Source organism: Sorex fumeus, unplaced genomic scaffold (assembly GCF_029834395.1).
Source record: "Sorex fumeus unplaced genomic scaffold, SorFum_2.1 ptg000010l, whole genome shotgun sequence".
Lineage (NCBI taxonomy): Eukaryota > Metazoa > Chordata > Mammalia > Eulipotyphla > Soricidae > Sorex > Sorex fumeus.
Window position 1 is genome coordinate 25,542,564 of NW_026606067.1, and position 143,492 is coordinate 25,686,055.

General features: G+C 51.7%; 1 protein-coding gene and 3 pseudogenes across 1 annotated transcript; 1 reads left to right on the forward strand and 3 right to left on the reverse strand.

Moving 5' to 3' along the window:
• Positions 1 to 14,022: 14,022 nt before the first annotated feature.
• On the reverse strand, positions 14,023 to 62,767 carry LOC130019950 (uncharacterized; annotated as a pseudogene).
• A 17,023-nt stretch (positions 62,768 to 79,790) lies between these two features.
• LOC130019951 (histone H3.3C-like) lies at positions 79,791 to 80,397 on the reverse strand (annotated as a pseudogene).
• A 5,120-nt stretch (positions 80,398 to 85,517) lies between these two features.
• Positions 85,518 to 112,150, reverse strand: QPCT (glutaminyl-peptide cyclotransferase). The gene is made up of 7 exons (XM_056110719.1): positions 111,966 to 112,150; positions 104,170 to 104,316; positions 93,798 to 94,073; positions 90,154 to 90,315; positions 89,151 to 89,250; positions 86,400 to 86,516; positions 85,518 to 85,759 (listed from the first exon to the last, which is right to left on the reverse strand). Exons 1-7 carry the CDS (start codon positions 112,071 to 112,073, stop codon positions 85,608 to 85,610), a joined length of 1,062 nt encoding a protein of 353 aa, XP_055966694.1. The 5' UTR covers positions 112,074 to 112,150; the 3' UTR covers positions 85,518 to 85,607.
• Positions 112,151 to 116,105: 3,955 nt separating this feature from the next.
• On the forward strand, positions 116,106 to 116,244 carry LOC130020194 (uncharacterized; annotated as a pseudogene).
• The last annotated feature ends 27,248 nt before the right edge of the window (positions 116,245 to 143,492 follow it).

A 143,492-nucleotide genomic window follows, 5' to 3' on the forward strand; every position in this document is an offset into this window, starting at 1 on the left:
ATGGCAGAGCGAGGCCCATGCGACGGCACCCCCAGGACCAGCGGGGAGGAGCTGCCCTCGGAAGGTCGGAGGAAGCGACACTCTGGAGGCAGAAGCACATCAGAGCCAGGGATGGCGGGAGGCACAGAACCCCCCAGGTCTCCCCAGGGATGAGGAGAGTGTTCCTGGGGGCAGGAGGTCAATGGTGGACCCCAAACGGCAGCAGTCAGGGGCAAACACTCTGTATTCAACCACAAAGAAGATCTCTCCACAGGGCACGCCACACCATCCCGTGCTTTGCTCGGATCATCTAAGGTGAAGATAAGGCAAATATTACAGCAGCTTAGGGCCAGTTGTGTTCAACCTCCCTTGACAGCCCTGGAGACGGGCAAGGGTTGGGGTTAGTCCCCAGACGCTATTGAACAAGGCCCTCAACATGGCCAGTCAGAAATGGAAGCTGTGGCCTTCCTGGGGCTTGGGGGGGTGGGGGTGGGGGATTTGCTTTGCTTTCCTGGGTGAGGAGAAAGCCCCTGTCCTCACAGCCCCTCGGCTCTGGCCTCGGTGGAACTAATCCAAGCACCTATGGCCACTCCCCGGGCTGGGCTCCTCCATCCAGCTGGCAACTGGACAAGCCTTCACCCCACTGACCCCGAACCCTCCGCCCTTCACCTCAGAGGGGCCTCCTGTCTCCTTGGTGCTCTCGGCTGCCCGCTCACCGCCCTTCAGTTCAGTTCACTCACCAGGATGCACCTCCCAGGAGATAAAGTTGCTGAGAGACAGAGATGGAAACTCCCAGAACTGACATTCCTGTGATTCTTGCAGTTACAGCTTCCCGATAACGGGGACCTCAGAGGCATGATTCCCAGCCAGGGTGTCTATGCGGACCCCACATTTCACAAAGGCCCCCTTTCCTTCACAAAGGCCCAAACCTGCAGTGACGCACACGGCCCCTTGCTGGGTCGCCAGCCACTAACAAGACCTGGGACCCCTGTCAGAGCGAGCCTGGAACCCAGCCAGGCAGGTGCCACCCCAGGACCACCAGCAATACCACACGAGCCCAGCCCCCAGAAATAATATGAGCTAACAGTCCCTGTAAAATTCTTACCCTAAAGCCAAGCAGGCACCCCCTCCCTTCCCCCCTGCCTCCCAAAGTGTCTCTACCCATCTCAGGCAAGCGTCGGGGATGGGATCAACCCTGTGGCGCGCCTCTAAGCTTGCCCTTGCTACTGCATCCTTCCTCCTGCACACAGAGCCTGAGTGTCCAGGCACAGACCCTTCCTCCAAGGCCAAACAGGAAAGTCTCAGTCGGACTCAAGTCCTGTGGCTCCCCATGAGTCCCAGCTCCTGGGAGCAGGGGTGGGGACAATCCCCCATATGTGCCTGAGCAGAAACTCACCAGGCCCCATGAGGCTGCCACCCCTGAGCGCAGCCCTGGAGCCCCTGGGGGCCGCCCTTCACTGCATGACCACCACAGATAAGGACATAAAGATGGGCCATCACCCAAATCTACACATTCTGTGCCCGAGCAATAGGACAGCAGGGAGGGCACTTGCCTTGCATGCAACCAATCTAGGTTCGATCTCCAGCATCCTATGTGGTCCCCAAGCACCACCAGGAGTGATTCCTGATGCAGAGCCAGGAGTAACCCCTGAGCACTGCCAGGTGTGGCCCCCCAAAATAACTAAGTAAATAAATAAAACAAAAATGAAGAAAGGAAAGGAGGGAGGAAGGGAGGGAGGGAGAGTGGGAGGGAAGAAGGGAAGCAGCAAAGGAGGGAGGGACAAAGGAAGGAAGAAATCTACATGCTCTAATGCCTAATTTTAAATGCGCTCAGGCTAAATGCCCATAAGTGCCCGAGAGATGCAGTGACAAGCTCCAAGACAGGTTCCAAGTCAGCCTTTCAAACTGGTAGAGCTATAGCCAACATGAGTTCACAATTAGAAAAAAAACAACCAAAATTACAAGGCATTACAAAGGGAGTTTGATTCCAGGACTGAGTGGGAAGAAAACTGTCGCACAAGACAGGACATACAAATGAATGAGAGAGGGGAATTATGATACAGAAGATTGCCGAAATATGTCCATCATTTTTAGTGAAAAAAAATGATGAATAAATAAAGAGAATTTGAGTATGGTAAAGGAACAAACTTCAAATGCAACCAGATAAAGAGGAAAGGATATGCCTTTCATTGTGTCGTGTCCTTAAAAATGTAACAGATTTAAGCTTTCTATTTCTTTATGGCAAATTAATATAAAACATCAAAAGTAATCATGGTAATCCACAGCAGTTTAGCCTTGATATGCTTTTGCCATCTGTAACATGGTCTGCGATTTGTTTTGTGGGTTTTCTATAAAAATACATGAGTTATAGTCAGTTTACCTACTTTAATAAATGAGTACTTAGACTTTTTCTAACATATGGCGCATCCAATTTGGCTAATTTCTTTGACAACTTGACACATTTGGATTTGATAATTAGGTCACATTTGGCGAGTGTTTATCCTAAACTGAATGAGCTAAAAAACATTTTATTGGGTATTTCTAAAGCTGTGAAAGTTAAAAAGCATTTGAAAGAAAATACCATATTAGGAAAAGTTGGTTGAACAAATTTTTCTTTCCTAATCTTTTTAAACAGGTTGGATTAAAAGAGCGCCACCAAACATGTGAGTGCCCAATAAAATTCATAGTAATGTCTTTAGGACTTGATGAAGACTTCGAATCCTACTCAGTATTTTTCCTGAAACTGAGAAATGAACAGCTCTAAGAACCATGTGTTGGTTCTGAGAGGTTAGGGCTGCTCAAACAGCAGAAATGAATTATCAGCTGCTCCTTCTTAAAACCTTTTATTTATTTATATTTTTTGTTATGTGCCCATGTAAACTTTGGCCTAGGAAGCAGAAACTAAAAGAACCAAACAGCATTTCTATCATAAAGCTTCATCAACTCACCTGTCCGTGGGAACAAGGTCTCTTGTGTTTTTTGGTCACGTCTCTGTGCTCAGGGCTTCCTCCTGACTCTATGCTGAGATAACTCCTGGAAAGCTCAGGGGCCCTTATGGGATGCCAGAGATTGAAGCCAGGTGGGCTGTGTGAAAGGCAAGTGTGCTACCCACTGCACTATCTCTGTGGCCCTGAGATGGCCCAGAGTCTCTTTCAACCTCATTAGCCTCTGTGTCCCAAAGGCCTTTGTTTCTAGGCCCTCTGCTCACTTCCCTGTAGTGCCCAGTTTATTGCAGTGCTTGTCTGTTCTTAGCACAAATGCAGCCACATCCTCCTTTTGACTTAAAAGGAGATTCATTTTTAAAGCTCTGAGAAAATCCCTTTGTCATTCGATTTTTTCATCCCTCCATTAAGCAAAACTAGCAAAGACGCCTTAGTTACTGGGGCTGTGATAATTAGTGGCAATTAGATAAAAGTGCCGTGCACACCGGGAGGCAATGCTGGAAGGTGCTAGGTGAGAGGGGGCCAAGTCACCCCCTGATCAGCCAGGTGAGGCCCCCACCTGGCCCACCTCGGTGGTTCCATTGGCATGGAAGGTGCTCGCTGAGCCCAGCTCTGAGGAGAAAGCGAGTTACCTCGTGCCTGGGCTCCCCTGCAGTGTGGCTGGAACAGCTGAGTAAAGAGAATCAGGAGAGTGACAGACACAGCAGGCAGGGAAGAGAAGATGGCCAGTGGCAAACAGAACCCGAGAACTAGCCCCCAGAACTGGGCTTCCTGGGGCCCAGGTGACTGGGAGAGGCCTGTGGGACGGAGGTATTGGGTGGGAACATTAGATGCATGAAGCCAGCCCTCAGAGCAGCAGAAATCACAAAGGATGGAAGGGAAGAGGAGACCTGAGCCTGGGGCGGGGTACTCGCACAGAAATGCTCAGCACCAAAGAGCTTCACCATCATAGAAGCAAGAGACTGAATCTCCATTCCTCTCTGTCACTGTGTGAGGGCAGAGTCCCCCACTTTCACTTCTGCACCCCCATCCTGTGCCAATGGAGCCCTCTCTTCCCATCTCTACCTCTCTCCTCCGGCCCTTGTGAAAAATGCTCCTTACTCGTCCCCCCTCCTCACAGAATCAACTGTGTCTCCGAGGCCTGGGAACCTGCATTTCAGGTGAAGTCTTACAGGTTCACCCCCAGCAGTGTTCAGAGGGAACCGGAAGTCCCTGGTCTTCACTGGAGACTGGCTGCACTGGAGCCAACGCTTCCCTGATAGGGCTGAGACATGAGCCTTATGTTCTGAAGGAGAAAACAAGCTCAGAAAGGTGCCGGAAGATGGAGCCAAGATGGTCGGAAGATGGTTGACCGCATCCGCCAAGCACCTTCTCTGAGAATGTCTGTGCCAGCCTGTTTGTCGCTGCAGCACTAGGGGCCAGAGACTGACGGGGCTGGGCATCACCTCGTCCCATGAGGCATCGTCACCTGCCACAGAATGGCAAATGCCGGGCACTGTCCACGCAGGTGATGTGTTGCAGCAGTTGGGGGACACAGTGCCGGGCTGCTGGTTTGAGGGCCGCTGACCGACGTGAGGGTGAATGTCAGAACTCCTGGTCACCGAGACCCACACAGAAAACCCGCAGGGTCTGGCTTGAGGCAGTTTTGAGAAAGTGCTATTGGATTGCTCGGCCACATCTGTAAGAGATTGAATACAAATTGCAGCGGAATTTATATTTCAAGGTAGCGGTTTCCCAATGCACATCATTTGTTTTGTCATGTTTAAAATAGCTCTAAATCACACGCCAGCTACCGCTGCCTCCAGGTTTCAGTCAGCAGTGGGGAATGCTCCCGCCCGTGTCCTGGAGGCTGGCGCCACCGTTCTGAGTCTCCAAACCAGCCCGGTCGCCCCCACCCCGTCCTGGGACAATGCAGGTTTGTGGCTGGTTCCGAGGGGTGGGCAGAGTGGGTCTGGAAAGAAAGGCCCCAAGTGACCAGGGAAGCTGGTGAGAAGTCCCCTTTCATGCCTGCCCTCAATCCCAGGAAGGGGTTCCAGAGTCTGGGTATTAGGGATCATCTCCGTGTAGCGAGGCTCAGCATTGTGGTCATCGAGGCTCAGCATTGTGGTCATTGGGATTCCAACCAGAACAAATCCTTCTTGGGCGCTCTCCTGCTCAGTTTGTCCTCGTGTGTCTGCAATAACGGGACATTGCCCCACTGTGGTCCCCAGGCTCACCTTGTCACCCACCCACGCTCACTGAGCACCTTTCCTAGTAAGAGCGGAGCTGTACGATGCCCCAGGAATAAGCAGAGCGTGGTGCCTTCCCGGCCCACATGCATTTGGAAAGTGAGTTGGGTGTGGCCTCAAGCCAAACAAGAATCTTATTTTAATTTGACTTTTTTTTCTTTTTAACTTTTCTTTCTTAATTTTTTTTTTTTTAAGAAAAGTGACAGGCAGGCACATCCGCCGCCAGGCACCCCTCATTGTTGGTGACTGTCCCCGTGCTCATCCTCATCATCCTCCTGCACTTCCCTGACTGGGTGGTAGTGTGCCCAGGCTTGGGGAGGAGAAATAGGTAGCAGTGCTCCCCCGGAGAGGAAGGAGCAGGAGTGCTCTCCAGGACAGGGGGAATGTGCAGGAGTGCTCCCCAATGCAGGGGGTGTGCAGGAGTGCTCCCCAGCACAGGGTGGAGGGTGCAGGAGTGCTCCCCAGCACAGGGAGTTGCAGGAGTGCTCCTGGAGCAGGGTGGTGCCATGTCTGGGCACGTGACTCCGCCTCTGCAGCAATGACTCCAGCTGGGCTTGTTTTCTTCATCAAACACGTTCACACAGTTACACAGACAGCAAACCCAGAGACAAAAAGTGAAAGGCATTCTCCACCCGCACAGAAACACTTCCAAAGGCCGACGTCACTACATCATCACCCAGACTTCAGGAGAGTTCACTGTCCCCAACTTGAAGTGTCCCCGAGAAGAGTGCAAGGGGCAGCTGACCACCTGCCTCTGCCTCGGCGTCTTGAAGGGATCCGGGCTTGGAACTCGCCTCCCCAACAGGAAAAAGACTGTTTAGACACTTGCCTGAAGCCAGCTAGTCCCGTGAGGAAGTGCTCTCAGGCACCGTCCACTCACTTAGCTGAGAGACGGTTGCCATCGAGCTGTTCCCCATTCCTGTCCGGCAGGGAGAGACAAGCAGGGTAGGGCACATTGGCAGCCTTCCCTGAGCTCAGTCAGAAACAGAGAGAAAATGCTCCCTGATTAACGACCCACATGGGAGGCAGGGGCAGGTCTGTCTATGGCTGGACTTTAACAAACAAACACTGTCCTCCCGTTGTTCATCGATTTGCTCGAGCGGGCCCAGTAACGTCTCCATTGTGAGACTTGTTACTGTGTTTGGCATATTGAATACGTCATGGGTAGCTTGCCAGGATTTGCCGTGCGGGCGAGATACTCTCGGTAGCTTGCCGGGCACTCTGAGAAGGGCGGAGGAATCGAACCCGGCTCGGCCAGGCTGGTTGCGTGCAAGGCAAACGCCCTACTGCTTTGCTATCGCTCCAGCCCCTTTAAAGTCCTATGGCTGGACTTTAAAATTAAAAATTGTTCTCCAAAGATGGTGAAGAAAAATATTTCAAATTTGACCTATCCAAGAGAAAGAAAATACCATTTTCTTACTGTGACACTTCCTGTTAATGAATTTTTTAGAAGACAAACAAAGGAAACGGAGATTCCAAACACGCGGAAGTTTCCAGAATCACAACAAAAACACAGCCACTAAGCCACAAGATCCATAACGGCATCCATCTGCTTGAACACCCTTCACTCTCTGGGCTGACCCGGGGATCAGAGTCGGGGCACTTGTGGTGCCCAGCAGCCCGTGTGCCCCTTGAGCCCTGTCTGGAGTGATCCCTGAGCACAGAGCAAGAAGGAAGCCCTGAGCACAGGCGGATATCGCCCCCAAACGCAAACCCACAACCCCACAATTCCTGCTTTCTCCCATGGCTGCCGGCTCTCCTGCCCGCCCTATTTGTCCTGCAACCCTTCTGCTTTCTCACCCACCCCCAGGCACAGGCGTGCGGGACATCATTGATGGCTGTGCCTCCATCCCTGATTAGAGCTGTCAGCTTCCCAAAGGGCAAATCTCTGAAGAAAACCCCAGCCCCCATCTCCAGGGGCAGCAGGACCCCACGGTTCCAACATCACACATCCTGGGAGCCACGACCTGCCACTGGTTTCTGAGTTCTCACTGTGCTAGTCAGGACCCGGCACTGGGGCTGAGTCACTGACATCCCGGAGCCCCATCAGGAGTGATCCCCGAGTGCAGAGTCAGGAGGAAGCCCTGAGCACCCCCAGATATGGTCCCCCATACGGAACTAAAATAACTTTTGTAAACATTGAAGAGTGCAGAGATTTCTCCAGCGATTTCCGGCCAGCCAGGCCAATGAGTCACTGTGCCTGATGGAGGCTTCCAGAACTGCCCATGCCCACGGGCTCATGGGCGCCTGGTACCAACCCGGGGCCAGGGGCAGGCCGAGCACTACCCAGCACCCGCCACTGCTGCACTAACCACTCTGCTCTCTTAGCCCAGAGCGCCAAAGTGACCGTATCCAGGGCCGGCATGCGCGAGCAGCTCTGGAGACGTTAAGCGTGTACGTGACTCTAAGGAGTGAGCCGGGGGAGCTCCGGTGACATCCATCACCTCGGGCTCTCCTGAGGAGGCCAGAACAGCTTCCAACGACCATAAGGTACAACCAACCCCCAAACCAAAACTTTAAAAAGCAACCCTTTTGGGACACAGGAATAAAAGGATGAAAAGAACTAAAACTTGGCAGGGTTTATCTTGTTCTGTTTGGGGGGCAACCACGTTCAGCTATGCACAGGTTCACTCCTGCCCCTGTATTTAGGGATTACCCCTCCCTGGGGGCTCTTGGGGACCATCCAAGCTGGGGGTGGTCGAATCCAGGGCAGCCACAAGCACGGCAAGAGCCCGCCCACTGTCCACTGTCCTATCTCTGCAGCCCCAGTCCAGCAGTTTCTCAACATGTCCAGTGGCCATCCCACCCCCTCTCACTGCCGCCTCCCGCATTTCCACCCAAGAGAAAGGAGAGTCAGCCAGGCTAACCGGTCTCCAAGCATTCCTAGGAACTGCTCTACATCCTAGGAACTGCTCTACATCTGCTTTGTAAGAGCGCAGATCTGGTGGCAGCTCAAACATCCTTCCCCAGGGGGAGGAACACCATGGACCAGATCCATTCAGTACCCAAGCCCTCAGCCACAAGTAGGGACAGAGCCTCCCACCCAAAGAATCGAATCTGCTTGACCGATGAGTCTCCAGACCACTTCTGCACGGAAGGAGCGTGAGCAGAGGGAGCGCGTGCTGTAGGGGTTGATTAAAATGCAGTTTTACAAGCGTCAACTGATCACCAGTGACAGCAGGCACCTCGGCAGGTGCCTGGGGAGCCTGGCAGAGGGAAGGCCGTGCCACGGAGCAGGAGGAAATCAGAGCGAGGGAAACATCACTGTTAACTTGATGACAGCGACAGTTTCGTGAGCGCGCACGTTTGTCAAAACAGACCAAAATGCTCTGCTTGACACCCGCATGGTTCCTTGTACTTCTGCTACATCTTGGAAAGGATGGAAGTGAAGTGAACCCCTTGGTGTGACTGTCGCCATGCCGCACCAGTGTGATGGCTTGTCACCTTAGCGTCGCGTTCAGATGCATCTCACGGGGTCCTGGAACCCTGCCCCAGTTCGGTTTGCCCCATTCCCCTGTCGAATGCCCAGCGTCTGGGAAACGGGGGCAGAAGAGTCACTCACCAGCACACGCGTGAGTGATGCAGAACTAGAATCCCAGCACCAGGCATGCCACGTGACAGCCTCTGCGCCATGGCCCACATGGGGTGTGGCCTTGCTTGAAACCACCTTTCGGGTGCCTCGCCTCCGTTTCCTCTTGTACCAGGGAGATAGTGCTCACTCCCGGAAAACACCCCAGCCCCCCCAGGAAGGCTGCGTGTGCACCCCACGGCCCAGCTCCCAGAGATGCCCTGTGATGAAAGGCACCTGCGGGATTTTAAATCTGTCTGACTTTTGGACTTTGACTGCCCAGGTGAGCCTGCAAAGCTGTCGGTGTGTTCCAGGGACCAGTCACCAAGCACATCTCCTCCAACCTTCCCAGGTGCCAGGCATGCTTCCATGGAGGGTTCAGTGGCACCAGGCGTGGGAGCAGGGCTCCGGGTTTTCTCCGGGCCCTGCCACCTGCCCTCCTCATTGCTGTGGCCACATCAACGTTCCTGAACGTGCCGTATAAGCCTTCAGCGACTGCCAGTGCAGCTTGCTGAGACCATCTGTGGAGCCCTCAGTTAACTCAACTTTCTTTCTTTTAATTTTTTTTATTTTATTAACCGATCACGAACGATTGGTTTGAGACTCTTCATGTTCCCGGAGTGAACAGATGCATTAACATATGCCTCAGAGACCTGGGCCCTACGCAAACAAGATGAGAACGCTATTCAGGTCTCCCAAAGAAGAATAGAAAGAGCTATGCTTGGAATATCACGTTTCACTCAAATGAGAGAAAGAATCCGGAGTTCTGACATCCGTCGATGATCAAGAATCAGGGACGCTGTCTCATTTGCCAAGTTGTTGAAAATCAGATGGGCTGGTCACATAATGAGATTTAAAAATGACCGCTGGACTAGAGCCGTTACCGACTGGATTCCACGGGATGTCAAAAGACTGCGTGGCCACCCACCTATCAGATGGTTAGACTTCTTCGTCAAGATCACGAACGATTGGTTTGAGGCTCTTCATGTTCCCGGAGTGAACAGATGCCATTGGGCTACACTAGCACGCGACAAGGACAAATGGAGACGTTACTGGCGCCCGCTCGAGCAAATCGATGACTAACGGGAAGTTAAGTGATTAAGTGAAGTGAATTTTTTTTATTTTATAAAGTAGTTCACAATATTTGATTACATTTAGTATTCAAACACCAATTCCACCACCATGACACCTTCCTACTGCCATAATTTGGGTGTTTCCATCCAGAACCCCGATCCCTGCCCCAAAGCAGAACTGAAGTAATATACTTCCCTCTAAGGTTGGTTGCCTCCTGCTTTGAATCAGATCTGGTGCGGTGCTCTTGGAGTATGGGTGGGATGTGTCCTATGAAGGTTTGGCCACGGATTCTAGAAAAAGGTTCACTCGTGGGTGAGGCTCGGCCCGAGTAGGAGGGCAGCTGTGAGCAGGGCAGTGATTGAGTTCTGGAGGTTTTCGGCTGCTGGGGCTGGATCCCTTGTGGCGGGGGAAGGCTCTCACCGCGCCCCCCTCTGGGACACCCTGAGTGAAATAGCCTGGTGTGGGGTCCTGTGGCATGGTTGTGGGTTCCTGTGGCATGGTTATGGCGAGCATCATGTTATGGTCCTTTCCAGGAGAGAAGAACACGTGATCTGGATGGTGTCCAATGACATAATTCAACTTTTTGCAAGTTGCCCCCTCAGCGGTGCCGGCGATCTGCTGGGGCAAGGCTTGCTCCGTCTGGCACAGCCAAGACCCAATACTCGCGAGACCACCGTCTCCTGCACTCAGAACCAGGGGCCATGTGCTCAGAGCAGAAGGGGAGGCCGTGGGATCCACGTGGGGCCATTGGCCTGAGTTGTGGGATTCTGTGGGATGCAGGAAAACACCAGTGTGGCGAACGCATTGTCTGGAGACCACAGTTCCTTGCCAGAAGCGCCTGCATCCATTCCTGTGAGTGTGGGAACGGGGCCCCGGCCAGGTGCTGGACACTTCCTCGGTCTGTCTGACCCTCTTCGTCACACCCTCTGGGTGCCTCGAGGCACCTGTGGCTCGACTTGCTGTGCACTATCCACATGGTGCCCAGGCACGGTCAGGCGCTTAACCCCCGCAGGGTCTCAGCAAAGCAACCCCACCCCTCGCTGCACCCCACATCACAGCCTATCTCGGGGTTCTCGGGCTCGGAAAGGAACTTTGCTTCCAAGTGAGACATCCCCAAGAGAAACAGCCGAGAAATGCTCCCTGGTTAGCTCGGGCTGACGGGTGGAAGCTGAGAGACTGGGTTTCCATCAGAAGGAAAACCAGGGTGAATGAGCACCCAAAAGTGAGTTTCCAACCATCATGGCGAAGCCAGGAGGTGACAAGGTGAAGTGTCCCGCCCTGGCCCAGGCAGGCAGCTGCTGGACAGAAGCCGTGAGGCTGGACTTGGGGAACAGCCCTCACGGTTTGCCTGAGCTCCCCCTGCTCGAGGGTCAGTGCCTCAGCTGCACCAGGAACGCAGGTGCCAAGGCAGTGAGCGCCCCTCGGTCCTCTTGCCACAGACTGTGGGAACTAGGGTGCCAGGCCCGTGGGCACCCCTCAGCCCTCCCACCACAGACTTGGGTGTCGCAGACACATGAAGCTTCAGAAATGCCGCTCAAGATTCTACTGACAAGCTGGGCTTTCCCCGACCTGAGCAGCTTAGAAAGAGTCTGGGGGTCGGGGAGAGGGGCAGGGGGGCTGGGGTCAGGGGACAGGCCTGGTTGGATGTCGGCACCCTATTCCTGCACCCCCACCCCGGACCTTGCCTGGTCCCTGACTATGGCGGGGGCGACCGGGTGGCCTAGCTCAGCCCCACGGGCCCAGGATGAAGCATCAAACAGTCGGGATCAGCTCCCAGTGTCCCTGGGAGATACCTGGAAGCTCCCCCCACCACCCCCACCAGTCCTAGAAGGATTCCAGGACCCATTTCCCGGAAGTCCACACTGAAATCAGGAATCGACACTTACTGCTTTGCCTTTGGGGCCACAGCTGGCAGTGCTCAGGGTCCCCTGGCTCTACACTCAGGGGTCACTCCTGGTGGGCTCGGGAGACCATATGTAGTGCCAGTGATGGAACCAGGGCTGGCCACGTGCAAGGGCCCCACCCTTGTACTATCACTCTGGCACCAAGGAATCAACATTTTCCCCCACTTTATTTAAACATCCTCATGGTCTATAAAGTCATCCACCATGATTTGTTACAGGCATCCAATATTCCAGCCCCAATCCCACCCCACTGGCCCCTTCTCTCCTCCACTGACTCTATTTCCCCAACCATCCTCCATGCCCACTCCAGTTGCAGGCCAGTGATAATTTATTTTATATTGTTTATTACCACTAACTGGCTATTGGGATGATCAAAAAGTATATTTCTGTAGAAGAAAATCTGTGAAAATTGTCATGTCTCCCCATGGGGACATTAAGCCCTTGTTTGAGGATTTACTAAGCTATTGTTGCAAGTTGTAGCTTCCCTGCTCATGTTGGCTAGTTGGGAGTGTTTGGCTTCTGTTCCATCCCACCCAATCTGGGGTGCTCCTACGGGGATGTTAGTGTTGGCGAGTTTGGAGACACCACTCCTGAAAATCAAGAATAGTTAATTGGACAGCTAACTGGCCAGTTAAATATTTAACTAGGCATGGATGCCGGGTCTTCTAGATCTACAGGGAGGCAGTGAGGGGCCGCCCACCGAACTCCAAGAATGCCTGGAGCTTTCAGACACAAACACCCGTGTACCTGGAGTTCTCAGCAGATTAGGTTCCCTGTGCTCAGTCCTGAGGTTGTGGGGTTCAGTCAGAGGCATAGAAGCAGCTTTGGGGTGTGGGAGCAGCTGCCGGGGCTTTATTTAGGTGAAAGCTGGTCTGCCCCACTCCGAGATCACCCCAGAGGTCTCAGCCAGGAACGGGTATCTGAAACATTTTTGTGGCTAGTTAAACTCTTCCGAGATTTATTTATGAGTCTCTGGAACAAGGCCAGTAAAAATCAATTTTTATTTTTGATGAAAGCACGGTGATTTGCAAAATTCTTCATGGCTGAGTTTTAGACATACAATACTGCAGCATTGACCCCAGCACCAGGGCCAACCTCCCTCCACTGGTGTTCCCAGACTCCCACCCAGATCCCCACGTCCCCACCCCCCAGCCTGCCCTCTTGACTGTTGTCTAAGTTTGGATGTTAGAGTTTGGGTCTCTTGGTGTCAGTGTGCTGACCCTGTGGTCCGGATAGTGGCTCCGTCGTTCCTTAACACGGCATTTGTAGCTTGCCCAGGGGAAAAGAGAGCATGTGGGGAGTGGAACTGGGGGGCAGGGGAGGGAGTTCAGGGGCGCCTGACACACAGACGCGGTGACTCAAATGTTTCAGGTTAGAGAATGGAGAGAGAGCTGCATAGCGGGCAGGGCCCTTGCCTTGCACACTGCCCACCAGAGTTAAATTCCTGGAACCCTGTGTATCCCCTGAGTCCCGCCAGGAGAGATCCCTGAGCACAAGCCAAAGGAAGCTCTGAGCACCACTGACTGTGGCCCCAAAACCAAAGCTAAATAAGAATAAAGTAAATGTTTCAAGGGTCCCAGAATGAATTGAATACAAGTTGGCAGGAGAGGCAAGGGTGGCTGTGTTTAAAGCGCCCTCCCGCCAATACAGGCCTCTCCTCAGGCCTCTCCCCAGGCCTCCACAGGCCTCTTCCTGGGCCTCTCCCCAGGCCTTTCCCTGGGCCTCTCCCCAGGCCTCTCCTCGGGTCTCTCCCTGGGCCTCCCTGGGCCTCTCCCCAGGCCTCTCCCGGGCCTCTCCTCAGGCCTCTCCCCAGACCTCTTCCACCTCTGACCCCACCAGTGTTCCCCCTTCAGAGCCTGCACAAAGAGGGGGCCTTTTCTTAGAATGTTCTGCACCCCGTAGGTGCTACGAGGAACAGATACAACGGTACTCAGACTCTGTAACTCCAACTGCTGCCCTCTTCTTCTCCACCACCATATCCAATTCAGCCAAGAACAAGAGAGAGAGAGTGGAGAGGTCAGCCTAAGGGAATGGTGCCCGTGGCTGTGGGGGTCGAGCAGGCTACCAGGTTGGTCACTCCAAGCTACGCTGCCCTCTGGAGCCCTGGGCCAGAGACTGGGCCATGTTTCTCTGGTACAAAATGGTCTGGAGGCAGCATTTGAACCTTTCCTCATCCAGGAGACTGTGCTGGGCCTGAGGCCTTCATTGGAAGGGCCCAGTCCCCTCTCAGGTCACTGTCACCGTCACCCCGTTAATCATTGATTATTCGAGCAGGCACCAGTAGCGTCTCCATTTGTCCCTGCCCTGAGATTTTAGCATCGTAAACTTTATGCTCTCTCTCCATGGATACAGCATGCCAGCTGGATGTCCTTGGGCATATTGGTGATGCGCTTGGCATGGATGGCACAGAGGTTGGTGTCCTCGAAGAGCCCCACCAGGTAGGCCTCACATGCCTCCTGCAGCACCATGATGGCCGAGCTCTGGGAGCACAGGCCGGTCTTGAAGTTCTACATGATCCCACACACGAGCCGCTGGAACGGCAACTTGTGGATAAACAGCTCGGTGGACTTCTGGTAGCGGCGAATCTCACGGTGTGGTTTCTTTACGCCACCCATGGCTGGTGTACTCTTGCAGGCTGCCTTGGTGGCCAGCTGCTTGCGGGGCACCTTCTCGCCTGGTGACTTGTGCAGCATCTGCTTAGTACGAGCCCTTTTGTTCTTCCCAACTCAGCTGAAGACTCCTTCAGGGTTAGGGAAATGAGACCCATTTTAGCTCCTGTTGTTGGCATATTTGGTACCCCCTCAGCTGACAGAGGGTTATCCATTGGAATCAGAGGTTGCCACTTTTCAAGAGAATAGCTTTCACCACAGTTTTTGAGAAAAAACAAACCATTCAAAAATAAGTTCAGTAAAAGGCGAAAGATTTATGCGATCATTGTATAACTGAAACCCAAGCACAAAAATTTGTAAGTCTACAACTGTACCTCATGGTGTTTCACTAATAAAAATTTAAGAAAAAAATAAGTTCAGCACTTCTTGTTTCAAGATCTTCATGGTACCATGTAGACTGGTGCTTGACCAAACTGTGGGAGGCATAGCATCACCACACTGACCCTGTGGGACCAGGCGCTTTCTTTCCCTGCCCCTCACACCCTCATGTCCACTGCACTCCACTCCTGGAAACTCCTTCACGTCTCAGTCAGGCCTCAGCCCCACAGAAGACCCTCACACCAACTCAGACACGCTGAGAGACATGGTCATTGTCCTCTGACTCTCCCACAACCAGTGATGAGGAGAGAGAGGGAGAGAGGGAGGGGGAGAGAGAGAGAAAGAGAGAGAGGGAAAGAGAGCAGGAGAGAGAGGGAGAGAGAGAGGTTGAGAGAGAGATAGGGAGAGAGAGAGAGAGAGAGAGAGAGAGAGAGAGAGAGGAACTGTTTTGCTACCTCTGAAATTAAATCCAGGCCCAGTGGCGAGACAGTCTCCCTCACTCCTTTGCCGTACACCCACGTGTGGCACCCTCCATCTCGGGCATGTGCTACCATTTCATCTAATGATTTCAAGAAACAAACCGGAGAAGGGCTCTGAGGTGGGGACTACAGCTCATTTATAGGTGTTTCCATATTAAAATAGCCACAGATGTTGGCCAGAGAGTAGGTTCTTCCTCCTTACATTGACCCAGCTGCCTTCATAGAAGCACAATGCAAGATGCTTTTCCAGAAGCTTCACCGGAAAAGGCTCATGAGATTGCTCCCTTGTTTACACAGGTAAATAGTGTCCACTGATGTCCACTTCTCCCAAGGTCAAACAAATGAAGAGGGGTATAGATGGGCACAGAAGAGCACAGAAGAACATAGAGGGATCACTTTGGACTCCAAGAACCTTCTTCCATGATGAGAAACCGTTGCTGCTGCCTGTGCTTTGGGGACGACAGGAACCTTTCAGTTAGCATATGTGGAGCCAAGAACCCGTCCCCTGGGAGCCGTCTCGAGCACATAGTCTTTCACGGGAATGGAGTTGGCGAGCATGCTAGGAATATTCTCTGCCCTTAAAGAGCCACGGACTCCGATAAAAACACCAAATGCCCTGAACAAACACCATGACTTCTTGGCACCTGTACTGCAAACCATAATGCACAAAAGGGAAAGGAGAGAGAGAGCAAGAAGGAAAGTGTCTCCCATAGAGGGAGGCTGGGGGTTGAGGGATGGTGGTGGGGAAACGGGGGACACTGGTGTTGGAAAATGTACAATGGTGGAGGGATGGGTGCTGGATCGTTGTATGACTGAAACCCAATTATGAACAGCTTTGTAATGGTCTAGCTCACGAATATCCAATTTCAAAAATTAAAAAAAAATCAATGTGGAGTTCATGCTCAATTCAATCAGCTTAGTCAATGGCTGAATAAATAGCAGTACTCCTACATTAAAAAAAAAGAGCTACGGACAGTTGCAACACTCACACATGGCTGTACATTCACACATCAGGCAGGCATGCTGTGGTCAGATTAATTCCTGAACAAACACAGATCTTAGAGAGTGAGGCCGGGGAAAGTAGAATGGATACAGCCACATGTACATTTTTAAAATGTAATATCTTCTAAACCCAAGTAAATGCACTTTTGGGGGTTTTGTTTTGTCTTATTTTTTGTTTTGTTGTGTTTGGGGCCCAACCCCAGCTGTGCTTAGGGCTAACCTGAGGCTCTGCCCCCAGGGGTCACTCCTGGTCGGACGTCTGTGGGAGACCACGAGTCCAGAGCAAGACAACACCTCACATGCTCCACTGTCTCTCTGGGCTCACCCGCTTTCCTTTTCTTTCTCTCCTGGTGGTGCAGCTCATTGAGGCAAAGGGTGCCCTGGAGTGGGGAGAACAAGCAGGTCTGGTCTTCCAGGAAGCCGAGTCCCCTGGGGGCCCCAGTCTGCTGCCCTTCTTGGCTTTCTCCAGACACCCTCCCCATCCTCCGTGTTCTGCCTTTGCCCAAACATTTCCTCAAGCTTCTTAGATAAACAGGAGGCGAGATAATAAGTCTAGACGCTACACATGGCTTTGGGGCCCTAATTGAAAGAGTGCATCTAGCAGCTTATTGGGGGCACCGCCTTCAGGAAAAAAACCCTCACGGGCTCTTGCAGGGGCAGAACCCAGAGTGCCCGAGTCCACGGCATGTAGACAAGGGTGGGTAGGCCGTGGTTCCCACCACGACATGCCACCGAAATATGGGGCTCTCTGTTCTTACAGTCTAAGCAGAGCGGAACAGGGTTGGAGGGGACCCTGGCAATCCCCCCCGCCCCCGCGCCCAGCCCCCAGAAGGCTGGAGGCACACAGGAAGTGAGAGGGCAGGGAAAGCCCAGGGAAAGCACAGAACTTCTTGACTCAGCCTCCCAGCTCCCCTGGCTGGGCCTGGGGAACCTTCTAGAACAGAAGGTAGAGGAGAGCTAGAAGGAGAGGGGGAGGGGCAGCTCCCAGCACAGGCCCGTGAACGTGCAGCCTTGACCGCAGGCTGGGGGGCCAGAGTCACGCAGAAGCTTCTGGCACAAGAGTCCCCTCCTGGGGCTCTAATGCCATCACCCATCAGTCCGGGGCAATGCTTTGAGCGGAAGTCTTTACTCCGCCAACTATTCCCTTTATGACTCAAAAATAATTGGCAGTTGGAGAAATAGGACTGGGGTCAAGCGCTCGCCTGGCACGTGGCGGGTCCCCAGAGCCCCCAGGAGTGATGCCCACACACAGAGCCAGGAGTTATCCTGAGCACAACTTTGTGTGACACCCCCTTCAAACAAGCAGCAATGAAATTTAGAAGTAGCCACTGATTTATGATTCCAATGAACCAACAACCCCAAAACTGTGGGGTTTATCGGCATCTGTGGAGCCCAGACTCCCGCCGAGATGTGGGATGTGGTCTCTGGTAAAACAAATATTTACCAGCAAATGATTTGGGTTTCTTTTCCAGGGCAATTACATATCTTATGCATGCTTTCCAGGGACTCACGATATCTCCACTCACCCATGCGGGTGAGGAACTGGAGTTTAAGATTTACCCCCAGGGGGTTCTGAGCCCAGAACCGTCAAGCTTGGAGTGTTTGCCCAGCATCAGGGGTTTGCACTGCCCTTCCAGAACCTTCCAGAACACAATGAGCCATGATGGTCTAATGCAAACCAGAAATGCCCAGGCGTAGCCTGTCTGCTGCCCCCGCCCCCCGCCCCGGCCCCCACCCTGCTCGTCCAGTCAGGACTGAGAAACTGAGAGCGGAGGGGAGGCAGGGCTGTGAGCGACCAGTGCAAAGGCCTTTGAAGGAATTGGATAAGGCAGCTGGACTCAAAAAACTCAAACTAAAAATCAGTATTTCAGTTCCACTTGGCACAGCTGCAAGGTTCCAACTTCTTTCAACGGGCCCAAGATCGTGTGTCAGAAAGGTGAGCCGGAGCAAGGCACAGTCCGCCGAATGTGGTTTTCCAGAACTGCATTCCCAGCTGTGACCCTATGTCCCAGGGTCCCCAGGCCATTCCGAGGGGGCCATCAGTGAAAACTACATTGTTGGGGAGAGGAGACCAGTTGGATGGCTGGGAGTGGGGGACAGGATGGGGCAGGGGGCGGTGTAACAGGAAGGAAACGAGGGCCAAAGGGAGCCAGGTTCAGAAAAATACTGAGAAACTCTGACTAGAGCTGACTGCTTATATGCTGTGGCTCATCTACCATGCAAGGAGGCCCAAATATGGCAGTGGTCAAAGCTTTCAGAAAGTGTAATGGACAAAGACAAATTCAATAGTCGTGACACCATGAGCCTGAGGTGTTTGGGGTGAGTGCTTGGAAAAGCCAGGGAGCTGGGTTGGGGGGCATTAGTGGGAAAAGTTTAAGATGGTCTGGCTTAGAGCTCACTCCTAAAGAAGCTAAGGTATTCAGACACACACACACACACACACACACACACACGCACGCACGCACACAGCCCCCGCTGAATCACCAGACTAAATACAGGACGACTGGCTTTCTCAGAAGGAAAACCAACTGGTCTGACCTCCCAAACAGTGCTCTGTCATCAGTAGGCTACTGGTGAGAGCCACTTCCGGTCCCTCTTGCATTTCACTACAAGTCTTATATATCCCCCTTCCTTTGTGCCTTTCCATGCAGGTCTTCTGCGGGTTACCCTCAGGTCTGAGTTTCCACAGATTTTTGTGTTTCCCCCTCAGGTGTGAGTTTCCACAGAGATCTTGGTCCCCTCCATTGTGAGTTTCCACACAGACACTGAAACTTGAAAGTTTCAATACAGATCTTATATATTTCCCCTTCTTTGTGCTTTTCCAGACCAATCCTGAGTGTTTCCCCCTCAGGTTCGAGTTTCCAGACAGATCCTGTGTGTTTCCCCAAAGGTGCTTTACACAGCACCTATTCTCTGTTATAGTCTCTCATCCACCAACAAGCCAAAAGGCAGGGCCCATTGTTTGCATTCTCCCAGAGGAGACATGAGGGAACAGCTTGAGTGATGGGTGGGAGCTTCTGTGGAAAGGCCGGTGCTCCTGGGAGCAACATGCTTGGGAGAACATTCTAAACCAGCTGTAGAAGTGTCCCTGGCCAAGATCAAGAGCAGAAACCACCTCCAGAGGCTGGAGCGATAACACAGTGGGGAGGGCGTTTGCCTTGCACATGACCGACCCGGGTTTGATATCTGGCATCCCATAGGGTTCCCCCGAGCACTGACAGGAGTAATTCCTGAGTGCAGAGACAGGAGTAACCCCTGAGCATCGCCAGGTGTGACCCTCCCGCCCTCCAAACAGGGGAAAAATCAGCTCCAACATGCAGCAGGCACTGTCAGAACTACTCACCGGCCCACTGGTATTGGCCAGTGTTGGATCACAGCCTCCTCTCTCAGGTGGAAGTAGATGCTGAGCTCCAGGGTGAGCTTAGGCCCATAGTCCGGGGGGTATCAGAGCTGCCCAGGACATGCTGGACCCGCCTAGTGTAGACCACCCAGGGTGGGGGCACAGCACTTGTTCTTGGGAGCCAGGGGGTATGGTCAGCCTTCCCACCCACTCTACCTTGTCTAAAGTCACTGGATCCAGACGACAAAATGGGTGGAACTGAACTGGAAGCAAGCATCACTCCTTTTTGTGATTAATGTTAGCCAACAATTTTTTAAAGCCAATAGTGATTGATTATTGTTGCATTAGGGTTCTAGTTATATTTCTATCAATGATTCGAGAAATCGTATTTGAATATGCCAGTAAGTAGGAATTTGTTCCTCTATTCAGTGGCTCCGAAACTCAACTAACACCTCCAGCAAAACTCGTGATTCCCTTCAGCACCCCGTGACTTCCCATTGCAAAGCAGCAGACAGCACTGGGGTGGCCATCTCAGCTCCCACACTGTGCCCCTTCTTTTTTGTTTGTTTTTTGTTTTGCGGGGCATCCCTGGAGTGACTCCCTGGGGCTGGAGCAATAGCACAGAGGGTAGGGCGTTTGCCTTGCATATGGCCAACCCGGGTTCGATCCCCAGCATCTCATAGGGTCCCCCGAGCACCGCCAGGAGTAATTCCTGAGTACATGAGCCAGGAGTAACCCCTGTGCAATGTTGGGTGTGACCCAAAAAGAAAAAAAAAAAGACAAGCGCCCTGCCTGTTGTACTGCAGACCTGGCGCCTGCTTTTAAGTGAGTTCCTGGAATGGAGCAAACCACACCAAATCCCAAACCGAGTCACACAGTTTGTAGCAGGAGACGCCTCTGGGACGGGGAGGTTATCAGTTCAGTTTTAAGGATTTAACTGAATGGCGCTCTGGCCAGCCCATAGGAATCTCACTGCGGACAACAAGGCCATTCTGGCCGAGAGCGGGGGCTGGGCTGGAGGGAAATGTTGGCTGGGAAATAGACCCTCATTCTGCACATGAAACAGGCTGCTTGCTCGTTTCGACACTCGCTGAACGCACAGAGGGTGTCCAGACTGCCCAGGGCCATTGCTGCTGACCCATGACGAGCCACGTCCCTGGGGGCTTCTGGACCCACCCTGCTCCTTGGCTAGGATCCCAGGAAGGAGCAACTGACATCACGTGAATCATCTCGTGAAACAGCTGCTCGTGGGGGTGGGGGGGGTTCCACTAGCAGCAGCCCAAATGTCCTTTTTTTGGAGGGAGGGTCATACCCGGCGATGCACAGGGGTTACTCCTGACTCTGCACTCAGGAATCACTCCTGGCAGTGCTCGGGAACAATATGGGATGCCAGGGATCGAACCCGGGTTGGTCCGGTGCAAGGCAAATGCCCTTCTCACTGCACTATCACTTCAGCCCCCCAAATGCCCTTTTTGCCAGGACCCCATGGTAAGCTCAGAACGGAAGCACCTGCCCGCTGAGATTCTCCCACGTGGAGGCCTGTGCCCTGGTTTAACAGAGCTGAAACACACTGGCAACCACTTACAGAAACAGCTCACACGGGGAATGCTAGCTACAGAGCGAGCTGGCTTCCACCCGTCAAGCTGCCCCGTTCCAATAAGCCTCCCCTAGCAGACAATGTAGCCCCTTGCCTGCCGACAACATTGCAAGTTCTAAAATATGACCAAAACGAGTTCTCAAATGTGAAAGTCCTCAAAAAGGAACTTGAGGAATGAAGTGATTTAACACAAGAAAGGTAACTATGGAAACGGGGGGCCACAGTTACCGGGGGACAGGGAAACCCTCGCTGGGCTGGAGTGTGTTCTTGCCCTGGAACATGAATGTCTGTGATACTACAGTCTGACAGCCAGACCAAGACTCCTGCAGCAGACTCTGAAGGGGCACTGTGCCCAGTGCACAGCCAGGCATGCCTCACCTCCAACTGGGGTTCTTAAACCAGGAGGAAGCTTGTGGGAGGGAACCAGAGCAGGTAGGATGACCCAGGTTCCATCGCCAGCACCCCACATGGTCCCTCAGCCCTGCCAGGAGAGACCCCTGTGTGCAGAGCCAGGAGTGAGTTCTTGAGCACTGCTGGGTGTGGCCCTCCCCGGCCAAAAAAGAAAGAAAGGAAAATAATAAGAACATTTGCATAAAAAGAAGAAAGTCTTAAGTGAGGAACACCCGTGGATATGAAGCTCCAATTTGCACTCTGTGTGTGATGGAGAAATGGCTGAGAAACAGACAGAAAACTAGACCCTGGACACCTAACCCAGGTTCCCCAACAAACACCAGCACTGGGGGTCACGGCTGCTGGACACGGCCACATGTCTCGCCCACACACTCAATAAGGGCACACGGGGCCCAGCACAGCCGACACTGGGAATTCTGTGCCAGGGGGCCGCCAAAGACACGACAGCAACACCAGAAGGACCCTCGAGCAGGTCCTAAAGGGAGAAGCAGGAGCTTCTCACCAAGAGACGTGATGGGACACGAGAAAACAACCACTGAGAGGAGGAAATGAGATTAAGGCTCATTTAACTTAACCTCTAGTTATATTTCTATCAATGATTCGAGAAATCATCTTTGAATATGCCAATAAGTCGGCTGTGCTGGGCCCCGTGTGCCCTCGTTCCCCAACAGAACCCGGGAGGTGAAGGCTCCTGGGTTATTCCAAGTCAATCAAAATGACAGGCTGGAAATTGCATGTACCTGGAGCAGGATCAGAGTGAAGAGCAAACACGAGATATGTAGGAAGTTTCCGAAATAGTATTCAAAAAAGACGTGTAGGGTTCTGAGTCTAGCAACTAAGGAAGTGAGAACAACGAAGTAAGGGAAGTATTGAGCATGAAAATAGAACTTATGAGAAGACAAAGAAATAACGGAATCGATCAGTTCAAACAACAGTAACTGGTTCTCAGGAGGAAAAGAGATACAGAATATTCACGACTCTCCAGAAAATCGATGAAGAGAACCAACGGGGGCAAGGAGAAGCCTCAGGAAGGAGGCTGTGGCCATCCCGGGTGAGGCGGTTCCTCACTCAGGAAGCTGGTCCCGCTCCGGAAGCGAGAACCCAGTGGCCCCAGTTCTCATTCCCCTGACCAGGCTGTGTCTCTGCATTCCCTTCCGAGTCCAGCCGCAGAGCCAGAGCAGACGCCCAGGGCAGCACTCGCGGACAAGCGACGTTTCCCCACGAGGCCGAGGTCGTGAGCTGCAGCTTCACCCCATAGATGGCGGGAAGCGAGTTCCCCCGTGCTGGTGTCTATGCTGCTGTCCAGTGGCTCTTGGCCAAGCCACGGAGCTTGGGAGGGAGGTCGGGTGTGATTAGCTTCAGGACACGTTCCTTTGCAACCCCAGGGACCGGGGAATTGGCCCCAGGGGGAGACTTCCTTTCCATCTCCGACAGACGCCCCAGTGCTGGCCGCCAGGTTCCCTTGCCTGCTGGGGAAGCCATGAATGAAAAGCCACGAATTCAAGGCAAGGAAAATCTACAGGAGCCTGAGCTGTGGAATGATTCTGCCCCTTCTTCAGGGTCTGCTTTTCCTCTAGAATCACAAAGAGCGGTGAGTGGAAGCATATTTATAAGGGACAGATAGAGCACGATCTCCCCGATGTGGGATATCAAGGCAACAGGACACGAGAGCTGGTCTACAGAGCTGAACTTATCCCAGCAGGGAGCAGGGTGAGGAGGGAGGGGAGCGCTGGGGAAGGAGGGAGGGAGCAAGGTGGGGAGCAGGGGTGAAGAGGGAGGGGAAGAGTGGGGAGGCGGGTGGGGAGAGGCAGGAGCAGGGCTGAGGCTGTGGTGGGGGGTAGCCGGTCGTTCTGGGCCTGGAACTTTATGCCTGAAATGCTGGCAGGAACGGTATTGTAAATCCCAGTGACTCACATTTTTTAGTTTTTCATGAAATCGGAGGGAAATTTTATTCTTCCTTCAAAGCTTGAGGGGGTTCCGAGGCAGTGTCCGATTTCTCTGGGAGGACTGTGAGCGTTTCTCCGCAGCTCCATGCCTCTCGGGATGCCCCACATGGCCACCGGCATCATTCCCGGGAGCAGCGGCATGGCCAGGCGGACAATGAGTCAGCAGGTCTGGGCTAGAACCTCTGAAATCAGTAAATATTTCTACCGCCAGTTCCGAGAGTAAATATTTGCCTCTTGGAGAGTCTCTATCTTGCCGAAAGACGAGTCTTTGTCTAAGAAACTTGGTTAAATAAAGCCAAGGCCTGTTGGGTCAAAAATCACTTGGCCCAGCCCTTCCAGAAAGAGGCGGCTCCCTCCCCACAAGGCCCGCCAGCAGTTTCCAGAGCCAGACTGTGAGGATGGACTGGGGGCAGGAGGTGGGGGGTCAGGATGGCACCAGTCGCACCGGGGAAATGTCCTCTAGGGCCACTCTGGAGACGCAAGCTGAGGTTCTCTGAGGAGAGATACAGAGATTCATCCATCTCAAAGTCAGATTCCAGAGCGGCCCTTGCCAGGCAAAAGGAATTCACGAGGAGACTCGGGCCTGGGCCAGGCCTTGTCTTTGGATCAGGAGAAAACAGTTTAGAGGGTTTAGAGAGAAAGCAGTTTAGAGATACAGCTCACAGGCTGGGGCGCGTGGCTTACACACCTGCGGACCTGAGTTTGTTCCTGGGGACCTCATGGCTCAGCATAACCAGGACCATGCCTGGAACCCGGAGGCCATGTGGGGCCCCCAGGACCTAAGCATCCCTGGAGAGGGCCCCAGAACCCTTTCAGGCATTTGGTAGGGTCAGGAGTTTCAGAAAGAGCAGCTTTGGGTGTGTGTCATTGGGTCGGCTGGCGGGAGGGGACCCCAAACCTCCGCCCACACCCACGGAGCCCAGGTTCAGGCCAGCTCATGAACTTCCTGGATTGCTACATTTTTTCTTATTTTGGGGGATGGGCAAGGGGGTTGGGCCACACCCAGCAGTGCTCAGGGGCTACTCCCAAGAGGTGCTGAGGGTTACCCTCCGCAGTGCAGGTGGGACCTTGTGATGACAGAGCTCTAATGGGGAGGGGGAGCTCCTCCGAGCAAGCCCGCACACACCCTGAGCTAGCCGCCAGCCCTCAGCCACGATTAAACAGTTGCCTTGGCTGCAGGACTTCTCAGAGCCTTTAACATGTTTGCGTGTGTCGGAAGTTCTCAGTTTCTGGTTTCTTTGGCCACCAGGGAGTCTGGCTTCTGAACATCTCGCTGAGGAGCTGTTGTAAGTGAATTCGTTTCTGATTTTAGCATCTGTCGAGCCAACTGGTGACTGGGCTGATCCATGTGAGACTGAGTCCAGAGCAAAAATCAATATAGCACTTGTCCTCTGTATCTCCTCGGGGTCTGAAACGGGGGCTGGCTGTGACTCCCCCCCCTGCCCCATCCAGGCCCACCACATCAGAGGCTGAGTGTGCCCACGCCTTCTTCCGGGCTTTGCTTAGCCCCTTGCACAAAACTCGGGGTTCCAGCCTGCAGGCAGGTGCTCGCCGGCCTGAAACACGGACGCTCAAAGATGCAGAGTCAGGCAGAGACCACCTGGGCGGATACCAGGACGGAGATGGGCAGCCCCCTGCACCCCCGCCCCCCATACACACACACACCCATGGCTGCAGGGGGTATGCATGCGGACACCACAGTGCGAACAGCCTTCCCATGGGCAATGCGCCCCTGAATGTTCACGCGTCAGAGCCGTGCTGGTGGGTGGGTGGGTGGGGGGCCCCTGCTCCCCTGAACGTTCATGCATCAGGACTGTGCTGGTGGGTGCAGGGGCCCCTGCCCTGGCACCCTGCGGTTCAGTCTCAGGAGCAGAAGACAGGGACTGACCCGGGCGATTGGAGTGTGCAGCGTGGGGGGTGGGCGCCCACAGCTGCAGGGAGTGACGTTGTGCTGGACTGTGGGGCAGGTTGAGACTGAGCCCCCAGTCCCCACCCCATCCCGGGAGCCAGCGATGACATCATGGGAACCAGACCCGGAGCAGCCAGGAGGTGGTGTGGCTGAGAACCCCAAACCCACGGAAAACCCTTAATGAGCGCGGGGCCCAGGCACGCTGAGACCAGAGCCGCTGGGAACAAGCCAGACTCGTGAGCAAGGACGGAAGCGGGGGGGGGGGGGGGGGGGGAGAGGGGGGAGGAGACAAGGGGGGGGAGGCGGGACCCCCTCAACGGCCTGACCCCTGGATGGGGGGCACTTGAACCTCATTTCAGGAGGGGTGTGGGGGTGGAGGCAGGTACATATTCACTCCGGATAGCATTGCTTCCTGGAAAGAAAATTCTAGGCTCCATCCAGTGAGCAAAGAGCAAAGAGCCGCCTGGGGTCAAAGAGATGGAACAGCGAGTTACAGCGTCTGCCTTGCACGTGGCCCACGAGAGTTCCATCCCCGGCACCTCCCGAGTACTGCCTGGAGTTAACCCTGAGCTCGGCCAGATGTGACCCCCCAAATAAAATAAAAGCCACCATGTCTCAGCGAGACCAAAGTACCAGTCAGAGCCACTGACCGGACCCCCCGCCCCAAAAGTTAACCAGGCTCAGGTGCAGATCCCCAGAGAGGCGCACGGGGATTTCCAGACAGCTGGGGGGCTTCACCCCATTCCTGGCTCCCAACCCATGTTTCCTCAAGGGGGAAAGAGGGGGCAACGTTTGGCAGAGGCCATTGGGAAGGACGCCATCATGAGGGGGAAGGGATTGGGGCATAGAACAGGGCCCCCTCACCAGTCCTCCCACCACTAACTGGCCCAGAGAACTTGTGGGATTTCCTCTCAGCCCTTCCAGGACCATCTGAGGTAAAGGAGACAGTGGAGGCACCCACGAGCACAGAGAGGCCCTCGACTCCAAGACCTGACCTCACCTGGGGTCTTCCGTGCCACACTCCAGTCCTGCCTCCCTCTGCACCCCTGGGGGTTAAGCAGGAGATCCCCGCTGACCCCATGCACTTGGCTCGCAGGACTGGCCCCGGGGCCCCCAGCCAGCGCTGGACCCCACTGGCCCTGGCTCGCATCTGATTCTCAATGACCAGCCTGAGTTCAGGTTTGAGTGTCCTCAGTATCGGGTGTTGTTAGTTCAGCTGCCGTGTGGGCAGGCACTCACTCTCCTCCTCATTAAGGCGCCGTCCACGGTGAAGGATCCTGTTTAATCTTTCTCTTTTTTAATGAGATTTAAATTATTCTTTGTTTGCACAGGCCCGAAAGAGGCATTTCTGGGAGGTTGGGAGAGGAGAATAAAGGGTTCAAGTCTGTTTCCCATAGCAGGAAGCGCGGCCTGCGGCGTGTCCGCACGGGGCACAGGGCTCCCGGGACCTGCATGTGGGATTCAGTCCCACTGTGGTTGGTTTCCACCAGCGGCTCAGCCTGGACGCCGTTTTAAAATCACACTTCTCTTGCTATTTTTTAAGTTTGTTTTAAAAGGTAAAAGGTAAAGGCCCTCCCGTTGATCGTCGATTTGCTCGAGCGGGCCCAGTAACGTCTCCATTGGAGACTTTGTTGTTACTGTGTCTGGCATATCGAATACTCTCGGTAGCTTGCCAGGCTCTCCGAGAGGGGCAGAGGAATCGAACTCGGGTCGGCCATGTTGGCCGCTTGTAAGGCGAACGCCCTACCCGCTGTGCTATCGAAAAAGTCCAGAGAGGGCTCATCTTTCCCCAGGTGCCTCTGGGCCAGGTCAGCCCTGTCAGAGCTCTCGAGGGAACAAAGGCAGGTGCCCACCCCTGCCTGCCCCTTCCCCAAAGGGGCTCCAGATGGCCACAGCCCAGAAAGAGGCTCCCCAGCCAGCGGGCTGACCAGGACAGGTCTGCAGACCGTGGACACACAGCCCAGCCCCGGGCATACCCCTGGGCCCATCTACGGGACTGCACGGGTGCGCCCGGGGGCACGTGCCCACACCCATAAACCCCCAGGCCTCCCCCCACACTGCCAAGGGTCGCTGCTGGGCAGAGCCGGGAGCCGCCTCTGGGCACTGTAGACGAGATGCGTTAGTGTGCCCACTTCAGGATAGGTACATCTTCCAGGACACAGGCCTGGGCAGGGGTGTGCAGACCCTCAGGGCAGCGCTGAGGGGCCCCACCAGGACCCGGTTGCACAGAGACAGGTTTGGACAAAGTTCCCGCGCGCCGAAGGGCTGAGCAAGCGGAGGGTGGGGTTGGCCCCCCGCAGCCGGGCTGGGTTTCCCAAACACATGACTTCATCCCACAGGGCTTCAGCGCGTTCTGAAGCGCTCTGTAAGGTGGGTCTCCTCACATGGGATGGACGCCAGGCCCCGCACAGCTCCTGTGGGCCAAGCGTGAGTGTGAGCACGACACTTTACACCCTGAGACCCTGGGAGCGGCCAGGCAGCCAGGACATGGGGGAAGGGGGTGGCGAGCAGCACCTGGGCAGGACACCCATGCCCACACACACAGCCCCCACACACAGGCACACGCGCACAAGCACACACTCACACAAGCATACAAGCACACACATGCATTCATACACAAATGCATACACCAACACACACAAACACGCACACAAGTACAAGCACAAACACAAGCATATACATGCACAAAACGCACACAAGCACACACAAGTACACACAAGCACACACATACACACAAACATGCACAGAAGCACACACAAGCACACACACAAACATGCACACAGGCAGACACACGCATGCAAGCACACACATGCACACAAACACACACACAAGCACACACAGGTACAAGCACACACATGCACACAACACACACAAGCATACAAACAAGCATACACATGCACACAAACACACACATGCACACACATGCACACAAACACAAGCACACACATGCACACAAACATTCACACACATGTACACAAATACACAAGCACACACATGCACACACACATGCACACACGCAAGCACACATATGCACACAGCACATGCATGCTATGAGTCACTCTGAGAGCCTCATCCCCTGCCGGAAGGGGCTGCAGCGGCCTCCAGGAGCACCTGTCTCTCCCCTCTGCCCTCCGGGACCCGCACCTGCCCATGCTGACCTGTCCTCCCGCCCACCTGCTCTGAGCATCCACGTCCTGAGTGGCCCCCACGCTCATCCAGTGCAAACAGTGACCAGCCAGGCAGCCCAGCTCACAGGAAGGCAGCACCCAGGCCACTGAGGCCACTCCAGGGCTCTGCCTGCCCATCCCTGAGGGTGAGGCTGTGACAATCTCGCTCCAGACACCGACTGGAAGCCGGAAGGTGCCCAACTGTTCTTGAAGCCCAGAGAGCATTTAATTTAGGCTTTGCAGGGGGCCCATCCTCCTGCTCAACTGGGCCCAGGGAAGACTGAGCAGTTTCCCAGCATGAGAGCGAAGCAGGAGCGGCCACACAGGAGGGCTGGGAGACCCTCCTGTCCCCGCTGCCCGTGTCAGGTGGCATCACCAGGTGCCGAGCTTAGGCCCGTTGGGTTTGCTCTGCTTTTGGTTTCCATGGCGATTCTGCAGCAGGCACAGAATCATGGAGTGTTCCACAGCTGTAGGAAACTGAACAGGGACCTCCTGGGGGCTCTCGGCCAGCCCAAGCCTGGGCTGATCCTGAAACAGGGGAGGAGCCGCCCAGCCTGGGGTACTCAGCCCTATCCCCACCCCTCCTCCAGAAGGCCTCCAGGGCCCAGCCCAGCCCCTTCTCTAGAGGGCCTCCAGGGGCGCCTAAGGGAAACCCACCACCCTTGGGAGCTGGATGAACAGAAGGGAGAGGCAGGTACTGGCAGATCCTGAGTAGAGAGAGATACACCCAGTAAGCTGGACCAACCCTGGGACAGAGACGTCCAACTGCAGCTGAGACTCAGGCCCTAGGAGCAGGCCACGGGCTCAGCAGAGGGGTCAGGATTCTCTGAGTGGGGAAAACAGTTCTGAGAAATCAAAGTCAAAACACAACAACAGCAAGACAAGAGCCAACTTTCAAGGGCCAGGCAGCAGCCGGGAGCAGAGAGGAAGGGGAGGGGCCTTTTTGTGCTCACCTAAGGGAGGCAGGGCCTGGGGCCTCCTGCCAGGTGGTGTCTGAGAATGTGCAGTGAGTGGGGGTGTCCTAGTCTGTCCTGAGAGTCCCCCAACCCCCATGGGCCAAGGCCATCCTTGCTTTGAGACTCAGCGTCTCAAGACTGACCAGAGACACTAGCTTCTCCCCACTTCCTGCCAGGAGTCTGCAAGGAAATCAGAGTTCTCTTGCCTCAGTTCGCTGCCTGGCATGTGAGCTAACCAGGAGGGTCTATCTGCTACCTGAACCATCACAAGGAATCGCCAAGAGTAGATGTGAACAGCATTCTGCAGATAAACACCAGCCGCCAGAGGGGCCGGGCTCACAGCCCACCCTAGAGCACACAGCCCCAAACTAGATGGGTCTAATTTTCAGGAGGAAAAATTCTCCTTTTCAAAAAGAAAAAAAAAACCATTCAGTGCCCCCCAAATCTACCTTCTTTGAGTGAACAACGAGAAGGCTTCCCCCAATATCCCCAGAGATACTGCTCCCCACTCCCCTCACCCCACCCCCATCCCCATAAATTATTCTAGCATCACACCCAGGGAGACATTCCCCGCTTTGGGCCTGGAGAATGGGTCCTGGGCCACCCCAGGCGCTGCCTCTGACCGACAGCCACAGAACGGGTGGTCAGCATGCCCCAACAGCAGGCGGGCATGGGGCTCAGCATCCTTCCTCTCCCTGTATTCACTTCCTTCTTCCCTGTGTGGCAGGAGAGTCACGTTCCCATCCCAGTGAGCGGGCCAGAGCCGTCTCCTCCCTCACTTCCGCAACCCGTGTGAGATTACAGCAAGTGTAAAGACGATTCCTCCACTCGGGTGTCAGCACGCCCAGAGATGCCACGGGACCCCGTGTGCATGTGGGGTTAATGGCAGGCCTGCGTGGCCAGAGGCCTGACGGTCAGAGTCAAGGCTGCGTGCTGGCTTGGTTGTGAGACTCAGGAGCATCTGGCACTTTCTTGAGTCCGTTGCCAACGAAAACAGACAGAGATGAACCTGCTCCAGGTCCTGCCTCCAGAGCGCTCGGAGGCCGGAGATAATGGGACCTGGCAGGAGCCTCTGCCTTATCGTTTCTCACCGCCTGGGTGCAGACCAGGCCGGCTGCCAGCCTGCGGCCGGCAGGGCTCTGCCAACGAGCGTGCTTGCCAGGTGCCCTGCCTGCCCCAAGTCATGCGTCCAAGCCTTGGCAGGACCCCCGGGCAGCGGAGAGAGAAGCCGAGACTCCGGAATGTGTGGCCCAGTTTCCTGGGCCAGCTCAGCCCCTCTGCCCCGTGTCTCCCTGAGCTGCTCCGAATCTTTTCTGCAGACTGAATAGCATATGACAGCGATAACGGGGGGCATGTTGAAATTGGCTCCAAGAGACAGAGGCCAAAACAATAAGGACATTTCTCAAAAAACTAGAAACTGAGTTCCCATTTGACCCAGCAATACCACTTCTAGAATATGTCCCGGAGATAAAAAAAAAAATAGAAATGACATTTGCACTTGTATGTTCATGGAAGCACTATTTACAATAGGCAGAATCTGGAAAACACCCGATTGCCCAAGAACAGACGACTGGTTAAAGAAACTTTGGTATATCTACACAATGGAGTACTATGTAGCTGTTAGAAAAGATGAAGTCATGAAATTTGGATATACGTGGATCAACATGGAGAGTATCATGCTAAGTGAAATGAGTCAGAGAGAGAGGGACAGACATAGAATTACTGAACTCATTTGTGGAATATAAAGTAACAGTATGGGAGACTAACATCCAAGGATAATAGAGAAAAGGGCTGGGAGGATCGCTCCACGGCTTGGAAGCCGGCCTCACATGCTGGGGGAAAAGGCAGCTGGGATGGAGAAGGGACCACTAAGTGACTAAGTGAATGATGCTTGGAGGGCTCGCTCGGGATGGGAGATGCATGCTGAAAGTAGACTATGAACCAAACATGATGACATGACGGCCACTTACTACCTGTATTGCAAACCAAACACCCAAAAGGAGAGAGGGAGTAAAAGGGAATGTGCCTGCCACAGAGGTGGGGGGTGGGGAGATGGGGTGGGGGTGGCAGGAGGGACACTGGGAACATTGGTGGTGGAGAATGGGCACAGGTGGAGGGATGGGTACTCGATCATTGTATGACTGAGGCGTAATCACAAAAGTTTGTAAGTCTGTAACTATCTGACAGTGATTCGCTTAAAAAAATTAAAAATAAAAAAGAGAGATGGAGGTCACATTTTCTCCCCTGTCTCACTGAAGTCCTGTGCAGTGGGTGGGGAACACATCCACTTCCCACTACTGTGAGACTCTGGAAAAGGGGCTGCAGCTCAAAATGAAGTGAAAAGGATCTTTCCAGATTAAAATCGATGCGCACTCACAAACGGCAGCAGGAAAAGACTCTTCAAGCTTGCCTTGAAATTTAACTTCTTTGCAAAAGAGGCATTGAGTGGCAATCATGTTCAGTCTATAGTCTACTTTCAGCATGCTTCTCCCATCCTGGGAGGATCCTCCCAACACCCTTTTTTTGGTGCTCCCTTCTCTATCTGAGCTACCTTTTCCCCCTAGCATGTGTGGCTGGTCTCCAAGCCATGGAGTAAAATTCCTGGTACTAATTGGGAATGCCCTGCCACAGAGGCAGGGTGGGATGGGGGGATGGGGGGTGGGAGGGATACTGCGATCCGTGGTGGTGGGAAATGGTCACTGGTGGAGGGATGGGTATTTGATCATTGTATAATTGAAACCCAAGCACAAAAATTTTTAAGTCTACAAGTTTACCTCATGATGTCTCACTAATAAAACTTAAAAAAAATTTAATTACGCATATACCTTATACACTTTACTATTTTAAGTTATATACTATCTAAATACAAAATGAAAAATAAAAGATATCTTAAAAAATAAAAAAAAATTAACTTCTTCCAAAAGATAGACAATCCTTAGAGCGACACTCACCATCCCTTGATAAGGACCAGACTCAGGTCCAAGAGATGCACGGTGGATAGGGTGCTTCCTCACACACAACTGACCAGGGTTTATTCCCCAACACCACACTGATAACCAAGGGAAAGAGGAAGGAGCCGTGAGCTGAACAATTCTCTGGACTTCGACCACGTGTCTTTCCGGCTCTGCCCAGCTGTGCTGCTGCCATCCCAGCAACCCAAAGGGCTTTGAGAAGATGCCCCGGAAGTAGAAGCCCAAGGGCTGATTACCCCCCATCCCGGGTATCCCCAGTAATAGTCTCCAAAGGACCTCCCCCAACATACACACACACACACACACACACACACACACACACACACACACACACACTTTGCAGAACTGTCTGCCCTGAAAAAGGAGGCCAGGGGCTTTAATGTCCACCAAACCATGCGCAGTCTGGCTGGCCAATGAAAAATAGTCCCGTGAGACAGAAAATAAAACCAGGCCGGGAGAAGTAGCTGAAACAGAAGACAAGCATCAGCCAACAGGAAAGGCACAAAATCACATCGGGTTGTGCTGGCAACATCTTCGGACTGCGGAAGAGTCGTTGACACATGTTCAGATTTTACAGGGCAAATTTATAAGCTAAAGAATCAGACATTTAGGATTTGTAAGAAAACTATGCTATCACATTAAACTTGCTGGAAAAAAATAAAACAGGGAGAAAAATGTTCAAAGTAGTTGGGGGGAGGCATATTTGATACAGAGAATGAAGATAAAATTGCTAACACAAAGAAGGACAGTTGAAGGACATTCTTCAGAGAACCAAAAGGAAAGGAAAGGAAAGGCAACCTAGAACTGTAGCTCCATTAAAAATAGAGTTCAATTGCACGCGGCCGACCTGGGTTCTATTCCCAGCATCCCATATGGTCCCCTGAGCACCGCCAGGAGTAACTCCTGAGTGCAGAGCCAGGAGTAAGCCCTGTACATCGCCGGGTGTGACCCAAAAAGAAAAAAAAAAAACGGAATGATGTGATTCACCATCTTTGGGGCTGAAGCAATAGCACAGCGGGTAGGGCGTTTGCCTTGCACACAGCCGACCAAGGTTCGATTCCCAGCATCCCATATGGTCCCCTGAGCACCGCCAGGAGTAACTCCTGAGTGCAGAGCCAGGAGTAAGCCCTGTACATCGCCAGGTGTGACCCAAAAAACAAAAAAAAAATAGAGTTCAAGGCCAGAGAGATAGCACAACAGGTTCGGCATTTGCCTTGCACGCAGCCAATCTGGGTTCAATCCCCGGCACCCCATATGGTCCCCCAAGCACTGCCAGTAGTGATTCCTGAGTGCAGAGCTAGGAGTAACCCCTGAGCAACACCGGGTGTGCCCCAAAAGGCAAAAATAAAAAAATAAGCTCATATTTATAAAAATAAATAAATAAAATGAAAATAGAGTTCAGGGCCGGAGTCCTAGCACAGTGGGGAGCATGTTGCCCTATATGCATCTGGCCAGGGTTTGATTCCCATAACACTATTCCTGAGTGCAAAGGGAGGAGGAGCCCTTGGGCACCGCCAGGTGAAGCCTAACCCTAACCCCTGCCCCACTTAAAAATAAATAAATAAAAATAGAGTTGAAACACAAGGGCAGACTGAAGGCCTTTCCAGATGTGCACGGCCTACAAGGGAGCATCAGAGATATGGGGCAGGCCCGGCCAGCGGAAGGTCTTCAGATCAGAGGAAATGATACGGCAAAGAAACTCAAATCTGTGCAAGAACGCGGAGCTCCGGGAGTGGTTAAGGTCACAAACCGAAGTCGAAGAGGTGGGGCTTTTCTCTTTTCAGTTTGAGATTCCTTTAGAAGACAATATAGATCTAAGATGAGAATGCTAATGCTGTATTGAGAGTTTTCTAATATACCTAGAAGAAAAAGGCTAGACAGTGGAAATGCATTAATTTAGTGCTCACATCCTCGAATGTCAAGTGGAGGCATTTATTTGAAGGCACAATCACTTCTTATTATATTTCCTAAATGTAGACACTAGGAAGAGCAAGAAGAGAAAAGAATTTAGAAATGTATCAATATTAGGCATGAAATGAAATACTTAATTACCTGATTCAGGAGAGTCTGGAAGAAAGAAGAAAATGGAGAAAAGAAAGTATGGGACAAATAGAAAAGTACAATATGGCAAGAAATATCTATTAAAGCACTGGTAGACATTAACTATAAGTGGTCTGGAGCACTGAATTGGGAAAAAAATTTCAGATAAGACTTTTTTCAAAGATCCACTATGTCTATGATAAATAGATTTGAAGATATTAAAACAGAGACCTTAACAAAAACAACAACAACAACAATAAAAAAAAACCCAACGGAAGCAAACCCTACTTAGAAAGAGGATGGAAAGAATGCATCAATTTCTGATAGCATAGACAGCAAAGATTAACAAAAGAGATATTCCCATTAATTAAGGAACCCCTAGTTTACAATCTTTATGAGCACACGGCAATCCCAAACGCACAAGCCTCTTCTCAGAGAATTTCAAATACATGGGGCAACCTGATCAAACGAAAGGGGAAAAAAAGCAAATTTTTATGAGTCAACACACGACTCCAGTAACTGACAAAACAAGTACATTTTAAAAAACTCAGTAAAGATATAGAAGAAGTGAAAAGTTAACAAACTACTTGTCTTAATTGATACTTTCAAACACCAGAAATAATGTAGATGGAAAAAAACCCCATGTTTTTCAAGTGCAAATGAACCACCCACTAAGGTAGTTAGCTGCACTGGCCAAAAATAGAAGTCCAGTGAGAGAATAGAAGTCCAGCAGAGAAGTACAGTGGGCGGTTCACTGGCCTTGAAATGGCCAATCTGGGTTCCATGCCCAGCACCCCTTATGGTCCCTGAGAACTGCTAGGAGTGATCCCTGAAAGCAGAGGTGGGTGTAAGGCCTGGGCAAAGGTGAGTGTGGTCCAAACCCTCTCCCCCCACCCCCCCCCCCCACAATTTTAATACATAGTTTAAAAGTGTGAAATGATAATACCAAGTATACTCTAATAATAACAGAAATACATTAGAAATTAAAACCAGTTCTAAAAAACCAATTACCATACTTAAGAAAATTAAATTAACTCTTGATACATTGTTACCATGTAAACAAAAATACAGCTGACCACTGAAATGGAAGCTAAAACTATAACTAAAAACTATAAAATTTTTTAAAAATACAGTGAAAGGGGTTAGAGTGATAGTACAGCGGGTAACTGCACAAGGCCAGCCTTGGTTCAATTCCTGGCATCTCATAGAGTCCCTGGGCACTGCCAGGGGTGATTCCTGAGCACAGACCCAGGAGAAACCCCTGATTATCACTGGGCATGGCCCCAAAAAACAAAACAAAAAAATAGGAGATTAAAATAAACTTTAAAAGATACCAGACGGGTTTAATACATCTCTCAGACATTTGCCTATCTCTTTAGAAACATCTTTGAGACTCTGTTAGAAACATTTTTTTTTCTTCTTCCCATCTAATTGTAGGAGTTATTACAACATTGAAACAAAACCTTCACTTGGCACGTGTTGCTTATTTGCTCTAAAGAGATCTTTATCTTGTAGTCGTAAAAATTTTTCCTGTATTTTTGAATACATATTCCTGTTGGCTGACACCCTACTTCACCCATTTTGTTGTATGTTCTAATAACTACTATAAACAAGAAAAATAAAGGTAGAGTCATTCCCAGTTTGGGTGAGAGCCAGGCGGATAGGGAGGCGGGTCAGGGGAGGGGGGAAGCTCGGGAAATGCTGCTGTTCCGGCACATCTGGCCTCTCGGGCATGGCCCTGTACGTCTGGGAAGCACGTGAAACCTCGGCGAGGCCAGGCAGAGCCAACCAGCACTGCAGGGCGGGCGCAGGCCTGCTGCCGCGTTCCAAGGGGTCTGTGTGAGGACGGCCTGGGTCTTGCTCGGCCAGGCTACTGCTGTCATCCGCCCTCACCAAACCTTACAGAACCTTCACTTGACATGTGCGTTTTCTTGGATGGAAACTCCAACTCAAAAGGAATTTCAAGGTAAAATTCAAGTCAGATGTCAGGGAATGATGAATGTCCAGTTTATTGTCCACACTGGCCAACAGGACTCGGCTCTCCGAGCAAGCAGGTTTTGGGGCCGGGCTGTCCCACCACCAGCTTCCTGTCTTGAGCAGCACCACAAATCGACACCACAAGTCGTGTTTTCTCCTCTTTTCTTTTTTTTTTTTTTTCTTTTTAGGTCATGCCCGGCAATGCCAGGTTACTCCTGGCTCTGCACTCAGAAATTACTTCTGGTGGTACTCAGGGGACCATATGGGAAGCTGGGACGTGGACCTGGGTGGGCTGCATGCAAGGCAAATGCCCGACCTGCTGTACTATCACTCCAGACCCAAGTCGTGTTCTCTAAACCCACAATGTCCCACATTCTGAGGCACTGTCTGACCTCAAAACCCTGCCAACATAAAGAGGGGTGTCCCTGAACCCCACCTTCTGCTGAGAACACTCCTGATTGAATTGGCACGGACAGAAAATGCAGCAGAGGTGACATGACCCCTGGCTGGCAGAGAGAGTGAGGTCCTTCCCTGGCTCCCTGACCAGAGGACATTTCACAGACCTCTGAGCCCTGAGCTAGGTGCCACTCCCTGAGGCCACCACCCTGTGAGGGAACCCCAGAGTTCTCGGGGGAAAGACGCCCATAGAAAGCTGGAGCCTGCCTGTGAGAGGCCCAGCGGGACCCCAGGCCTGCGACCTCCTGCTGTCCAGCTCACTCTCCTGGCAGAGCTGACCTCAAAAGGTGACCGGAGACATGACCCTGTGCCTGGGAGGACGGAGTCTCCGTGGCTCCTTGTGGCAGATCTCGCGATGTGGCCCCATGCCTGTTGCCAGAATAATCCATGGCGGCAGCCCAGAGGGTTCTTGAGAAAACCCATCCCACTTCCTGGAAACTCACAAATACCCCCAGCCTTCTGACATCAAGTGAAAGGCCTCAGAAAAGGACCACACCTGCCTCCTTCTACCTCAGCAAAAGCCCCTTCCAGGTGTCTGTGCCCCATGATCTCTGGGTGGTATCCTGGGGTTACAACCCCCCCCCCCCCACCCCGCTCCCCTGAACAGGGTGAGCCGGCATAACAGTCCACTGGCAAGACCACGCCTGAGACTGCCTCCCTGAGAAGAAGGGGCAATAGTGACCCCATCGTTCAAGAACCTTCCCCTTCAGGCCCAAGGCGCCTGGACAGCAGAATGAGTCAGACAGAGGCGCCCACTGCCTGGGGAGGGACACTGACTTCCCCAGGAGGGGACACCTGCTCTCCTGACCAGTGGGAAGAGCCCCCGGCACTCCCCAGCTCGAGTGGCTGCTCTTTTCTGCACCCCAGCCTCACGCGGAGGTCCTGCTAGACCCTCCGTGGATGCAAAGGACTGTCTGGGCCCCAGAGGCTCTCCAGACTCTGTCCCGGAGGCGGGAGAGGCGGCTCCCGGGGGACATTATTACATAGCCTCCCCACTTGACCCGCAGCTGCCCCAACCAGTTCTGAAAAACAGCTTCCCCTCCAAGCCCATCCATCTCGCTCCCTCGGCGTGCTGCCAGGCATGCGAAATGCAGGGATGCCTGCCCGCCCGCCCGCCCGCTGAGAGGCACCGGGCCCAGAGCCGACCCACCGTGCCGTGCCCACCGTGCCAGCACCCAGCAGGGGAGGCCAGCCTAAGGCAGAACCACAGAGCGTCACTCGCGCAGATACACAACTCCACATAGATGCCACTCGTAAAGAAATGCACACAAATACACACACGCACACACATACACACACACCCTTGCATGCACACACATGCATGCATGCATATACACATGTGCACACATGCATGCATGTACATATACACACAGGCATGCATGCACGTGCAGACACACATGCACACATATCTTCCTCACTCCCAGCCAAGAAAGGACACAAAGAGAAATCAAGCGCACACATGTGTTTATTCTAAAGCAGGCACTTATTTTCCTGTTTCCATAGCAAGTAAGAAGCTAATACTATTTTTGCAGAGGAAGTACTTTTCGGCAACGCTCTCAGAGACTGATTCCAGGCTGAGGTCCAGCTGCCATGGTCCCTCCACCTCCCAAACCTCGCCATGTGCTGGGAAGTGCCAAGACTCTTCCAAGTCTGGGTGAAGATTTCCATATGACCCTGCAATACCACTCCTGGGAATATATCCCAGGGGTGCAAAAAGGCACAATAGAAATGACATTCCACCTGTATATTCATTTCAGCACTGTTCACAATAGCCATAATCTGGAAACACCCCGAGTGTCCGAGAACAGATGACTGGTCAAAGAGACTTTGGTACATCTACACAATGGAATACTATGCAGCTGTGAGGAAAGATGAAGTCATGAAATTTGCTTATAAGTGGATAGACATGGATCATGCTAAATGAAATGAGTCAGAAAGAGAGGGACAGACATAGAATGAGTGCATTTCTTTGTGGAACAAAAAGTAACATAATATAAGACTGACACCCAAGGACAGTAGAAACAAGGGCCAGGAAGATTCTCATGGTTGGAAGCCTACCCCATGAGCTGAGGCAGAAGGCAGATGGGATAGAGAAGGGATCACTAAGTCAATGGTGGTTGTAGGCGTCATTCAGGGTGGGAGATGTGTGCTGAAAGTAGATAAAGAACCAAACATGATGGCCTCTCGGTATCTGTATTGCAAACTATAATGTCCATAAGTAGAGAGAAGGAGGGAAACTGTCTGCCATGGAGGCAGGGGGTGGGGTCAGGTGGGAGTGGCGGGAGGGATACTGGGGACATTGGTGGTGGAAAGTGTACACTGGTGGAGGGATGGGTGTTCAATCATTTTATGACTGAAACTCAATTATGAAAACTGTATGTCACTATGGTTCAATTAAAAAAAAAAGAAGAAAGAAAATACATGTTCTGCTTCTCCAGTGTGGAATCTCCTCCCTGTGCTTTCTTGCTTCTCAACGTAGAGGCGCAGGCCGTGAAGGGATGAGAAACGACCATTCACTCCTGGTGTGTCACGCCCAGCTTCAGCCCACGACTCCCTGCTCTCAAGGTGAAGAAACTGGCTGGTGAGGGCCAGAGAGGCCAGGAACCGGAGGGCAGAACCGGGACTCACTCGGCAGAGACCAGGCTCTCCCCGCCTTGGCCAGTGGCTCTCCCTGTGGTGTCCAGCACTGCTGGTCGAGGAAGGGGGGCCACTGCTTACTCGCTGGCAAGGCAAGTTCGGAATCAAGCCAAGGGCTAAAGAACACATGACCTTGACCTCCAAAACGAAAACTCACAGGAATGAAAACAAGAAAATCGGCTGTCTCTGCATCAGCGTTTGAAAGGTCTTCAGGATGGAGCTGCGTCCGGCCTGGGCTGGCAGGAGGTGCCGGGACAGAGGTGGATGGATAGAGCCTGTGGGTCAAGTGGGCAGCTGTGCCGGTGGAGACCAGGTGCGGCTGTGAGGTCTCTCACCTGACTCCAGTCCAGCACTCACAGGCCCGGGTCGGACCTCTCCCTCCCCAAATGAGCAGGGCTGGGTAGGGCTGAGCCTTGGCACCCCCTGGAAGGAGCCAGCTCCTGAGTCCGGCAGATGAGCTGGGGGACGGGGACACAGCCGGAGAACCCTGGCGTCAGGAGCTCTGGGTTAGGTGAGAGTCACCTGACTGGGCTACACGCTTCAGACCTCGTGTGGCCGGGGAAGCACACACGCACAGACACACATGTCGGGAGGTGTGCAGACATACACACACAGTTTGGACCCCGTCACTGTCACTGATAGACTCAATGCACCCCTGAGGTACAGACCGACCAGGTCTACCCCCAAAGTGGCACCGCTGAAGAAGTGACTCGCAGGAAAAAGGAGTGAGAGCAGGCCTGTGCCCTTTATGGAGACCCCGGGAGTGAGCACAGGAGCCTGAGGGGTCTGCCCAAGAGGCACCCACCAGACAGAAACGGGGGCGCTGCCCCAGAACCTAGAGGACCAACGTCTGTTACTCCAGCCAAGCACTTGGCTCCTCACATTCACCTCAGACAAGCCCCGAGGCCTGCAAGCTTCAGTTTCCACCAAAGAGCAGTAACTGCCCCATCCCCAACGCCCAGTGGGGTCACGTGTGTCTCCAAGGCGCTGCAGACAGGCCGACACTCATGAATCCCCTAATCCTCGGGCTCAGCGAGCTTTCACCGAGCCATCTAAGATGGGTGGGAGCTCCCTGTCAGACGCTCCGGAGCCAAGGCCCATCATCTCTGTCCCCCTACGGCAAGCTCCCTCAGAAGCCGCACTGCCCCCGGCTGGCTGGCGCCCTAAAACCTGCCTTGCGGTTTAGCACTGGGCGGGAGTGTGACTGAGGGGGTATGTGAGCGTGTATGTACACATATGTGTATCGTTTGTGTGTGCATGAATGTGTGAGTACTGTGTGGGTGGATGTGAGCGTGAAGAAAGAGAGTGTGTAGTGAGTTGTGAGTGTAAGTGAATGCGTCTGAAGGTGTGAGTGATGTGTGTGAGTGTGGGTGTGTATGTGAGTGTATGTGTGTGATGTGTCAGTGTGTGACTGTGTGAGAGAGCATGTGAGTATGTGTGTGTGTATGAATGTGGGGGAAGTATAGGTGAGTGTGTGTGAGTGTGATTGTGTGAGTGTGTGAATGGGTGCCGGGTGTGGTCCCAAAACAAAACAAAACAAAAAAATAAAGCAAGATGAAAATTAAGAAGCCCTATCAAGCTGCCTGGCTAAAAACCACTACTAGTATTTACTCTATAACTACCCAGATGTTTATGTATATGTGCATATAGTACTCCTATGTGTGTGTGTATATATATATATATATATATATATATATATATATATATATATATCAGCATCTGGAATAAATAGAGTTAGAACATTTTCTACTTACTAAAATGGGAATGAATCATATGCCTGGGTGAAGAGCCCCTTTCTCTCACTGAGGACCTCTGCTCCGTTCACACGAGGGCTTCCCCAGTCTGGGGCCCCCACCCATGGAGGCTCAGCTTCCCATGCTCTGAACTGCCTCCCTGGTACAAGCCGCTTTCCTTAAAACTTCACCAACCCTTGGATATCTTTCTGAGTCAACAGAGTTATTCTTTAAGAATTACAACATTATTTTTAAGGCTGCTTAATATGCCATGGCTGACTTCCACCCCTGTATGTTTCAGTCTTACCCTGTTACATGTATGTTTTCATCATAAACAACAAGAAAACATCCTCATGCATACACCTTTGGAAACTCATCTTGGTGTCACCTTTAAGATTCATTCAGGGGGCTGGAGTGTTAGTACAGTGGGTAGGGATTTGCCTTGCATGCAGCCGACCCAGCTGCAATTTCCAGCATCCCATATGGTCCCCCAAGCACCTCCAGAAGTAATTCCTGAGTGCAGAACCAGGAGTAACCCCTGTGCATCGTCGGGTGTGACCCAAAGAGAAAAAAAAAGATTCACTTAGGTGCAAATCAGAGCTTGTGCTTTCAAAATATTAACAAGCAAACAGCCTCCCAAGCTGAGAGTTTGGGTCAACACAAATTAGTCAAATCTTGGAATGCTTCTAAAAATACTTTTTAAAGAATAATGTCAGGTTTAAAAAGACAACGACTTCAGTCATGAAATTTACATACAAATGGTTCTACATGGAAAGTATCATGCTAAGTGAAATGAGCCAGAAAGAGACAGACATAGAAAGATTGCATTCATCTGGGGGACATAAAGTAACAAAATAGGAGACTAACTCCCAAGAATAGCCGAGATAAGTACCAGGAGGTTTACTCCATGGCTTGGAGGCCAGCCACATATGCTAAGGGAAAAGGCAGCTCAGATAAAGAAGGGAGCACCAAATAAAGGGTGTTGGGAGGATCCTCCCAGGATGGGAGAAGCATGCTGAAAGTAGACTATAGACTGAACATGATTGCCACTCAATGCCTCTTTTGCAAACCACAGCACCCAAAAGGAGAGAACAAGAGGGAATGCCCTGCCACAGAGGCAGGGTGGGATGGGAGGATGGGGGGATGGGAGGGATACTGGGATCAGTGGTGGTCGAGAATGGGCACTGGCGGAGGGATGGGTACTCGGTCATTGTATAACTGAAACCCAAGCACAAAAATTTGTAAGTCTACAACTGTACCTTATATTGTTTTACTAATAAAAATTTAAAAAAAAGAAAAAGAAAAAAAAAACAAGTGCACTATTATAACAGTGCAAACCAGAAAGCAGCTAGCTGCTGGGCTCTTGGGGGTGCTAAGAACAGTAGACCAACCCCAGGTGAAGAAAGGTGTCATCCCTCCGCCTATTCCACCTGGTGGCCGCCATCTTTCAGAGGCCACTGGGCAGTCAGGTATGGCCAGCAGTGACGAGACATGTGGGACCTCACAGGATGGGGGTGGAGCAGGCCCTTGTCCCCAGTGAGACCCCAAGTCACCCCCCACGAATGACCCCTCTGGCTACTGATTAAGCTGCATAACGGCCGTGATCCCAGAGACACTCGAACGAATCTTGGAATCCAGCAGCTTTTGGCAGAACCCCCTCCAGATTTAATAATTAAAACTTCAGAATTCCAAAGTCATCATTTCTACTGCTGATTCATAATCAGCAATAGAAACAAATAGTCTACTGGTGCCTTTTTGGCAGGTCTGAGAGTTGGGGTCACTTGTCACTTGTCATCCGTTGATCATCAATTTACTCAAGTGGGCACCAATAATGTGTCTATTCATCTCTGTCATGTGCTAATGTAGCTCAATGGCATCTGCTCACTCCAGGAACACAAAGAGCCTCAAACCATTTGTTCAGGGTTTTGACGAAGAAGTCTGACCATCTCGTAGGTGTGTGGCCACACATCCTTTGCAGTCCTGTGGAATCCAGTTGGTAACAGCTCTAGTCCAGCGGTTTTCTCTAAATTGCATGTTGGGGTAAAATCCCAAATAATAATGGTGGGTCTGGTGTAGAAATATTGAATGTGATCAAAGTAGAGATAAAGTAGTGTGGAAGCCATCTGCCCCACAGGTGGGGGGAGGGTGTGGGATGGGGGCAAATTGGGATTTTTGGTGGTGGAAAATGAGCACTGGTAAGGATGGGTGTTTCATCATTGTATGACCGAGACTTAAACCTGAAAGCTTTGTAACCGTTCTCATGGTGATTCAATAAATAAATTTATTAAAAAAGAAGTGGTCTAGCCATCAGCGGAGAGGCCCAGACTCATACCTTTGAACTATGGAATAAACTAACTTCTTAACTGTCAAAAAAAAAAAAAAGCAGGCCAATCACAGGCTGTCTTCAGTGATATGCTTATGCTCTTTACTTAAGGTCCTCGAGAGGCAACAGAGGATCAAACAGCGGGTTGGGCATTTTCCAGGTAGGTATCCAACCTAGTTTGATCCAACACACGCCTAGGGTCCCCTGAGCCCACCAAGACTGAGCACTGAGTAGAGACAGAAGTAGTCCTGAGCATGGCCAAGTTTGGCCCCAAACCACCACCCCCTCCCCCCAGAATAATCAAGATCACAAGAGGGTGACAGTCCCCACTGTTTCAGACTCGCAGCAGCTGCTCCAGTTGCTTCTCTCTCCTCAGGCCAGCCAAGGCCAGCAGCACTGGCCTGCATGTATATACTGCATCACCGTCCAGGTGTCTCACTGGTTCTGTGAGATTCTAAGGAGGGTATGAGGGCTAGAGCAATAGCACAGCGGGTAGGGCGTTTGCCTTGCATGAGACCAACCCCAGTTGGATCCCTGGCACCCCATATGGTCTCCCGAGCACCGCCAGGAGTAATTCTGAGTGCAGAGCCAGGAGTGACCCCTGAGCATCGCTGGGTGTGACCCAAAATGCAAAAAAAGAGAAGGGTGTGAAAACTCTTCCATCTGATTGGTTCACAGAGCAGCCAATCAGATCCTCCAGAAAAAGCCCACCAGTTGGCCCCTCTCCACAGGCACCCGGCAGAGGGTATCCGTAGAGGCCTCTGCCTCCTCCATCCGGCCGTCACACTACAATTCACTTGTCTGTTGTCGTTTGGAGATATGCCAATGTGCCCAGTGTCCTCCACACCAAGTGTCTGTCTCTGGACTTTGTGTCTCGGCTCCTCTTGCCCCTTGCCACCAGCTGCACCTGCAGAATGGCAGTGTGGGGGCGGGGGTCGGAGTACAGCAGGTACAGTATAGCAGGGACTTACCTTGCACAGGGCCAACCTGACTTCCATCTCCAGACCCTGTATGATGCCCTGAGCACCTCCAGGAGTGATTCCTGAGCCCAGAGCTGGGAGTCTGTAACCCCTGGTCTTACCCCCACCAACACACACACACGCGCAGGCCCCTCCTGGCGGGGCCATGAACTTGCTCTGGGAGCTCAGCCACGTCTGGGGGCTTCAGTTCCTCCTCCAAGCACGAAGGAGTGAGCGCCAGGCTGGTTCTGGGGCTGAGCCTGAGACAGAGGAGCCCACTGCAGGGTGGGCTGGGAATGGACCCTAACCCTGAACTGTTTCCTGTGGGGCCCCCCGCCGGCCCCCCGCGCCTCCATACGCCTGGAGTCTGGACGTGCAGGAGATCAGATCAGGATTCAGAGAGGAGGAAAGAGAAAAAAGAAGGAGACGCAGCCCCTGGCTGGGCCCCCGGGCGGCCGGCAGCTGGCGCGGCTCCTGGCTGCGTTATTCTCCTGTGCTGACTCCCCCGCACCCACAGCCGCGCCAAAGTCCATAAACCTCTGGGCTGGGCTGGTTCCCGGGAGCGCTCGGCGCAGTTTCCTCTGTTTGTTTGACTTTATGGATGGTCAGGAATGCGCTGGCCGGCGGCTCCCCCAGAAACGCCCACCACCGCTTCTCCACTTTCTCAGGAAGAATCGCTGCGGTTTAGGGGCAGCTCGTGTGGGCAGGAAATCAGTGGCTCCGGGCTGGTGAGGATGGTGGAGGCTGCCACGGCGTGGGGGGGGTGGGGGGGGGTAGGCGCCTGGGACAGCAGAGGAAGTGCTGGCCCCCCTGCAGGATGGTCCCTGAGCTGGGGAGGGACCCAGGGCTCGGGCCCAGCCCATCTCCTTGCAGGCTTGACAAGCAGATGGGGCGGCCGGAAGAAGATCCAAGACAGGTGGGGATGGCCTGCTGGCCTAGAGCTGGTCACCTGTCCCCACTCCCTGCTCGTCTGAGGGGGATGCAGGGGAAGGTGTACCCCCATACCCACCCCCTGGAGGGAAATGTGACATTTCTCCCCCCTGAGCAGAACCCAGCCCGACCTCAGCTCCGCTGAGAACAGGCCTCGGAAGCCTGGCATCTGCTAAAATGGTTTCGGGGTCGGGATCAAAAACCTAAGCACAGTCGGGCGTGCCCTTCCTGAGAACAGCCACAGTCCAGTGAAGGTCTGTGTGGGAAATGCGTCTATGGGAAGTGGAACCTCCACCCCGCGAGCTGCAGAATCACTGTGAGGGGTCTTCTCACGCCTGGAGAAGCCCTCAGGGCCCCAGAACCAAAGCACCTGCATTCCGCCTTTCACCTTCTCTCTGGGGTTCCGAGGATCCAGCAAGTGTGTCTGCAAAGTCAGCCTCCGGCACAGGACACTGGGGGGCGCAGACATCTGCATAAGCCCCAGTTCTGGGTCACTCTCAGCTCCTCATGCCCTTGCCACCACACACACACACACACACATATACACACACACCCACACATACACACCCACCCACACACACACATACCCACACATCACACACCCACATACACACACACACACCCCACACACACACAACACACACATACACCCACACCCACACATACCCACACATCACACACACATACACACACCCCCACACACATACATGCCCACAACCACATACATACACCCCCCACACACATACACACACATACCCACACATCACACACACATACACACACCCACACACACTTGCACAGCCACACCCACATACATACACCTCCCACATACACAGATACACACACACACCCACACCCACACACACACATACACACATACACACACGTACACACCCCCACACATACATACACCCCCCACATACATACACACATTCACACACATACACACATACACATACACACAAACATACACACATATACACATATACACACAATCACACCCCCACATACCCCTTCCCGCTCCTTCCCTCTGCCCCAGGGAGAGTTGACGACCCCTGGTCCCACGTGCCCCCAGCAAGCCAACCAGTTACCATGCCATCCGGTGAAAGAAACGTGCAGAGCAGATAATGTCAAGTGTCCGTGCAACACGTTCTTCTGTGTCTCTGCACAGGAAAGGATTCTCTCTGTGCCATCCTGCTGCTTAACAAATGGGCTTCTGGGAAAAGCTCCTTCGGAGATGGAAGAGGTCTGGGCATGGAATCAACTATCCTTGGAGAGAACTGCCCAAAGCAAGTGCCACCGGGCCCCAGAACGTCACCTCCAGGGAGCCGCATCCACGTCATCCTGGAAAACGGTCCACGACGGGCATCAGCACATGGCAGGTCACTGCCATCAGCCCTGGGAGCACCATCCTCGGTACCTGCTGGAGGAGTAAATCCAAAACCCCAGTGCAGAGGAGCCTCTCGGGGCTAACACCAAACTGATCACAGTTCTTTCCATGGGGAGGCGGGTGCAGGCAATTCCATGAATCAAAATGCTAAGTGACCTCCCCCCACCCCAAATTCTAAAGGTCCCAGAAAATGGATGCATTTCCCAGCACGGAGGGTCATTCCAAGGACAGCTATTCCCTCCACAGGCCAACCCGTGGGTCACAAACGGGGTCTAGGGATGAGCATACAGAGGTTTTATTCCAGAGCCGCTTCCTCTAAGTCCTGAGGAAATGGGCTGAGGGTCACTCCAGACAGACCCACGGTAAAACAGACCAGCTGTTCAGCCTCCCGCACGGAATTCAGTGAAGGGATGATCAAGCCCCTCGGAGCTCAGGGTTCAAGCCCAAAAACCGTTTTTCAGCTTGGAGTCATCTTCCTCCGAGCAGTGTCATTCCGCCGAGTCTTTATCCTCTTCTACAGATGAACTGATTGAAGCCTGGGAAGTAGCTTCCAGAATCTTCCAGCTAGGACGCCAGGGAGCCAGAATTCCAGAGGAAGCTAGCCTGACCCCAAACTCTGCTTTTACTGCTAGTATGAACAGATCACTTGAAAACCAGCACATGCAAGGTTGCAGAAAGTGCTGAGTTTAAACATAAAGCAGTGATTTATAATTTGCAAACAAATTAAAGTTCTATAAATGCGCCAAGTGCCTAAGAACCTTCATAGTAAAAGCAGTTTCTAAGTTAATCAATGTCTTTTTTTAATCACTTGATCACTTGACTTCCCATTAACCATCGATTTGCTTGAGCGGGCACCAGTAATGTCACCATTCATCCCTGTCATGTGCTAGTGTAGCCCAATGGCTTCTGCTTGTTCTAGGAACACGAAGAGCCTCAAACCGATTGTTCGTAGAACCTCCAAACAAGCTCTTGTTTTAATACCCTCAAAAGTAGTCTGATGGCTTTGTCCACAGCAGAATAAAGAAGAGAGCTTCTCCAGGGAACCTAATAGTCTCAACAAGTTCCCTGGAGGACAAACAATGCAATGCCTGTATTTTATGATGTACTACATACACGGACAGTAACTCTGAAGGAACAGCAAAACATCTTTTCGTCCAAGGGTAAATAAACTCCTCTAATTCCTTAAAACACCTAGAATATGGGAAAGTGAATATCAATAAGAGTTAGGTCAAAAAGAACATCATACTTTCATAAAATGTCCAGTGCACACATTTTTTTTCAAACAGTCCTAGATGGACTGAGTTGGGGGAGATGAAGAAAAGCTTAAAGTTCCCAACCTTGAACCAAAAAGCACATGAATATAGCTGGTGCTACCCTTCCCAGCCTCCGGTGATGGCTTTATTCCTGTTCAACTCTAGAGACGCACATGATTAGTTTTGGAAGGTACATGTCAATACTGCACTGAATGAAAAGAAAAGCAAAAGTTAAAACAATGGACAGGACCAACTCTATTGCAGACAGCAAGGGAGCCCATGCAGTATCCCTCTGTTCTGGGTAGCACAGGCCTCCAGGGGCACAGGGAACAGGGGGGCCCCCGCCCCGTCTCCTTTCCCATGGGCACTTTCTCAGTGACAGGCTCAAAACATCATGACTCTTGAGAACAGGAAGCTGGTATCATTCAGAGGCCATCAGAAGCCACTCAGTAGTTGCTCCCATCTGGGAAACAACAAGTGTAACTTTGTGCCCATTTCCATCAGAAGATCTTGTGCATTTCCTCAACATTCAGCAATGCATAACGAAAATGAGATACCCGCAGGGCCACATGGTTATCCAACAACTTAAGTACGGTGTCACTGCTGAGTATTTTTGGTCGTTTCTGATGATTTGCTGGTGTATGTTAGAGATTTGTTTGGGGGTGGGGAGCAGCATGGACAGGGTTGGGCCACATCCAGTGCTATTCAGGGACTGGTCCTGGCTCTGCGCTTCATCCTTTGTCCCCTGCTGATGCTTGGGGACCATAGGCGGCACTGCCCATCTACTAAGTGGCCAGCACACAAGGTCAGCAAGTCCGCTTGCACTCTCTCTCAGGCTCCGGAAATGTATGAATGCGTAGGTATGAACATATTTACCTTCCACTGGGGATGACTCCTAAAATGAACCTCAGATGCTAGGAATGTGGGTCCCCATGGCAACACTCCCAGCTTACCTGCCCGTGGACAGCGGTGGGTTTGAGCCCCAGCATCACAATCAAGAAAACTAATTTGGGGGGAGGCTTTTTTGGGTCATACCTGGTGATGCACAGGGGTTACTCCTGGCTCTGCACGCAGAAATTACTCCTGGCGATGCTCCAGGGACCATATGGGATGCTGGGAATCGAACCTGGGTCGGCCGCATGCAAGGCAAATGCCCTACCGGCTGTACTATTGCTCCAGCCCCCCAAAAACTAATTTTTGAAAATATTTACTAAGAGAATCAGTGGGTCCCAGTTCAGTTGTTAAATGTTTCTCTTTTCTTCACTCCACTAGTATTTTCTTTTCAAAAGATTCCTATGAAAGAAAAATATTTTAAAAAGAAAAGGAAACCACTCTTTCAGCTGCTGCCCCCGGCCTCACCCTTCAAACTATGTCCACCCTGACGTGAGCTCATCAGCCGTGTATACCTCTGCTAAGTTTTCTTTTTTTCGTTCCTGCAATCAATTTTCAAAGACCCTTGACCGCGGCTTCTTCCGACAGCTCCTTCAGAAGAACACAGTCACCCTGAACATGCTTGGAATTTGACAGAGAAATGGGATTTTTTTTTTCAGGAGCACAATTAATCTTGTTCTCTGAAGTGCGTCCCCCTCTGATCTACGCCCTCTCCACTCCTGGAGGCCTTGGGGGGCCCTGGAATCACAGCTCACCCCAGGCACAAGCTTGCCTCCCTCTATCCCCCAACACCCTGGGGGGCTCCCCTTTCTAGGGGACTTACCCGTGGTTGCAGGTTCCTGTGTTTGAACCTGGAGTCTGCACCCCAACTCCTCCCCTGTCACTCGGGGCTCATCATCGGCCATCACAGGCCCAGAGTCCAGCTAACCTGCCCACGTGCCCCCCGCAGCCTTTGCTCTCTGGAGTGCCTCGCGAGCGCCTCTGACCAGCACGGCCCTTTTCCCTTGTGCATTTTAGCTGCCATTTTCTTGACCCTTCTCACACTCATCCACCTTCTTTGGTCTTTGCATCTTCCAGGAAATTCCTCTCGATTTTGGATTTGTTGATTTGGCTCCCTCTTTATTTTCCTTGATACTGCAGGTCTAGGCTTTCAATTTTTTTTTCTTTCATTTCAAGGGATTTAGGAAGGAGGCAGAGGCGGTCACGCGTGCCGGCACCACCACATAAATCCAATTCGACACCCTTTACTGTGAGGATGACATTGTTTCCCATTTGGCTGCGTTTTCTTATGAAAACAGCTATTATGAAAAGATGAACGTGCACATCGTCAAGTGTTGGCCTGAGTGCCCAGAAGAAAGGAGGCTCCCTGAACTGCACAGCTGACCTTAACGGAGGCCACATGGACTTCAGGTCAGGCTTGATCTAACAACTCAACACCAGTACCAGCATCCCGTCTTCAGTGTCTTCCTGATTGCAGCAACCTTGGAATGTAAACAGGACGGTGGGACCCTGGCTCACACACGACAGAGTCCACTTGACAAGTGAAGCAAGGAGGAGAGCCTTGTCTGGGCTATAACCGGTCAGGAAGCTGGAACATGGCTGGATGAATCCAGTCAACCAAGACAGACCAAAGGTCAAGAGTCTAGTGGATTCAGGCCACCAGTGACCGTCTCTCCAAGGCCAACGCTCATGGCAGTATGTGCAGCATCAGGGCACTGTTCTGGGGGCATCCCGACCATCTCTCCATCCAGCCAGTGATGGAAATCACGCGTCTGTCACATAGAAGGACTGCACTCATTTGTGGAGTATAAAACAACATAACATAAGGCTGACTCCTAAGGACAGTAGATACACGGGACAGATAGGTTGCTCCATAGCTGGAAACCTGCCTCATGAGTAAAGGGGAGAAGGCAGCTGGAATAGAGAAGGGATCACTAAGAAAAAGATGGCTGGAGGAATTGGTTGGGATGGGAGATGTGTGCAGAAAGTAGAAAAAGGACCAAACATGATAACCTCTCAGGGTCTGTATTGCAAACCCTAATGCCCAAAAGTAGAGAGAGATTATGGTGAATCATATCTACCATGGAGGCAGAGGGAGGGTGGGAAATGGGGGTTATACCAGGGACATTGGTGGTGGGGAATGTACACTGGTGGAGGGGTGGGTGTTTGATCATTGTGTGATTGCAATCCAAACATGAAAGCTTATAACTATCTCACGTGATTCAATAAAATTAATTAAAAAAATTCTAAGCTGACAGGATTTTGCCCCAGCGTTTTAAAGATTGTACTGCACTCTCTTATGACTTGCATTGCTTTTGGTAGGAAATATGTGGTCATTCTTATTCTATTCCTCTGTATATAAAGTGTATCCTCCCCCCATCCAACAATACTGTTTCTTCTAAGATTTTCCAGCAATTGATTATGATGTATTTAATTGTATTTTAAAATTAAGCCTTTGGGGGGGGGGAGGAGGAGGAGGAGGAGGAGGAGGAGGAGGAGGAGGAGGAGGAGGAGGAGGAGGAGGAGGAGGAGGAGGAGGAGAAGAAGAAGAAGAAGAAGAAGAAGAAGAAGAAGAAGAAGAAGAAGAAGAAGAAGAAGAAGAAGAAGAAGAAGAAGAAGAAGAAGAAGAAGAAAAAGAAGCTGTCAGTGGAAGCCCCCAACCAACTTGGAGGGGGAAACCGTGGGTCTGAGGTTAAGGGAATCTGTGGGCTGACCCTGACGTAAATGCTTGGAGGCTTTTGAGAGACAGACCCTGTGGGGACTGTGAGAGGAAGCCCCGAGCCATCTGCTCAGGCTGGACCACCGCATTCCCACAGGGTCCACACAGCGTTGTTGAAGCAGCCCACTACACCTTCATCCTTGAGTTTCCTCCCGTGCTTGAAAGGTGGATTCCAGGGGCCAGAGCGATCATACAGCAGGTAGGCCACTTGTCTTGTATGCAGCCAACACAGGTTCAATCCCCAGCATCCCATAGGATCCCCCAAGGAGTCATTCCTGAGGGCAAACCCAGGAATAAGCCATGAGCATCACTGGGTATGGATCCAAAACAAAAAAGAAAATTAAAAAGTAAAGTGAATAATAAAAAATTAACTCCCAAATATTTTTGTTTAAAAGAAAGTTGGATGCCAAGGAGAGTCTCGCCTTCTTATCAATGTCTACCAGGAAGACAGTGTCATGTAAAATAAGATCTTAGAAAAAGTCAGGAAATTTCTTTCTCAAAGACTCTCAGAATGTGTCTCCATAGTTCACTAGAGCAAAATGGCTCCCATGCAATGCTCCCTGGGACCCGGGGGACGGGCTGTGATGATTTGGCCCAGACCAGAGGGGACATTCTCCAAAGTCTGGAGCAAGCTGAGAATCTCCTCTTTTTGATGTTGTTGTTGTTGTTGTTGTTGTTTTGGGGCCACACCTGGCAATGCTCAGGGGTTACTCATGGCTCAACACTCAGGAATCACTCCTGATAGTACTTGGGGGACTGTGTAATCACAAAATAAATAAGTGAGTGCAGTGGTGGTGTGGTCTCTCTCGCTCGCCACGTGCATTTGGTGGCCACGAGCCGCTTTCCCACCCGGGCCTGCAGCCGCCACCAGCAGACACATGAAGGAGGGAACAGGCTGTCAGGCTGGTTGGTGATCAGTCGTCATTTCTTCTAATCATGTCTCCCTCTGACTCCTTCCAGTCTCACCCACCCCCGTCTTCCTCGTGTCCCCAGCTAGTCTCTCCACGCTCCGTCTCTCAGCCTTAGTCTAGCGCCCAACCTCCAAGCGTTGGGGGTAGCAGCTACCCCTAGGTCAGATGGCACAATCAACATGCAAAACCCTTCCCTTCCTTCCAGGAAGCCCTTCTAGGACAAAGATACCCTGCTAGGAGATCCACTCAAGGGCAGAATTTCATCTAGGGATGCGTTTCTCCTTTCCTTAGTCCAACAACCATTTAAGCATGCATCTTAATTCTACTTCTTAATAATATTAGTAATTTTGTATGGACAGAGTAAGAGATACATTAAGCTTGTAGGGTGGCTCTACTGGGGACATCTCGCTATAAATCCCAGACTACAGTGCTCAGGCCAGATGAGCCTTCCTAATCCTAAACAGGGTCCTTGTCCAGTTGTTCCTCTTTGGGTCATGACAGAATTGTCCATGACTGTGCTCTTAACTTATAGTTGAGTGTCATGATGCTTGGCCTGACCTGTTTCGATGCCAGGGTAGCTCACAGCTTGCCCTGGGTACATCCCTCATCAGGATCCTGCTTTTGGGGTGCTAAGAACTAAAGGCAACTGAGGCTCAAGTCAGGTAAACAGATGCCTAGGAGTGAATATTATTTGGAGTCAATGAACTCTCAAGTTACAAAAGCATAATATTAACTGTCTTCCTGTGTCTATACAAAAAGGACATTGCTCTGAAGCAAAGTATGCAAAGGACAGAAAGGAAAGAGAAAAGCACTATTTCACTTACAAATACAAATCCAGAGCTTTCTGGAGAAATTGACTTTATAAGTCACAAGTACTGCTTAGCGGAAATAGGTGATTAACTGGTTGGGGAAGACAGCACAGAGAAGTTAAAGATGAACACAGAGGAATAGGAGCGCCTTGGAAGCACTGTGAATGGTGTAACCTAACAAACCTAAGCTCCCTGCAGCAAGGGAGAAAGGACAGACCAATGTTATTCTACAGGGGACCATATGGGAAGCCGGGGTTCGAACCCGGGTTGGCTGTGTGCAAGGCAAACTAACACCCTCCCCACTGTGCTACGCCCTCTGACCCCTGAGAACCTGCTCTATCCTAGACCTTCCCATCCGTCCTCACCCTCTGTCCTTTTTCCCGTTTCCTCTAGTAGGAAGTGTATTATTTCAAGGACACTCTTAATCACTTAATCACTTAACTTCCCATTAGTCGTCCATTTGCTTGAGCGGGCGCCAGTAACGTCTCCATTTGTCCCTGTCGCGTGCTAGTGTAGCCCAATGGCATCTGTTCGCTCTGGGAACATGAAGGGCCTCAAACCGATCATTCATGATCTTGACGAAGAAGTCTGACCATCTGGTAGGTGGGCGGCCACGCAGTCTTTTGACATCCCGTGGAATCCAGTCGGTAACCGATCTAGTCCAGCGGTCGTCTTTAAATCTCATTACGCGACCAGCCCATCTGATTTTCGACACCTTGGCAAATGAGACAGCGTCCCTGATTCTTGATCATTGACGGATGTCAGAACTCCGGATTCTTTCTCTCATTTGAGTGAAACATGATATTCCAAGCATAGCTCTTTCTATTCTTCTTTGGGAGACCTGAATACCATTCTCATCTTGTTTGCGTAGGGCCCAGGTCTCTGAGGCATATGTTAATGCAGGAAGAACAGTGGAATCAAAGAGATGTGCCCGGAGCCGGAGGTTCTTCGTCCTCTTAGCTATTTCTTCGACGTTCTTGAAGGCGTTCCAAGCTGCTCTCTTCCTCCTGTGCAGCTCGGGTGCCAGGTCATTTGTCATGTTGACCTCTCGACCTAGGTACACATAGTTGTTGCATTCAGAGATGGTCGTTCTGTTGAGAGCAAATGGGACGTCAGGAACGAGGCTGTTTCTCATAAACATTGTCTTCGTAAAATTCAGCTGTAGTCCTACCTTTCCACACTCACGGTCAAAATTGACCAGCATTTGTGCCGCTTGGCTGATGTTTGGTGTTATTAAAACAATGTCATCAGCAAAGCGGAGGTGGTGTAGTTGCCGACCATCTATCTTCACTCCCATTCCTTCCCATTCCAGTCATCGCATGATGTTCTCGAGGGTGGCACTGAAGAGTTTCGGTGAAATGGTATCACCCTGCCGCACCCCTCTCTTGACATCAACGATCACTTCTTTGTAGAATGGTGAGATCCTGGTAGTGAATCCGCAATACAGCTCACGGAGGATCCTGATGTATTGGGCTTGAATGCCCTGATTGGCTAGGGCTTCAATGACCGCTTCCGTCTCAACAGAATCAAAGGCCTTCTTTAAATCAATGAATGTTAAACAGAGCGGCATCTTGAACTCCCGAGAAACCTCAATGAGCTTGGTTATCGTGTGGATATGGTCGATGGTGCTGAATCCTTAGCGGAACCCGGCTTGCTCGCATGGTTGTCCTTCATCTAGTGTTCTGCCAATCCTATTTAGGATGACTCGAGTGAACAACTTGTAGATGACAGACAATAGGCAGATTGGGTGATAGTTGCCAATGTCATGGATGTCTCCCTTCTTGAACAGTAGTACGGTCCTGCTGGTTTTCCACTGGGACGGAACCTTGCATTCAGACAGGTAGCGAGTGAAGAGCCGAGCCAGTGTATTGATGAGTACTGACGGCAGGTTCTTCAGGTGTTCAGGTCTGACCTTGTCTGGGCCGGGTGCTGTTTGTTTTTTTACTGACGAAATGGCGTGTCAGATTTCGGAAGGGAGAACGTTGGGAACAACATACCATCCTGTGGAATTTGGTATGTCGGCAAGTGGACATGGCTATTGAAGAGATTTGAATAGAAGTCATGGATAATCTTCTCCATTGCCGTTCTGGAGGATGTGATGGATCCATCAGGACATCGGAGGGCAGTCATCTTGGTCTTGTAGTTGGAGAAGGACAGGTGGGCGGTACGAATACTTTTCCCGGCTTCTGCCGCATCTACCAGTACTTCTGCTCTTCTCTCTTTGAGGTCTTCCTTGATCACATCTCTGCACTGCTTTGCGAGCTCGGACGTTAGCTTTCGGTTGCCTGAGGCATGCGCCAAACCACGCTGACGAATTAGCTCAAGAGTTTTCGAAATAGGCGATTTTTTGTGGCTATCTCTCTCTTGGCGTTCCTCGCACATTCATGGAGGTGCTGAACCAGTCGATCGTATTCCTTGTCAATGTTGTCAACAATGGCATCTTCCCATGTTGCCGCAATAGTACCAAAGAGTTCCCAGTTGGTGGTCATTCTGGGAGTTCTCTTTTTGAACTTTGCAGTCCTTTCTCCCCGCTCTGTGAAGTAGAATTTTGCACGAAGGAGACGGTGGTCCGATCCCGTTCGAAATTTTGGGACAACAGCGACATCAGTCAGGCAAAACCGTAGATTGAATATGATGTGGTCTATTTCGTTGTGGAATCATCCACCGGGAGACTCCCATGTCCATCGTTTAGATTCTGCCTTCTGGAACTGTGAGTTACCATGAATGGTCTTGGTCGACATGATGAACTCAGACAGTCTTTCACCCTGTTCGTTCCATTCTAGGCCGTGGGTCCCGATGTGAAGTTCTTCAGCTGATCTTCTCGGTCCTATCTTGGCATTAAAATCGCCCACAATGATCTTGTAGAAGGTGTGGTCTTCTTTATAGAACTTCTTGAGCTCCATGTAGAACTTCTCGATTTCTCTTTCATCATAATGAGATGTTGGTGCATAGACAACGAAGATAGAAACTGCAGGCAGTGAGCCACATCTATTCAAATGTAAACGTCCGATTCCAGTTGTTAGGCATTCGAATGAATCAATGCTCTTGGCCAAGCTTGTGTTGACAAGGACACCGACGCCTCCAACACCTCTTTTATCACATGTTCCGAGGAACAATTCTTCTCCAGTGTCAAAAACGGCATGGTGAGATTCGTGCCTTCTTGTCTCGGTCAGACCAACGATGTCGTACTTGATCATTCGCACTTGTACCATCAGGTCCTCGATGGATGCATCTGATGCTAGCGTACGTGCATTGAAAGTACAGATGATCATTTTTGTCTTCCTTCGTTGTGGCAGCCTAGGTCGGCCTTGAAATTTTGTTGGCCTCTCCTTTCTCATCCTTCTCAGTGCTGCCATGTCGGTGAAGCCTTCAGGGTCAGGTGAATGAGACCATTTGTAGTTACTGGTTTTGGCATATCGAATACACAATGGATAGCTTGCCAGGCTCTTCCGTGCAGGCAGAATACTCTCGGTAGCTTGCCAGTCTTTCCGAGAGGGATAGAGGCTTTTGGGGCGACCTATAATCACCCTTGTAGGTATTACCATATTTGAACCCTATCAAATATGGTACGACAATTCCGGAAGATGGGTATTTAGTGTCTTATGATGTGTCGCGCGGCCGCTTAAGCATCCTGAAGTGTGGCGACGGCTGGGTAGTGGAAGAAGTGTCTTAGGACTCCGTAAAGATCAGTGCGAGAGTCTCTCGAGAGGTTATGAGAGAGACTTTATATTGCAGACCTTGGCGATGACGTTTCCCAAGTAAAGAGAGAACCAGCTGCAAGTCGGGGGACCCTCCAGGCCAGGCTGGCTTCAGACCACAAGCCCACAACCCTGGGGATCCCCCGCCCCCCCCCCCCTCCGCGGGCCTGACTACGCTGAGAATGTCCACCAGAGCTAAGGAGCACCTGGCCTGCAGGCTCCTACAGCCATGGGGCAGCCACCAGAAGCACAGAAGCCCCCCCCCCCCCCCCCCCGAGGCCGGGAAGGTCCGGCACACTCAGGGATGGGTGTGGCCTCCCTGTGACCTTGAGGCACACTCGCCAGTTCCCCGTGCCAGGACCCAAGCTTGCATGGGGTTCATTATCCAAGCCTGACACAGGAGTCATGGGCTGCACTGCCAATCCACAGGGGCTGTCCCCATGGTGGGTCGGTCAGTCTTTCCTTTTCTTTTCTTCCCTTTGCCCTCCCTTCCTCTCTCCCTCGCTCGCTCCCTCCCTCCCTCCCTCCCTTGCTCCCTCCTTCCCTTCCTTCTCTCCCCTCCTTCTTCCCTAGTTTGGGGCACACTTGGGAGTGCTCCTTTTGTTGTTCTGTTGTTGTTGGGCTACTCCCTGCAGTGTTCAGTGCTAAGGTATCTCTTCTGACAGTGCTCAGGGGATGCCGTGGGGTGACTGGGATCAAACCCGGTTCAGCTGTGTGCTAGGCCAACACTCTCCAGCCTGTCATGGGGGGTCTTCCTGAGTGACGCTGGCACCTTCTGAGGCTCCAGCTTTCGGTGACACACCCACCCACACTCCACGTTCCAGGGCCGAGGGACCCTCTCAGGAGTGGGCCCAGAGCAGCATGCAAGACTGACAGACTTACAGACGTCCTTCCGACCGGACCATGCAGGGTCCTGCTCCATTTCACATTTCCAGCAAACAGGGGAAACGCCCCTCCTTCCACCCTCTAACAAGCACTCTAAGGCACCCAATTTATTTTGCAGAACTCCCATAAAACACGGTTGCTCAGGAAACAGACTTTCGATTGCCAGCAGGGCCAGGCCTGGCCTGAAGGCTAGCTAGAGTGCTGCCTCCCGAGCGGGGGCTTCAGGTTCGACCCCCAGTGCCACCCGCCGGCACTCACAGTCCTGGCAGCTCCGTGCCTGTTCCTCTGGGTCCACCTGCTCTTCCCAGCCACCACAGCTGGGATGCAGAGGGTCCACGACGGAAGACAGACATGGGCGCAGAGGCAGGGGTGAGAGCAGCCGGTTCACGTGTGAGCCCCCAAGCTCCACACCAACCCCCCACCCCTGCAGCATCAAGAGGAAGGAGAGGGGCACACTTTGCATTTAAAAACGGAATGACTTGATCGTGCTCAGTTAGGGTCTGAAAATTCACGAAACTGTAGAGCAACTTAACTTTGCTCCAGCACCAAAAATAAATAAATAAATCATGACCCAATGTTTAACATTCTTCTACTTTGTGATTTTGAAATTAAAGAATTATTTTTTGCAACTTTATGCCATTTTTAAAGGCATAATGAGATATCCTGCAACTATTATTCAGAAACATTTCTTAGCAAATGCACCCTTGAAGGTTTTCTTTTTCTTTTTCTCTGTTTTTTTTTGAACCACACCTGGCTATGCCCAGAGCTTACTCCTGGCCCTGCGCTCAGGGATCACTCCTGTTGGGGTTCAGGGGACCCGATGGGGTGCCAGGGATCGAACCCAAGTCAGACACATGTGAGGCAAGTGCCCTACCCCCTGTACTATCACTCTGCACCACGCACTGCAGGGACTTAACCTTTACGCCCATGGCATGAGAATCAGTTGGTTCTAACCATCAATGTGTTTTCTGCTTTAAACTGAATGGTGTTTAAACTGATTGATAGTCAATTTCTGAGCGTCCTGCTCAAGATGACAAAGCATTTGTATTCCAGACTAACCCAGAACACTGTGGCACCAACACGCGCCCTAAGGCTGAGTTATTATTTTAAGAACGAGCATGCAGACTCATTTGATGAATGAGACTTATAAATGCATTGAACTATCAGTTTATATGAATGCTCAGACACAGCACCTTTGTGTGCAGTTGCTTTGAAAAACTGCCTCCTCAAAATTAATCTACCGAAGTACAATTAAAATGAGATAAGCCACATCTGTTTAAAATCTCTGGACTGGAGCAATAGCAGAGTGGGGAATTTTCTTGCCGTGCACACAACTAACCCGGATTCTACTTCCGGCATCCCACATGTCCCTGAGCTCTGCCAGGAGGGATTCCTGAGTGCAGAGGCGGGAGTGAGCCCTGAGCACCACCAGGTGTAGCCCCAAAACAAAATCAAATTTCTAGCTGGGCCAGAGATGTGCACAATGAGTTGGCCACAGTCTTTGCATGCTGAAGCCCCAGGGTCCCTCCCCAGCCCCGTGTGGTCCCCTGAGCACCGTCAGGAGAGAGCCCGAAGCACAGAACCCAGAGCTGCCCCTGAATACCAGCAGGTGTGGAAACAAACAAACAAACAAAACCCTTCAAACAATAAGAAATCAACTTCAGAATTAATGACTGGACAACCAAGAACACCCCGAACAGCCACAGTGAAACCTAACCTCTCCCCGTGAGACACAAATGCTCCTGTCCCTTCAGCAGAACTTCCTTCCCTCCTCCCACCAGCTCCAACCTGCTTCTCCTCACCAGGACCCTGCTGGCATCTTCTAGAATTCCATAGAACTATCATCCGCTGGTACCCTCATGTCCATCTTCTTCCCCTGACACAGAAGCCTTGAGAGTGGTCTGCCAGCCACACCCCCCACTGTCTTCTCTCCGTCATTGCTGACAGTGCCACAGCCCTCTGGGTGCGTTTGGCCAGCGTTGATGTGTTTTACACTGAGGGCTGTTCCCAGGTAACAACGCAATGGCCTCTTGTGCACGAATCCTTTTGAGGACACAAATTTTTTTTTTCTTTTAAATTTATTATTTATTTATCTGTTGAATCACTGTGAGATATACCCTTACAAAGCTGTTCATGATTGGGTTACAGTGAAACAGTGTTCTGACACCCATTCTCCACCAGTGTACATTTCCCGGCACCAGTGTCCATCACCCTCCAACCCCCCCACCCCAGGTTTGCCTCTATGGCAGGCACTTTTCTTCTCTCTCTCTGTCTCCGACTCTGAGAGGACACAAATTTTTATTCCTCTTTGGTGAGTGCCTGAGAGAGATCGTTCTGTTCTGGATTATAAATATCTGCTTGACGTGTATTTTAAGAAAATGCTATCGGGGACCGGAGCGGTAGTACAATGGGGAGGGCATTTGCCTTGCACTCTACCAAATCAGGTTTGATCCTCGGCATCACATATGGTCAGTCCCCCGAGCACTGCCAGGAGTAGTTCCTGAGTGCAAAGCCAGGAGTAACCACTGAGCATCACTGGGTGTGACCCAAAAGGCAAATAAATAAATAAATAAATAAATAAAGTGTCTTGCATCTCTGTGCTCCCTTATGGTGTCTGCATGCGCTGTTCTTCATGCTCACGAAATCCAATATATGATTCTTTTCTCAAGCGAGTCAAGCTTCGTGCGCCCGGGCAAAGAGATTCTCGCCCCCCCCCCCCCCCCAGTCACAAAAACTTTCCTCTGGGTTTTCTTTTCACTTTCCTGTAACACTGGCTTTGACACAGAGATCTGTGATTAATTTTCAGTTCATCGTGTGTGGAAATGGAATATCAAGGCTGACATGTTCTACTGGGAGGCTGGAGCCTCCTCACAGTGCTCAGGAGGCCACTGTATTGTTGGCCCCCCACTGCCAGCTGGCTCTGCAGCTCCACAAGAAGCCCACAGCTGCCAGAGGTTCCCAGGGCCACCCCAGTCATGCCAGGGGTTTCCACACCAGTGTTTGGTGATGCCAAGGATGAGACCCAGGTGAGAAGCATGCTATGCCTGCCCTAACCACTGTGCTACCCCCAGCCTCCAGCACTGCTTATTTTTTTTTCCCACGTGGAAGTCATTCCTTATTGAATGTCACTGCACACGCATGGATGGCGCTCTTTCTGGCTTTCTTGATCACTGGCTTGTATTTATGGGGGGGTTGCTTTGTTTTGTTTTTAAAAAACACTATGACTCAATTTCTAAGCCATACCCTGACACTGGCAAGGAAATACCCCAGGATCTGAGCAGGGCACAGACACACAAACAAACACGCAGGCACTGATGTAATGAAGGAGGGCAAGGCTGGGGGCATCCACAGAACTTGGGAAACCCCCAGAGACTAAAAATAAACAACCATGAGCTCCCCAGAGGGCAAGAGTCACTTTGCCCTTCGGGCTAACCCATTAACCCGCCCGCCAGACAAGACCCACACACTGCTGACATGTTTTTATTTTACAGCGCATTGATAAGGCTAAGGAAATCAGTTCCTTGTGAGAATCTGCCCTGGAAATTCCAAAGAGATCAATAAATATATCAGAAACCCATTTTCCCTCCTGAACTGAAAATACATGAGAACCATAAAACAGGCAAAGTTTATTCTCTTTTCCTGACACTTTCCAGCAGTAGAAGTCAGAATTGGGTGGTTTGTTCATCTGTTCCAAATGCGATCCAGATATTTCTTATTTAAAAATCCTTTGAGGTGGATCGTTAGTTCAAACCAAAGAAACATCTCGTCTCTCTTCTTGCCAGAGAGTATCTTTCTTTTTCCTTGGGGGTGGAGGGTAGGCCACCCCTGGCAATGCTCGGCCTTACTCCTCACTCTGTGCTCAGGGACCCCTTCTGGGAGGCTCAGGGGGCCTCTGGTGCCAGGAACTGAACCCGCTTGGCTGCATGCAAACCAAGTGCCCTGCCGCTGCACCTTCATTCTGGCCCAGATAGCATTTTTCCAATTGATCAATAAAAGATGAAACTTCAACAAGGCCTTGTTGGTAGGTTCCGATTCTGGAGCCCAAGTGGGTCCACATTTTCCCACTTCTGGATCCTCCACCCACCCAGGGACCGTCCTGACATTTACGCACGCATCCCGTTCCATGGTACGGACTGGTCAGTGCCACTGGGATCCTAGGACATGGGACGGGACTCAGGATGGAGCAAGGCTCCAACCCCAGCCGAAGCCCCACCCCTGCAGCCTGAGCACCGCTGGGTCCAAGCATCCCAGTCCCGAGCACTGCCCTGCCAGGTGCATGCAGCCCAGTAGACACGTGATTTGCCCCCTGAGCACTTCTGGGGAGTCCAGTCCATCCTTCCCGGGACCATGCAAGGACAAGGGGTTCCTGCTGGGTCTCACTGAGAAGTCTAGCGGGGACTTACCCACCACTGCAGCACGTCCGAGCTGTGCATGGACGTGGCTGGGAGGCGGTGCCTACGGTCCTGCAGTGGCCAACGCAGGAATGTGGGCGGAGACTGGCGGGGAGGGGATGAGACCCAGGCAAGCTAGTGCCCAGGCAACTGTCTTGGTTCTGCTCCAGGCTACCAGCATGGCCCTGGTGCTGCCAGACCTGACAGACCTGACCTCCCCTCCCGGACTCATTAGCCCTGCCTCATTCTGCACCCACCTGACAATGGAGCTGAGCCGGTAGGCCCCGGGCGACCCTGCAGCCATGGTGCACACAGCATTACGCACGGCCAGGCCATGGCCCTGCTCATGCACAGACCACAATACTGCAGACACACACACAGACCACGGCATTACTCATGCCCAGACCACAGCATTACGTACGGTCAGACCGCGACCCTGAGCACGCATAGACCACAACACTGCAGACGCACAGACCACGGCCCTATGCACACACTGACCACAACACCAGATACACAGACCACGAATTACGCTCGCCCAGACCATGGCCCTGCGCATGCACAGACCGCACCGTTGCTTACGTCCAGACCGCATTGTTGCCCACGCAGGGCTGGACAGGGGGGTCCCTGTAGCTCGCGCTGAGCACTAAGTGTGCTTCTGGAGACTCTACTTCCTTCTGCTGCTGGGGCCTGTTGGCACCAGGAGGGGTCATGAGAGCACTGGACACTCATACCCACCTGGGCCCTGGGCACTGCCTCCCAGGCGCAGACTCGCCACCCAGCCTCCCAGCGGCTTGGCAGGGAGAACCTCTCCCGTGCACTAGTCATTCAGCGCCCAGGAGAGCAGCGGGGGCGCCGAGCTGCGTTGCTTTATCTTCCTCCTCCTGGGCCCTGAGACAGAGCTGGCCCTGATCTCCCGGCTGGGAACTGGCAGAGCCAAGGCTGATGGATGACTGCCTTGTTCCTCAGCCCACATTCTTCACCGCCAGGGAGGCCAGCTCCATCCCCACCATTGCAAGGACTTCCACATGGCCTGAAAGAAAGGGTCCGTGCAAACATGCTTGAACACACTACACAGAAGACCACCATGGTCCATGCGTTGCGGGTAGAAACCCAATAGTGTCCAATGGTCCTGAGTGCCTCAGAGAAGGGAATTTATTAGCATCAGATTCTAAACTTCGAGCCCATTTCATTCCATAGCTCAACCTCTGTTCCTACAGCTGAGAGGGCTCAAGTCTGAGCACGGCAGGTGATTACAGGCTGAGATAATTCCAGAAGGTTCCCAGCACATAAGCAACAGTGACACACAGATACATGTACACAATAACCCAGCACATAATCCATGGTGACACACAGATACATGTGCACAATACACACACATTGGACATCCATGCATGTATATCCATGGATGCATATACACACATAACATAGACACACACATCTATGCATGCAAACACACACATCCATACACGCATACACATGCACACATCCATGCATACATACAAATACATACACATGCATGCATGTATACACACACAAGCTTGCATACACACACGCGTACATCCAGGCATATGTACAAATACACACACATGCACGCATGCATACAATCATCTGAGTGCACACACATCCAGACCTGTATGCACACACGTCCAAGTGTGAACACACACAGGCACACACATGTGCACATGCCAATATGAATGTACATCCACATGTTTGCACAAGCATGCACACACACCACCTCCACAGCAAGAAGCCGCACAACAGCTTTCAGAGGGGCAATTTGCTTCCCTGTGTCTTGTTTTTTCACAGCCAATATAAGAGGATTCTAGATCCAGAGCTAAAAGAACTCCTCTTGTAAGCAGGTGGTAAGAACGAGATCCAGCCTCCTCCCATGCCGTGTCTACACAGCAAGCCACACCGAACTCTGCCTCACCCCTCAGGCCCTTCTCTCTCTTTCCTCATCACCTGGTGAGGCCATCAGCCTTGTGGCTGTAGGTCCCATCTCCGGCAGACACAAGCTGCCTCTTGCCCTGGACTCCAGCTCTCTGCATGCGGGTGTCTGGGAAATGTCTCGAATGCGCCTGTCGCGGACCCCAGCTGCTGCCGTGGCTCCCCTCGTGAGCTCCTGTGCGTGGATCGGCTCTGTCTCCTGTCAGTGCCTTCATCCCGGCCCTGGCCAGCACCCTCTTGTCCCTCGGGTGTGACTGCAGCCTCCACATGATCTCATGTTCACACTCATCTCCCCAGCCCCACCCCAAGTCACCTGTAGATTTCTCCTCGGGAAAGCAAAGTGGGATCTCCAGATGGCCCCTGGCTGGGCCCCCTGCCCCCTCCTGCTCCTGGCACCCAGACCTCCATCCTTCCCTGTCCCCTCCTCCATGGCCCAGGCAGCGTCCCCTGGAGTGTGTCTAAACGTTCTGCTTGGGCCTCTAATCCTCACTCTTCCCTCTGCCCAGAACTCTCTCCCCAAAGAGTTAATGACCAAGTCACTGGCTGCTGAGAGTTGAAAGCTCACGGCCACTCCTCATCTCCCAGAACTGATATAATACAGAGTGCAGAGCTGTGGCTCATTAACAGACAGATCGTAGGGGGAAGTCTTGGGTTATTAAGACTTGAGAGTGACAGGGGGTGAGCCCTAATTCTTTTTTTTTTGATATCTGAGTATATGTATTTTTAAAAATTTTTTTATTAGTGAAACACCATGAGGTACAGTTGTAGATTTACAATTTTTTGCGCTTGGGTTTCAATTATACAATGATCAGATACCCATCCCTCCACCAGTGCCCATTTTCCATCACCATGGATAATATCCCCCCACCCCCATCCCCCCATCCCCCCCTGCCTCTGTGGCAGAGCAATCCCCTGTGTTCTATCTCTCCTTTTGGGTGTTATGATCTGCAAAAGAGGCATTGAATAGCAAACATGTTCAGTCCATAGTCTACTTTTGACATGCATCTCCCCTCCTGGGAGGATCCTCCAAACACCGCCCATTTGGTGCTCCCTTCTCTATCTGAGCTGCCCTTTCCTCTAGAATGCCTGGCTGGCCACTAAGCTATGGAGTAATCCTCCTGGTGCTGATCTCAGCTATTCTTGGGTATTAATCTCATATTTTGTTACTTTATATCCCCCAGATGAATGCAATCTTTCTATGTCTATCCCTCTCTTTCTGACTCATTTCGCTTAGCATGATACTTTCCATGTTGTACCACTTGTATGTAAATTTCGTAACTTCATCTTTTCTAACAGCTACATAGTACTCCATTGTGCAGATGTACCAAAGTTTCTTTAACCAGTCATCTGCTCTTGGGCATTCAGGTTTCTTCCAGTTTCTGTCTATTGTAAAGAGTGCTGCGATGAACAAACAAGTGCAGATGTCACTTTGACTATACATTTTTGCCTCTCTGGGATATATTCCCAGGAGTGGTATTGCTGGGTCAAATGGGAGCTCAATTTTTAATTTTTTGAGAATCGTCCATACTGTTTTCAAGAAGGGCTGAACCAGTCGACATTTCCACCAACAGTGAAGGAGTGTCCCTTTCTCGCCACATCCACGCCAGCATCGGTTGCTTTTGTTCTTTTGAATGTGAGCCAGTCTCTGAGGTGTGAGATGGTATCTCATTGTGGTTTTGATCTCCATCTCCCTGATGATTAATGATGTAGAGCATTTTCTCATGTGCTTTTTTGCCATTCGGATTTCTTCTTTGAGAAAGTTTCTGTTCATTTAATTGCCCCATTTTTGGATGGGGTTGGATGTTTTCTTCTTGTGGAGTTTAACCAGTATTTTGTATATCCTGGATATCAACCCCTTGTCAGATGTGTATTCGGCGAATATCCTTTCCCATTCTGTAGACTGTCTTTGTATTTTGGTCACTGTTTCTTTGGAGGTGCAGAAGCTTCTTAGTTTAAGATAGTCCCATTTATCTATCTCTGTTTTCACTTGCTCGACCAGTGGCATGGCATCTTTGAAGATACCATTAGCTTCAATGTCATGGAGGGATTTTGCCAACTTTGTCTTCAATGTACCTTATGGTTTCTGGTCTGATGTTGAGGTCTTTAATCCATTTTGATCTTACTTTTGTACATGGTGTTAGGCAGTGTTCTGAGCCCATTTTTTTTTGCATGTAGCCATCCAGTTCTGCCAGCACACTTTGTTAAAGAGGCTTTCCTTACTCCATTTCACATTACTTGCACCTTTATCAAATATTAGATGATCATATGATTGAGGGGAGATGTCAGTGTATTCAACCCTATTCCACTGGTCTGCAGTTCTGCCTTTGTTCCAGTACCATGCTGTTTTGATTATTACTGCTTTGTAGTATAGTTTGAAGTTCGGGAGGTTGATTCCTCCCATTTTCTTTTTCCCAATAATTGCTTTAGCTATTCGTGGGGGCTTATTGTTCCATATAAATTTCAGGAGTGTTTGCTCCATTTCTTTGAAGAATTTCATGGGTATCCTTATAGGGATTGCATTGAATTTATACAATGCTTTCGGTAGTATTGCCATTTTGACAATGTTAAGGTCTCCCGACCCATGAACAGGAGATATTTTTCCATTTCCTCATGTCCTCTTTTATTTCCTGAAGTAGCGTTTTGTAGTTTTCTTTGTACAGGTCCTTTACTTCCTTAGTTAAGCTGATTCCTAGGTACTTGATTTTCTGGGGCACAATTGTGAACGGGATTGTTTTTTTCATGTCGCTTTCTTCTCTCTCACTGTTTGCGTATAGGAAAGCCATGGACTTTTGGGTATTGATTTTATAGCCTGCAACTTTACTATACGAGTCTATTGTTTCTAGGAGATTTTTGGTGGAGGTTATTGGGTTCTCTAAGTATAGTATCATATCATCTGCGAATAGTGAGAGCTTGATTTCTTCCTTTCCTACCTGAATGCCCTTAATATCTTTTTCTTGCCTAATCGCTATTGCAAGTACTTCCAGTACTATATTGAACAGCAGTGGAGATAGTGGGCATCCTTGTCTCCTCCCTGATCTTAGAGGGAAGGCTCTCAGTTTTTCCCCATTGAGGATGATGCTTGCTGTAGGTTTGTGGTAGATGGCTTTAATTATATTGAGGAAAGTCCCCTCTATACCCATTTTGGCTAGGGTTTTCAACATAAAGGGGTGCTGGATCTTGTCAAATGCTTTCTCTGCATCTATTGATATAATCATATGCTTTTTATCTTTTCTTTTGTTGATATGATGGATTATGTTGATTGATTTCCGAATGTTAAACCATCCTTGCATCCCTGGGATGAATCCTATTTGGTCATGGTGTATGATCTTTTTGATGAGTAGTTGGATTCTATTTGCTAATATTTTGTTGAGGATCTTTGCATCTGTGTTCATCAGGGATATCGGTCTGTAATTATCTTTCTTTGTGGTATCTCTGTCTACTTTTGGTATCAGTGTGATATTTGCTTCGTAGAAACTGTTCAGAAGTGTTTTTGATATTTCAATTTCGTGGAAAAGCTTAAAGAGGATTGGGAGTAAATCCTCTTTAAAGATTTGGAAGAATTCACTAGTGAATCCATCCAGGCCAGGACTTTTGTGCTTGGGGAGACTTTTTATTACCATTTCAATTTCCTTGATGGTGATAGGTCTGTTCAGGTATTCCAGGTCTTCTTGGTTCAGCCTTGGGAGTCTGTAGGAGTCTAGGTATTTATCCATTTCCTCGAGGTTTTGATGTTCCATGGCATAAAGATTCTCAAAGTATTCTCTGAGGATCCTTTGAATTTCTGTAGTTTCTGTTGTAATGACCCCCTTTTCGTTTCTGATTCGGTTTATTAGGGTTTTCTCTCTCCCTTTCTTTGTGAGTTTTGCTAGAGGCTTATTAAAAGTAAAGTAAAGTAAAGGCCCTCCCGTTGATCATCGATTTGCTCGAGCGGGCCCAGTAACGTCTCCATTGGAGATTTTGTTGTTACTGTGTCTGGCATATTGAATACTCTCGGTAGCTTGCCGGGCTCTCCGAGAGGGGCGGAGGAATCGAACTCGGGTCGGCCATGTTGGCTGCATGCAAGGCAGACGCCCTACCCGCTGTGCTATCGCTCCAGCCCTAGAGGCTTATTGATCTTGTTAATTTTCTCGAAGAACCAGCTCTTGGTTTCATTGATCTTTCGGATTGTTTTTTGGGTTTCCATCTCGTTAATCTCTGCTCTGAGTTTTATTATTTCCTTTCTCCTGTTTGGTCCTTCTCCAAGCTCTTAAGCTGTGAGGTTAGGCTACTTATGTGTGCTCGCTCCTCCTTCCTGAGGAATGCTTGTAGAGCTATAAACTTTCCTCTTAACACAGCTTTTGCTGTGTCCCATAAGTTTTGGTAACTCGTGTTCTCATTTTCATTCGTTTCTAGGAATCTTTTGATTTCCTCTTTGATTTCCTGTCTAAGCCACTCGTTGTCCAATAGCGCACTGTTTAATTTCCAGGTGTTTGATTTAGTTTTCTGTTTTTGTGTGTGATTTACTTCTAATTTCAGCGCATTATGGTCTGAGAAGATTGTTGATACAATCCCTATCTTCTTAATTTTATGGAGGCATGTTTTGTGGCTCAGCATGTGGTCTATCTTGGAGAATGTTCCATGTACGCTTGAGAAGAATGTGTATTCAGCTTTTTGTGGATGAAGTGTCCTGTATATATCTACTAAGTCCCTTTCTTCCATTGTTTCCCTCAGATGAAGTATGTCCTTGCTAAGCTTGAGTCTGGTTGATCTATCAAGAGGTGACAAAGCGGTGTTGAAGTCTCCCACTAGTATTGTGTTGCTATTGATGTCTTTTTCCAAATCTATGAGTAGTTGTTTTAAGTACTTTGCTGGTCTCTCATTAGGTGCACATACATTTATTATTGTAAGTTCTTCCTGTTGTACAGATCCTTTGATCAATAAGGAATGGCCTTCACTGTCTCTTATGACCTTCTTCACTCTGAAATCGATGTGGTCTGATATTAGGATGGCTACCCCAGCTTTTTTTATGGGAGCTGTTTGCCTATAGGATTGTTTTCCAGCCTTTGACTCTGAGTCTGTGTTTGCTTTGACTATTGAGATGTGTTTCTTGCAGGCAGCAGAATGTTGGGTTCAATTTTCGAATCCATCCTGCCACTTTATGTCTTTTAATTGGTGCGTTTAGCCCATTGACATTGAGAGAGATTATTGTTATGGGATTTTGTCCCATTGTTCTGTTGAAATTTGGTGTATTTGAGGGGCCTTTCTTGCCTTAAAGTAGCCCATTTAGTTGTTCTTGTAACCATGGTTTTGAGTCTATGAAGTTCCTGAGCTGTTGTTTGCCTGTGAAACTGTGTGTTGTTCCTTCTATTATGAATGAGAGTCTTGCTGGGTAAAGTATTTTTGGAGAGGCATTTATTTCATTGAGTTTTTTCACTATGTCCCACCACTGTTTTCGGGCCATGAGAGTTTCATCAGAAAAATCAGCTGTGAATTTTAAGGATGCTCCTTTGTAAGAGATTTCTTTCTTAGATCTTGCTGCTTTCAGAATTTTGTCTCTGTCTAAGGTTTTGGTCATTTTCATCAGAATGTGTCTTGGGGTATTTTTATTTGGGTTTCTTCTAACTGGTACCCTTCAGAGCCCTAATTCTGAGCTCTCTCTCTCTCTCTCTCTCTCTCTCTCTCTCTCTCTCTCTCTCTGGGGAGCAGTGCTCAGAAACAAGCAGCCCAGGCAGAGACGTCCTGCTAGGGCCAGGTCATGCAGGGCTCAACCCTGGGTGGCCCTTTCTCCCCTCCCCATCACAAAACGGCAGAAATGGCCAGAGCGGCTGCCAGCCAGGGTCTTGGAGCCGGTGGGTGAAGGTGACACCCAGGCTGTGTCCCGCAAGATCCCTGAGCTCCCCGGAAGACCTTACAGAGCTGCAGCCTTGGGGTCAGATTGGTGAGGACTGAGATTAACAGGGTGTGGAAACGGGTGGTGCTGATTGGTCACACGGCCACCAATCATATCCCCCGAGGACAGCCCGTTTGTCTCCTGCCTGTGCACCAGGATGGGTGTACCCAGACTCCCGCTGTGCTGCTGCCACTGTCGCCCCCTCCCTGTGCCCACCCTGCCTCATCCTGTCCCCACCTCTGTCCCTGGAAGGCTCGGCCCACTCCCGCTTGCCCAGTTCCAGTTAAACCTTGAAGGCCTTTGCTTTCCGTTGTAAGAACCCGTCCATGTCAAAGCAATCTCTCCCCACATCTTTGAAAGGGTCCCCACCAATGGCCCCAGCTACTTACTAAGTTCCTTAATGGCCATGATCTCAGAGACACACAGATGAATCTTGGAACCGAGCAGCACTTGGCAGAAATGCCTCTGGACTTTGCGTTAGGCCACTTTCTCTGGGCCACCCTAGATGGGAGCAGGTGCCATCCCTCTGCCTGTTCCCCAGGAAGCCTGGCGGCCACCATTTTCCAGAGCTCATTGGAAAACCCAGGTACAGGCCAGCAGTGATGGTACACACCTGGCCTCATGGGATAGGGGAGGGGCTGGTCCTTCTCCTTCCCCACCCCAATGGAACCCTGAAATGCCACCCACAAATGGCCCCGGCTACTTATTAAGCTCCTTAATGGCCATGATCCCAAAGACACACAAACAAATCTCAGAACCAAGCAGCTCTTGGTAGAAATCTCTCCAGACCCTAATTATTAAAATTTTAGAATTCCAAGACCGCATGGCCACTCTCGCGGCCAAACGACATCATATGCTACTCATAACCAACAATACAAAACAAATTGTCTAACATTGCTTTTTTGATAGGTCTTAGTGTTGGAGGGCTGGAGCCATAGCACAGCGGGTAGAGCGTTCGCCTTACAAGCGGCCAACATGGCCGACCCGAGTTCGATTCCTCCGCCCCTCTCGGAGAGCCCGGCAAGCTACCGAGAGTATTCGATATGCCAAACACAGTAACAACAAAGTCTCCAAAGGAGACGTTACTGGGCCCGCTCGAGCAAATCTACGATCAACGGGAGGGCCTTTACCTTTACCTTAGTGTTGGAGGGGAAATTCCAAATAATAATGGTGGGACTGGTGTGAAAATATTGAATGTAATCAAAGTGGAGAGAGAGAGAGTAATGTGGAAATTTTCTGCCACACGGGCTGGAGTAGGGGTGGGATGCAGGGTATACTGAGGTTTTTGGTGGTGGAGAATGTGCAGTGGTGAAGGGTTGGGTGTGTGATCATTGTATGACCAAGTCTTAAACATGAAAGTTTTGTAACTGTTCTCAGGGTGATTCAATAAAAGTGTCTCCATGGGGGCATCTCCATGCGAGCCCAGATGAGCAATTCCTCTGGTGAGTGGGGCATCCACACTCCCGCTTTAGGCCAAGTCGGACCACCTAACCCGGGCAGCCAGCCTGAGGAGCCTGGGGACTCTTATGTGACAGGGGTGCCCCCTGCACAGATCCCCCACCCTCTGTTCTCACAGGACCAGACGTGCAGATGGGACATGCGTCCCTTCCCTCCCAGCACCCCTCACTGTCCGAGCTAACCACGGGCATGCCCACGGGGCAGCCAGCCACGAGCTGGCCTTGGCATGCACGTCGCTTTAGCAAAGGCTCGTCCACCTGACTCCCTTGCTGGGTAAGTGTGCCTCTGGGCTTCTGGGGGGCTCAGCAAGGCTGAATTCAGCAGGAAGATGATGTCAAGATGACGTCACCTGTCATCCAACCCGATCTCCTGCCTGTTTTTGGTGGCGTGACACCAGCAGTGCTAGTTGCAGCTTTAAGCAGTTGTTGGGACGCCCCCAGTTCTAGGTCAGTTCTAGGTGTCACTTTGCTTTGCTGCTTCTAGGGAGTGTGTTGGAGGGGACCCTCTGGAACCATTTTTGTGTGTTTGCAATGCAGTTGGCACGGCTGTTAATTGGCACTTTCCAGCCACTGAGCACTGGGCCACGCCTTTGGGAGGCGTTTAACTGCTTCTCACCCTGAGCTCAGTGCTCAGAACCCACAAGCCCTGGTGGAGACTTGGGGCCGGCCCATCATTAAAGAAACTCAGACAGCCCCAGGCAGGACCATTAACAAGTCTCCCCTGCAGACCAGTGTCATGAGGGCCGGCTCCCTCCCTCCCCGCCCCCACAGCGGGGACAGTGGCACCATTCTCCTTGTCCCCTGACACGCAGCCAGCTCCCTTCGGCCCTGTCCACAGGGACAGATGGAAACAAGTGGGCGTGATTTGTCTGCTGTGAGTGTCTCACACACAGCAAACGGGTGATGACAGGCCGCTGGGTGTGGCCCCGCCCACTCTGAGCCTGGGCCCTGTCATTCTGCTTAGGACACTGCTGGCCCAGACCAGGAGGGGGATCTTGGTCCGGGGAATCTGCCTCTAGAACAATCTAGAAATGGAGCCCACCCCCCTCCACCACCACCCCCACCCCACTCTGCCCCCCAGCGCTTAAACATGTGCCCGTTCTCTTTGGCAAACATCAGTTTGAATCCCCCACTTCTCTCCAAAAATAAACCCTCAGGATTCATGAGTCTTCAAACTTCCCAAGTCCTTCTTGTCCAAATCTCTGATTTTTCTGAATTTGACGTGAGGTCCTTGACAGGTCACCCAGCAGTGGAGCCATCTGTGTGTGGGTGAGACCCATTGCCTGGCATTCAGCTCACTCCGGAGTCAACACAGAGCCCAGGCTGGCTGGGGCAGAACCCAAGCCCGGGGGAAGGAGGAGGGAGAGGAGGAGGGAGAGAAGGGGAGAGACAGAGGGTCAGGAGAGAGAGGCCCGCCTGCTCCTTTAGCACTGTCTTAGAACAGAAACACCACGGGCACTCTTGTTTGCACTTGGAGCATCTCAGAAAGGGTCCCTGTGTCTGCATTGTCAGTGGATTTGGAACAAAAGAGACCCAGGTCCTGCGCTGGGAGCGCCGCCTGGTGGTGACGGCGCGGAAGGGCCGGGAGAAGTGCCCCGCATCCTTCATTCCCCGCCCCATCCTTCATCCCCGCATCCCGCATCCCCGCATCCCTGCAGCTGGACTCTGCTTGGCATGGAGCCGAAGGGGCTCCCTGTGATCGTTTGACACGCGGATGCAGCAGGAAATGTTTACCACAAAAAGGTTCCTTTGCACATTCTTCGCAGCACATAATTAGCAGTTTGTTGTTCTGTTGCCATGGTGAGCAGATTTATCATGGAAGCTCCTAGCAACTTGCAAACCGACCACTTAGCCCTGTTGACTAGGCGCCGTGCTGGGGTTCAGGTTCTTGGAACTTACTCAGCTCAGAACTGCAACTGGGTCCACTTTGACCAATGGCTTCCGGCTCCCCTACCCCTCAGCCCCTTCTACTCTGTCTCTCTTTCTTCCTTTGTTTCTTTCTTTCCTTCTTTCTTTTTTTGTCTTTGGGCCACACCCGGTGGTGCTCAGGGCTTACTCCTGGCTCTGTGCTCAGGGATCACTCCTGGTGCTGTTCCAGAAACCATATGTGCTGCCAGGGATTGATTCCAAGTCAGCTGCATGTAGAGCAAGCGCCTTACCCACTAGACAAACTCTCCAGCTTCTAGTCATCAAATCGCATAAATGCATAAACCTGTCCAGTCCATGTAAAGTGATGTTTTATGACACAAATAGGCTGTGAATATGAAAGCTATCCCTCACTCATACAGAATATTATGCTTTCCTTTCAATACGCTCCAATTAAGTATTATGAGTAACTGCTATAACATGGTAAAGTTTATGCCATGACAAAGTTTCAAAAGCAGGAACAAGCAAGTTCTGCATAACAGTATGGACATAACTATGTTAAAATGCAGAGGAAATATTCTAGCAAGATACGCCCAGTGATTCAGGTACTGGCAATAGTTGGAGTGATTTTCTTCTCTCTGCTTTTTTGATGGTAACATTTTTCCTGTAAATGCATCATTTAAACAAAGACTTTTATAGAGACCACTACGACAACACAGGAATCCTGAGATCCCGTCCTCCCATCGGGACGCTGACCGCACAGTGACACAGCATGCAATGTCCATGGAGAAAAGTCCAGAAAATAACAACAATATAGAACAGAAATTAATAAGAAGGATAGAAGACTCGAACATGTATATGCAGGGATGGGGAGATAGTCCGGCAGGTAGAGAGCTTGCCTTGCACATGGTCGACCCGGGTTTGATCCATGGCACAACATAGGTTCCTCTGAGACCTTCCAGGAGAGATCTCTGAGCATAGTCAGGAGTAAGCCCAGAGCAACATTGGGTGTGGCTACAAACCAAATAAAAAAATCCTTAAAAGGGCCTGGAGTGATAGTACAGCAGGTAGGGCACCTGCCTTGCAAGCCCACCAGGGGGTGATTCCTGAGCACAGAGGCAGGAGTAAGCCCTGAGCACCGCTGGGTGTGGTCCCCAAATAAAATGAAACAAATAATCTTGGATAAAAGAAATAGAAAACAAACTAAGTTCAAAGTTAATAGGAGGAAGGAAGCTACAAATACAATCACTTCACTTAATCACTTAACTTCCCGTTAGTCGTCGATTTGCTCGAGCGGGCGCCAGTAACGTCTCCATTTGTCCCTATCGCGTGCTCACAAATACAATAATCAAAAAAATAACTGAATAGAGACAAAACATAGAAAGGAAACTGAGTATTTAATATAAGAGCAAACCTTTAGTTAGATTTATTTGTTTTTTGGTTTTTGGGTCACACCCAGCAGTGTTCAAGGGTTACTCCTGGCTCTACACTCAGAAATTACTCCTGGCAGTGCTCAGGAACCATATGGGATGCTGGGAATCGAACCTAGGTCGGCCTCATGCAAGGCAAACTTCCTACCTGCTGTACAATTATTATTCCAGCCCCTAGCTAGATTTACTCAAAGGAAAAGGGGGGCTCAAAATCAGAAGAGAGAGCAAACATGACGACTGATCATCTGGAATATTATGAGGTCTACCCTGAGTCATCATCCAACAACCTAGAAGGAATGGATAGATTCCTAGAAACATACAATATGCCACTGAATTACAAAGAATCAGGAAATCTGCACAAATTGATTGCTAGTCACGAGATGCTAGCTTTAAACAAACAACAAGCCACAAGCTGATTATTTCAGAATAAACATGGGCTAAGTTGTCACATCACACACCTTAAGTTCACACAATGCTGGGGTCAGAGAGATAGGACATTGGGCAGGGCCCTCGTCTTACATGCAGCCAGCCCAGGTTCAGTCCTCAAAATCCGATGTGGTCCCCTGAGCACCACCAGGACTGATTCCTGAGCACAGAGCTAGGAGTAGCCCTGAGCATCACTAGGTCTGGTCCCCAAACAAGCAAAATTCACACGATGCTGGGGTCCATTCTACCTCAATAAAGCTAGGGCCAAGAGGACACAAAACCACCTTCAGATGTTAAATGATAGGCCTGTGTAGATGGCAACTGTGTTAATACACCGTATTTATGGCACATATGTAAAATGTGTGCATCTCCTGAATGCCATACTAAATGGAGAACCAAAAGGCTGGCCACACAAAAGAGAAAAAGACAGCACAAAAGAGGGAAGTTTGTCTCAAGTTACGGGTGTGCCAAGTCCTGAGCCATATGCAAATCCCTAAGGAGCTTGAACAACTCGGTTCATAACACATCAGTGAAAAAGTGGGCAGAGAGAGAAAGGGAGAGAGACAGAGACAGAGAAGAAAAGTCCCAGCCATAGAGGCAGGCTGGAGTGGGGGATGTGGGGGGTGATGGGAGGGAACCTTGGGGACACTGGTGCTGGGGAATGTACACTGTGGAGGGATGGGCATCGGAACATTGTGTGACTGAAATCTAATCATGAATAGCTTTTTTGTAAAAAAAAAAAAAATTTTTTTTATTAGTGAAACGCCGGACTGGAGCGATAGCACAGAGGGTAGGGCGTTTGCCTTGCAAGCGGCCAGTATGGCCGACCCGAGTTCGATTCCTCCACCCCTCTTGGAGAGCCCGGCAAGCTACCGAGAGTATCTCGCCCACACAACAAAGTCTGGCAAGCTACCTGTGACATATTCGATATGACAAACACAATAACAATTGTCACAATGGAGACGTTACTGGGCCCGCTCCAGCAAATCGATGAACAACAGGAGGACAGTGACAGTGACAGTGAAACACCATGAGGTACAGTTGTAGATTTACAAATTTTTGTGCTTGGGTTTCAGTTATACAATGATCAAACACCAGTCCCTCCACCAATGCCCATTTTCCACCACCACGGATCCCAGTATCTCTCCCACCACCCCATCCCCCCATCCCACCCTGCCTCTGTGGCAGGGTATTCCCTTTTGTTCTCTCTCTCTTCTTTTGGGTGTTGTGGTTTGCGAAAGAGACATTGAGTGGAAATCATGTTTGGTCTATAGTCCACTTTCAGCATGCTTCTCCCATCTTGGGTGGATCCACCCAACACCCTTTATTTGGTGCTCCCTTCTCTATGTGAGTTGCCTTTTCCCCTAGCATGGGAGGCTGGCCTCCAAGCCATGGAGTAAACCTCCTGGTACTTATCTCAGCTACTCTTGGATGTTAGTCTCCTATTTTTTTACTTTAAAATCATGAACAACTTTGTAAGGGTTTATCTCACAGTGATTCAATTTATAAAAAAATCTAAAAAAAGAAAAATTAGCTCCATGAAGATCAAGCTAATAAGCACTTAAAAGTACTCAACAACATCAGCCATTAATTAGTAAATCCCAAAGACACAATAATGTACTATTTCTCGCCTATTAGGATAACTCTAATCTAAACCAACAGACTATGACATGTATTGGCGAGAATGTGGAGAAATGGAAATTCCCAGGCTGGAGTGATAGTACAGTGGGGAGGGCATTTGCCTTGCACACGACTGACCCGGGATCAATCCCCAGCATCCTGGCATGCAGCAGGCCTGGGTTCGAGCCCGGGCACCACATAAGGTCCACTTCCAGGAGTGACCCTGAGCACCGTGGGGTGTGGCCTCGAAACAAAAATCAGAATTAAGAAAAAGCTTCATTAAGCACCCCCTTCTCTAGGCCAGGAAACGGGCTCGGGGGCCGCGTCCACGCTCTGTTTTGCTCCTCTTCGGTGCTTGGAAGTTCTCTAGGCTTCAAAATGCAGAGTCCCAGGTGCACCCCAGCCCCCGGTCAGGAAATACCCAGCTCTAGGATTTACATTTGATCTCTTTCTTTCTTCTTTGGTTTCTGGGCCACACCCTGCAGTGCTCAGGGATGAATCCTGGCTGTGTTCTCAGGGATCGCTCCTGGTGGGCTCGGGGGACTGTATGGGGTGCCCAGATGGAACTTGGGTCCGCCGTGTGCAGGTGAGCACCCTCCCCGCTGTGCTCTGACATCCCCTAGGGCTGCATTTGAACCCCTCCCTGGGAGATGGCTAAAAGCAGATTCTCTGAGACCTGCTCATTCCCAGCTAGCCCCGAGGGCCTGGGTTCGATTCCCAGGCAGACAGAGCCGGGCTGGACATCTCGCCCTGCCACCTCCGTCTGTGGGGCTGCAACCTCAGTGTTCCCCTGAAGCAATGGGCCTTGGGACAGCGAGAGGGCAGTGCGGAGGGCGTTTGCCTCACACACAGCCGTCCTGGGTTCTATCCCCGGGACCCCAGATAGTCCCTGAGCCAGGAGAGTGCGTTGCCCTGTCCTCTCTCTCTGCCCTGCCAGCCTTTATTCCCAAAGTTACGGAATCGCGGGGCTGGAGAGATAGCACAGCGGGTAGGGCGTTTGCCTTGCACGCGGCCGACCCGGGTTCGATTCCCAGCTTCCCATATGGTCCCCTGAGCACCGCCAGGAGTAACTCCTGAGTCCAGAGCCAGGTGTGACTCAAAAAGAAAAAAAAAAAAAGTTACGGAATCGCTTTGCACAAGCACCAGAGATAAAGCTCCTTCTCATGCCCTCTTTGTTCCCTGTGAGGCAGAGCCAGGTCGGCAGCCAAACAGGCAGCCCAGAGTGGCAGGATGCAACTGACGGAGCCCCCACCCAAGCCGAGCTGAGCCCCACTTGAGCGCTCCTGGCCCGGCGGGAGGAGAATCCGCGGGGCAGCAGCGCCACCTGCGGGCAGGAAAGAGCCATGCCGTTTGCTTTACCCTTCTCTGCTGTAGCGGGCCTGGCCGCTGCCCCAACCCCACAGACACCCACGGACATGGGCACCGCCGTGGACAGGGACTGGCAGGCGAGTTTGCATCAATGCAACAGAGAAACATCTGAAGTATAAGAAAGGTCAAATGCGGACGCGCCGACCAGGTATAGGACTGTGCGCTTAGGAGTCAATTCCAAAGCGGTTCAGTAACGTGAAGAAATGCATGTGCCAAGAGTTTAAGAACAAAATGAAAGTTTCTAACCGTGAATGAGATAATAGTCGACGAAAACTGACAATATGAGCATAGGAAGAAAGTGAGGGAAGCCGAGATGGTGTGAGGGAGGGAGGGAGGAAGGAAGGATGGAAGGGAGGAAGGAAGGAAGGAAGGAAGGAAGGAAGGAAGGAAGGAAGGGAGGGAGGGAGGGAGGGAGGGAGGGAGGGAGGGAGGAAGGAAGTAAGGAAGGAAGGAGTTTTGGCATAAAATGTCACTGTCACTGTCCTCCCGTTGTTCATCGATTTGCTCGAGCGGGCCCAGTAACATTGTGAGACTTGTTACTGTGTTTGGCATATTGAATATGCCACAGGTAGCTTGCCAGGCTTTGCCGTGCGGGCGAGATACTCTCGGTAGCTTGCTGGGCTCTCCGAGAGCGGTGGAAGAACCAAACTCGGGTTGGCCATGTCGGCCGCGTGCAAGGCAAACACCCTACTCGCTGTGCTATCGCTCCAGCCTGCATAAAATGTAAAAAACATTAAGTAGTTTCTCCAAGATTAGAGTTTTCTTCTTCATACCATTCCGTATTTTCTTCTGAATTTGCAGGAAACATTCATTACCTCACTGTCACTGTTATCCCATTAATCATCCATTACTCAAGCGGGCACCAGTAGTGTCTCCATTTGTCCCAGCCCAGAGATTTTATTTATTTTTTTCTTAAATTTTTATTAGTGAAACATCATGAGGTACAGTTGTAGACTTACAAATGTTTTTGCTTGGGTTTCAGTTATACAATGTTCGAGTACCCATCCCTCCACCAGTGCCCATTCTCCACCACCAACGATCCCAGTATCCCTCCCACACCCTCAGACCCCCCCATCCCATCCTGCCTCTGTGGCAGGGCATTCCCTTTTGTTATCTTTCTCCTTTTGACTGCTGTGATTTGCAAGAGAGGCATTGAGTGGCAATCTTGTTGGGTCTATAGTCTACTCTCATAACACATTTCCCATCCTGAGAGGAACATCCCAACACCCTTTATTTGGTGCTCCCTTCTCTATCTGAGCTGCCTTTTCCCTTAGCGTGTGCGCCAGCCCAGAGATTTTAGCATTGTAAAATTTATGCTCTCTCTCCGTGGATGCGGCACACCAGCTAGATGTCCTTGGGCATAATTGTGTCTTGCTTGGTGGGGAATACGCAGAGGTTGGTATCCTCAAAGAGCCCCGCCCGGTAGGCCTCGCATGCCTCCTGCAGTGCCATGACAGCCGAGCTCTGGGAGTGCAGGTTGGTCTTGAAGTCCTACACGTGAGTCGCTTGAATGGCAGCTGGCGGATCTCGCATAGCGACACGGTGTCGGACTGGTAGCGTTGCAGCTTCTTCATGCCGCCCATGGCTGGCACACTTGTGAGCCGCCTTAGTGGCCAGCTGCTCTAGGCGCGCTTTCCTGCCTGTTGCTGTACACATCGTCTGCTTAGTACGAGCCCTCTCATTCTCCCAACTCAGCTGGAGACTCCTTCAGGGTTAGGGAAATGAGACCCATTTTAGCTACTGTTGGGCATATTTGTTACGTCACAGGTGGCTTGCCAGTCTCTGCCGTGTGGGCTGGATACTCTTGGTAGCTTGCTGGGCTCTCTGGGGCGAGATGGAGGCTTTGGGGCGATCTCTAATCGTCCCTGCAGGAGTTCCCAGTCTACCGAATGTAAGGTCATGGTGACCAGCCTGCTGTAACAATTTGCCCACTGACAACACGCACCTGCATCTCCGGGCAGCACCTGGGGCATCTGTGGCCCCAGGTTGATCTCCTTGAGGTGGATGGAGTGTGCCTGGAGGTGTTGAGCAGTTGGCAGAGCAAGATCCCATCACATAGGGTCTGTGCCAGGTCGAACACCTGCACCAGTCCCAAGTCACTTAGTGGTTGATGGACAAGTCACTGCTCGGGCCACTGTTGCTGCACCACGCTTGATGGTGCCGTGACTCGGCCCAGCCTGATGGTGATGCTGTGGCTGCCGTGGTCTTTCCTCGCCCCACCGATGCCACTCTGTCCCACTCCCACAAAGCAGCCAGCGATGTCCAGCAGGGGTCACACACGGAACCCCACGCCTGGTGCAGAGCTGCGCGTCACCCGGAACAAGATGGGGAGCCAGGCTCAGGAGAGCACAAGGGGTTCAACTGGCGTCAGCACCATCTTGCCTCCTTCGTAACCTCAGGGAATAGAAAACAAAGAAATGACAATGATCTTACTTTATTCCCTTTATTAAGATATGATTGATCAATTATACCAGCTTTGTCAATTACAAACAACTGTGTTGAATGCTAAACCAATGTATTAAATACTCGAACATCTGCATGATCCCCTGAGCCAGGCGACCCACCAGCTCACCTAGTTACCTGCGTGTGCTGAGAACATTAGAAGAAAGCCCTTAAATTTACTCAAGAAGAAACTTCTAGGGGTCAGAGCCAGGAGTTGCCCTTGAGCACTGCTGGGCGCGGCCCCCAAAACTTTTTTAAATCTCTCTTTAAAAGAGTCTTTTGTGGGGCTGGAGCGATAGCACAGCGGGGAGGGCATTTGCCTTGCACGCGGCCGAACCGGATTTGATTCCCAGCATCCCATATGGTCCCCTGAGCACCGCCAGGAGTGACTCCTGAGTGCAGAGCCAGGAGCAACCCCTGTGCATTGCTGGCTGTGACCCAAAAAGCAATAAATAAATAAATAAATAAAAGAAAATAAAAGAGTCTTTTGCATGAGATTAGACATGTTCAGGCCAGAGCTAAATAAAACAGAAATAAGCTTCCAGGCTCTGTGGTCAGTGCAGGGGGACGCGTGGACAGACACTGGTGGCCTGCTGAGGCCAAGGCCTGACGTTCCAGCACTCTCCTGGCTTTTCAGTGATGCTCCGAAAGTTCGAGCCATGTTCTCCGAGATACAGGAGCCCCGGCAGGGCCCCAGGGAGCTTGGGGGTATCCCAGAACACAAACGGCACAGCTGGGCGGCAAGACCCAGATCCAAGGAGCCTCCCCTGGATGGCGGGCGTCCCTGTCAGCAGCTGAGCTGAGAGAAGGAGGGAGGAAAGAAGGGAGGAGGCGGGACGCCTGCAAGTGGGCCATGAAGCCTTGCAGATGGGCCTGAACCAGAGCCAGTGACACAGTGAGGACCGTCCTGGGCTGGGTGGCGAGGGAAGTACCACCCGGAGCCTGCAGGGGGCATGGCCCTGCACCCTGCACGTAGGTGGGTGCCCCTTGCAGCCCCCCGGGCCGTGGGCTGCATGGATGTGCCCCTTTGGGGAGGAGAGGGAGGAAGTGGTTTCGGGAACTGTGGCTGGAAACAGGGGCCGCTTTGTCCTGACAGATGCTCAGGAAGGCCCGGAGGCCATCCTGGAACTGTTCGCAGATCCAGGGCTTGGTTTCTTTTCTTTAAGGTCAAGCTCGTGAACACCCTGTGATGGATATGCTCCTTTGAACTTCTGTCTCGGGAAGGAGGAAAACAGCCTCGGGTGTTGCAGGGCCAAGGTATTGGGTGCAAACACACTGTCCTCGGGGTCACTGACGTGCTCCCCAGGGCGTCATGGAGAGGTCAGGGCCACTGTCTGCACGGCTCTGGGCCTGAAACAGCCCTGCATGTGACGGGGATGGTCCAGAAGGTTTCCACGGCTTCTGCCCAGATCAGCCTCTGCCCGTTTCCAGGCGGTCTGAGAAGATGCAGGCCTGAGCACGCTCACACTTCCGCCGGGAGGGAATGTCACCATCACCAGCCGGAAGGAAGGAAACTGCTGACGTTCCTGTTTCTCTCCTTTCATCTGACTTCAGTATAACCCTCGACTTCCTCCTCCAAGAATGATTCATCTAATGCCAGCTCCACATGCGTGGTAGATCTATTCAGTTCATTCTGCCTTGGAAGTTCCTTTGGGATGTGTGTATATTTGTATACGTAGGTAACCATTGCACATGTAGTATGGTACTGTCAAACTGATGTTTAGGTTTGGGTTGGTTAGATGCTTAGGGTTTTTTGTTTGTTTGTTTGCTTTTTGGGTCATACCCAGTGATGCTCAGGGGTTACTCCTGGCTCTGCACTCAGGAATTACTCCTGCCGGTGCTCGGGGGGACCCTATGGGATGCTGGGGATGGTAGCCAGGTCGGCCGTGTGTAAGGCAAACGTCCTACCCGCTGTGCTATTGCTCCTGCCCTATGCTTAGGTTTCTTACAACCTCTTTTCATTCTGTTTTGATATCATTAGTTTAAATCATTTTTTTCTGATATTAAAAAAATGTGGGAGCTGGAGAGATAGTTATGGCAATTGCCTTACACACCAGTGGCCTGGATTCAATCCCCAGCACTGTATGTGGTCTCCTAAGTACCTCTAGGAGTGATCCCTGAGCATAGAGTCAGGAGTAAGACCTGAGTATGGGGTGGCCACAAAGAGAAAAAAAAGTGTGTGTGTGTGTGTATGTGTGATGTGCATATGATATATATATATATATATACATATACATATGTATATATATATATAATGTCATCTATGTCAGCATTGAACACATGAGGGGGGCAAGATCTGGTTCAGGGATCAGGAATACTTCACTTTCACAGGGACCCAAGTTTAAATCCTGCCTCATGTTCCCTTGAGTGCCCCTGAGCATTGCCAGGGCGGCCCGGGGTGAGACAGAATTGAAGGGCCCATCACACTGTATTCTGGGGCTCCAGCACTGGCCACCGGCCAACTTGGCCAAGGATCATGGGAGTAGCCTCTGCCCCCAGCCCGTCACATTGGAGCCCCCCGCCAGGAAGGAGAATTTGTGAGGAAACACTAAAGAACAAATGGAGAGTTGGCTCGAATTGCAGGGTTGGAGTTTTCCCTCTTGTTCATCTTCTATACCTTACATTTTTATTAAAAATGCTTTATGTACAAAGCCATTAAAAAGGAACTATGAAGTATACTAATTCTTCACTCATATATTAAAACAGAAATCCACACTGGCATTTTATTCTGGTTTCACATCCATGAAGTGAACCTATTCCTCAGAGCAATGTTTGCTTCACGGCAGACACAGTGATTCCCAGGTAAGGAAAGTGGGAGACAGGCAGGGCCCACAGCTCGTACTTACGTGTTCAGGAGACTTTGATACAGGAAACATAAATCTATTTCACTCCATAGTTGTTTATCTAAAGGAGTTTTTCTTTTGTCTTTCTTGACACTTGGTGATACTCAAGGCTCTGACCCAGGGGTCACTCCTAGCGGTGCTCAGGGCTGCATGTGCTGGGATTGACCAGGTCAAGGCAAGTGCCCCCTGCACTGTACCATCTCTCACCCCATACAATTACGATCATCCTGTTGTTCCTCGATTGCCTCGAGCAGGCCCCAGTAACGTCTCCTTCATCCTAGCCCTGAGATTTTAAAAAGTGCTATATTCAAGACTCTTTCAGGGTTAGGAGAATGAGATCCATCATTGTTACTGGTATTTGGCATATTGGGTACGCCACGGGGAGTTTGCCAGACTCTGCCATGTGGGCAGGTTACATTCGGTAGCCTTCCAGGTTGTCCAAAGTAAGAATGAGCTAATAAGATGTCAGCTTCCGGGAGTTGGGTTTTATAGTCTCTGGGTATTGGCCGTTGATGGGATTACACAGTGCCAGGGGGCCAGTTGGTGGGTGTGACCCCTGCCTACTGGAATTTCGAGGATCTGGGTGGAGGATGCTCAGCCCCAATTCGAGCAGGCTTGGAGATCTCAGCCCCAGGACTTGCATGCCTTTGTTCCTCTGCCGGTAACTTCATGTGTGTGGAGAGTGGTCTTGGCATGGTGGTGGCTGGTTCTGGAGGTCTTCGGCTGCCAGAGCTCTGCTCTGGGCGGGGAGGGAAACTCAACCGGCCCCCCTGCAAGGGACTCCGGTGAGGACAGCCAGGTGTGGGGCCAGGAGACTCTGCCCATACAACTCGATAATTTTTATCCAGAGGCAAAGAAAGGAACATGTTCGGAATACAGAAAATAAGAACTTTTGAAAATGTAGAGGGGCTGGGGAGACCCACAGCGGCTGGGGGGCTTTGCCCTGCCTGCAGCCGACCAGGTTCAGTCCCTGGCACCACATAGGGTCTCCAAGCCCCGCCAGGAGTGATCCCTGAGAGAGAGATGTAAACCCCAAGTACCACTGGGTGTGGCCCCCAAAACAAGACAAAAGTCACAAACAAAAGAAAATGGAGGCGTAAGAGCAAGGAGACTGTTCAGTGGAACCCACACGCTTCGCATGTTTGAGTTCCTGAGTTTCGTTCCCAGAACCAAATTAATAAGCGACTTAGACACTAGTAGAACTTCCATCCAACCCAATGACTCCGCCCCCAGCATCTTCCCCCAAGCACAGAGATACTCTCCCCGGGAAGGACATTATTTACAAGAGCGAGATCTGGAAACAGCCCAGCAACAGATGAGCATGTGGAGGAACCACGGCAGTTTACAAGCTGCTTCCTACAAGGAGGAAGCCGTGCTGTGTACTGCAGCGTGGATGGAACTAAGGGTTTCGGGCTCCGTGTTGTCAGAAAGTAAGCGTCAGGCAAAGATACCGGGAGCGGCACTGCAGGCCTAAGACAACATCTTCAATACCCTTGTCAACTACGAGACCTCGATTTGTGTTTTTAATAAATTAAAACAAGGAGACAAAGCAAGCGGAAAAACCAAACCCAAATAAACCCCCGGGATCTGACGGCGGAACTGAGGTGCTGAGGGGAGGGGAAGGAGTGACTCCAGGGTGAAAGAATGTGAGGGCTGAGACACAGGGACATTGGTACTGGTGGCTGGTGGCCGTGGTCCCGGCATTGAAAACGTACGGTCCTAAACATGGACCATGTTTCAAGCCAACAGAACTCAGTAAGAACCAAGAAGCAGTTGAGGCTATGATGCAAATCTAGGATTTATTGATCAGATATTCGAAGATACCGACAGAACGGGTCTGTCTGGGGTCTGGTTCCCTGACCTGCCATCCGCCGCGTCAGAAGTTGAGGTGCAAGTACTCGGACACGAAGACGGCCATGATCTTGCTGAGGTTGTCGATGGTGTCTCTGTGCAGGTGCTCTTCATCGTCATCCATGGTGTGCCAGACGTCAGGGAAGGGAAATGTGATCAGGAGCAAAATCGGGACACCTGCAGAGAAAGGCGTGGCTCAGAGTGAGACCAGGCTGCCAGGGGCCCTCCAGGACGTGCCGCTCCTTAAGGAAAGGAGAGTCCGAACTCTCAGAAGTCCTGGCACTCCAGCCCCTCCAACGTCCCTGCGCCCTGCCCTCCTACTCCAAAGCCAGACTCAACCGTCATTCAGGAAGGGGTGATAAAGCACCTACTATGTGCTGGTCCCTCTCCCAGAAACTGAGATTTGAATGATGAGTGGTGAGACCTGCCCCCAGGAGCTCTCACACCAACCATAAAAGCAGCGAGTAAACGATTGCAAGAACTAACGCTGGCTGCCGGGGGAAGCCCCTCGGAGGCCAGTGAAGCCCAAGGACTCGGGTTTCCACCAGCTACGCAAAGGGCACGAAAGACCAGTCGAGTCTCTGAGCAGGAAGGAAGGACGGCAGTGGGACAGGGGCCTGGGCGTACGTCCTCGGAGAGGGCAGGACCCGAAAGGCGATCCCGGGTTCCACAGGGACAGCCCTGAGAGAAACAGAAGTCACGGGGTCCTGGGTGACCGGTTTCTAAGCAGAATGGTCCCGTGCCTGGGGACGGTGGGACAGGCCCGCAGGGACGATAAACATGGGAGTGAATGAGCGCGTGCGTGCGCTGCTGTTACCTCTTCGCAGAAACGGAATGTGGTCATCCTGAACGCCCCTTTCCCGGCCGTTGTGCTGGAAATACGGGGTCTCCAGGGAGTGGTTCTTGAGCAAACCTAATTCGTGCAGTTGACGTTCTGCAGGTCACAATGAACAGCTGATGAGACTCGGCGTCCACGCGACTGACACCCAGAATGTGCCTGAGGCCTGTCAGCCTGCACTCGTGGTAGGGCCCTGAAACACCAGGCAGAGGGGGCCGGAGACAGGACAGCGGGGAGGGCACTTGCCCTGGATACAGCTGACCCAAGCTGAATCCCCGGCACCCAATAAGGTCCCCCGAACCCCACCAGGAGTGACCCCTGAGCACAGAGTCGGGTGTAAACCCCGAGCACCAGTAGGTGTAGCCCCCAAATAGAAGGGAAGGTGAAAGGGAGGCCCGGCGGACCCCCAGATGCCCCCCTCACCCCTGCAACACCCCCAAACATCTGGGCCCCAGGGCCAGGCACATTTCAGAGTCGGCTCCCGGAAGAAAGGGTCCCAGGTGGCAGAAGCGTGGGAGAGGAGAGAGGAGAGGAGAGCGGCAGGGACTGGCTGGGGCACCCTCAGCAGCGCGCGAGCCCCAGTCCAACCTCAGGGAGCCAGAAGCTCCGGGGCAAGGGACGGGCGCAGATCTGCCGCCCCTGGGTGACTTGGCTGGGAACAGCTGCCTGCGGGGCGCCCGGCTCCCACTAACCAAGTCCAGGCCCCACAAAGACCTGAGCTTGGTGAGACATGCAGCCAAGCATCCTGGGGGGCTGCGAGGGGCTTCCCGTGGGCCAGGGCACCCCAATGCGCAGGGCAGGCTCTGGGACGCCCAATGGAGACCCGCCAGCTTCTCCTGGAGCGATTGGGCGGGGCGGGGGGCAGAGACCCGAGGAGGGTCCATGCGACAGGAAAACCCTTTGGGAAGGGGCGGAAGGGATGGTGCACAGAGGGCGCCCGCCTCACACACACGGATGGGATGAAGCCTGGAAGCACATACGGTCCCCGAGCACTGCTGGGATGAGCGCCACTGGGTGTCGCCCAAAACCAGAAAGAAAAAGAAAGAGAACAAAGCTAGAGCGATGCTCCTCCTGGGTGATTGTGATCGGCCTGGCTGAGGCCTGTGTGACACCGGCAGCCGGATCCCAACTCCTGCCCTTTGGAAAACAAGCAGAGATTGTGCTCAGGCCCAAGGGGAATGATCTCTGGAGGGACAGACTGTGGAGGGCTCACTCGTAGCACCACACGGTCCCCTGAGCACTGCCAGGAGGAACCCCTGAGCAAGGAGTCCCCCGCAAGCACTGCTGGGTGTGACCCTGCAACCAAAACACGACAGTAAATAAAGCAAAGGGATGTTTTGGAAGAACACGACAGGCCGGGACGGAGAAGAGGGAAAGTTAAAGGACGTCCCTGGCATCGGATGAGGACGCAGCACGCAGCACTAGCCAACATCTGGGAACGGAGAAACGCCGTCTCTGGAGAAACATTCCCTCCGCCTCAAGAGGGTCCCAGAGGAAATGTTTTCAGGCGGTTTCGAAACACGGCGAACAAGAAAAGCCAAATTCTGCTCCCATTTCAAAACGCGCTGCCAGGCAGGAAAGTGAGCCTGTGAGCACAGGAGACAGCAATCCCGAGAGAAACGGGAGAGGAGGCCACCAGCGCCAGCCTGACACATGGCCCAGCTCCTGGCCTCACACGGCTGCGGACAGATGCCGCTCATGGCTGAAACCCCGGGGGTGTCACCGGGAGTGTCTCTGGGAATGTCCCCGGGAGCGGGTGGGCGGACAACTGTCCCAGTTCTACAAGGTCCTGGAGCTCCTGGAATGTGGCCTTAACCACATAAACTCCAAATGCCACAACACTGATGGCTGGGGAGGGGAAGTGGCCCAGAAGCCCACTAAGCCCCCCCCCACCCCCGGAAGAACCGGGCACACGGGAGGCCTGGCAGACCCCCAGACGCCCGCCATGACCCCAGTGGGAGGTAGGGCGTTTGTCTTGCACGCGGCCGACCCAGGCTTGATTCTTCCGTCTTTCTCGGAGAGCCTGGCAAGCTACCAAGAGTATTGCAAGCTCCCGGTGACGTATGTGATATGCCAAACACAGTATCAACAAGTCTCACAATGGAGACGTTACTGGTGCCCGTTCGAGCAAATTGATGAACAACGGGAGGACAGTGCTACAGTGGACAGTGCTACAGATCCCACTTACCATTCTGTTCTTTACAAGCAATATGAAATAAATGACTTCATGCCTGCTTGGGGGGTGAGTGGGAAACGGGGCGGGGCATTGGTGGGGGCGAGGTTGGTGTTGGAACTTTGAACACCCGAAACAACTGTCTTATGACTCACTCGAAGCCCGCGCCAGTCACGGTCAACTCCACCTCCACCTGGCACCCAGGCCCCAGCCCACTGCCCACCCAAACCCCTGGGGACACTTGCCCAGTGCTCCCGGCCCCATCTGGGGGACACGCTTACATGCAGGTTTAAATAGAGTCTAGTGTTTAAATAAAGGGGGTGTTTTTTTTTGAATAAAAATAAAACAGGAGGGCACATTGCAGACCACAAGTGTGCACTGAAGTCTGGGAGTTTGGGTTTGGGGTGTGGGGGGCTCAGAGACGTGTTCCCGAGAGGAGAGGCCGCCTCACTGTGAAGACACAAGTTCGGTCGCCACCCTGCTGTGTCACGGCCTCACGGCCCCCCCGGGGCATCCCCCACAACAGCGAAGGCAGAGGCCCGGCAGACGCAGCTTACCGATAGTCTCCAGCCTGCGGAACCACCGGACGGTGCTGGTGAAGAAGCTGGAGAAGGTGGGGTTGGGGGCTCCAATCAGGTCCAGCAGGACAAATAAATCCTGGGGGAGAAAATAAGGGCGTTCCGTCATGCTTCCCCGACACCTCCTAGACGCATCGGAGGGAAGGCAGAGAGAGCCCGGCGGGCTGGGGGCCGACTCCCGGCTCTGCGCTCAGGGTCGCTCTGGTGGGTTCGGTGGAGGCATGAGCCAGGTGAGTGCCCTCCCCACTGTCCTCAGCCACACCGGCACAAGCACTGCGAGCCACAGGCCCTGACCAGGCTGCGGATGGACAGAGGGACAAGGGAGGCCCAGCTGGGACGTGAGGGTCTCCGAGGGCCTTTCCAGTGGCCAGTCACCCTGTGGGCGGAAAGTCAGGTTTGGGTCGGAGGGGGGGGGTAGGTGGGCCACGACTGAGGAGGGCCCTGGGGGCAGGGAGTGTGGAGCAGGCGGGCTTCAGGAGGAGGGGTCCTGGGCGGGTGAAAGACTGGGGGGCCGGGGGTCATGCCACGAGGCACGGGGGGGGGGGGGGCAACGGGAACCAAGCAGAGCCCCAGGACACTGGAAACTCAGGACACACACACTCGCCCCCTCCGGGTTCCCTCCCCCACTTCCCGGTGGCTCAGCCCTGCCAGCCCAAAGCGCTTCCTGCCGGAAGGTTCCACCACGAGGCCAGCTGAGCTGCCTCAGAGGCCTGGAGGCTGGGGCTGACTCACTGTGACCTGCACCCCCTCACCCCTGAACCCCCACAACCCACTCAACACCCACTCCAACCCCCACTCACCCTCACATCCCACACTCGTCCCCTCACCCCTCACCCCACCCACCCCCCTATCCCTTACCTCCGTACCCACTCACCCCCTCACCCCTGCACCCACATGCACTCAGCCCCGTACCCACTCAACCCACTCACCCCATTCACCACCCCACACCCCATTCATCACATCCAGCCGGCACCCCACTCACTATGCCATGCAGCTGGTTGGTTTCCTGGGACCCAGGCGGGTGCGGGGTGGACCCCATCTTGTTCGCCAGGTGCCTGGACCCGTAGAGAGAGTCGCTGGGTGACCAGCTCTGAAACGCCTCCTCCCCGTCAAAGAAGATGAGCTTCAGGGAGAGATCCTGGGCCTGGAGGGAAGACAGGGGAGGGGGGAGAGGGGGAGCAGGGGGGGAGAGAGGGGAGGAAGGGCTGAGCGCTGCACCCGCAGTGTCCCACCTGGTGGGATGGCCCCTCAGCCTGACCCTCAGGTCTGACCCCACCCCGTGCTGTTCTTCCTTAGGGCACGGGGTGGGGGTGAACACCCCAAGTTCCCCTCCCAGGGCCGGTGCTGTCAGCCCCAGGAGAGGTGCCCAGCAGTGCCAGTCCTGCCCACCGCAGAGCTGCCAAGCACGGGCTGGCCTTGCCCCAGCTCCGCCTTTTCTGGTCCCAAGCCCCAGCAGCAAGCACGGCACCTCCCAGGCTCAGGACAGACAGACAGACAGTGCTCTGGGCAGAGGCCACCAGGGGACAGGAAGTCCTCGGAACTCGACACAGCACAGGGTTCCGAGGTGCCTTCAGCAGCGGCGTGTCAGCCGTGGAAGGGCGGGGCCTGTGTCCACCCCCACACAGATGGTCCCAGCTCTGAGCCCACCATCCTTCACCTGCGTCCACCTGCTCATGGCCTCTCATGTCCTCGTGCGGAGCCCGCACTAGTCACAGTCAGGTCCGCCTCCACCTGGCACCCAGGCCCCAGCCTGCTGCCTGCCCAAACCCACGGGGACACTTGCCCAGTGCTCCCGGCCCCGTCTGGGGACACACTTACATGCAGGTTCTGGGCGTCCCCCGCCCCCGCCTGCCCTCCAGGCCCTTCCCAGCCTGAGTCCTGACACTCTCAGGAGCTGGCCTTGGTGTCCACTCACATTCCAGGGCTCCATAGAACCGTGGGACACACAGGCAGAGACTCGATCTGGGTCAGCACCACGGGAGACCCCAGAGGTCACGTGGGGCGTCTACCTCCTGCCTCCCGTTTCCCACCATGGGTCTCAGCTGGCTTCCTCGTACTGGAACTGCCAGACCCAAGAGCTACTGGGTTCCTGGACACACTTCTCCCCACCCACTCCCTGCCGTCCTCGCCGGCCCCCTCCAGCCCCTCCCCAGTGCCCATGACGCACCCCCCTTCACCCTGCCGGTCCGTTTGCTGGAATCTGCCCTTTGATTCCAGTACCCAGAAACAGAAGCTCTGGGCCCCCCTCAAGGGAGCCTCTTCCTACTCTGTTTAAAGGAGATTTTCCTCAACAGGAAAAGGAATGTCTTGGCCTCGGGAAGCAGCGTCTCTGCAGGCTGGTGCTCACACTGGCCTCGAGTCTCTCTAATGCCCCTGGTCACTCCCAGTGTGGGCTGCGTCCGTGGGTCGAGCTACCTGCCAGCATTAGTGGCCCTGGGGGCCGTTTCCCGCTGTGTGCCGGTCCTGAGGGCTTATGGCCTCGCTCAGCCAAGCCAGGTCACCCCTGCCACAGCGTGGTCTCCTGAGTTCAGCTAGGGGGACATGGCGGTGCCAGCACCACGCCCCGGGCCCCTCCCACTGACCCGCCAGTCGGCCCAGAATCAAAGGGAAGTTCCCCCAGGTGCCCCGAGCAACAGTGGCTGGGGTGGGGGAAGCCACACTCCCCCACAGAGATCAGCCCAGGGCCCTAGAGTTCTGGCCGAGATCCAAGAGCAGAAGGGGACTGTGTGGGACCAGGGACCCCCCTGCCCATGGGCACGGTCACCAGCCTCCGGGGGCGGGGATGGAGTGACCCAGCAACATGCTCGGGCAAGGGCAGATTCTGCCGTCCCAGACCAGCAGGGAGACAGCCATGGCCTTGATTCCCAAGAGCAGGGCCCCCCAGTTGCCACCTGGGCACATTCCCTCTCCTGGTGCCGTCCACCCGTGCTCATTTGCTGGCCATCAGGGCTAAACAGCAGAGGCTGCACTGATGAGGCTTTGGAAACGGAAGCATCCCAGACTCTGCAGCTTAAAGCGATGTGCCTGTGCTCTCCAGGGAGGGGTGGGCAGCTCGGCTGGGGGCCGGGGGGCTCTGTCTCCTTCTGGGATGGGCCAGGGTCCACCTCCTCCTGGCCATAGCCAAGGCCAAGCGCCTGGCCAGCCTCGGCTGGGCCATTTCTAGCATCCTGTTGGGGAGAGAGTCAAAGAGCCAGGGCCAAAGTCAGGGAGGAACAGTGAAAAGTGCCCAGACAAAAGGGGCTTCTAGGGGAGAGGCCAGCAAAGCCGGAGCAGAAGGCCAGCTGTGTCCAGGTCAGTTCCCCAGCTCCAGCAGGATGACTGCAGACGCCCCAAGAACTCTCCACACAGAAGAAGTCACACCCGCCAGGCCCGCGCCCAGAGCAGGCCTCTGTGTAAGTCGCTCTTTCCTATCTACCCAGGGACGGAAGACAAGATCGTCCACTGCACACGGGGGTCCCCCACCCACCACTCCATCAGCCCTCTCTGGTTTGGATGCCCAGGCAGGTGTGAGCTGGGTGAGGAAAGGTAACAGCCCCCCAGGGGACGTCCCTGTCCTGCCCTCAGATTCTCTCTAAGTCAAGCTCATGCCAAAGCCTTTGACCAAGGGTCGGATCTTGCCTGACCGTGGGAAAGGGAGTGGGTTACAGGCGGGAGACCAGAGCCCACAAACAAAACCCAAAGGCAACAACAGAGTTGAGGTCCTGCTTTCTTCAAGCCCAGCAGTGGGCGAAAACAAACCAGATATCTCTCTTCCTTCAATTACAAGATAAACCCTTTCCCTTCTCTCCCGCCCCGTCTCAGAGGCGGGTTGGACGAGTGAGGTGGCCTTCTGGGGGATGCCTGTCTGGCTTTGCCCACAGACTAGGTTCAGAGTGAAATCTGACCACATCTCTGAAGCAGAGTGCTGTTTACCAGTCGACCCAGCGAACTCCTGGACTGGAACGGCAGGCCCTGACAAAGGCTCTGCCCTGCATGGTAAAACTGAGCCGAGATTCACCGATAACAAGAAAGCGTTTTTTCTGCCCCTTGTTCTCCCTCCCCCGACGCCTGCTTTCCCGCTGTCTCCCTTGGACCACCTTGCAGCAACGTTCTCCCCAACTCGGGCTTATCCATCGGCTGGACCCTAACTACCGAGGGAAGGACAAGTAGAGTTTTCATACATTTGCCTACAAGAACCATCCACGATCTTTGCTTTTAGAGAAGACCCCTTGCCTTTGAGTGTAAGATGTGCCCCGAGCACAGCAGGGACCAGGGGATCAGCTCGCAGTTGGATATCTTAAATCTGCTGCCCCCGGCTGACACTCTCAATAGGGCTGTCTTCCCACGAATATTCAGTGGCCCTCCCACTGTTTGCGACAGATCAGTATAAAATGCATGCGGAGAGGCAGGAGCGGCAGGAGCGACAACACAGTGGGTTGGGCGTTTGCCTTGCACGTGGCTGACCCGGGTTTGATTCCCAGCATCCCATATGGTTCCCCGAGCATATGGTCCTGAGTGCAGAGCCAGGAGTAACCCCTGAGCATCGCTGGGTGTGACCCAAAAAGAAAAAAAAAATGCAGGCGGAGTCTGTCTCCCCAGGCCTTCTACGTGTGCTCCTGGGAGCATTTCTATCTGAGGAGTCCATACCTTCAAGGAGACAAGCTTTGTGTCCAGGGCACGAGCCAGCTCCAGGATCATGGCACAGGACACGGCCGAGTCGGTGGCACCCACAAACACCCGGTTCCAGTGCGGCATGTACTTGGAGTCATAGTGGCAGGCAAGGACCAGGTGGCGCTTGGCGGACGGGTTGAGGGTGCTGATGATGTTCGAGAAAGACCGGTACCCGAAGGGGGTCCAGCTCACGAAGGTGTCCACCTCCACGGTCCACGGAGCCGTCAGCTTCTGAATTCTGCTCAGGATGTGCTGAGCGAAACAGAAGCCCAGAGTCAGAGCAGAGCGGTGTTTGCTGGGTAACTGTGTCTCAGACACTTCTGGAAACACCTTTCTAGTCAGAAATGGGCTCCACTACTTTTCTGATCTGGGTGCCTGTAATATCCCTTTCCTACCTGATTGCTCTGGCCACGTGCGCTACATAAAGAAACAACCAACACTCAGAGGCACCAGAAATGAGACCTGGGCCAGAGCCGTAGGACAGCAGGGAGGGCATCTGCCTTGCACACAGCTGACCCGGTTCGATCTCTAGCATCCCATATGGTCCCCTGAGCCTCGCCAGGAGTGATCCCTGAGCACAGAGCCAGGGGTAACCCTTGAGCATCACAGGATTTGTCCCTCTCTCTCCGCCTCCAAAAAGGAAAGAACGGCATGGAAACGTGGGTGGTCCTTCGTAGGGACCCATCACTGTGGGGGGTGGGACTGGGGCAGTTCTGGGGCATGGTGGCCGGCAGCTGACATTCTGGGGTGGATGTGGCATTGGAAGGCTTTTGAATGAAATCCTGCCTGGATCAACACCGTAAATCACAGTGACTAAAACTGAAAACAAAACAAAACAAATATTTAATGTGATCCACACTCACGGTGGTTGTAGCAAGGATGGTTGAAGAGAAAACTCCTCCCCCCGCCCAACCTTGGCCCTGCCAACCCATCCCCGCCCCACAGCTACCAAGGCCAAGCGCAGGACCGGCTGTGTCCCCTCTTCCTGCAGCCACACCCACGCAAAGCTGGGTAGGGTTGAGTCTGCCTCCGAGGAATCTACCCTCCTCTGGTTCCTCTGTCCCAGGCTCAGCTGCATCAACAGACTGCAGGGGCAAGGCAGGCAGGGATTCGGATTAAGAGAGGGCATACCCTGGGGTTATGCCTCAGGCATAAGAGAACTGGCAGAGGAACCCAGGTGTGTGGGACCCGGGGCTGAGATCTCCAAGCCTGCACGGTTTGGGACTGGACCTGTCAGTAGCTAGACAGTTACGCCCTCCAACTGCCGTGTAACCCCAACAACGGCCAGGATCCAGAGATTATCACAACAAGCTCCCGGGAGAGCACAAGGCAGAGTCTCCTACCCTGTGCCTGACTATCCTCACCAGGGCCCAACAGCTGAAGACCTCCAGACCCCAGCCAAGGCCTTACTGGGACCACTCTCCACACACTTGGATAAGCCTCAGGCATAACAGAACTGGCAGAGGAACCCAGGTGTGTGGGACCCGGGGCTGAGATCTCCAAGCCTGCACGGTTTGGGACTGGACCTGTCAGTAGCTAGACAGTTACACCCTCCAACTGCCGTGTAACCCCAACAACGGCCAGGATCCAGAGATTATCACAACAAGTTCCCGGGAGCGCGCGGTCGCATTCGCGGCCATGCGACTATTTATTTACTTTTCTCTAAGTTTTCAGGGTACCTTCAATATCCAACCCGCACGGCAGAGCCTGGCAAGCTATTCATGGTCTATGCCAAATAGACCAAATTGATATGCCAAATCCAGTAATAAATGGATCTCATTTCCCTAACCCTGAATATGCAGAGTCGAGAAGGATATGGAGAGAGAGGCTGATAAAATACCAAGGCAGAAATAGGCTGCCAAAACGCAGAAATACAAAAACGATTGTCTGTACTTTTAATGCTCGTACGCTGGCATCTGCTGCATCCATTGAAGACCTTATGGTACAAACGCGAAAGATCAAGTACGACATCATTGGTCTGACCGAAACGAGAAGACATCAATCACATCATGCCGTTTTCGACACTGGAGAAGAACTGTTCCTTGGAACATGTGATAAAAGAGGCGTCAGTGGTGTCGGTATCCTTGTCAACACAAACTTAGTCACGAGCATTGATTCATTCGAATGCCTAACAACCCGAATCGGACGATTACACTTGAATAAATGTGGCTCACTACCGGCAGTTTCTATCTTTGTTGTCTATGCACCAACATCCAGTTATGGTGAAAGAGAAACTGAGAAATTCTACATGGAGCTGGAGAAGTTCTATAAAGAAGATCACACCTTCTACAAGATCATTGTCGGTGATTTTAATGCCAAGATAGGACCAAGAAGATCAGTCGATGAACTCCACATCTGGACCCATGGCCTGGAATGGAACGAACAGGATGACAGACTGTCTGAGTTCATCATGTCAACCAAAACCTTCCATGGTAACTCACAGTTCCAAAAGGCTGAATCTAAACGTTGGACATGGAAGTCTCCCGATGGACGGTTCCACAATGAAATAGACCACATCATATTCAATCGATGGTTTTGCCTAACCGATGTTGCTGTTGTCCCAAAATTCCAAACGGGATCAGACCACCGTCTTCTTCGTGCAAAATTCTACCTCACAGAACGAGGAGAAAAGAATGCAAGGTTTAAGAAGAGGACTCCCAGAACAACCACCAACTGGGAGCTCTTTGGCTCTGTTGCGGCAACATGGGAAGATGCCGTCATTGACAACATTGATGAGGAATACGATTGAATGATTCAGCACCTCCATGATTGTGCAAGGAATGCCAAGAGAGAGGTAACCACAAAAAACCGCCTTTCTTCGAACACTCTTGAACTTATTCGCCAACGTGGCTTGGCACATGCCTCAGGCAACCACAAGCGAACATCCAAACTGGCAAAACAGTGCAGAGAAGCCATCAAGGATGACCTCAAAAACAGGAGAGCAGCAGTACTGGTAGATGCGGCAGAAGCTGGGAAAAGCATTCGTAATGCCCGCCTGTCCTTCACCAACTACAAAACCAAGATGACTGCCCTCCGACATCATGATGGATCTATCACATCTTCCAGAAGGGCAATGGAGAAGATTATTCATGACTTCTACTCAGATCTCTTTAATAGCCACGTCCACTTGCCCACATACCACATACCACATGATGGATATGTCGTTCCCAATGTTCTCCCTTCCGAAATCCAACATGCCATCTCGTCGGTAAAGAAACAAAGAGCACCTGGCCCAGACAAGATCAGACCTGAACACCTGAAGAACTTACCATCAGTACTCATCAATACATTGGCTTGGCTCTTCACACACTACCTGTCTGAATGCAAGGTTCCATCCCAATGGAAAACCAGCAGGACTGTACTACTATACAAGAAAGGAGACATCCACGACATTGGCAACTATCGCCCAATCTGCCTATTGTCTGTCATCTACAAACTATCCACTCGAGTCATCCTGAATAGGATTAGCAGAACACTAGATGAAGGACAACCATGTGAACAAGCTGGATTCCGAAAAGGATTCAGTACCATCGACCATATCCACAGGATTACTAAGCTCATTGAGGTTTCTCGGGAGTTCAAGATGCCGCTTTGTCTAACGTTCATTGATTTAAAGAAGGCCTTTGATTCTGTTGAGACGGAAGTGGTCATGGAAGCCCTAGCCAATCAGGGTGTACAAACTCAATACATCAGGATCCTTCGTGAGCTCTATTGCGGATTCACTACCAAGATCTCACCATTCTACAAAGAAGTAATCATCCATATCAAGAGAGGGGTTCGGCAGGGTGATGCCATTTCACCAAAACTCTTCAGTGCCACCCTTGAGAACATCATGCGACGACTGGAATGGGAAAGCATGGGAGTGAAGATAGATGGTTGGCAACTACACCACCTCCGCTTTGCTGATGACATCGTTCTAATAACACCAAACCTCAGCCAAGCAGCACAAATGCTGAACGACTTTGACCGTGAATGTGGAAAGGTCGGACTACAGCTGAATCTTACGAAGACAATGTTTATGAGAAACAGCCTTGTTCCTGACACTCCATTCGCTCTCAACGGAACCACCATCTCCGAATGCAACAGTTATATATACCTAGGTCGAGAAATCAACATGATGAATGACCTGGCACCTGAGTTGCGCAGGAGGAAGAGAGCGGCTTGGAATGCCTTCAAGAGCATTGAAGAAATAACTAAAAGGACAAAGAACCTCCAGCTACGAGCACATCTCTTTGATTCCACTGTTCTTCCTGCATTAACATATGCCTCAGAGACCTGGACCCTACGAAAACGGGATGAGAACGCTATTTGGGTCTCTCAAAGAGGAATCGAAAGAACTATGCTTGGAATATCACGATTCACTCAAATGAGAGATAGAATCCGGAGTTCTGATCTTCGTCAACGCTCAAGAATCAGGGACGCTGTCTCATTTGCCAAGACATCAAAAATCAGATGGGCTGGACATGTTATGAGGTTTACAGACAACCACTGGACTAGAGCCATTACTGATTGGATTCCACGGGACATCAAAAGATCACGTGGACGTCCACCTATAAGATGGTCAGACTTCTTCGTCAAGACCCTAAATGATCGGTTTGAGGCTCTGCATGTTCCTAGAACGAACAGATACCATTGGGCTACACTAGCACGCAACCGGGATGAATGGAGACGTTACTGGCACCCGCTCGAATAAATCGATGAATAGCGGGGATTAAGTGATTAAGTGATGCCCTGGGGGAAAAGGCAGCTCAGATAGAGAAGGGAACACCAAGTAAAGGATGCAAGATGCGTGCCGAAAGTAGACTACAGACCTAACACGATGACCACTCAATACCTCTATTGCAAACTACAACACCCTAAAGGAAAGAGAGCAAAAGGGAATGCCCTGCCACAGAGGCGGGCCAGGGTTGGGGGTGGGGTGGGGTGGGGGTGGGAGGGCTACTGGGATCATTGGTGGTGGAGAATGGGCACTGGTGGAGGGATGGGTACTCGATCATTGTATAACTCAAACCCAAGCATGAAAGTTTGTAAGTCTACAACTGTACCTCATGGTGTTTTACTAAGAGAGAGAGAGAGAGAGAGAGAGAGAGAGAGAGAGAGAGAGCATGCCTGGCACACATGAGGCTCCGAATTCGATTCCTGACAGCACATGGGCCCCTAGCAGCAATGTGGGATGGCTAGGGCCCTCCAGTACCCCCAGGCCAAGTACCAAAGCTTTCAGGCCCCTGCACAGACAGCAACCAGGTCCCCTGAGTACCACTCACTGGTGTGGCCCAGAGAAAAAAATTCAAAATATATATAAACATATGTATGACATTTCTACACAGTGAGAGGTTGAGGTCCAGTTCAGAGTCCACTAAAGTCCTCCTTAATATTTCTAGGAGGCAGGGCTAGAGTAATAAATCGCACAGTGGAGAGGGCATTTACCTTGCACATAGCCAACTTGCGTTCGATCCCTGGCATCCCATATGGTCTCCTGAGCCCCGTCAGGAGAGATTCCTGAGTGGAGAGCCAGGAGTAACCCCTGAGCATTGCCAGGTGTGACCTAAAAAGCCCCCCCCAAATTTTTTTTTCCTAGGAGGCACGGGCCGCAGAAGCAGCGGTGAAGTTCCATGGCACAGCCACCAGCACTCTCTGTACCTGGACACAGAGACCTGTGGGGCCACTCTGAGGAGCTGGACAGGCAGGCCCCACGGTGCCAGCTCCCACCTGAGCCTGGGCCGGCATGTGGCCCAGCCCCGTCCGGCAAGTCCTTCCTGTTGACACAAACACCCACAGAGCTAGGGACACCCGGGCACGGGCCAGGCAGAGCCCCAAATGGGGTCGGGCAGCGCTGAGCCAGTCTGTGCCGGCACCCGCAACACTGCTGAGCGCTTGCAACCAGCTGCTCTCTCAGGACAGCAAGGCAGGCCAGCGCCGGGGCCAGTGCGTGAAGGGGACAGGTGGTTCATGGCTTCTGGGCACCCTGAGCCCCAGAGGCAACTTGGCCATTTCCAGGGCCAAGTTTCCACGTGGCTGGTGCAAGAATACAGTGGGGCAGGCACGTGCCTGGCACACGGTCAGCCAAGGTTCAATCTCTGACACCCCATATGTCCCCTGAGCCCTGCCAGGAGGCAGCCCTGAGCACAGAGCCAGGAGTCAGCCCTGAGCAGTAGTGGGTATGGCCCAAAAACAAAACAAAGAAAGAAGAAGGAAGGAAGGAAGGAAGGAAGGAAGGAAGGAAGGAAGGAAGGATACTATGGAAAAGGAACGCTAATTCCAGAATGACAAATACATTCCTGAAGATTCCAGAATTGGGCCAGGAAATAGTTCAAAGGGCTGAAGCACCCAGCTGTGCTCAGGGCCCCCGGGAGGGGCGTGTGGATCTCCAAGAACTGCAAGGGATACAACCTCCCCCCTCAAAAACAATCTCGAATTTTTGGTACCAGAAATTACATGAGTCTTCATTCTTTCCCACCCAATCCTGGTTGCCTTGAGTCTCTCTCAGCCTCAGTTTCTCCCTGTGCTCCACTCATATCTTTGAATCATCACAAGCAGTTTTGAGCACTGCCTGAGGAGGTTTTAAAACTCATCCAGCAAAGTAAGCTTCAATAAAACCAGTAATTCCGTCCACATTTCGCACCCCGTGGGATTGGAACAGGAATGAGAAGCAAAAAACTGAATAAAAAATATAAAAATTAAAATGAAAAAAAAATGGAAATGGTTTGGAATCCAAACCGCATGTGGAAATGCCTGATTTTCTGGCCTGGTCAGGTTTTACACGGCTGCCCAGAGCAAGCTATGTGCCAGGTGGACCTGAGCCCCCAGCAGAGGTAAACTCGATCTCCAGGCAACCCGAATGGTCAGGTAAAGGCGTCCTGCTCTTGACAGCTGCTCTCTGCAGCTTGGGGACACTGGCCGGAGGTCATGGTGTATGGTGATGCCTTTCCACACTTCATTGCCTGACATCCCTCCATAGAGAAGTGTTTCCCCTTCCTGTCTCGTCGGTTCTGGGACTCATGATTCTGCACAGGTCTTAGGCATGGGGTCATGGACTGCAGGTATCAGCACACATGGGTCAGTTCTACTGAGCACTGGAGAGAGGGGAGAGCAAGGCTGGTCGTGCTTGTGGCTGATCCAGGGTCGATCCCCGGCATGGCAGATGCCAGAAGTGATCCCTGAACAGAGCCGGAAGCAGGCCCTGAGCAAGGTTGGTTGTGATCCCCCCAAAACAACAAATAACAAATGAGTTCTTCTCAGAACATGTAGAACTCGATGATAGGACAATAGTTGGGATAGAGACAATGCTACATGTCTAAGCTTCCTACAAATAGGAACTTATCCAACAGACCGTTAGGGAAAGTTCCATGAAAGGGGCCATCTATATCCAAACATCTGGCATCCTGATGATGAGTTGTTTCCTGAGATGTCCTCAACCCCACAGCAGCCACACGCTCACAAAATCAGGATTCAAAACTGTCTCGGTGTCCGCCCAGGCCAAGGCTCACCGCTCCCCCCGCCCCCCACCCCACACACACATACACACACCTCTCTCAACTACCAAACAGATCTCGGTCGTGCTTTGTTTTATCTCTATTGACACTAAACTCCTTCTAAAAAGCATCAACTTATGTTCCCCAAAGGAGTTTTCCCTGAAATAACCCTTTCTCCCCCCAGCATAAATATTTTCTATTTATCTTAGCAACTAAATTCTTAACAAACAACAAACTGGCCTTGTAGCCTACTGAGGTCACCAGCGGCCCTTGGTCGTGCTTTCAGCTTTCAGTCATTCTCTGCGAGTTCCCAGTGCGATTCTCGGGGGGCTCGTGCCTGAACACCCGCCCCTCTGCTCTTCTCACTAGATCCCGACACGACGGGGCTTGGTCAGGGAAAGGCAACCAGCTCCATAGAGCAAAACTCGTTGGCCAACAGGTGGATAAAGTGCAGCTTTGAGAGCCAGAGAGGTACTACAGGGGGTGAGCGCTTGCCTTGCACACAGCCAGCCCTGGTCCAGATCCCAGAGGTGCATTTGGTCTCCAGAGCCCTCCAGGGGTGATCCTTGAGGGCAGAGCCAGGAGAAAGCCTTGGGCACAGACGTGTAGCCCCCAAACAAAATAACCAAACAATGTAATAAAATGCAATTTTGAGGGCCAGAATGATAGTGCAAGGATTAAGGGGGTTGCCTTCATATGGCCGACTCTGATCTGAATCCTGGCACCCGTATGGTTCCCTGAACCCAGCCAGGAGTGATCCCAGAGTACAGAACCAGGACTGAGCCCGGAGTACAGAGCCAGGACTGAGCCCTGAGCATCACTGGATGTGGCCCCCATTACCCCTTCCCCAACCCCATTTCCAATAGAAACTACAGTTGGTTGCAGCAAAGAAAACAGTGTGGGAATTTGTGCTCCTAACAAACAAACAACAACAAACCATTTGGTCAAAGTTTAGATCTTAGAAAGCAAAGGGTTTGCAAATGTGCATCCGGCTAAGAATAGAATCGCAGAAAAGAATAGAAGACGCACATCTGCAAGCAGAGAGGACTCCTGGGGTCCTTCAGATGGAGGGACACATGGGCAGAAACAGGATAGGAAACTCATGGACTCTGTTTTGTTTTGTTTTGTCTTTGTGCTCAGGGCTTCCTCCTGGCTCTGCACTCAGGGATCAGTCCTGGTGACACTCGAGGGACCATATGGGATGCTGGGGTACCAAATGATACCAAGTGAACCCTTAGAACCCGAAAGCTCAGACAGTCCATGTGCTGGGGGTGACCACCGAGGGCTGCCCAAGGGACTCTAAAGCTTGGACAGTCCGTGTGTGTGTGTGTGTGTGTGTGTGTGTGTGTGTGTGTGTGATTCCCTGCTTCCCAGCAACCCACCCCCACTGGACAAAGGAGGTGGAGATGGAGCACTGAGGAAGAGCAACGAGAGAGACACAGAGAGAGACAGAGAGAGAGAAAGAGAGAGAGAGAGAGAGAAGGAGGAGGAGGAGAAGAAAGAGGAGGAGGAGGAGAAAGGGAGCCTCTGGGGAGGAAGGCTGCTCTGGGTGCCTGCCAGGCACCTTCTGGTCCTGGTTTAAACAGGGAAAGAGCCTGAGGAAAATGTGTGGGTGGGAGGAAGCGGCAGCACCCGGACCAGTCCAGATGTAGAGCCCCTCCGGGATTCAGTCTCTCGTGCTCCCAGTGAGGGTCACCGCAGTGCCCACTTGGGGACAGGCCAGTCCTGTTGCCCACATGCGGGCACCTCTGGGAACAGCACCCCCGCTTCCAGCCTGCCCCTTCCGGAGCCTCTCTGGCTCACTCCCGAGTGAGACTTTTTCCTCCAGCTTTTAAGTTCCTTTTGTTCTCATCTCGGCTAGAGATCAGACCTAGCCCCGGTGTAACACTTTTCAGTTACTCGTTTCACAAGCATGGCATTTTCTCAAATACAAAGATATCCTCAAAATCCAATAGGCAGCCTTTTTTTTTTTTTTGCTATGGGGTGGGTGAAACCATGGGACAGTGTTTTGTTTATTGAGTGATTAGGGGGGGCACCGGGCCACCCTTAAGAGTGCTCAGGGGGTCATACATGCTGGGGATCAAACTGGGGTCAGCCACAGGCAAGGGAAGAACCTTAATCCCTGTATAAGGGGGCTGGAGCGACAGCACAGCGGGTAGGGCCTTTCGGCCGACCCGGGTTCAATTCTCAGCATCCCATACGGTTCTCCAAGCACCGCCAGGAGTAATTCCTGAGTGCATAAGCCAGGAGTAACCCCTGTGCATTACCGGCGAAATTAAAATAATAATAATAATAATAAATAAATCCCTGTACTAGTTCTTCAGCCCTTCCATGACTGGCGTTTAAGAGAGAGAAATGCTGGGAAACTGACATTGAGACCAGAGTCTACAGCGGGAGTGAAAGCGTTTGGGACAGGCATGCCCAGCACTGCAAGCAATATTGACACTTTTGCTACTGACTGTGGAAAGTGCTGGCCTGGTCGACTTGAGCCTGGAGGTGCTGCCCTGGGTAAAGGAGCTGTGACCCTGGCCTTGACCTCGACCCTGGCCTTGACCTCCGCCTTGGCCTCCCTCTGGGGAGGCTCCCAGCTGGTGCACGCAAGGCCTGGGGGTAGTGAGTCTGTTGGAGGTAGGGAAGGCCCAAGGCTGCTAAAGTGGGGTGTTGGGGTCTAAGGAAATGTGAGGGACGGGGTCCCAGCCTGGGGCTGTTGGCCCTGGAATGGGCTCGGATGACTGGGTGCCTCGATGGGGCCTCTCTGGATATTCGTCTGCCAAGCCACAAGCTCGAGGAACTGAATGTCTGAGCACGTGGGGCCTGTCCCTGCTCTTGGGCAGTGCTCTGGGCTGGCCTCGAGGCTGCGGCTGGCGTTTTCTCACCAGGCGCGCCGCGTAGCTTCCAGGAGAGCCAGGATAACGCTCAATCAGCAGTGGGGTCAGCTCATCCTTCCACATGGTGGAGAGGTTGGTGCTCTGGACGACTTTCCGGAGAGACGAGGAACTCAGCTGGGCCGGCTGGTGATGATTCTGAGGAGAGAAAACAACTCACACAGACTGGCATCTCGGATGGCTGCAGGCTTTCCCTGAGAGCAAGTTACTAAAGCACCAAACCGCTCCAGCTGATCCAGCTCTGGGCTGAAAACCCTGTGGCCTTTTGGGGGCACAGTGGGTAGAGCACCTGCCTTGCATGCAGCCGACCTGGGCTCAAATCCCTGTATCCGATATGGTCCCCTGAACACAGAGCCAGGAATAAGCCCTGAGCATTGCTGGGCATGGCCCCAAACCCAAAAAACAAAAACAAAAGACCCTCTGTGGCCTTCTTGGAATGGGGGCAGGTGGGATCCCTTCCTTTCTGGCTAGGCCCAGCGGCCGCCGTACGCACCTCCTCCTACCACGGGCCTGACAGCCCAGTAGGAGCACAGCAAATTTGCTGGGAAAGTTGCATCGAAGATCAAGTCTAGTAAGTGAATAAATAACACAGAAGGCCCAGCTATTAACCAGCACAGCAGAGCCACAGACAACAACTTTAGCAGTACCATTGTGAGATATACCAACCAATAATCACAAATTGACTTTTATTGATCTCTTTTCTAATCATTCCGTTTGTATTTTGTTGTAGTAAGCACCATGAAGTAAATTCGTTGTGTGCCTGCTAAGGGGTCAGACTTGGCGGGTGAAAGGGAATCTGGGGTCATCAGCAGAGGGAAGGTCACTCCTGTGGTGGGTTGGTGTTGGAACACTGCATGCCTGGAACTACTGAACTGGGAACAACTTTGTAAATCACAGTGTTATGATAAAAAAAAAATTAAAGACTTTCTCTCAGACATTTTGCAATCAGAAAAGAATCACTTTGAACCTCAAAATAAAGGGCATCTCGCTGCAGCCGGAGAAATAGTATGGGGGATGCCGTGCAGACTTGCACACAGCCAACCCCCCCAGACCTCAGTGAAATCCCCAGCACCCCATAGAGCCACCTGGATCCCATTAGGAATGCAGAACCAGGAGTAAGCCCTGAGTACCCATGTGTGTGACTCAAAAACAAAATAAACAAACAACTCCACTTCAAAACTGGCTTCTTAGATTGAGATGGGCTAAGTGACTGTTGTGGCTGTCCATCTACAAAACTGACATTGTACTTTGAACCAGAGTATTATTAGTTATTAATAGTTATTTCCTTGTCACTTTGAATGACTTTATTTTCTTTTTGGGTCACACCTGGAGATGCACAGGGGTTACTCCTAGCTCTACACTCAGGAGTTACTCCTGGCGGTGCTCAGGGGACCCTATGGGATGCTGGGAATCGAATCCTGGTTGGCCGCGTGCAAGGCAAACGCCCTACCCGCTGTGCTACCTCTCCAGCCCCCACTTTGAATGACTGTTAGTACGCATTTTCTATAAAACTAGGGTTTAAAAACAGCAATTTTTGGGGGGGGGGATATTTTTGGTGGGACTTTTTTTTTTTCATTTTGGGCCACACCAGAGGTGCTCAGGGGTTACTCCTGGCTCTGCACTCAGAGATCACTGGTGGTAGGCTGAGGGTACCACCTGGGGATGCTGGGGTACCACACTGTGGAACCTGGGTCAGCCTCATGCAAAGCAAGCACCTAACCCACTGTACTATTGCTCCAGCCCCTGATCTCCTGTTCCTAAGAAAATCAGTATTTAAAAAAACTGTTGCTAGCAATACAATACTTTGTTAGCATAACTGTTTTATGTTTCTTTTTTGGGTGACTTTGGGGCCACACCTGGCAGCACTGACCACTATGGGCTATGCTCAGAGACTTTACAGCCCTGCAGTGTGTACTGCAGTCGGCTGCATGTAAAACAAGGGTCTTGCCTGGATACTATCTTTGATGCAGAATTGTTGTTTAAAAAGGTGGTTTAGCGTTACAGAACTAGCAAAGAATTTTAAAGAGTCTGTGGACCACCTGGGCTGGACGACCTTTGAGCCAGTCTCTTGGTTCTCACTCCTCTCCAAAGCCAAGGGGTTTGAGTTGGAAGAGCACTTGGCTGCAGACTCTAACCAAATGGCTGTGAAACTCTTGAAATGAACTGCCTGTTGAATAATATCGCTGAAAGGTGATATTTGAGTATAATACAGGCAGTTGGTTTGAAGATATAGTATGAAAAGGATTTAAAAAAAATTGCTCACTAATCATCTTCTCAGAGATTAGGTGCTGAAACGATCACTACTGATATTATTAAATTTTAAAACTAATTTTAGGGCCAAAGAGACAGTACAGGGGTTTAGGCGCAGGCCTTGCATGTGGCAGACCCAGTTCAATTTCCAGTACCGCTTTCGCTCCAAGCACCGCCAGGGACAGCCCTGGAGGTCCCCGGCACTGCTTCGGGGGATTGCACCCTCTGGTCCACTTGAACCTCCGCCTGGCTAGCCAGGCACCAGCCTGGGCCTCTGAACACAGCGAAGGAGCACCTGCCCGGCAAAACAAACAAAAGCAAAAGTAAACAGTAGGTAAAATCAGTTTCATTAGGGGGCTTGGGCTGGCGTGCTCCGGTGGTGCCTTTGGATCTCCCGGCACCTTCAGAATCTAAACGCTGAGGTTAACTCAAGCAGGCATCTAAGAGAGCAAAAGGCAGTAAACAGAACAGTAGGCCGTGGTAGTCAGAGACATTCAGGGTTAATGATTAGTTAGCCTGGCTAGGGAGCCCATCTGGCCTCTCCTAGGCCTCCCCCACCACGTAGGGACCTGCGCCAGGAGATGAGCCTCGGAACCGGTCTCATCACTCACGTGACACCACCTGGCTCTGGCCTCCTGGAGCCTGAATCTGCCCCTGGTCCTGGCTGCACTGGTGGGGGTTTGGCTCCTCCTCCTGGTACCTGGCTCCACCCCCTGGTGTTAGCTCCTCCCCCTGGGTTCTGGCCCCTCCCCCTGGTGTTAGCTCCTCCCTCTGGGTCCTGGCCCCTCCCCCTGGTGTTAGCTCCTCCCTCTGGGCTCTGCCCCTCCCCCTGGGCCTGATCCACCCCCCAGAACCTGGTCCAGCAGCACCTTCTAGGTGCAGCTAACCTGGCCGGCTAACCTGGTAATGCCTGAGCACGGTAGGAGGGGTGTAGGGGCCACTTCCCACGAAGCATGTGGCAGTGTATGTTGGTCGGCTCCTGGAGGTCCAGGCCTTCCCAGCCGCCTCCGGAGCCAAGCATGGCCTGGTTCACGTCCATCAGGCAATCAAAACTGGGCATGTTTGGGGCCCGAGCGATAGCACAGCGGGTAGGGCGCTTGCCTTGCACGCGGCCGACCCGGGTTCGATCTCCGGCATCCCATAGGGTCCTCCAAGCACTACCAGGAGTGAGTGATTCCTGAGTGCAGAGCCAGGAGAGATTCCTGAGCATCACCGCGTGTGACCCAAACGGCCCAAAATCTTGAAAACTGGGCACATTCATCCACGGAGGATTTGCAAGATGAACTCATTTTCTCCAGTCATCTCACCTGCCCAGCACTCAGGACCCTCATTCCCATGCCCACAGTGAAAGCCAAGGCTAACCAACCATAATATGGAGATGATATTTATCTCCATAAATATGGAGATCGGAAATAGCTAAGAGATTTAAACAAAGAGAGAGGCACTAGCCTTGCACCCAGTTGACTAAGGTCTCCTAAGCACTGTGTGCACGTATGCGCGTGCGTGCGCCCACACACGCCCACACACGCACACACACGCGTGCGCACGCACACACACGACTCAAGACAAAACAGCTGGAGAGCACAGAGTTAAGGCACTTGCCTTGCATGAGGCTGACCCAGGTTCAATCCCTGGCACCACATATGGTCCCCTGAGCCCCACCAGGAGTGAGCCCTGAGCACCATCAGGGGTGCCCCACACCCTCAAAAAAAAAGAGAGAGATTTAAGATAGAGTGTAAACTAAGCCTCCAGCCCCTCGAGCTGAAGCAAATGTGGTAGACAACTGCCTTGATTTACTGGGCAGACACGCCCAGCACACACGCCACGGGGGCTCCAAACAGAGATGACAAACTGCCCCCCGACTCTGGGCTCCCCCGCTTGTCCCGGCTCACCACCCCAAAACACAAATGACTCTGAGACCACCCAGATCAGAGCCCCCCGGTGAGTGAAGGATTGATTCAGAAGGGCCCCAATCTGTGATCCCCTGAACCTCCCTGAACTCCCACAGAACCTGACTGGCAGAACGCAGGGGCTGCACCTGGAGACCGTCAGGGGAAGGGGGGAAGGAAGTGGGGTGTGGCCTCTTGTGGTAAAAGCTCAAGCCCCCAGTGTTTCTTGATTCTTCTGGGCCCTTTTCTCTGGGTGCAGGCCTCCTCAAATAGGGTCTGCCACAACCCCCCCTCACATCTGTCTTCCAGACAGGCAGGAAGAACAGCAAGTCAGCTACAACACATTTTGGCTAAGAAGAGCAGTCCAGGGCCGGAGCCACAGTGCAGCAGGAAGGAAGGGCTTCTGCCTTGCACGAGGCCAACCTGGGTTCCGTTCCCAGCATCCCTTCTAGTTCTCCAAGCCCACCAGGAGTGATCTCAGATCTCAGAGGCTTAAGCACTGCTGATGTGTTCCAAAAACCAATTAAAAAATATATATATATTAAATGGCACTCATGATGGGAGCCAGTGGGAGGTGATGCCCAAACTAAAGAAGTTCTCAGGGGCTGTCAAGGCAAGCATGCCTCAGGGACCGTCACTGCCTCATTCTCTGCAGCAGACTCTACCGGGCAGGCCACTGGTGCTTGGTCAACCAGCTTTGTGGTGGGGACCCTCTGCAGTAAGAAGCCGGAGACCCAGGTATCAACGTCCCTAAACAAACACCTGTGACCATCTGTGACTCTGAGACAAGACTCCTAGTGGACCTCAGTGGGAAAGCAATGAGGATGCTTTGCTCCCAGGGAAATGTCTGGTTGGCAGGCAAAACAAAGTGGACGATTACAACAGCCTGTTATACCCTGAAGCCACGCACAGGAGCTTCAGAAGGGCTCGTCAGCGCCAGCTCCCTTCCATCTTTAATCAGGCTTTTCTTGTAAGCCCACATGCAGTGCCCAGGGCATAATGTGTTCTGATAAAGGGGCCACTGTGTTCGTGGTCAAGGAGTCTAGGAGACGCCAGAGACAGGTAAGAACAGTAAGAAGAGAGCAGCAGAGTCAATTCTAGATGGGTGACCCCAGGGCAGATAAATCACTGACAGTTTCTGGCTCACTGAGACACACTCCCCTGATTAAAAAAAAAAAAAGTCACACCCAAGACCCTTCACCATTGCCATGGGGACTCAGGACATGATCTGATGTGTCTGGGATCGAAGGGCAGCTTGACACAACCAACCCCAAACCTCTCTCTGGTCGGAAACCCGGAGTTTATTCCACCCTTCTTAATGACCCACTTCTATACTTAGCAACGGGGCCCTGGGCACAGATGAGCGCCCGCCCTCCCTTCTGGTGCCATTCTCTTGCCTTGAGTAAACCACTCCTCAGAGCAGCTCCTGTCTCAGCCCCTCTGACTTAACGGCTATTCTGGGTGTGAGCTCCTCGGCACGCTTCAGCCGTCATGCCCGAAAGAGTCTGACCATGTCACCTTGTTTCTACAGGGACAGTGGAGGCAGCTTTCAAGTCAGCCCACTGTGGGCTTCTGAGCCAGCGTCGGCCAGGGTGACACTGCAGGGTGGAACAGAGGGCGGCTCTCGGACGGACACACCTTGATTTCAAAATCAGACCTTTCTGGACCACACCTCTACCCGATGCACCAAGGCACTCCTTGCTGCATTACAACTGTTCACCGCACACAGGACAGGAAGGCACACCTCTCAGCCCGGGCCAATTCCCTTCCCGGAAGGCCAGCTAGGCTAAGCCTCAGAGTCGGGCAATCGGGGTGGGGGTGGGGGGTGGGGAGCAGGAACCAGGAAGACAGGGCGGATTTTGTCACTTGCTTCCTGGGCATTTGAACGGATCCAGTTTCCCCCACAGAATGGTGGCAAAATGCTTCTCAAAATAAACGAGACCTCTCTCTGGGTCTTCAAAGCGGTGTTCAGGGCTGGGGACCAGGTTGGGAAGGATACCAGACTCGTGCGTGAGGCCCTGGCTCCAATCAAACAACAAGACAGACATCCCTCAGAAGCTCAGCAGTCTGCCATAGTTTCAGGACCTTCTTACACCTTTTCCCAGCCCCAGACATCTCCTTCCCACCAGCCATCTCCCTTAGCTGCGGTCCAGCAGTGGCCATCAAATCCACACCTTTAAGGAGAGACGCCTTGAGGGGTTCTCCTGGTTCCTAACAGCCCTCTCTGACTCTTATGAGGATGTACCCCCTTCTTCCTCCTTCCTTCCCTCCCACTCTTGCCCCCATCCCCACCCCTCCCTTCTTCCCTCCTACACAGGGCTTCACAAGACCAGGGCCTTTGCTCAATTTCCCGGGTCTCCCACTGGCATCTGCATGCGTCAGGACTGGAGGCTGGTGGGTCAGCCCAGCCCCAGAACTGGATGAGCTGTTCCCGAAACAGGCGGGTGGATGGGTGGATTCACCCAGGGGCCAACCCTGCCTGTGCCCTGTGGGGCAGGAACCCAGCGGTCGGATGCCTGTTGCGGGTTGTTCCGCAAATCCTGGACTTCCCCCGCTGTAGGATCCTCACCAACCCCTTTCCGTGACCTCTTGCAGTATTGAGGGCAAGACAGAAATGGGAAAGGGTTGCACAAGAATGCGAGAACCTAGCAAGTCTCTCTCTCTCTCTCTCTCTCTCTCTCTCTCTCTCTCTCTCTCTCTCTCTCTCTCTCTCCCCCTCTCCCTCTCCCCCTCTGTTTCTGTCTCTGTCTTTCTCTCTCTGTCTGTCTCTATCCCCTCTCTCTATTTCTGTCTGTCTCTCTCTCTGTGTCTCTGTGTCTCTGTCTCTGTCTCTGTCTCTCTCTCTCTCTATCCCCCTCTCTCGCCTGTCTGTCTGTCTGTCTGTCTGTCTGTCTGTCTGTCCGTCTGTCTGTCTCTCTGGAATCTCCACACTAGTAACAGTACTGAGTGCAAGGGGAAGGGGGGCCCCCGGGAGGAGAGCGGGGGCGGGAGCGCGGATGAGTTCTGGGAGGGGAACCGGGGGCGCCAATACGTGGATCTGGGGGCGCGGGCTCGGGGACCCGCACTGGGATCCGAGTGCGCGGGGTGGAGGACGTGGATACTGGATCGCGGGTTCTGGGATGGGATCCCGGGGCGGGATCGGGGGCGGGGAAGTCGCTCAGCGGTTGTGAGATCGGAGCCCGGGATCCGGGGCGCAGGGTCTGGGCGGGGATCCGGGATGCGGGGTCGTGGCGGGGATCCGGGGCGCCGGGTGGAGGACGCGGGTGGAGGCGCGCAACCCGGGGCGCGGGGTCGGAGACGGAGATTCTGGGCGCGGGGCAAGGGATGCGGATCCAGGGATCCGGGTCCGGGCGGGGATGCGGGGCGCGGGGTCGAGGACGCGGGTGGAGGCGCGCGGTGGGGCGCGCAACCCGGGGCGCGGGATCAGGACGGGAATCTGGGGCGCGGGGGTCGGGACGGGGATGGGGGGGGCGGGGGCGGGGAAGGAGCTGCGGGACCCCGGACCGCGGGGCCGGGACCGGGATGGGTGCGGCGCCCTGGGCCTCTCGGGGGTCGGTGACAGCGCCCGCGGGGACGCGCCGCGGCCGGGCTGCGCGGCGGGCCCGGGTCCTGCTCCCGAGAGACCGCGGGGTCCCCGCCCGCCCTCACCTTCTCCTGGGTCCAGGGGATCGTACCCCGGGCCGGCGCCGACAACGCGGCCGCCAGCAGCAGCAGGTGGAGGGGGCCCGCGACGCGCCTGTCCCAGCTGCCGCCCATCGCTCAGTCTGGGCGCCGGGGCCAGGGCCGCCGACACGGACGCGCACGGGAGCGCGCGCCCCCGGCCCAGGGTGGCTCCGCCCCGGCCCGACCCGCTCCGCCCCCGGCCCAGTTTTGCTTCGCCCCCGACCCGGCCCGCTCCGCCCCCGGCCCGAGCTGCTCCGCCCCCGGCCCGGTCCGCTCCGCCCCCTGCCCGAACTGTTCCGCCCCCGGCCCAGCCTGCCTCGCCCCCGGCCCAGTTTTGCTCCGCCCCCGGCCCGGCCCGCTCCACCCCTGGCCCAGCCCGCTACGCCTCCGGCCCGGCCCGGTCCGTCCCTGGCCCGACCTGCTCCACCCGCGGCCCTGTTTTGCTGCTGCCCTCCGCCAGGCCCGCTCGGTCAGCTGGGACCTGAGCTGGCCTGGCTGGGGCGGTGGGAAGCGGGATAGGTGGGAGGAGAGAAGGAAGAAGCGATGGACCGAGGAGGGAGGGAGGAAGTCAATATGGAAAGGAAGGAGAGGTCCAAAGGAGGAAAACTATCAGGGGCCAGAAAGGTAGTTCAGTGGGTTGGTGCAGGAGGCCAGGTCTAATCCCGGGGAATCCCACTAACTGTGGCCCAAACCCACCGCCAAAAAACTGAAAAAGAAAAGGGCAAGGGTTTTATGAATGCACTGAGCAATCTTCTTACCTTGGCTTCCCTCCTTCCTGGAAGCTTTCCCCAGAAGCCCCCCCCCCACCCCCCGCTGGCTTCTTCCCACCGCAACCTGCCTTGCTCCAAACCCTGCCTAAGCAGGATAACTCACGATTATTCATGTGAATAAGTCTATTATCCAGTGCACCCCGTGGAAAATGAACCAGCTGTGGACTCAGTGCTAGGACTCAGGACTCAGTTCCGGGAGGGAATCGTGAGATTCTGTGACCAGAATCAACTTTTCAGGCCAACTGCTGAAGAGGATCCCCAGGAGAAGCCGAGGGCAGCTTTGTCAAGCCCCCAGTGCCAGTTGTCAGTCACACCCCACCCAGTGTAGCCACGCCCCTGTCCATCTGTCGGCCACGGCCCTGTCCAGCTGTCAGCCCCACCCCCCAGCTGTCAGCCACACATCCCCCACCCAGTGTAAGCCACACCCCAGCCCAGCCGTCAGCCACGCCCCCTCCCAGCTGTCAGTCACACATCCCCACCCAGTGTATGCCACACCCCAGCCCAGCTGTCATTCACGCCCCCTTCCAGCTGTCAGCCACACCCCGTGTAAGCCCCGCCCCACCCATCTGTCAGCCACACCCCCACCCAGTGTAGCCACGCCCCTGTCCAGCTGACAGCCCCACCCCCAGCTGTCAGCCACACATCCCCCACCCAGTGTAAGCCACACCCCAGCCCAGCCGTCAGCCACGCCCCCTCCCAGCTGTCAGCCACACCCCTGTGTAAGCCCCGCCCCGCCCAGCTGTCAGTCACATCCCCACCCAGTGTAAGCCACACCCCAACCCAGCCGTCAGCCACGCCCCCTCCCAGCTGTCAGTCACACCCCCGTGTAAGCCCCGCCCTGTCCCACCCAATGTATGCCACACCCCAGCCCAGCTGTCATTCACGCCCCCTTCCAGCTGTCAGCCACACCCCGTGTAAGCCCTGCCCCGCCCATCTGTCAGCCACACCCCCACCCAGTGTAGCCACGCCCCTGTCCAGCTGTCAGCCCCACCCCCAGCTGTCAGCCACACATCCCCCACCCAGTGTAAGCCATACCCCAGTCCAGCTGTCAGCCACGCCCCCTCCCAGCTGTCAGCCACACCCCGTATAAGCCACGCCCCACCCAGCTGTCAGTCACACATCCCCACCCAGTGTATGCCACACCCCCGCTCACGTCAGTCACGCCCCGCCCAGATGTCAGCCACACCTGAAAGCCACATCCTCGCCAGCTTTAAACCACGCCCCCGCCCTGCTGTAAGCCACACCCCACACTCTCCAGCCTCCGAATTGCCACTAAACTCCTAGTCTGGGGCAACACCAGAAGAGGACCCAAGGCACAGTCAATGCAAAAGGCACCTTGCTTGCTCGCATCAGCTGCCTCCATGACCCCAGTTTGATGCCTGGCACCGCAGATGGTCGGTCTCCTGAGCCCCACCAAGAATGACCCCTGAGCACAGAGCCAGGAGGAGGCAGTGAGCCCCTCTGGGAGGGGCCCCCTACCCAAGCCAAACCAAACAGAATCTCTAGAGATGACGCAGATGGTCGACTGTTTGACACCAGTCTTTTTTGGGGGGGGGTTGGGTCACATCCGGTGATGTACAGGGGTTACTCGTGGATCTGCACTCAGGAATTATTCCTGGCGGTGCTCAGGGGACCATATGGGATGCTGGGAATCGAACCCAGGTCAGCTTTGTGCAAGGCAAACATCCTCCCCACTGCTCTATTGTCCAGCCCCGACACCAGTCTTGAGGCTGGTATTTTGGGTCATCTGATACCAAACACAGAGCTCCACCCTCAAAAAAGAAAGAAAGGAAACATGGTGCCACCAGAGGCAGGGCCAAGGGGTCAGCCATGCCCTGGACGAAAGGCCAGTGACCCTGCTTGGTCATGTTTTTATTTGGTGCCAGATGTTGTAAGGTTTGCTTTGGGGGTGTCCAGCCCTCTTGCCGCCTTTTGGCCGCCCTCACTTCATCCCGGGCCCAGCAGGCTGGGGGATACTTTGACCCTTTGGCAGCTTCGTTGCAGCCTGGTCACCCAGAGAGCCTGAGCAGCCTGTGCCCCAAATCACTGGACCCTGGGGGAGTCAACGTTTCCCTGGCGGTGCCCCTGGTTCCGAAGCTCTTCCCTGGCAGTGGAGACCCGGCACAGGGTCTCCGTGCTCTGCTAGGAGTTCCCTTTGGGGGTAACTGTCACAGCTGCTGGCTGGCTGCGCTCACCCTGAGCTCTGGAGTATGGGACTCCTTTCCACAGAGCCATAGGTTCCCGGAGAATCCGCACCTGGTGTCTGAAACTCTCTCTCCTCCCAGAACCCCTCCTACAATTCCAGCCTCCAGCGGATGAGCAGCCACTTCCGGAAGAAGGCATAAAATGGCTAAGAGTGTATAAAGCACCCCATTGTCATTCAAGATTAAGGAAATGCAAATCAGGACAACACCCCCAGAGCCTCAAGAGAGAGAAGGGGAGACCCTGCCCAGTACCATTCTCCGTGGGCCACATGGCTGTTGCATCACACACACCCAGCTTGATCTGCTCAGCCCACAAATCACCCCACCCACCTCCCCAGTTCATTCATGTTCTTTCAATTTTACCCTGGTACAAACTCAAGCGGGCCCAGTAACATCTGCATCGTGAGACTTGTTGTTACTGTGTTTGGCATATCGAATATGTCACAGGTAGCTTGCCAGGCTTTGCCGTGTGGGCAAGATACTCTCTGTAGCTTGCCAGGCTCTCCGAGTGGGGCGGAGGAATCGAACCCAGCTTGGCCAGGCCGGCTGCGTGCAAGACAAACGCCCTACCGCTGTGCTATCACTCCAGCCCCTGGTACAAAAAGCAGAAAAAATTGCTTAGTGGGCCTGAGCAATGGCATTGCGGAGAGGGTGCTTGCCTTGCACGCAGCCAACCCGGGTTCGATTCCCAAGGTCCCGCATGGTCCCTGGAACCCCCAGGAGTGATTCCTGAGTGCAGAGGCATGAGTTATCCAGAGCATTGCAGAGGCCCCCAACAGATAAAGGTCTCTGGTTTTGGCTTCACTGTAAACCGGGGCCATGCCACCTGATTTGGCCTCAGTGCAGGCTAATGTAAGTGCTCTCTGGAGCTAAAGTTCCACGAGCTAGGGCAGGGATTAAGCTCACGTGTCACGTGGCATTCCTGGGGGATAATCCCGGGGCCCACAGCAGTGAAATGCTTCTGCAAGCCCGAGGCTCTGCAAGCATGGGACCACCTGTTGGTTGGCCGAGAAGGCTGGGGTAGTAACTTCAGGGACTCCTAAGCACTGTTTGAGAGCCACCCCTAAAAAAAAAAATAATCCATAAACTCATGTATTGTCCAGTAGGTTAGGTCTGAGAAATGCATCTTCCACTTAAGGTATTCTCTTTTGGTGTTGTATGAAAGGAGAGAAGGTTACCCCCCACCCCCCCCCACCCCCCCCTTGACGAGGATGAAAGAGGCTTCAGCCTGCAACACGCATACGGTTAAGGCACTGCCACCTACTGCCGGGCATCTAACCAACATTTTTGGATAGAAGCAGTAAGAGGGATTGCGTCTGCCACAGAGGCAGGAGGTGGGAAAGGGTGGGGGCAGGGGGCAGGGATATTGGGAATATTGTGGTGGAGAATGGGCACTGGTGGAGGGATGGGTACTTGAGCATTGTTCGACTGAAACACAATCATGAAAGTCAGTAAATTTGTAACTGCATCTCACGATAATTCATTTTGAAAAAAAAAAGATATTCTCTTCTGGGGGCTGGAGCAATAGTACAGTGAGGAGGGCGTGTGCCTTGCACGCAGCCGACCCGAGTTCCATCCCCGGCAACCCATATGGTCCCCAAAGCACTGCCAGGAGTAATTCATGAGTGCAAAGCCAGGAGTAACCCCTGATCATCGCTGGGTGTGACCCAAAAAGCAAAAAAATATATATTCTCTTTTGTTGTTTGTTTACTTCCTTCATCACTGTTGCTGCCGGACCCGAGGTTACACCTGTGCTTGGTAGCAGCGCCCCACATTTCCAGTTGGGGTGCTCTGGGAATCACGCAGTGGTCCCAGTGCTCCTGCACTTAGCCACAGTGCTCACCGAGGCCTATGTTCCTTTTCAGTTGCAGTGTTTGCACATATGCGATCTGGCGGTAGAACTCCTGTTTTTTTTTGTTTTGGGGCCACACCGGGTGATGCTCGTGGGTCACTCCTGGCTCTGCACTCAGGAATTAGTTCTGGTGGTGCTCGGGGGACCGTGTGGGTTGCTGGCGATCGAGCCTGAGCTTCAGCTGTGATTGGGGGTGGTTTAACCAGGGCTTACTGCAGTTCACCATGTGCTCTCCAGAGGGCGCACTTCCTGGTCTTGGCATTCACCTATCTTTTTGTTTCGTTATTTGGGCCACACCTGGTGGTGCTCAGGGTTTACTCCTGGCCCAGTGCTCAGGGATCACTCCTGGTAGGCTCAGGGACCATATGGGGTGCTGGAGATCAAACCCTGGTCGGCTGCTGAAGGACAGGCCATTGCTCTGGTCCCTCTGCTGTCATTTCAGTCGTAGGCCTTGCTGGGTTCACACCTCTTTGCCTGCTGGCGCACGACGGGTGGCAGTACTGCCGGAAACAGTTCCTGGTGCTGGCGATCACAGCAGACGGCCAGGCTCATACCGCAAAGGTCCACTCAGCCCTGTGTGAGGGACGACAGAGTTTGAAGTCGTGGCCATACACTCCGTCATGCACTGTTCCTCTGGGTGCCACGTAGGACACTTTCAGAGCGGGATGGACTGGTGGGGTCATAGCTCCCCTGGAAGCAGGATATCTGGGTCTGAGTCACCTAAAAAGCCTTGATTATTATTTTTGGTTTTGTTTTGAGGCCACACTCGGCATGCTCTGGGGTCACTTCTGGCTCTGCACTCTGGAATCACTCCTGGCAGTGCTCAGGACACCGTAGGGATGCCGGAGATGCAAACGGGATCAGGTCAGCGACATGGAGGCCTGACCTGCTGCACTGTGGCTGCAAACCCCAGTTTGTAGTTATGTTGCCCAGTGCTGCCCCCTAGAGGCTGTGCTTTGCTCAGTCTGGTTGTCCCTCGGCCAACACCAGAGGGACCTGGGTTAGCTGTGAAAGTCCCAGGAGATTTCTACCAGGGCTGCCAACCTCTGCATGGATCCCACACTTTGGCAACGCTTTGAAAAGCTACAGAATCAGGTGAATGCTAACCCAGGCACCAGAATGTGGGATCTTCACGCACGCAGTCAGTCCTGGACAGGCGACGGTGCAGCAGCCCGGATTTAGAGCCTCCCATGATCTCCCATCACCTTCTTTGCCCCTACATGACCCTCCGACCGAAGCAGGTCCCCGTTACCCCCCAGACACCAGAGGACAGGGACCCCCACTGGCTCTCCCTGCCCTGATGACAATAACGGAATCAAAGTGAGCTGCCTGCTTCTGCACCCGTGTCTGACTGCGGCTGCTCCTCTAGGAAGGGGCAGACTCTGGACTCCTGGGCACTAACCCACCCCTTCACCAGGTCAGGTCAGGCTATGGGCAAAGTTAGAGGGGAACCCCTTCCTCCAGATTCCTCCGTGCCCCCTCCCAGTCCCGACGGCTCGCCAGAACCCCAGAAACCCCTGATGATGCTTTTACCAACACCAGTCCTGCCCCTGGTCAAACTCCCCGAGCGCCAGGATAAGCCCCTGTGCACCACTCAGTGTGGTACAAACTCCCAGCCCCCGATTCCTTTCATGCCTTTCCTTTCCAATAAATTGCAGCAAACTGTAACATTTCATCTTTCTTGTTGGAGTACACGGAGCTTAGGTTTATCAGTTTGCACCCATCACAATTACTTTGTCTGTCTGTAACCTCTTCTATGGTCTCTTCCCCAACCAATTTGTAAGGTCTCATCCTGCTTAGACACTGAAGCTGTACTGTAAGTTAATATTGTCTTTCTCCTCTCCTTATGTCTTTTGAGCAGTTTACTTTAATGCAATGTCCTTTTGTATAGATACAGGAAGACAATTAATTAATTAATATGCTTTGTAACTTAGGAATTAATTGGCTTTGGATATTATTCACTCCTGGGCATCTGCCTTCTCAATTTAAGCCTCAGTTGCCCTCACTTCCTAGCACCCCAAGGGCAGGGGCCCGACGTGGGACTGGATGGAACCAGGGCAAGCTGGTAAGTTATGTGCTACCCTGGCATCGCGATGGGCCAGGCCAAGGTGCCACGGTTCTTAACTATAAGTTAAGAGTTTGATTATAGGCAAATGCTGTCATGATCCAAAAGTAACGACGAGACTAGGACCCTGCTGCTAGGAACAGGAAAGATATCTGGCCTGAGCACTGCAGTCTGAGATCGAGATGGCCCTAGGAGAGCAATTCTATAAGCTCAAAGTATTTCTTACTGTGTCCATACGAAATGATTAATATTATGTATGCTTATGTTGGTTGGACAAGGAGAGGAGAAACACGTCCTAGAAGCAGTTTTCCTAGGTGTCCTGACTAGCTTGGATGAGACTGAACCTTTCTCCCATCCAAACTGCCTTCAGTAAATGATTTCAGTATATTGAGGCAGTTTCTCTTATCTCACAGGAACCTAGCTGGCCTTAGGTATTCAGATCCCAGGTGCTAAGCCAGGCCTGATCTTTGGGATGTAGATGCCTGGCTCCAGGCTGGCTGATTTTGGGGATGTAGATTCCAAGCTCTAGCAGACTGGTCTTTGTTGTGCTAATCTAAATGCTTGTAGTTTGTAAAAAGGTGGGGCCAGGATTACTGGCCTGCGGATGTAAAGAAACAATGCATGCTTTGCCTCAGTGTTCTTTCTGTAACTCCTTTTGATGACATCACTATATTGTGCCCTTTAGAGGTACTATGATCTATATAAGGGAGATTTCAGGGCTCTCTGGGGGGACACGTGCATCAGAGAACCTGGGAAGATGGGGCTGAGGACAGAAGCTGAGAGAACAAAGGCGCACGTGCTTGAGGATTCCTGAGGCCTCCATGACATACATCTCTTCCATGTAATAAATCGCTGCTAAGACCAACCAGCTTGGCCTCGTTTCCTTCCTTCGGCTGACCATCGCCATCGACCTCCGTGGAGTGGGGAAACGGCCTGACCGCCGGCCTTTTTATTTTTTTTGTGTTTACACACTTTCTCATAGCTGAATAGTGTTCCTTTATGTCTATGAACACGACTTCCTTATTCTCTCTTCTGTGCCGGCCACACTTGAGTTTTTTTCCGGATTTTGGCTGTTAATAATGGTACTGTTAGGAACATAGGTGCATATATGTCCTTTCAGATGAGTGCTTGTGTTTATTTCCAGTTTTTATTCTCTCTGCCAACGGGGTAATATCATTGAAAACTCCTCTGAGGTCGACATCTTGGCGATTCCTGCTTATGCTTTCCTCAATGTGTTTTATATATGGAGTTGATAGTGAGGTCTTTAATTTTGAATTAGTATTTCTGTATGGCTTGAGGTGGACCTAATTCCTTCCTTCCTTCCTTCCTTCCTTCCTTCCTTCCTTCCTTCCTTCCTTTCCTATTTCTTTCATTCAGTTTCCCAATGATACAGTAGGAGGGTGGGATGCCAGATAAACTCATTAAAGTTAATCTAAAGTTAGTCATTTAAATCTCACCTACCCAAAAGGTACCCAACTGAAGTAGGTGGGCCCCCATGGGTGGCTTATGTGAGGCAGGGAGGAGAGAGATGGTCACTTTCTCCTGAACCACCTCTGCTACCCCAAGACCTGCTGGGAAGGCTAGAACTGATGGCATCTGTGATGAGCCCCTGTTGGCATGGGTCAGAGCCCCGCCAGCCCTGCAGGTGGCTGTCAAGCCGTATCTGACATCATCTTGGTCTTCTTGGCATGGGAGTTAATCCCCATCACCCGGGGAGCCGTGGACTCAGACTGGAGAAAGGAACTGCTGTTTGCGGAAAAGGAGAGTCAGTCCCAGGCCTCACCCAGGCCTTCTGGGCCTTTGTCCTATCTCACAGAAAAGAATTTCAGAAGAAGGTGAGCAGTAAAGTAAAAATGGATTTTATTTGGAGGCTTTGAGGAAGGGAAGAAGGAAGACAAAGGGAGGGAGAGTAATGCATTCAAGAGAGAACACGGGTTTCTCCAGAGATGGGAGAGCCCCAGGCCACATCTCAAGAGGGGAGATGCAGATGGATAATATATGTGCTTGGTCCATGTGTGCTTGATCACGGGTGCTTGGTCACATGGGCACAGGCAGCACATGGGCTTAGGCATCATCTGCTTGTGCTTTCTCTGTTCAAGGTGGCTTCTTATAGCGTTTTTCCAAACTGCCCTACATGGAGCTTCCAGCTAGGTAAGAGTCTGTTGCTAGGGTGGTTGCCAAGGGGGTAGCATTGGGAGTAGTTGATGTTCTTGTTTGTAATTTCTTTTCTTGGTCTTTGTTCTTGCTGGAGCTTCCCTAGAGGAGGGTCCGGCCTTCTCTGGTCTGTGCTGGCGCCAGGTTAAGGTCTTTCAGACCTTAGTTCCTGTGTCTGCAGTGTGGACTTTCTGCCGCCTTGGGCCTATCAGTTTATTACTTCCTAGGAATTCCATTGCCATGGGGGCCCTTCCCTGTCTGGCTGCCTGCCTCCCAGCCAAGACTCAATGATGGAATGATATAATGGGCACAACAGCAGATAAAAGGAAGTCCCAGCCAGGAAACACACATACTAACACCCCAACATTCCCCAACAACAGGAAGAAGAAGAAGAAGAAGAAGAAGAAGAAGAAGAAGAAGAAGAAGAAGAAGAAGAAGAAGAAGAAGAAGAAGAAGAAGAGGAGGAGGAGGAGGAGGAGGAGGAGGAGGAGGAGGAGGAGGAAGAGGAGGAAGAGGAAGAGGAAGAGGAAGGAGGAGGAGGAGGAGGAGGAGGAGGAGGAGAAGGAGAAGGAGGAGGAGGAGGAGGAGGAAGAGAAAACTCTCCCTCTTCACCTGCTCCCGTTCAACAGATGGCGGGATCAGGAAGGGCTCGTTCGCCCAGATGTGGCATGGCCCAGAGCACAGGAATGGCCCCTCCTGCGCGTGGCCAGAGGCTCAGGTGAGCAATGCTGAGCCCAGGGCTCTGTCCTGGAGAGGCCCCCGGACAGGAGACGGAGCAGCCAGCCCCAGCAGGAGACACGAGTGACAGGGGTCGTCTCAGCTAGACTGAGTCCAGACCAGGAACCCTGGTGGGATGTGAAGGTGAGAACAGTGCAGAGACAAGGCCAGATGGTGGAAGGCTGCTGGTGGCTGGGATGTGAGACTCAGCCAGACAGAGAGAGGAGACGAGTGCCACTGTCCACGGGGGAACTCAGGCCTGTCTGTTGGAGCTGGACCAGAATCTTGATCTTCCTAAGCATCCAAGAGCCCAGGAGTGCGGGATAAACCACTTTCTTGACAACCCCAGTAGCAGCCGCTGGGGATACTCTCCTGACTCCACATCAGCATCTTGGCCTGTTGTTGCCGACTGACTGTCCTCACCGCCCGAGGCTTAAGGCACCCCTGAGCCGAGTGTTTGGGTCAGTGTTACACGGTTTTGATGACTATAGCTTTGTGACATAGTTTAGCGTGTGACTAGCCGCCGGGGCTGCAGTTCCTTCCCGGGATGCTCAGTTACCTGGAGCCCCCATGGTGCACGCCGCGTCAGGGCATTTGAGCCGTGCCTCCCGTTTCCTCTCTTCTCAGTGCTGCTCAGAGAGCTTTATGGTTCCATCAGAATTTGAGAAGTATTTGTTCTACGTTCCTGAAGAATTCCACAGGATGATAAGAAATTTAAAGCACAGGAAGGCCTCATAGCTGCCTGGGGCATACCAAGTCAAGTGAGCTATGGGTGGTTTGCTTTTACGCTACAATAAAGTGTTTTCCATGTTCAGAGAAGGAATTTGGCTCATTCCACGCTTGGGTCTGCCTACACCCCAGCTCTGAGACTCTGTCCTAGGTCACCAGGCCCTCTTCATGGCATGACTTCACTTTTGGTTTTTTCTTCTCTCTCTCTCTCCCTCCCTCCCTCCCTCCCTCCCTCTCTCGCTCTCCCTCCCTCTTTCTTTCTCTCTCTCCCTCTCTCATTCTCTCTCCTCTCTCTCTCTCTCTCTCTCTCTCTCTCTCTCTCTCTCTCTCTCCATCTCTCTGAAGAATTTCATATTCTCCTTGGAATTAGTATCCTCCCTCAATCAATTAGTGAAAATGATTCTACATTACAGATACACACAAAGAAACACTAATGAAAAAAATCTACTTTGGGGGCTATAGCAACAGACAGCACAGTGGGTAGGACACTTGCTTTACACACAACTGACTGCACCCCACCCCCAGCCCCGGTTCAATCCCTGGCATCAGTATGGTCCCCTAACCACTGCCAGGAGTAATCCCTGCTTGCAGAGACAGGAGGAAGCCAGTTGGGTGTGGCCTCAAACAAATGAACAAATAAACAAAAAATATAATTTTTAATACCTTGGGACAAGCTTTTACTAAATATAAAATCAGATACTTTTGATATAATTTGATTTCCAAGTTTGGTTTGGTTAGGTTTTGGTTGGGGGCCTACCCCGAGCATGCATAGGGCTTCCTCTGGCAGGCCTCCGGGGTTCATCTAGGGTGCCAGGGATCAAGCCTGGTTCAGATGCATGCAAGGAAAATGCCCTACCCACTGTACTATCTTTCCAGATCCCTGACTTCCAAGTTTTAAGCAGAGTAATTATTGTGTACTACTTTCTTTCTTTATTTCTTTATTTCAATCAAATGTTCTAGTATCATTTGTTTCAAAAGGGAAATTTTTGTAATTTTGTTATTTTGTTTGGGGACCATACCTGGCTGTTCTGTAGGCTGACTCCTGGTTCTGTGCTCATGGATCACTCCTAGTGGTTCTCAGAGGCCATATTGGGGGCAAGAAATTAAACCTGGGTTGTCTGCATACAAAGCGAGCACTTTATTTGCTTTCCTATCTCTTCAGCCCTAGGAGAAAGTATTTTCCAAAAAACCTAAATACTGGGGTCATAGAGATAGTACAGTGGGTAGGGCACTTGCCTTGCATGCAGCCAACCTGGGTTGTGTCCCATCTGGTGCCCCAAGCTCACCAGGAGTGATTCCTGAGTGCAGAACTAGGAGTAATATTGCCCTGAGTGATGCTGGGTGTGGCCCAAAAAAAACAAAACAAAAATTAAACACTAATATACAAAATAAGTAAACTATAATAAAGACCGTGGCACTGACTTTTCTTGCTTTGGGTAGATTTTCTAAGGTACTCTATGTTCTACGATGACTATATAGTCATCTATATTCTATGATGACTAAGGTACTCTATGTTCCATGATGACTACTCTGAAGATACAAGACTTTTTTTTTAAATAAATAGATTTTATTTGGAGGATTTTTAAGGCATGGAGGGGAGGGGGGGGAGAGAGAGAGAGAGAGAGAGAGAGGGAGAGAGAGAGAGAGTAACGTACCCAAGAGAGAACACGGGCTTCTCCAAGGGCAGAGAGAGAGCCCCTACATACATCCTAGCATAGACGCGAAAGCATGAAAGTACACATCTCAAGAGGGGAGATGCGGGCGACACATGTGCTCAGCCCACATGTGCTCGACCACGTGGATGCAAGCAGCACATAGGCTCAGGCAGCATATGCGCTGATACAAGACTTTTTTAGTGAGCATTTATATAGATTGCAGGCAGACGTGACTATTAAAAGCACATCCTCTCAATTTTGTGATCTTGAAAGGATATTACTTGGGATTGTGAACTAGGTCTTTTCTGAATTTTCATGAAAGAACAATCTTTCCAAGAGCAATTTTCAGATGATGCAAAGGGGGGATGTTACACGCAGCTGAGGAGGTGAAGGAGTCTGTGCAAGACCACAGGCTCAGCCAGGACACGTGGAAGCCCAGTAGAGGCCCAGCGACCCTATCACTTGCTGGGATCTGGATGCTGTGGAGCAGGAGAGCACTGTCTTTGGGCATTAGAGGATGGAGTCCCCACAAAGGGGCCTGCTGTCCACATCTGGCCTCTGGATCCCAGGAAGAGCAGACTGGGGACTTCCGACTGAGTGGCCCCACCCAGTTCACAGCCTTGTCCACACAGAGGCCCTGGGCATGGTGGAACAGGGGCCGCTTGCTCCTGGAGATGTGACCAAATGTGGGAGTGCTTATTTGGAGTGAGCTATGGACACAGAATTTCCCCCTCAGCCTAGATCTTCCTGCTGCCCCACTCCCCTTCCTTCTAGGACCTGCCCTGGTGGCTCCTCTGGGCTCCAGCACCCTAGTGTGGGCTGAGCCTTCCCTCACTGAAAGCCTTCAGTTTTTTTCATCCCATGAAGACACACCAAGTAACCTACCCTCTTTCTCTCCGAATGATGTCAGTTCCAGCCCTGCTGTTCTGCTCAGCCTGCACTCATGCCTCTTCTCTGACCAGAGGTGGTAGGAGGTATGTCCCTGAGTGAAGGGTTGTGTCCCTGAGTGTAGGGGTATCCCTGAGTGAAGGGTTGTCTCCCTCAGTGTAGGGCTGTGTTCCTCAGTGTAAGGGTGTGTCCCTGAGTGTAGGGGTGTGCCTGAGTGAAGCGGTGTGTCTCTGGGTGTAGGGATGTATTCCTGAGCCTAGGAGTGTATCCTTGACTGTGGGGGTATGCCCCCCTGTAAGCGTGTCCTGAGTGTAGGTGTGTGTTCCTAAGTATAGGGGTGTGTGTCTGTGTATAGGGGTGTGTGTCTGAGTATTGTGTGTCCCTGTGTATGTTTGTGCCTGAGTGCAGAGGTGTGTGTCTTAGTTTAGGGGTGTGTCTCTAAGTGTAGGTTTGTCCCTGTGTATGTCTGTGTCTGAGTGTAGGGGTGTGTGTCTGAATTTAAGGGTGTGTGTCTGAGTATAGGTTTGTCTCTGTGTATATTTGTGCCTGAGTGTAGGGTGTGTCCTGAGTGTAGGGGTGTGTCCCGAGTGAAGGTTTGTCCTAAGTGTAAGGGTGTCCTGAAGCAGGGATGTGTCCTGAATGTAGGGCTGTATCCTAAGTGTAGGAGTGTGTCCTGAGTGTAGGTGTGTCCAGAGTGTAGGGTTGTGTGCTAAGTGTAGGTATGTCCTGAGTGTAGGGGTGTGCCTGAGTGTAGGCGTGTGTCCTGAGTGTAGGGGTGTACCCTGAGTGAAGGAGTGTCCAGAGTGTAGGGGTGTGTAGGTATGTGCGACTGTCAAGGTGTGTCTCTGAGCGTAGAGAACTGTGTCCTGAATGTAAGTCTGTGCCTGAATGTAGGGATGTATCCTGCGTGCAGGTGTGTCCTGAGTGTAGGGATGGGTCCTGAGTGTAGGTGTGCCCTAAATGTAGAGGTGAGTCCTGGGTGTAGGGTGTGTCCTGATTGTAGATGTGTCCTGAGTGAACGTGTGTCCTGAGTAGGGGTGTGACCTGAGTGTAGGGATATGTCTTGAGTGTAGTTATGTCCCAAGTGTAGGTGTGTCCTGAGGGTAGGGTATTGTCCTGAGTGTAGGGGTGTCCTGAGTGTAGGGGTGTGTCCTGAGTGTAGGGGTGTGCCTGAGTATCAGGTATGTGGACAGGTGGGCTTCGGGGGGGCTCCTCGAGTTCTGTGGACTCTGTTCCCTGTCCCCTTCTGATGGTGTGAGTGGTGCTCTGAAAGGCTGACGTCAGGGAGACACAGTACAGTTAGTCTGAGGCTGGGCCCAGCTGGAGAAATGACCACATGGACACTTTAGAAGGAAGAGTCCCTGCAGGCATGAGTGTTTTGGGGGGTGCAGCAGGAGCTCATGTCCTGCATTCATTGTCCTCTGACTTCCTCTCATCCCAATCCGGGAACTCTGTTCTACAAAGTCTGACCATGGTCCCTCAGGGTAAGGCCAGCAGGACCCAATGGAAAAAGCATGAAGTGGGGGTTAAAGAAGAAATGTGCCCTAAGCCACTCACTTGAAGAGGAAAGTTCTGGCAAACATCCCCCAATCCCCAAATCCCACATGCATGCATTGGGAGAACTGCCCTGGACAAACAGGGATGGTCCCAAACACAAGGACACCCAGGGACATGGCGTTTGAAGGCGGGCTGTCCATGATGGATCAAACAGCTTCTTTGCAGGGTTGCTCAGCCCGACCGGGTGCAGAGGCAGAGGTCAGTGGGCTACTCAGAAATGGTCACAGGAAGGACATAAGAGCTGTGTCCAGCATCATGTGAGGGACTCAGCAGGAGAGATCCAGGAGCAAGGAAAGCAGTGGTCAGTGGGTGCTGTGGTCATTCCCAGTGTGGGGCCATGGTCGGAAGTCAGCATGTCCATGACCAGTATGTGTGACAAAGAAGACAGCTTAAGGGCAGCACGGGAAAGAGTCCAGAGTCTTGGGGTGCTCTCTGCCACAGGCAGTGCTGTGAGGAGTAGGGCCTGGGCTCTGGCTGGCGGGGACCTGGGGTCCGGGAGAGGACCCGAGTCTGAGGCCATGGGCTCCCTGCTGTTCTCTGGCTCTGCTCCATGAGGCTGGGGGGCCGTTTTCTCATCCTCTCCACTGTCAGGCTGGGGGGCTGTTTTCTCATTCCCTGCACTGTCACCACAGGGAAACATTCTGCTTTGGTTCATATGTCCACTCTGTCTCTACTTGGCAGAGCGCATGTCCTGACCAGGCGAGTGGGAGCACTGCTGGGGCCGCCAGCTCCTTCCTGACCTGTGTCCTCCCTGGACGATCTCTGCGTGGGGCAAGCCTTGCTTCCTGCTCTCTGCTTCCTCTGTGTCCTTGGCCCCACAGCAGGGTCTGACAGCAGCTGTCTCCTGGGACCAGAACATGCCGAGTGCCCAGGACACTCCATCAGCACCTGCTTCCTTTTTTTCTCCAGCAGAGTCCTTGCCGCCTGGGCCATGCTGCCTGGCTCCTGTTCAGTGGTCAGCAGGGGCCATTACCAGTGGTCAGTGTCACCAGTTACTATTTATTATTCACCATGAATCACACACTGTAAAAAGAATGTCATAAATATGCCCAGTCTCCCTTCAAACAGGGTGTGCTGTGGTCACTATTACTGGGCTGGGGACCCCTGTCCCTCTGCCTCTAAGGGCCCCTTTCCCTGAGACTTTCTTCTTTCCCATAGTGAGTTTCACTGTCTGATGGTGTCTGAGCTCCTGGTCTTGATGCTAATGGCCCCTCTCTGACATTTCTCACAGAAACCCATAGGCAGCCGCCTCCAGCTGTCTGGAATCTCATTTAGAAGATTGTTGGGATCAAAGAGCACAGTGGGCAGGGAGCTGGTCTTGCATAAAGAGGATTCAGGTTCCATCTCTGAGACTGCATATGGTCCCCTGAGCATGTCAGGAGTGATCTCTGAGCTCAGAGTCAAAAATAAACCCTGAGGACCCCTGGGTGTGGTCCTAAACCCAACCTATATCCTGCCCCTCAAAAAGAAAAGAAGAACATCATGTGTGGTCTAGAATGTGTTTTTGAGCAGTCACTAGCAGTATTTTTTTCCTTTTCTTTCTTTTTCTTTCTTTTTTTTTTTTTAATTAGTGAAACACCATGAGGTACAGTGGTAGACTTACACACTTTCGTGCTTGGGTTTCAGTTATACAATGATCAAGTACCCATCCCTTCACCAGTGTCCATTCTCCACCACCAATGATCCCAGTAGCCCTCTCACCCCCCACCCCAACCCCCCCACCCTGACCCATCTCTGTGGCAGGGCATTCCCTTTTGCTCTCTCTTTCCTTTAGGGTGTTGTGATTTGCAATAGAGCTATTGAGTGGCCATCGTGTTCTGTCTATAGTCTACTTTCAGCATGCATCTTGTATCCCTAGCGAGTCCCCCAAACATCCTTTACTTGGACACCCTTCTCTGTCTGAGCTGCCTTTTCCCCCAGCATGTGCTGCTAGCTTCCAAGCCATGGAGCAGATCTCCTGGTACTTACCGCAACTATTCTTGGGTGTTCGTTTCCCATTCTGTTACTTTATATTCCCCAGATGAGTGCAATCTTTCTATGTCTGTCCCTCTCTTTCTGGCTCATTTCACTTAGCATGATACTTTCCATGTAGAACCATTTGTATGTAAATTTAATGACTTCATCTTTTCTAATAGCTATATAGTATTCCATTGTGCAGATCTACCAAAGTTTCTTTAACCAGTCTCTGTTCTCGGGCACTCGGGTTTTTTCCCAAATTTTAGCTATTGAGTCACTAGCCGTAGTGAGGTAAGATAATAATAAAATGCTCATTTCATTGGCTGGAGAGAGCTGAGGGAGCATTCCTGTACGTGTGAGGTAGATGCCATCCATGCATCCTGTGATCAGCAAAGCAGAATGAGCATTGCCTGGAGGGACTAAGCACTCCTGGAAGGCTCCACTTCTCACTTTACAGATATGGCAAGACACAAAAGTGCAACAATGAAGAGCAGGGTGAGGAGGATTGCTTGAATCATGGAGACCCAGAGTGAGCCAACACAGGGCTGGGCACACTTGTTCATCAATGCCCCTTCATGTACACCAAGGCCATCGCTCTGCAGGAATGGCCATCATGAGTCGTTTGAAGTTGTTGAAGATGACTTATTTCTGGTTTTCATATTCCAAAAAGTATTTGCTGATTTCTGCTGCTGTTATCATTTCCCAAACCAGGAAGTGTCTTTGGACTAGATCCCAGTTAATGGATCATTGGTTCTGGAAGGGTCTTCTCTGCACTTGCTTTGCTCTAGAATTCTTACTGCCCATACCAGGGGACACTGTGGTGCCAGCCCATGGGCACTGCTGGCATCTCAGGCCTCTGCTGCGATCCCCAGGGAGAGCAGTGAGGAGGGGGTGGCTGGAGATGAAGATGGTGTTGCCCCACACATGAGGGGAATGGGACTTACTTGCATTTTTACTGCTGTTGGAAAAGAGAAACCACAGTTCCCAGCAAGGCCACCCCCACCAGTCACCAGACTCTCCATGTGCATCACGCCCACACCTCCAGTTCCAGCCTCTCCTCCAAGTAGAAATAAAAGCTCAGCGTCAGGGAGCATCTACACTGAGTCTCTGTAGAGCTCTGTTCCCCTGGAAGTGGATACAGGTCTAATATCAAGTCTTTAATGCATATTGAATGAGCATCTTGCGTAGGGATTCGGAGCCCTTTTCTCATGTGTGCTCACCAATTTTCCCAGTACGAGTGGAAGAGACTTTCCAGCTTCTTCACATCTAGTTCCTCTGTTGAGGAGATTGACTTTTAATTTCTCCAAAACTGAGAGGCAGAGGAAGACTCTTTTTTTCATTTATTTTATTTTTAAAAATTTATTTATTTTTTTGTAATGGATCCCCGTGAGGTGCAGTTACAGACTTACAAACTTTCGTGGTTATGTTTCAGTCATACAATGCTCAGTACCCATCCCTCCATGAGTGCCCATTCTCCACAACAATGATCCCAGTGTGCCTCCCCACCTCCCACCGCATCCCCCTCACCCTGCCCCGCTTCTGTGGCAGGGTATACCCTTTTGCTCTCTCTCATTTTGGGTGTTGTGGTTTGCAATAGAGGTATTGAGTGGCCATCATGTTCGGTCTATAGTCCATTTTCAGAACGCATCTCCCATCCCGAGTGGGCCCTCCAAGCACCCTTTACTTGGTGATCCCTTACCTGTCTGAGCTGCCTTTTCCCCTGCCATGTGAGGTTGGTTTCCAAGCTGTGGAGTAATCCTCCTGGTATTCATTTCTACTATTCTTTGGTCTTAGTCTCCCTTTCTATTACTTTATTTATTTTTTTAGAACATATTCCACATTTTATATACATTTCAAGACTAACTTTAATCTCAAAATCACATAGCCATACACTTATTTCCTTTTTGTAGATTTCACTTAAACTTATAGCATGATTTGTCAAAGACTGTAAACAAATATTTACCATGTTTCTTACAGGTAATACATAGGAACGGCTTTTAACAGAAATTCATTGATCTCCTCACGACATTTTTAAAAAAATTATAAATACAGGTATTAAAACAATCCTGAACTTACTTTTGATACTACTACTAATCAGTACCCACGCTGCTTTAAAACTGAACACAATTTGTGACAATATACATTTTACCTGCTACTTTTGACAATTGGAATGGTAGCCTTCACTGAGATGCATAAAACATGCCATTTCTGGTTTCATTCTGGCGAGATCGGCTTTTCAGAAACATACATGCCGCCACGGCCACCTGACCCTTCTCACCGTGCTTTCACCTTGCAAACCTGGATTCTATTTTGAGTACTCCAGGCTTATGCCTAAATGATAGCGCCTTAACAAGAGAAAAAAATTGTGCTGCATCTTTCCTCCTGTTACCTGAAAACATAATGGGTATACATACATTCTTATAAATGTCCAGGTCATGTTTTGCCAGCTGGAATTCTTTTACTTAATATGTGAGTATTTTGCATTGTGATATTTAATCAAGACATTAACATGAGTAGAAGGTTGTTGATTTAAGACGTTTGAGATCCATTAAAATTAATTGTTGTATGTTTGTCCTGGTGGCTGTGGAAGCTTCGTATTTTCTTTGGACACCATTAGACATCTTAGCTCTTGCAGTACAACTTTAATGCTATATGAATTTTGCCATTTTGCTAACACTGGTATGTTCATTGCATCCACCATTCCACTGGAATTATTTATTCCATTCATATTAATTAGGGTCTCTCAAAGAGGAATAGAAAGAGCTATGCTTGGAGTATCACGCTTGACTCAAATGAGAGATAGAATCCGAAGTTCCGATCTCCGTCAATGCTCAAGAATCAGGGACGCTGTCTCATTTGCCAAGGCATCAAAAATCAGATGGGCTGGACACGTAATGAGGTTTAGAGACTACCGCTGGACTAGAGCCATTACTGACTGGATTCCACCGGACGTCAAAAGATCGCGTGGACGCCCACCTACAAGATGGTCAGACTTCTTCGTCAAGACCCTGAATGATAGGTTTGAGGCTCTGCATGTTCCTAGAACGAGCAGATGCCATTGGGCTATGCTAGCACGCAACAGGGATGAATGGAGACGCTACTGGCACCCGATCGAGTAAATCGATGAGTAACGGGGTATCAAGTAATCAAGTGATTAATTTTGGTTACAAATCTAACTGACGGAGGAGCTTCTGGGTATTTAGGTCCACATTCTACTTTCAGTCTATATATTCTGTTTTCATAATTCGTCCTTGGTGGCCCAATAATCATACCTGTCCACCTTGTAAGTGTCATGTCTTCATTGTCTTCAAGTCCCTAGCTAACCGTGCCATTGCCTACTCCTTTTTGTCCTTCTTCAAGTTCTTCCAACAAGCAAAAGTTAGGAGGAACCTTAACTCCTGTGGACACCGCCATCTTCTCCTGCAGCCCCCCTTTCTGTTACTTTATCTTCCACAAATGAGTGCAATCTTTCTAAGTCTGTCCCTCTCTTTTGGACTCATTTCACTTAACATGATACTTTCCATTTTGATCCACTTATATGAAAATTTCATGACTTTATCTTTTCTGACAGCTGAATAGTATTCTATTGTGTAGGTGTACCAAAGTTTCTTTAACCAGTCATTTGTTCTCAGCACTCGGGTTTTTTCCAGATTCTGGCTATTGTAAACAGCGCTGCAATGAACATACAAGTGCAGATGTCATTTATACTATACTGTTTTGGAACTCTGGGATATATTCCCAGGAGTGGTATTGCTGGGTCAAATGGGAGCTCAATTTCTTATTTTTTGAGAATCGTCCATATTGTTTTCCAAAAGGGCCGAACCAGTTGGCATTCCCACCAGCATTGAAGGAGGATCCCTTTCTACCCACATCCGCACAAACACCGGTTGCCTTTGTTCTTTTGGATGTGGGCCAGTCTCTGTGATGTGAGGTGATATCTCATTGTTGTTTCGATCTGCACTTTCTCATGTGCCATTTAGCCATTTGTACTTCTTCTCTGAGAAAGTTTCTGTTCATTTTACCAACCAGTTTTTGATGGGGTTGGAAATGTTTATTTCTTGTGGAGTTCAACCAGTACCTTGTATATCCTTGATATCAACCCTTTTTCGAATGGGTACAGGGTGAATATCCTTTCCCATTCTGTAGACTGTCCTTGTATTTTGGTCACTGTTTCTTTTGAGGTGCAGAAGCGTCTTAATTTAAGATCGTCCCATTTGTTTATCTGTTTTCACTTGCTTGGTCAGTGAAGTGTCATCTTTGAAGGTATCTTTAGCTTCAATGACGTAGAGGGTTTTGCCAACCTTGTACCTTATGGATTCCGGTCTCATGTTGAGGTTCTTTAATCCATTTTGATCCAACTTTTGTGCATGATGTTAGGTAGAGGTCTGAGACCATTTTTTTTGCATGTGGCCATTCAGTTTTGCCAGCACCATTTGTTAAAGAGGCTTTCCTTGCTCTACTTCACATTTCTTGCTCCCTTATCAAATATTAGATGATCATATATTTGAGAATGTGTGTAAGGATACTCAATCCTGTTCCATTGGTCTGCGGCTCTGCCTTTGTTCCAGTATCATGCTGTTTTAATTATAACCACTTTGTAGTAGAGTTTGAGGTTGGGGAAGGTGATGCCTCCCATCTTCTTCTTCCCAAGAATTGCTTTAGCTATTTGTGGGCGTTTGATGTTACATATGAACTACAAGAGTGTTTGATCCATTTCTTTGAAGAATTTTATGGATATCCTTATAGGGATCGCATTGAATCTGTATAATGCTTTGGGGAGTATGACCATTTTGACAATGTTAATTCTCCCAATCCATGAGCAGGGGACATGTTTCCATTTCCTCGTGTCCTCTTTTATTTTGTGAAGCAGCGTTTTGTAGTTTTCTTTGTACAGGTTCTTTAACGCTTTAGTTAAACTGATTCCAAGGTACTTGATTTTCTGGGGCATGATTGTGAACAGGATTGCTTTTCTCATGTCACCTTCTTCTCTCTCATTATTTGCATATAGGAAAGCCATGGACTTTTGGGTATTGCTTTTATAGCCTGCAACTTTACTGTACAAGTCTATTGTCTCTTGGAGTTTCTTGGTGGAGGCTTTAGGGTTCTCTAAATATAGTATCATATCATGTGCAAATAGCGAGGGCTTGATTTCTTCCCTTCCTATCTAGGTGCCCTTAATATCTTTTTCTTGCCTAACCGCTATTGCAAGTACTTTCAGTACTATATTGAACAGAAGTGGTGAGAGTGGGCATCCTTGTCTTGTCCCTGATTTTAGAGGGAAGGCTTAGTTTTTCCCCATAATCCATTGAGAATTATGCTTGCCAAAGGTTTGTGGTAGATGGCTTTGACTAGATTGAGGAAAGTTCCTTCAAAACCCATTTTGGTGAGAGTTTTCATCATAAATGGGTGTTGGATCTTGTCAAATGCTTTCTCTGCATCTATTGATATGATTATATGGTTTTTATGTTTTCTTCTGTTGATATGATGGATTATGTTGTTTGATATTTGAATGTTAAACCGTCCTTGCATCCCCGGGATGAATCCCACTTGGTTGTGGTGTACGATCTTTTTGATGAGATGTTGGATTCTATTTGCTAATATTTTGTTGAGAATCTTTGCATCCGTGTTCATCAGGGAAATTGACTTGTAGTTTTCTTTTTTTAGTGGTGTCTTTGTTTGCTAGAGGCAGACTCTTGAGTGTGTGAACTCATGCAGAGGACTTGGCTTTGGGCCAGGTCAGTTATCCACATACCTGAGCCTCAGCTGCTGGCTCTTGACTCCACTCCAATAGCCTGAGAGTATCCTTTGAAAACCCGTGACTCCAATGCCCCTGATTCCACAGTCTAGGGTTTGGCATGCTGCTGTGCCGCAGTCTCAGGGCCCCATTGTCTGGACTTCCCACCAACTGGCCACAGATGACAGGACCCCCCCCCCCAGTGCCTTCCTGTACTCACCATGCTTGCTGGAAGGACCCCCAGAATCAGAAGAACCTGTGCTCACTAGATGACCAGCTAGCTACACAGATGGAAGTCAGGATGATTGGTGGACGAGACCCAGGGAAGGCACAGGGCATGGTCGGGACTTCCAGCTTTCTGAGTCCCTCCCTCCAAAATTACAAACTGTTCACCCAGAAGCTCCCTGAGCTTCTTGATAATATCGAGGAATAATAGGTCAAATAAAGGACGTGGTTTGATTGCAATCTGCAGAGGTGCACTCCCTTCCTGAGTGCACAAGACTGACTCTGCAGGCAGGAGATCTGCCCCAGGGACTTCCTAATGCCCTGTATTCCTGTGGAGTGTCTGTGAGGGACTTGTAAAGTAACCAGCAGGAGCAACTGAAGCTTCTGTATGGAAGAGCTTTGGACAGAGAAAGCACAGTGGGCACATGCCCGCTGCTGTGCCTGCTGGTCCTGGCTTTGGGGGTCCGTGGTCAGGGCTGTGCCTTGACCATGTGTCCCAGGACCACAGGGATGCCGAGTGGAGCAGGAGTGTGTGAGACCACATTTTCCTGCAGAGCTGTTGATGGCGACTTTTTACAATGTAAAAATTTATAAAGTATTGCTGTAAAGGGGCCGGAGCGATAGCACAGTGGGTAGGGCGTTTGCCTTGCACGTAGCCAACATGGCCGACCCGAGTTCGATTCCTCCGCCCCTCTCGGAGAGCTTGGCAAGCTACCGAGAGTATCTCACCCGCACGGCAGAGCCTGGCAAGCTACCCGTGATGTACTGATATGCCAAACACAATAACAACAAAAGTCTCCAATGGAGACGTTACTGGACCCGCTTGAGCAAATCGATTGCTGTAAAGGGGTGTTATCAGTCTATGCTATGGCCAAACATGCTATGACCCCTATTTATGTGGTTTCCACCTGTGACCCCATGGAATTTCCTGCAGACCCACAGTGGGGCTACATGACCCTGATTGTGAAGCTCCGCTCTCAAAAATCTCCCAAAATTAATGGTATGCCCCAGCATGGGGGCTGGATTTCTGGGAGGCACTGTGTGATGTTTTTCCTAGAAAGGTGTCACAGGTGGGGTCAGTCTTGGGAGCAGCTTCTGGGAAGACAGTTTCTTCCTAGGATACTCTGCCAGGGCAGGAGCAGATATGAGTACAGGGCAAGTGGGTGATACCAGCAAGGGAGACCCAGGTGGTCAGTGTGAAGACCACCCAGGCCTGTGCTGTCTCTAACATACCGACACAAACATGCATCCTGTCTGTCCAGAGAACTTGTGCTTTAAGTCACTGGTGCATTTTGAAAGAAGTTAGTTTGAGGAGATGGGAGTTTGGGGAGATGGAGCTTGTGGAGATGGGATTTTGGGAGATGGATATTAAGGGGAGATGGAGTTTGGGGAGATGGGAATGTGGGGAGATGGAGTTTGGGGCGACGGGAGCTTGCAGGGGTGGGGTTTTTGGGAGATGCTTCCTACCTACTTCCTTGGCACAGGCTCTTACAGGAGCTCAGTCTTAGTATTCAGTGGAAATAAGATGATATCATGTTAATTACAGCAAGAAGCAAATAAATCCATCAAGGAGTCCCTTTATGGGAGAATGGTAACCCAGGACAAAACTAGGTATCTGTGAGAGCTAACAAGTGTTCTACCATTTCTAAGAACAATTTTGAATGTTCCTTCTGCTCCTTTCTTCCCTACACGCTCACTACACTCTGCACTTTTCTTACGGGATTCCATTGACCTTACAACAATCTTCCTTTAACCCCTTTTCTAAAACACATGTTACTTACAAATGGCAAAGCACTGAGCTCAGCTCTGCGTCACAGAGACTTGCTTCCTCTATGAGTTGGTAGTTGTGAGTTAAGAGAATCTTGTCAGGGAGATTCAGATACCCAGAGATGAGGAAGTGAGGAGGTACACTAGCACTCAGAGAGCAGGGCTCTAGAGCCTCCTTTGCATCATGGAATGATAGATGAAGAGGTGCCCCATGAATGACACTAGAAACGTATCTGATACCACATCTCAGAAAAGCCCTCGGTTTTCTTTACAAAGTGTCTTCATTTCAGTGAACCCCAAGCAGGATAAAGATGAAGAATGTCTCTCATTCCGCATCAGAATGGTGTAAACCAAAGTTACAAAAAATCTTGAAAGCATGGACAGGAGAATGTGCTGTGTATCAAATATCTCAGTGACTGTGACTTCTCAGAAATGGTGGAAGTTGGGGCAGTACACAGCACCTTCAAGTGTGGAAGGAGGCTGCTCAGAGCCAGGCCGGTGGGGACGGTCACAGGGGACAGAGGGAAGACTGGTGAGGGCTCGAGGCCCTCCGGGGGTCTCACCTTCAGGGTCTCACCTGAGAACACAGGTTCTCAGGCCGCATGCTGAGGGACAGCCTGATTGCACTCTGGTTGCCATGGGTGAGGGAGCAACAGGTGCTTGACGAGGAAAGGTGGAATTGGGGTAGGTTTGGCCCCACCGTCCCCTCCAAGACCCTTTCCTCGTATAAATAACTCCTGGCCTTCTTCCTGGGGTCCTCCTTGAACACATTTGCTTGGAGAGATGCCAGCCATGCTGTTGATGGGGAAAGGACCAAGGAAAGGGGCAGAGGGTCTGCACCCCTCACCCGAGGTTTCGGGATCAATGAGCTCAGGTAAGAAAGAAATCACAGGTACCGACAGGAACTAGTTCCCCAGCTGGCACAAACCAGTTTCCTGTTCTCTCAAAAAGAAGCAATGAAACCATAGCACTGATGCCAGGTGGAGTGCCAGGGGCACAGGCAGATGGAGAAACCTGACTCTGCCTTGAAGCAAAGGGCACCACTGAAGAGAAATAGAATTTTTCAGCTGCAAGGAATCACCACAGGGTAACCCCTGAGGCCCATCAACTTGATGCCTCCTCCATGAGTCCATTCCCTTGCAGGAAAGGTACCTGTGATTTCTTCCTTACCTGAACTCACTGATCCCGGAACCTCAGGGACAGGGGTGTAGGCCCTGCTCACTTGGCAGGTGGGCTGTAGTCACCAGGCCCATGGAGTCTATCCCCGCTGTCATGGTGCAGACTCTGGGGTCCAGCTGGCTGGTGTGTGAGCTCAGGACATCTCAGAAGCAGCCAATCTGCAGAACTGCTCCAGTTTCCAGGTAGTGAAGGAAGGAACCCGTGAAAGCTGTGTTCAGTCTGGGTCTGGTTCCCTGGGATAAAGTCTTCCTGCTGTGATGGTTGTGAAATCTCAAAGCTGGACTTCTGCTCAGACTGGAAAGTGTCCTGGGGCTATCCAGAGCTGACAGGTGTGTTCAGAACCTGGGGACTGACTACTGTGTTTTCTGCATCGTTGACCTAAGCAAATGTTTGTCTTGCTCTTGGCGTAGCTTCTTGCCAACCTCTGCCAACACTGTAGCACAGTCCTGAGTGGATGGTGAGAACAGTGCATTGCTGCCCACAGCTGGACGTAGACCTGGGTGTCTGGGAGAGAAGCCTTGGAACATTGAAGGGCAGAAGTGTGATACTGGAGATCCTGGTCCCTTACCACCCACAGTGGCCACATGTGAAACCCTGAGGTGTGTGAAGGGAGGCAGAGCTTCGTAGTGGAGTGTAAAGAGACACCGAACTCCCAGGGCTCATGTCCAGAACAGCAGCACAGTCAGATGCCTGGGCTTGCCCTGAAAACAGATGAATCCATCGAGGGAGCCAGAACAGCACCGATGAAACTGTCTCCTGCACCCGTGTGTGCCTGTGTGTGGAGGGAGCAGCCTGCATTGTGTGTGGTTGGGTATGTCAGGAGCAGCTGTCCTATCAGCAGCTATGGTGGCCGATAAGAGTGTTTGTCTATTAAGCCAAAGAACGGAAACTGTGCTCTACGCACCTGGCAGCAGGACCCCCAGCTGCTCTGTCCTGCTCCTTCTCCAAATAAGGCACAGCATGAACCTGCCCTTTAGGATGTCATCAGCAGAAACAAAAGCAAGACCAAGACACACCCCAGCAGAGCCATGAGCTCACTGTGCTACACCCTGGGTGGACCCCTGCTGACCCCCTCACTGGCTTCTAAACTCCCCTCTGCTCCTCTCACCCCTCCCTGCCCCGGTGATGATGTCACTAGCCATAGCTGCCTAGACAGGAGGTAAGGGGGGCCCAACTCCACAGGGCAAGGGCCTGCCTGTCCATACTGACGGCCGATGGACACTAGGCTAGTTCCTGGCACCTGGGTGTTCAAGAAACACTGACAAACGAAGTGTGCCACCACCACCCATGAGACCGCGGGCCCTGCAGTGTCTCCTGGCTAAAGGAAGGAGGCCTGGTCTCACTCAGGCCCCCAGGCACCCATTCTGCCTGCAGGGCATGACTTATCAGCTGTCCACACATGGGTACATGCCACCCACACTTTGCCCTGGGACAGTGGTGTCTACTGCCTCTGCCGCCAGGTTTTCTTAAGCTTTGTTTGACACAAAAATAACTCAGTTTGTGACCCACCCACTCCCTCAAGAGAAACAGGCCAGAGTGAGGTTCAGAAACGAATGTTCGCCAGTTACATGAGTCAAATAAATTTTCTTGGACAGAGTGGAGAGGTTGAGGGTGGGGTGTGCTGGTCCTGGGCTCTGTGGCTCCACAGACCTTCTCCTGCCACCACTCCCATACCCCCTTGCTGCCAGAGGATTGAGCCACGAACATCACACGCCTGCAGAGTGTGACAGAGGTGAGCTTTCTGGGCTTAGCCCTATGGGTTTATTAGCCACACTGGGTGATGCTCCCGGCTTGCTCCTGCTGGTGTTCAGGCCTCCTGTTCATGCAAAGCATGACTCCTGCCCTCGTGGCCATCTCTCCAGCCCAGAAAGGGGGTTTTAAAAGTTAATAGTATGATCTGAGCTTGTTTGAATTGACAAATAGTCCTTCCTAAAGAAATATCTCTTATGAAATGGGTATTGATCTTACTTTTGCCTGAGGATAATGGACGTGAGGAACCAAGGATCAACTTACTCTAAATCACAAGTTAACACGTGGGGTGTGAAAGTCCCATTGATTCACCAGCTTTCTTCTGTCGGGGTTCTTGTCACTTGCCTGAAAGGTTCTCCTTGCTTATTTCATACAGTTCCAAAAATGAATTCTTTCAAATTAAAGCCAAATTAAAAAATTTTTTGCTTCGTCTTCTTTTCATCCCACACTGAGACTAGATCAATTATTTGTGTTTCTAAACCATGAAGAGCTTCACACTGTAAGGCAAGAAGACCCTAATTCCAGTCCTACCTAGCGCTGTCAGGTACTGCCCTGTGGTCCGTCGAGTGCCCCCGGCATTGCTCCAGGCTCCTGGGCACCCCTGGGTGGGCCCTCACAATAGTGACAGAAATAACAAAAAATAACTAGAAAATCTGAACAGAACACTGGATGTCTCCTACTAAAAGCCCAGGCCCACACGCTTCCCTGCTCCAGAACTCTGTATTGTCTGACCCACACCCCGGCTCTCTTCTGATGCTGTGCGTGTCTCTTTCCAGCCCTTTACTCTTTGGCATCGTGTGCACTTATATCCGAGATGGGTATTTGAAGGCAGCATCCACGCAGGTCTCGGTTTCTGTTTGTTTAAATCTATTCAGTCACTCTATGTTTTGACCAAGAACTTAGTCTATTACATTTAAAGGAGTTATTGACAGATAGGGACTTGTCATTTTATTCCTTGCTTTCTCGGTACTCTGTAATTCATTTCTTTCTCTTTGAATTCTTGAGAAGTTATTTCTGTGGAAATGTTCTTCATGGTACTTTCTACTCATGTACATGATTTTAAAGTATACCTCTAAGGGTGAATAAAAGAAGTATATAATGTGTTTTTCATGTCAAATTTAATATTTAAATGAAGGCACACTTGTATTTAAGAAGAAGACATTCAAACAAGAAAGATAACCAAGAGATATAATAGGAGGAAGAGAATTTTTACAAGAGAAAAATGTACTTTTATTAGCAAGTACAATGCTTCTGGTTAATATCAAAGGAAACTGCATCATAAGATCATGAATATTCATATGTCTTAAAATTGACTACTTTTACTTTCAAAGTTAATGCCAAAGTGTCAGGGGGAAAAATCACTAAAAGTGAGAAATTCTAAGTTAACAAGTCCAGGGGCTTAGAAACATCAGCCTAGCCCCTAGACTGATTCTAGTCTGATTGTAAGGACTGATGCATGGGTTTCTTTATGAGGCTTTTCACTAAAACTCAAGTTCCACTTAAAGAATCCCATTCTCCTCAGAAGACATGCTATTTGTGCTTTCCTCCTTTCCGAGTCTCTCTCTCATGTTCTAGACATGAACCCAGTGTGATTTGAGGGGTTAGGTAAACTTATCCCCACACCTCCCCACCGAGCCTCATCTCTCTTACTGCAATCAAGTGAATTAAAAGAGCATGGAGGAGATCCAAGAGCCAAGGAAACCAAAGACAAAAGTGATCACATGGGCTGTGTGAGTGAGACACCAACGTAGCTTCTAAAACTAGAGAAGTGTAAGGACAAATGAAAGCTCTTGTTAGAAAGCTTCAGTGGATGCACCTATCACAGCCTCTGGACTTTACTATGGTCTTGGCCTCTTGTCCAGCAGAGAGAAGTGAGTGTGCCTGGCAGGATGAGCAGGGGCATCCAGGATGGTCTGAGATTTCCTTTAGAGCATAACTTCAAGTCCCACAGAAATTTCTCTGGCAGTCAGAATCAGCTGAAGCAACACCACGAATCACCTTGCCATGACATGCTATTGGGAACAGAAATGCACATGAACACAGGCAGTCTGCACAGACACGACACATCACAGTGACAGGCCACAGCCGCAGAGCAGTCAGGAGTGAGGTGGAGCAGGAGGTTAGAAGAAACATACTTCAGTAATTTACCTCTTCTTTATGCTCTGAAGATACTTGTACACACCAAGGATGGCCAGTACAACACCAACTATAAGAAATCGGGAATTTAAATCTGACTTGTAAATCTGGAAAGTGGTTATAGAGATTCCAAATAGAGCTGAAGAAATAAAAGGTAATTGTTATTTAAGCACAAAGACCTCTGCATTCCATCTGGACTCCTCACCTCCTATACTCAAGCCCAGCCCCCTTGATCAGAGAGACCCCTCCCTATTCTCAATCTAGCAAACATCCAGAGTCCTGTCGACAGTCACTCCACAGTCACCCCCTCTTTAGGGATGGTGACCAAGTGGATAGAGAGTAGACCAGACTAGACAATACAGTGCAAGGGCCACTGCCACATGAGGGCAGGTGTTCTCCTGTCTGAGGTGCGTTCCTGCCAGAGGAGCCATGGGATGGACAGAACACTACAGGATGATGCAGTACTCAACATGGCGCTGCTCCAGGGACATGCTGTGCCAGGTACTGAACTCAGGGCCTCCCCCGTGTCGGGCTTCTATCACTGGGTGACATGTTTCCACTAGAGCTGACTTGAATGGTTCAGTCACTGCACACGGTTCCCAGATCTCTGCATCACCAGAATGCCCAGTGTCCTTATGTTATCCCCGTCCTCCTCATTCACCCACCTGCTTCCCCACTTCCCTGGAACAATAATATTTTTAAGTTACCCATATGTCCCATCCCTTCACTTTGTTTGTTCTTTTTGGGCCCACACCCAGCAGTGCTCAGGGCTTACTCCTGGCTCTGTGCTCAGAGATCACTCCTGCTGGGTCTCAGAAGTGCCCTTTCTGGGAATAGAACCTGGGTTGGCTGTGTGGAAAGCAGGTGCCTCACTTGCTCTACTGTGGCTCTGACCCCTTCACCCTGCTGGGCTCTGCTGGTGGCGTGGCACCAAGGAACGGGTGCTTGCACACTCAGGCAGGGAGCTCACGGAGAGCCTGTTCCTTCGGTTTGCTGCAGGCAGCGTGCTCACCATGGTCACACTCTGAGTCACAGCTGAGTTACAGCTCACAGGTCTGGGACTGTCTAGGGTCACTCTCTCAGTTAAGGCACTCAGGTCCTGGACTGTCCATGGTGACACTCTGAGTTACGGCTCACAGGTCATGAGCGTCCAGGGTCACACTCTCAGTTTAGGCTCATGGGTCATGGGTATGCTGCTCACTGTCCAGGACCATACTTCCTGCTGTGGTGTTCAACAAGGGTTGCACCCAATTTTGTGAGCTTACACAGAATATGTTGCAGTGTGTTTGGAAATTATTCTTGCCGGGATCAGAGACTGCAGGCCTGCAGGATAGTGCTCAGTGTATGTGGGGCACCAGGTACTGTCACCCTCCACTGCCACCCCAAGACACTGCAACCGTCTCCAGGTCCACAGAGCATCTAAAAAACCTATAGGGGTGCCGCCAGCAAGTCAATCTGCACCTGTGAGGTGAGTGTATAAGCAGCCTTCAGACTTATAGATACTCCCAAATTGCTGCTGTATCTTTGACCAGACCCCAACAATTTGGGGCCAAGTTTACCAAGAAAGTAAAGGGCCAAAAGTTAGGTATGTGGGAGACACACCCACAAACCACTTCCGGCTCAGCTATATAATTGGAAGCAAGGACTCTCTGGTTCCTGATCAAACTGCTTAACAACCATGATCCCAGAGACTCAGAAACAAATCTTGGAACCCAGCAGCTTTTGGCAGAAATGCATCTGGTCCCCACAGTAGGTTACCAGCGCCAGGCCACCCTGGGGGGGGGGGGAGGGTGCTGCCCCTCCACCGCTCTCTCTTGGTGGCTCAGTGGCTGCCATCCTCCAGAGGTCATTGGACAGTCAGGTTTGGGCCCACAGTGACGAGAGATGGGGGGCCTCACGGGATGGAGGTGGAGTCGGCTCTTTCCTCCCTGCCCCAATGAGGCCCCAAGTCGCTGCCCATGAATGGCCTCTCTGACTCCTGACCAAGGTGCTTAACGGCCGTGATCCCAGAGACTCAGGAACAAATCTCAGAACCCAGCAGGTTTTGACAGGAATCCCTCCAGATTTAATTGTTAAAATTTTGAAATTTCAAAATTGAGCGGCCACTACTGCAGCCACGCAACATCTTATGTTATTCATAACCAGCAACAGAAAACAGATGGTCTATGGTTGCCT

Excerpts from the sequence above, each read along its gene's own strand:
- QPCT (XM_056110719.1), bottom strand. The coding sequence starts at position 112,073 with ATGGGCGGCAGCTGGGACAGGCGCGTCGCGGGCCCCCTCCACCTGCTG. Across the intron at positions 89,251-90,153 it reads CCAACCAGCTGCATGGCATA|GATTTATTTGTCCTGCTGGA; the intron begins GTGAGTGGGGTG and ends TTTCTCCCCCAG. Across the intron at positions 86,517-89,150 it reads CCGCAGGCTGGAGACTATCG|AACGTCAACTGCACGAATTA; the intron begins GTAAGCTGCGTC and ends TGTGACCTGCAG.